Source organism: Triticum aestivum, chromosome 4D (genome assembly GCF_018294505.1).
Source record: "Triticum aestivum cultivar Chinese Spring chromosome 4D, IWGSC CS RefSeq v2.1, whole genome shotgun sequence".
NCBI lineage: Eukaryota > Viridiplantae > Streptophyta > Magnoliopsida > Poales > Poaceae > Triticum > Triticum aestivum.
This window is the reverse complement of record NC_057805.1, coordinates 270,801,209-270,945,387: the sequence shown is the minus strand read 5'-3', so window position 1 is coordinate 270,945,387 and position 144,179 is coordinate 270,801,209. Positions and strand designations below refer to the sequence as shown.

Here is a 144,179-nt window from a genome sequence, read left to right as displayed (position 1 = left end):
ACACTGTAGTTACCGAAACTTATTTAGCTTTATCATCGATTTCTCGATCAGTACTATAGTTAAGATATAATTTGTTATTTGTGCCCGCTGGACCAATGACATTATTATGTAAACCATTTGATAAACCTTTTGAATGCAGTCACAAATATAGTTGAAAAAATTGATTTAGATTTATGTAACGTCAACACTACTGTCGACCAGTAACTCAGCAAAAAAATGTTAAGGAAAATTTAAACTCTTATAGTACATCAGTACTGATAATTCTCACTCGTCAGTAAAAGGCAGAGTAACCAAACACACCCATGAACATCTCAAACAACATCGTTTCAGAAACAAGCTATGACTGGTTCTGCCAGTCCTAGTTCAGAAAGTTCATCAGTACATAAAAATAATTACCTCAAGCAAACAGAAAAAATTGAAAGTGCAAATATAATACACATGTACTAATGAAAAACTAACTTATCTGTAAAAATACTTTCAAAGATTATGTTGATATAAACAATCCTTTCAAAAAATCAAAAATCATTTTAAAAAGATTAGCATGACACACATAGTCTGACTGGTATTTGGTAAGTTGAATTACACTTCAATCACCAGTCCAAGTACCCACAGTAGAGGAGTACAAAGCGCCATCATCACCAACCCTGACACGTGCAAGTGGGATAAGCAGCTGATAAGTACAGCTTGACAAGACGGATCAGTGCGACAGCAAAATGACATCATCACCGACCCTAAGACGAGCAAGTGGGATAAGCAACTAATAAGTACAGCTTGATAAGACTACTCAGTGATTAATACCCTGGCAAAGAAATTGGCTTGGATGGTTGGTTCTTCCAGGCCACCGCCCACGCCACCCACTTGGCGGTTTCCACGACGGACTGCAACTGTGGCCCACGACCACTACACCCACGTCCCTGACGAACCGCCTCCCACACATCCCCGTACACGCACTAGAAATAACCCATTGTCTTCCATCTCCGCCTCATTCCCAGAACCACCATTGTCGCTTCCATCTCCACTACAGACAACCCAGAAACTTCTCTCTTCCAAGCCCACAGTCGCCGGAGGAGGGCAATGGCGGAGGAACCGTCTGCCAAGCGTCATCATGGCAAGACGTCCGACCAGAGTAGCAACCTCGACGATGTTCATGTCCCCAGCAAGAAGCGTGAGTACACCCGAACCCTCACAGGGGTTGAGCTCCACGGCAAGGAGACGCTAGAGATCGTCTGCACCAGCTAACCAGACAAGGCCGACGAGATGATCACCAGGCTCTGAAAGTAGGCTGGCGGCTTGTATCCTAGATTCGTCGGCGTTGATGTGGAGTAGACCAGGAAAGACGAACCTTCCCAGATGGCAGCAGTCCTGCAGTTGTGCGTGGAGGACCTCTGCCTGGTGTACCACATTGCAGCGGCCACAAAATGGTGACCCATCCTACTCATTTTCCCTATTTGGTTCATCTGTTTAATTAGTACTTTATCCTCAAATTTTCATCAAGCTTGTTTCCCAACTAGATGTACTAGTGTAGTTTGTGAAAGTGGATGCACTACTGCACTTTCTCAAGTAGATGCACTATAAATGTATTTCTGAACCTGATCCACTAGATTACTATTTGAAAATCTTGCAGAAGATTAATTTCTAAAGTTGATGTACTAGTGTAGTTTCTGATCTTGATCCAGTAGTGTAGTTTATGCACTTGATGTATTAAAAAGATGTTTCTGAACTTGTTGTAGTGAAGTAGTTTATGAACTTGGTCTGGTGTTATTTTAATAAGAAAAAACTAAGAACTTGGTGAAGCACTGGTATGTGTTGTTCTATTCAACAAAAGTAAACTAAACTAGTACTAAAGCAGCACATACATCATTTGTCGGATTCCGGGTTCTGGCAAACCCTTGAGGTTCGAACACTGGGGTGCGCACGAAGATCTCTCTCTCTCCCTAGCTCGCTCTCGCGACGATCTCAAGGCCTAGCTCGACGAACTCAAAGAACAAGAGACACGAGGTTTTATACTGGTTCGGGCCACTGTTGTGGTGTGATACCCTACTCACGTGTGGTGTGGTGGATTACCTCGTAGGCTGGGGATGAACAAGTACAAGGGATGAACAGCCTCTTGAGGAGAGGTGTCCTTGAGCTCTGTGAGCTTGTGTGGTGGCCTTGGTGGAATGGATCTAATCCAAGATGAGATGCCTCCCACGGTGGTGGCTAGTCCTATTTATAGAGGCCCTGGTCCTCTTCCCAAATATTAGGCGGGAAGTGATCCCACAACGGCCAATTTGAAGGGGGACAACTAGTACAAGTTATCCTGACAAAATGTGGTCTTCGCCTACTAAAGGCTCTGGTGGTGACACCGTCTTGGGCTCCGCGGTGACCTCGGTCCTGCCGTCCTGCCGGTCTTGGTCTCGTTGCACCGATATGGAAACCTATGCCTGACGCCTCGGGACTCCTCGCCTGCGCTTGCACCTTTAGCACCAAAGAGGCAACGAGTACTCTATGCCTACTGGTGCCCGCCTGGCCTTGGTCGTCATGGCTCATGTCATGCGCACCTCGCGAGGTGCCCTTTGCATAGATATCTCTGCTCCTCGGGAGCCAGCCTAGCGAGGCTGCCCCTAAGGAGGTATTGGCGTCGTCCGCCTCGAGAGGCTCGGCCCCTCGCGGGGGTCTTGAGCGGTTGTTGATGAAGATGGGCCATATCAAGCTGCTAGATGAGCCACGCCCTAGGCCGCAGGCTGGCAAGTCTGTGTACCCCCGTTCCCAGGACGCCGACAGTAGCCCCCGGGCCCAAGGCGCACTCGTACTTGGCTTCGAGGCGAAGCCAAAGGTCAAGTGCGGAGCTCCGCGGGCCCCAATAGCATGCGGCCTTGATTGACGCGTGGTGATTGACAGGACATGGGCATCTCCGCTTCCCCATGTTGCCTCGGCAACTACCCGACATGACGAGTCCCTGATGCATGCAGGAAAACCGTCATTATCTGCGATTGTGGAGGCCGGCGGTTGGCCTCCCTCTGGCTATAAATGAGGAGACGGGAAGAGCCCCCGTCGCTCATATCTTCCTCCATTTCGCCCGCTTCTTCTTCTTCCCCCTTGCCGCGACACTCATGGCACCGATACGGAGGTTCTCTGCTGCTGAAAAGGGGAAAGCTCCCCGCAAAGAGCCGGGGCCACTCCCGCCGAAGAAGAGGTCGGCCCGCTCCCGCGACGTCGTCGTGAGGCCAGAGGTGACGAGGCCTTGGCATGAATGGCCTCCCCCCGGCTATCCGCTGCCTTTGTATGCCCAGGCAGAGGGCTCCGAAGGGGGAGGCAGCAACCAGTGCCGATCGCGCGGTGGCCGCGGTGGCCGTGCTGTGGCAGTGCACGCCGCCGCCCCGGGAACCCACGCCGAAGGCTCCTCGCGTGAACTTGTGGTGTGGGCGGCGATGCCACCGTGCTCTTGGATCCGCTTCTCGCAGTTCTTCTCTGCAGAGATGCCGCCGAGGGGGCCACTAGAGCTATGGTTGCAGCACGCCGAGTGCGACGCCCCGGCGACGGGGGCGGAGGTTGAGGTCGTCAGCCCGGCCAAAATCTTCATGTCCCGCAGATGGGGTGAGGTCGCCCGAGCTTGCCGCGCATAGGACGCCCTCACCATCTACTTCGAATACGACGGTGCCTCTACGATGTTCTTCAAGGTCTTCGACGAGGAAGGCCGACGCCTGGAGTGCTGACCTGGAGGGGGCCGTCGGGACGGCACAGCAGCAGGAGCCGGGCCCGCCACTGGCCTCGCCGGCAGTTCCTCCGACAGCAGCAACGACGCTTGGGAGCCCAGCGACTCTCCCGAGCCCTACGAGACTCCGGAGAAGAGCGACGACAGCTCCGTGCCCCCGAGCTCTCGCCGTGTCCGGAGCATGGCAGCGGCGTCAGCCCGTCGCCATCGTTGATCTGGATGGGGTTGGCGTCGGCCTCCCGTGGCCCACTGTTGATGATGGCGTCGGCGGCGACGCTTGTAGATAGGGCTCCTAGAAACCTTCTTCTTTTGTTCCCTGCGAGGAATTGAGATGAACCCCATGGGGGCGTGTAAAGGATCTGTAGTGCCTTTTTTAATATTGTCTTTATTATGAAGATTTATGACTGGGTGTCTTGCTTCGGCTCAGTCCCCCCTTTCCAACTTCGCGGTAGCTTGGTGCTCTATGCCAACAGGTCTTGGTCCCCAGGCAGGGTGCAGCCATCGCTGGTATGCCAGGTTGCGATGTCGTGGTCAAGGTCAGGAGGTGAGCGGCCCGAGGTCCAGTAAGAGCTCGTGAGGCGCGATGCTCAAGAGGTACCCTTTAGCGTGCAAGCAACTACCTGAAGGTAGGAATGGAAGGTGGCGTCGCCGTAGCAAGGCTGCAAGAGATGGGAATCCTGTTTCGCGGCGCTTGGCTGATTCGAGTGCGAGACTTATCTTAGCGGTCCTGAGTCGATCCCTTGTGCAGTGCCAGATTCGTGCGTCAATGGCCATAGCGTAGCCGGGTTAGGCCCGTGCGACCTTTCCCCTCTTTTTCATGCTCTTTTGTGTGCTCTACGTCCTCAGGTCCCGGCCCTCGAGCGAGCTCAGCTGCCGCTGGTATGCCAGGTCACGATGCCATGGTCAAGGCCAGGGGGTGAGGGCTGGAGAGCTAGTAAGAGCTCATGAGTCGCGATGCTCAGGAGCCCCCCTTTAACGCACAAGCGAATTGCGTGAAAAAGGAGGGAGCCTGCGGTGCCGCCCGTTGCCAGCCTCCAGAGGTTCCTACAGGTTAGTGCGAGGGAGAAATGCAGGTCTCAACCACGCTTGCCGGTCTGCCACTGGTCATTCCGCGAGAAGATGAAGGCACTGAGGGCTTGGTGAGGTGACGTGCATGGGGCGTGCCGCGAGCCAGATCTCAACCACTCAGATTTGTCGGTGTTGCAGGGACGGACCTGAGCACAAGCGCCGTGCCAGCGTGAGTAGCCCCCGTTGCAGGATGAGTAGGGGGCCACCCGGCAACGCGGGTTGCCGCGATGGGTAACATGCAAGCAGGTGATATCCATGAAATGACTCAAGCAAAGAGGCAGGTTAGCTCAGATAGATGCAAGAACGATACATGCCACTGGGACGGACCCGAGCGGCCTGGGGAAGATGCAGCCCGGGGGCGCTCCCAGCAGAGTAAGCTAAAGATGCAAAAGGATACATGTCGTAGGGACAGACCCATGCGACTTGGGGATAATGCTGCCCGAGGGGCGCCCCCAACTGAATGAACTGGAAAGAGTCACCTGATACCATAGCCGAAGCGGTGTCGGAGTAGCCAACGATGCATGCCGAAGAGTTGTTCCTCACAAGCCGCCAGGGTCCTGAGCCTTGGGAGGCTCCGCGGGCCCCGGTGGCTCATGGAGAACCATCGCGATCTCCTCCAGGACGGTGTGATGTCTAGCCTCCTGAGCCGCCAGGATGCTCCGCAGATGGCGCTGGAAGGTGACAGCCGTGTTCGGGAAGCCGAATGACATGCCAACGTAGCTGTGAGGTGGGCCCTCGCACCGTCCAACGCGCGAAGGCCAGAAACGCCCCTGAGATGCGGCCCTGTTGAGCCCTGGAATGTCGAGGCAGACGCGCAGCCTGCCGTCCTCGCCAGGATGGGGAGCTACGCCGGGTGGTGGGCGGCGGTCGCCGCGTATGGTCCTCGCTTCTTTGAAGCTCCTGGATCGCCTTGGTGATGAACTCCCGAGCACTAGGCGCTCCATGCCTCGTGCCCTCTTGAGGGAAACGTGTAGCGATGCACGCCTCCACGTGGTCCCCGAGCTCCTCCCTCGTGACGTTGGCTAGGTCTGAGGCCCTCCAGAAGAGAGCCCCCGAGCCCAGCCTAAGGAGGTTGCTGAGCACGCCTTCCTATGCAAGGGAGGGAGGCGCCCCGACTGCGGGTGCAGATCCTGAGGTGGTGCCGCTGGAAACGCCACTCTCATGAGGTCCTGGGTGGAACAGCTGCTTCTTCTTCTTAGGGATGGCCTCAGGAGGGTACAGGGTGCCTTCATTGTCGAGGTCTTCGACTGCTGCAGCCTTGTAACGCCCACGATGCGGCTATATCTCCCACGTGTCGAGGCACGACTTAGAGGCATAACCGCATTGTAGGTATTGTCGCAAGAAGGGTCATCTTCACACAATCCCATGTAATGAACAAGAATGGGATAACGAGAGTTGGCTTACAAATGCCACTTCACAAAATACATAAATTAATTCATACATCATCCAAAAATCCACACATAGACCGACTACGGTCAAAACCAAATGAAAATAAGATAACCCCAAATGCTAGATCCCCAATCATCCCAACTGGGCTCCACTATTGATCATCAGGAAATGAAACATAGTAATGACCACATTCCTCGTCGAACTCCCACTTGAGCTCGGTTGCGTCATCTGCACTGGTATCGTCGGCACTTGCAATTGTTTTGGTAGAATCTGTGAGTCACGAGGACTCAGCAATCTCACACCCGCGAGATCAAGACTATTTAAGCTTGTAGGAAAGGATGGTGTAATGAGGTGGAGCTGCAGCAAGCACTAAGCATATATGGTGGCTAACATACGCAAATGAGAGCGAGAAGAGAAGCAACGCAACGGTCGTGAAGCTAGAAATGATCAAGAAGTGATCCTGAAACTACTTACGTTCATGTATAACTCAAACCGTGTTCACTTCCCGTACTCCGCCGAAAAGAGACCATCACGGCTACACACACGGTTGATGTATTTTAATTAAGTCAAGTGTCAAGTTCTCTACAACCGGACATTAACAAATTCCCATCTGCCTCATAACCGCGGGCACGGCTTTCGAAAGATAATACCCTGCAGGGGTGTCCCAACTTAGCCCATTATAAGCTCTCACGGTCAACGAAGGATAAACCTTCTCCCGGGAAGACCCGATCAGTCTCGGAATCCCGGTTTACAAGACATTTCGACAATGGTAAAACAAGACCAGCAAAGCCGCCCGAATGTGCCGACAAATCCCGATAGGAGCTGCACATATCTCATTCTCAGGGAACACCGGATGGGCAAGATGTCGGGTTGGCATAGACCTCGGTTGCCCAGGGGGCGCCGGACATCGCCCAGTTTGGGCCAGCACTCGAAGGAGCACTGGTCCGGGGGGTTAAATAAAGATGACCCTCGGGCTCGCGAAAACCCAAGGGAAAAAGGCTTAGGTAGGCAAATGTAAAACCAAGGTTGGGCCTTGCTGGAGGAGTTTTATTCAAGGCGAACTGTCAAGGGGGTCCCATAAATCACCCAACCGCGTAAGAAACGCAAACTCAAGGAAGATAACACTGGTATGACGGAAACTAGGGCGGCAAGAGTGGAACAAAACACCAGGCATAAGGCCGAGCCTTCCACCCTTTACCAAATATATAGATGCATTAATTAAATAAGAGATATTGTGATATGCCAAAATAACCATGTTCCAACATGGAACCAACTTCACCTTCACCTGCAACTAGCAACGCTATAAGAAGGGCTGAGCAAAAGCGGTAACTTAGCCAAACAACGGTTTGCTAGGAAAGGATGGTTAAAGGCTTGACATGGCAAATATGGGAGGCATGATATAGCAAGTGGTAGGTAGCGCAACATGGCAATAGAACGAACAACTAGCAAAGCAAATATAGAAGTGATTTCGAGGGTATGGTCATCTTGCCTGCAAGGTTCTCAGAGTTGTCGAAAGCTTGATCCTCGTAAGCATACTCAACAGGTTCCTCGTTCACGAACTTGTCTCCCGGCTCTACCCACATCAAGAACAGAAGCAATGGAACCACAATCAATCACGGGAAATGCACAAGCAACATGATGCAATACATGCATGATATGCGAGATATGATATGCGATGCGTATGCGTGCTCCGGAAGAAAAAGGATGAACAAGGCATCAACTTGGAAACCAAGTATGCCACTGTGAAGATGAGATGATTTCGGTCAAAATCGGTATAAAGATCACCGGAAACGGATGCACGGTTTGCAAATGGCGAGCAAAACAAGAATGACATGATTCTGCGATTAACAGCATGATAGCACTTAGAATACATCAAGTAACTATGCTACAGCACCCCAACATAGCAACAAAGCATAAGGCAGTGATCTACAGGAGATTCTTGACAAAAGATGAACACTGAGCTACGGCTAGATCACACAATAACAGGTTCAAACAAGCATGGCAAACGTGCAAAAAGATATCAGCTTCACAGACTTGGTGAAAATACTGGACATGGCATAAACAGCATCAGGTAGCAATGTTCAGAGCAAGCAATCAACATGCTACAGGAACTTAACATAGCAAAGCAAGGCATGGCATGAATCTACTAAAAGCATAGAACAAAAGTCCCTTACTGGCCATGAGCCAAAAAGGATCAGAAGATATGATGGCACCCATGTAAACATAGCAAGTTTCGTTAACAGGTTTCAGACTTGGCAGAAAACCGAACATGGCATTAAAAGAATTATGAAGGCATCTTTGTGAGCTCGATTCACTCATTACAAAGCAATGCATGACAAAACAAGCATACCTACAGCACGATGGCATGTTTATGAAGCTAACCATGGCAAGAGCAACTTCAAATCATGTATGGATCAACTACAACCACCTTGGCAAAATTGAATATCATGTCAACAATCTGCCAGAAATATTTTGTAGCAAAAGTAGAGCAAGATTGAGACATGCTAGGGCACTCCATAATTGCAAACAGGCGCATGGATGGATATAGCACAACTATATCTACAAGACATCCTTACTGAACATACTCAAAATAAGCATGGATCTCACTGTAGCCCCATGGATACATGGCAACAAAATAACAGCAGGTAAAAGACATCACGAAGCCTAGTTTGCATGCTTGTGCTAGTCACCACATAGATCACAAAAATACATGGCATACACCTCTGTAAATATGGCATGGCATAGATCAAAACACCTGTATAGCTCAAGCCCATAAGATGCACACATCAAATGCAACAAAAATAACAAAACATCAAGTTCTGATAAGTAACTGCAGTAAACATTATATAGCACTCCTGCACCAGAGATTTGGACATCAAGATGAACTCAAACATGCATGGCACAATGGAAAAAAATCAAGAGCATCTCATGATGAACATTTCGATATATCACACGCATGAAACGGAGCAGTATGCAATGAGATATGATGCGATGAACAGGGCAACATAAAGTGACAGAAGAAAAGACTTGAGAGGAAATTCGGGGTCAACCTCTCCCAGATCTAGGGTTCTTCTCGCGAAACGAGGATGACCGGAGGAGAGGGCGATGGCGGCCGGAGCTCGGGGAAGGACAGCCGGAGCTCGTTGCCGGCGAGGTCGGGGGAGGCGGCACCAGCGGCGAGATCGGCGGGGACGGGAGAGGACGGCGGGGACGGGCGAGGACAGCGGCACCGGCGACGATGCGGGCGGCGGCGGCCACGCGCGCGGCCGGCGACGAGACGGCGAGGAGCGGGAACGGCGGCGGCGGCGGGGAGCCGCGCGGGGCGGAGGCGCGCGTGGGAGGAGGCGCGGGCGCGGGCGCGGAGACGTACGGGCCGCGGCGTGATTGGCTCTGGGCGGCGGCGACTTCGTCAGGCCGGACCGGACATGTCCGGCGGCGGAGAGGGGAAGGGGTTAGGGTTTGATCTGCGCGAAAATTCTGGGGGAGGCACATATTTATAGGTAGAGGGAGCTAGGAGACTCCAAGTGGAGTGCAGTTTTCGCCCACACGATCGTGATCGAACGACCGAGAGCATGGAGGGGGCTTAGATGGGTTATTGGGCTGTTTTGGAGGGTTGTTGGGCGTGCAACACTCAAAAGTACTTTGCGGTTACCCGGTTAACCGTTGGAGCATCAAACGACCTCCAAATGGAACGAAACTTGACAGGTGGTTACCGGTGGTGTACCAAGGCCACTTGGCAAGACTCGGTCCATTCCAAGAACGTTTAACACCCGCTCACGAAAAGAGAGAAGAGGGGTGCGCCGGTGCATGTGGGAGTGTCAGATTGCAAAACGGACAACGGGGAAAATGCTCGGACGCATGAGACGAACATGTATGCAAATGAGATGCACATGATGACATGATATGAGATGCGAGACATGAACAAAATGCAAAACGGAAAAGAAACCCAACCACGGAGGGTATATCATAACACATAGCCGAAAATGGCAAGAGTTGGAGTTACAAATATGGAAAGTTACATCCGGGGTGTTACAAGCCTGGTAGGCGTGCTCGAGGGAGCACACCGCATCTCTTTCTTCACATGGAACCGTGATGATGCCGCCGGTCCCTGGCATCTTGAGGACGTTGTAGCTGTGGTGGGTCACTTCCATAAACTTGGCCAAGGCTGGATACCCAAGGATGGTGTTGTATGGCAGGCGGATGTGGGCGACGTCGAAGTCGATGAGCTCGGTGCGGTAGTTGTCATGTTGGCCGAAGGTGACAGGGAGGCGGATCTGCCCTATCAGGGTGGTGGAGCCGTCGGTCACTCCTGAGAAAGGCTTGGTAGGCTGCAGCTGATCGTATGGCACTTGGAGGCTGTCGAATGTCTCGACGGACAGGACATTGAGCCCTACGCCACCGTCGATGAGGGTCTTGGTGACTTGGACGTTGCTGATGACAGTTGAGCAGAGCATCAAGTGGGCGCCGGCGGTTGCCGCGCACTTGAGCTGGTCTGATTAGCTGAAGGTGATGGCGCACTTGGAACACTTGAGCGGGCACGTGGCTTCGAGCCTGGGAAGGGCCGCATTCACATCTCGAGCGAACTGCTTGAAGATACGCTGAGAGGCTGGGGCTTGAGTGCCACCCAAGATGCATGGGATGGCTCGAGGCTCTTGGAAGCCTCCAGCCCCCTCGTCCTGATGATGGTCGTCATTCCTCCTTGGAGGTGGCGGCAGCGGAGGGAGCCTGGCGTTGCCCTGAGGGCGGTCCTCACGAGGCTGGTCTCTCCAGGCGCCCTCGCGAGGTAGGTCCTGCCGGCAGTCCTCACGAGGCTGGTTGCGCCACTCCTGGCGGGGGCCGCGGTCGTCCCAGCGTCCCCCACTTCGTCCTCCTCCTCGGCCGTAGCCCCGGTCGTTGCGCTCGGGGCGTCGACCGAAATGCCCATCACGGATGGCCCTGAGCTCCGGACAGTCGCTGGTGTTGTGGCTGTGAACGTTGTGGAAGGTGCAGAATGGGCGGTTGGCCTTGGACGACTCGGGGTGGTCGCGGTCGCGCTTCATCTCTGGCTCTGCCGCGAGCACGGCAGCCCCCTTGCACTTCACATCCTTGATCTTGGCCTTCTTGTCCTCCTGGTCGGCAGCTGGGAGCTCGAGGAGGGAAAGGCGCCCTTCCTCAGCTCTTGCGCACTTGGTCGCTATGTTAAACATCTCCAGGGCCGTGCATAGCTCCTCGTGGATGGCGAGCTCTTCCTTCATCTTGACGTCGCGGACGCCATCGGAGAACGCGGAGATGATTGCTTCGTCCGTCACCTTGGGATCTTGAGGCGAATGCTGTTGAAGCGCTCGATGTACTTCTGCAGAGTTTCCCCTGGCTTCTGTTTGATGCGCCGCAGGTCACCCGCAGCCGGCGGGCAGTCACGAGTGCCCTAGAAGTTGGCGATGAAACGCTCGCGCATCTCACCCCAGGAGGAGATCGATCCCGCGGGCAGGTTGAGGAGCCACGAGCGCGCGCCATCCTTGAGGCCATGGGGAACCAATTCGCCATGACCTGCTCGTCACCGTTGGCTGCCTCGATGCTTAGCTCATAGAGCTGCAGGAACTCCGCGGGGTCGGGAGTGCCGTCGTAGCGGGGAGGCAGGTCCGGCTTGAACTTGCCGGGCCAGACGACGCTGCACAGCTCGGGAGTGAAGGCACATCAGCCTGCTGTGGTCACCGGAGCCCGTCGCGGGGGCGGAGCCTGATCTTGACATCCACGCGCTGCCGCAGCAGGCGGCGCGCGGTCTTGACGCAATGGTGCTGGGAGCACAGGAGCGTTTTCTTGCGGCCGAGGGACTTCTTGGCAGCTTCCTTCTTCGTGCACGGGCGCCCGGCGTGGCGGGTCATGCTGCGGGACCGCGCGTCTTGGTGCGAGTGCAGCGTCTTGATGCAGAGGTGGTGGAGGCGCTCCGTGAGCGACGTCGCCCGCTGCTTGAGGTGGTCGAGGTAGCGAAAGGGACGATGCAGGAGAGCCCCCAGCGGCGCTGACGAGCTCGGCTATGCGGTCGAGCTAGTCGTCGACTGGACAGTAACGCAGGAGCTCGCGTGCCATGAGCAGCGCAGCCTGCGCGTCCGTGGGCGCGCGACGAGCGTGGGACGACAAGCCGGCCGGAGTCAGCGATGGGGTGGCGGTGCGTCCGTCCCGCCGCATGGAAGGGTGCAGCGATGATGCTTGCTGCTCGTTCCATGTCGGGCCGGTGGCGGCGTTGGCAACGGGCGATGGAGAACAGCGGGGAGGTCCGCCGACGGGCGCCGTCTGAGCGATGCTAACAGCGAGGGTGGCACGGCGCTCAGCATGGGCTCGGCGAGCGTCAGCCATGGATCTGGTGGAGCAGCGGAGCACGGATCGACAAAACAAAGGCTTCACCGCACCCCTACCTGGCGCGCCAAATATCGGATTCCGGGTTCCGGCAAACCCTTGACGTTAGAACACTGTTGTGCGCACAAAGATCTCTCTCTCCCTAGCTCGCTCTCGCAACGATCTCAAGGCCTAGCTCGACGAACCCAAAGAACAAGAGACACGAGGGTTTATACTGGTTCGGGCCACCGTTGTGGTGTAATTCCCTACTCCCGTGTGGTGTGGTGGATTGCCTCGTAGGCTAGGGATGAACAAGTACAAGGGATGAACAGCCTCCTGAGGAGAGGTGTCCTTGAGCTCGTTGAGCTTGTGTGGTGTCCTTGGTGGAATGGATCTAATCCAAGATGAGATGCCTCCCACGGTGGTGGCTAGTCCTATCTATAGAGGCCCTGGTCCTCTTCCCAAATATTAGGCGGGAAGGGATCCCACAATGGCCAATTTGAAGGGGGGCAACTAGTACAAGTTATCCTGACAAAAGTTGGTCTTCGCCTGCCAAAGGCTCTGGTGGTGACGCCGTCGTGGGCTTCGCGATGACCTCCGTCCTGCCGTCCTGCTGGTCTTGGTCTCGTTGCACCGATATGGAAACCTTTTCCTGATGCCTCAGGACTCCTCGCCTGCGCTTGCCCCTTTAGCACAAAAGAGTCAACGAGTATTCTGCACCCGCTGGCGCCCACCTGGCCTTGGTCGTCATGGCTCACGTCATGCGCACCTCGCGAGGTGCCCCTTGCATAGATATCTCCACTCCTCGGGAGCCAGCCTAGCGAGGCTTCCCCTAAGGAGGTCTTGGCGTCGTCCGGCTCACGAGGCTCGGCCCCTCGCGAGAGTCTTGAGCGGTTGTTGATGAAGATGGGCCGCACCGGGCCGCTGGATGAGCCACGCCCTGGGCCGCAGGCAGGCAAGTCTGGGTACCCCCGTTCCCAGGACGCCGACATCATTGACTGAAACTGTCTATAATCCAAAAAGAAAAATAACATGGTGTACTTGAACTTAATTTTAGAACTTTGTTTACTAGTTTCTGAAGTACATTCATCCATTAATTATACTATATAAGCATCTACTTCATGGATTCATGGATTCATCGCTTGTAAAAAAACAAAAATGAAGAATTCAAACATCAAAATAATACTAATCTTCAAAAATGTCTCTCCCCTTGTAGGCCCAAGCGCCTCAACGAGATGCTGAAGCATGAGAAGTTGTTCACATATGTCGGTTTCAGCATTGAAGGTGACAAAGAGAAGCTGAAGATGTCTTGTTTGGAGATCAACCCCAACAAGTACATCGACATTCAGCGCAACTAGAGAGTTCCATACACCAGAAAAGAGTACGACTCCTTGGTTGATGTTGTAGCCAGCGTCATCCATCCATTCTACAAGGACATGAAGAAGAAGATCGACAGGAAGGAAGACCATAAACTGTGGGGGATCAGCCCGCGGCCAAATTACCTCATCGAGTATGCAGCGATAGATGTGTACGCCACCTACAAGTCATGGAAGATAATTGACAACATCACAACAGGTTCTGAAATTTCAAAAGAGCAGGAGGCTGACCCCTACTACCACTGCCACTATGCGGGATGAAGATACATCAAAGTCTACCTTCATGTTGCTTGCGCTTATGCTTGCCTTTTATCTTGTTGTTTCAAATTCATAGTTTGCTCTTGTTAGGTTAAAACACTTTGCTTATGTCTTGTGTGTCAGGGTTGAACCAGTCTGCTTATGTCGTGCTTGTCACAGTTGAACAAGTTTGCTTATGTCATCAAGTACATTGTTTGCTTGTCTCGTTATATAAGTTTGGTAGCTTCGTATTTTGTTAATGCATCATTTCAAATTCAAAGTAGCTTGTGAATGGAACTTTGTGGCTGCTCTTCAGTACTAGTTATGAAGCAACTAATCACACAAGGATGTTCCATGTGTAGTTTCGATTCAGTATTGTATGGAAAATATAATGTTGAAAACAATTAGTACAATTTGAGTTGCTTAACAACGCTTCAAAAGTTGAAGCAAAAAAATCTTAGTACTTCATGTACTATTCTCGTTCATATGTAGCTGCTAGAAAATTAACAAGTACTACAACAGAAAAAGCTAAGAAGCATCAGCACACACTTATATTGGTCACTTGCAGACTAAGAATGACAGTACTAGTACACTTGAACAGACAGTACATACTACAATAAAAGGTACAAAGAACCATCAGCTCGCAATCCCTCAAAAAAATAAATGTCAGACTAAGCACATAAGTGCTACTATGAATGAACTCTCAGTACAACTTAGTTTACACGCAAGTACTATAGTGCTAAAAATGATACCAGAAGACCCTTGAGAATAATGACAAAAACAAACACAAAAAGAAGGCAAAAACTCAATGAAAAGATAACACTTCCACAAAACTCACAAGAACTACAACAAAAAGTATCAGTCCACATTACTGGTGGAGTCAAGTACTAGATTCGAACCAAAAATAAATAAAAATTGACCGCCCGAAGACAAGCAGGCCCTGACGCAGCTAGATACTTGAACTCGAGCCCACGGCAAAACCGTTGGCGAATCCCTAGTAATCCGCACAACACAGGGCCAGCCGACCAGGGCCCACAGGTCATGAGAGAGAGCGAGCGTCGTGTATAAGCGCTCAGGTAAGTACTCAGAGGAGTTCAACCAGTAGGACTCGGCCACGCTTATAAACAGGTAGAGAGCCCCCTCCCTTAGCGAGGTGGGACTAAACCCAGAGAACACGCAGATCCAGCAGTCTTCAAATCGCCCGCGCGGGCCATTTGGGTCGGAAAAGGGCCCAATAGCATCCATTGTCTCCAAACACCCCACCAATAAGGCCAGTTAAATAAAGTAGAGCGTGGGGCAAATAAATATATACTACAAAAAAATGTTCGAAAACTGAAAATAGAAAAGTTCAAATACTAGTTCGCATGCAATAATTCTAAATACAAAAATAAAAATAATTTTAGCCCTGCACCAAGGATGATAAAAAATATGATGCAAAAACAACGAAATTTTAAAAAGCGGAGAACTTAATAGGCTATCTGTTAAATGTACATAATTTAAACCAGCGAATTAAATATTACTTTCAAGTTCAACTACTAAAATTCAAGAAGTTCAAATAGATATTGTTTGTCAATTCTGCAAAATTTCTTATTTATATAAAATCTGACTAGTTCAACTACTAAAATGCAAGAAGTTCAAATAGATATTGTTTGTCAATTCTGCTGAACTTCTTATTTATATAAAATCTGACTATAGCTCAACCAACGATTTCGTCGTAAATAATCTCAATCCCAAAAAAAACTCAGTTCAAACATACATATGACATCAGTACTACAAAACCAGGAAGGGTCAGGCCACTCACACCACTGTGACACCAATTTTCAAAACCTTACGCTGTATGAAATTACAATTCAGTACACACCGCACTAAACCATAAGTACACAAAAAAGAGAGTACAAAAACTATAAAGGCCTAACTTAGGTTGGGACAGATGAAAATAAAATAAGTCCTAGTTTTGAGCTACAATTCGCAGGGCACTAAAAAAAGTTTTGAGATCAACTAGTGTATAAGACTTCAGTGCAAAAAGAAGACTTAACCTCCACACTGAAAACATCACAAAGTATACGTCACTTAAACAGTACAAAATGCCATCATCACCGACCCTGAGACGTGCAAGTGGGATAAGCAGCTGATAAGTACAGCTTGACAAGACTACTCAGTGCGACCAGTAAAAAACCCTTGGCTTGGACGGTTGGTTCTTCCAGACCACCACCCGCGCCACCCACTGGGCGGTTGCCATGACGGACTGCAAAGGCGACCCCATGCCACTACCCCCACGACCAGGAAGAACCGCCTCCCCAAATCGACTCCATCCCTGCCACATCTCCAAAAACCACCATTGCCGATTGCATCTCCACTACAAACAACCCACAGACATCTCTCTTCCGAGCCCATAGACGCCGGAGGAGGGCAATGGCCGAGGAACCATCTGCCAAGCGTCATCGTGGCGAGACGTCCGACAAGAGAAGCAACCTCGACGACGTTCATGTCCCCGGCGAGAAGCGCGAGTACACCAAAACCCACACTGGGGTTGAGCTCCACGGCAAGGAGACGCTGGAGATCGTCTACACCAGCGAACCAGACAAGGCCGACGAGATGATGAGCAGGCTCAGGATGAAGGGCAGAGGCTTGTATCCTAGCTTCATGGGAGTTGATGTGGAGTTTACCAGAAAAGATGAAACTCCCCAGATGGCAGTAGTCCTGCAATTATGCATGGAGGAACTCTGCTTGGTGAACCACATCGCAGCGGCCACAAAATGGTGATCCATACTACTCTTCATTCATCTGTTCTACTAGTACTACTCCCTGAAAATTTCTTTAAACTTGTTTCCCAACTAGATGAAACTACTCTAGTTTGTGAAAGTGGATGCACGAGTACATGTTTCTCAAGAAGATGCACTATAATATATTTTGAAACTGATGCACTGGATTAGCATCTGAAATTGTTTCACCAGATTAATTTCTGAACTTGATGTACTAGCATAGCTTCTGATCTTGATGCACTAGTGTAGTTTATAGAGTTGATGTATTAAAAGATGTTTCTAAACTTGATGTACAGAAGTAGTTTCCGAACCTTGTCTGATGTTATTTTCAGCAGCAAAAAATAAAGTAGGAACTTGGTGAAGCACTGGTATAGGTCTTTTATTCAACAAAAAGAAAACTAAACTTGAAGTAAGCAGCACATAGATCATTGACTCTGGTAAATACGTTCTTGAACTTGGTGAAACATTTGGTGAAGCACTAAAGATACCAAAAAAGAAAAATAACATGGTGTAGTTGAATTTAATTTCAGAACTTTGTGTACTAGTTTCTGAACTACATTCATCCATGACTTATACTATATAAGCATCTACCTCATGGATTATCACTTGTAAACCAAAAATAGAAGAATTAAATCTTCAAAAAAGAACACTAATCTTCAATATGTGTCTCCCCCTTGCAGGCCCAAGCGCCTCAAAGAGTTCCTGTAGGAGGAGAAATTGTACACATTTGACGGTTTCAGCATTGAAGGTGACAAGCGGATGCTGAATAAGTCTGGTTTGGAGATCAACCCCAAGAACTACACCGACATTCAGCGACTCTGGAGAGTTCCAAGCACTGGAAAAGAGTACGACTCCTTGGCAGATGTTGCTGCGAGCATCATCCACCCATTCTACAAAAGCATGAAGAAGAAGATCGACAGGGGGAAGACCACAAACTATGGGGGATCAGCTCGCTACCATACAAGCTCATCGTACGCAGGATTAGATGCATACACCACGTACAAGTCATGGAAGATAATTGAAAAAATCGTAACAGGTTGGGAAATTTCAAAACAACAGGAGGCTGGCCCCTACTACCACTGACACTACGCAGGATGAAGATACATGATAGCCTGCCTTCGTGTTGCTTGCGCTTGTGCTTGTCCTTTATCTTGTTGTTTCAAATTTGTAGTTTGCATTTGTTAGGTTGAACCAGCTTGCTTATGTCATGTGTGTCAGGGTTTGAACAAGTTTGCTTATGTATATCAAGTACATTGTTTGCTTATGTCGTTTAAGAAATTTGCTAGCTTCCTATTTTGTTTATCCATCATTTGAAGTTGAAGTAGGTTATGAATGAAACTTGATGGCTGCTATGCAGCACTAGTCATGGAGCAACAAATCACACATGGATATTTTCACAAAAACAGTGGCAGACTAAGGCCAACAACAAATAGTAGCCTTGCACACTCAGTTCAGCTTAGTCCTGTACGGTAGTACTATCAGACTAAAAATCAGTTTTTAGTTTCAGAAGAACACTAAAAAGACTAAGTTGCAGCCGAGGACAACATTCAGTACTAACAGCATCCTGCTAATAGTAGTTAGGAAATTACTAAGTACTGCAACAAGAAAAGCCGAGAACTATCAGTACGTATTTCATAGTCACTAGTATACTAGGAGTGAAAAAGTACTGGTACACTTGAACACACAGTACATCCATTCTACAAAAAATAAAAAGGAACGAGAAGCTTCAGTTCGCATTCCCTAAAACAGTGACACACTAAGAATAACAGTGCTATACAATTGAAATCTCAGTACTACTTAGTTTATACGGCAAGTATTGTGATGGTACCAAATAATGCCTTGAGAATAACCACAACCTAGAAAAAAGAAGGCCAAAACTAAATCAAAAAGATATCAGTTTGACCAAGGAGAAAAATCAAAAGAGAGACAACAGAAGCATCAGTCCACATTGACCGGTGAGGTACTAGCTTCAAACAACACAAAACTGAAATGACCACAGTGCTAGTACAATTGAAATCTCAAGTACGATGATGATACCAATGAATCCCTTGAAAAAGAAGGCCAAGACTCAACCAAATAGATTACAGTTCAACCAAGGACAAAAATTCACAAGAACAAAAACAAAAGCATCAGTCCACATTGACCAGTGAGGTACTAGTTTCAAACAACAACAACAACAACAACAAATGATGACCGCCCAAGGACAGGCTAGCCACGCACAGGAGGATACACTTGGACTTGGGCCCACGGCGGAACCATCGGCGAATCCATAGTAATCGAGACTGTGCGGGCCAACCCTCAAGGGCCCACAGGTCATGGAACAGAGAGCGAGCGTCGTGTATAAGCGCCCAGGTCAGTATACAGAGGAGTTCGACAGGCAAGGCACGACAACGCTTATAAATCGATGGAGAGCCCCCTCGGCTAGCGAGGTGGGACTAAACTCAGAGCGCACGCACAGCCAGCAGTCCACAGTCGTGCGCACTGGCCATTTGGGCCAGAAAAGGGCCCAATAGGAGTGCTACTCCCTCCTCTCCAAACTCTCCTCACCTCACACCATAAGGCCCGCTGAATAAACCAAAGCGAGTGGCAAAGAAAATATAAACTAGTACAAAAAAGTTTGAAAACTGAATATAGAAACGTTCAAATACATGTATGTTTGCAGGCAAAATAACTCTAAATATATAAAAATAAAATAAATTTACCTCTTCAGCACAGATAAAAGGATTAAAAATATGCTACAAAAATTATGATACTTTGAAGTTCAACTATATATGCTACAAAAATAATTATGAACTTAATAGGGCTATCTATTAAATGTAGCTAATTTAAACAAGTGCTTTAACTTTTACTATGGAGTTCAACTACTAAAATGCAAGAAGTTCAAAAAAATATTTGGCTCTCAATTTTGCTAAATTTCTTATATTTAAATAAAATCTGGCTAGAGATCACGTATCAATTTCGTCATAAATAATTTTAATCCCAAAAAAACTTCAGTTCTAATATATTAAATGATATCAGTTCTGCATAACAAGGAAGCGTCACTCCACTCACGCTAGATCCACAAATACTATTGTGACACCAAATTTTAAAAGCCTTACGCTGAATGAAATTACAATTCAGTACTCACAGAACTATACCATAAGTACAAGAAAAGAGGGTATAGAAACTATAAAGGTCAAACTTAGGTTGGGACAGATGAAAATAAAACAAATCTCACTTTTTCAGCAACAACTCGTAATGCACTTGAAAAAAAGTGTTTCAGTTCAACTAGTGTATAAGACTTCAGTGCAAAAATAAAACTTAACCAAAACGAATTCCCGATGAAACATACACAAGTGAAACAGCTGTTCAACCACATTCTCATCATGAAAAAAAGTTTGTTAAACGTTGTGCCACACTTAAAAACATCACAAAGTATACTGGTTATTACATAGTTAAAAAGACATCCAAACACTACAAACAAAGCCTACAATGCTTTCAAGACATAAATCACACAAGTATCCCATTCACTACGCAAATGATAACCAATTCTTCTATGCACTAGGAGCCAAAGACTGAACCTCCACGGGAAGCTCCACCACCATAACCTGGTTATTCCGGTTGAACACAACTGAATACAGATCCTCAGCATTCCAATCAACAATACACGGCTGCAAAACAATAAAACAAATTATCAAAAATCATGACACATAAAAAGAATAGACAATCAGCCAAACACAGAAAGTGAAAGCTAAACTAGAACCCACGTCATTATTTTGAATGTTCTCAACGATCTTTTCACCATCATAGGTTCCCGCATACTTCAGAGTATAATGGCCACATTCATTCGACCCTTGAAGTGGAACCTTGACAAACGTTGGTTTCTTTGCAAAAACCTCCCATTTGGGTTGCTTGCTCGCATTATACTGACCATCACCATACACAGCCTTCATTACTTGGACCAATCTAGAGATCTGTAAAAAAAGAAAATAAACCACACATTTTCAGGTCTCAGAAAAGCAGAAACAAAGAGGCGGAAAAATTAATCTAGTACAGATAATAAATGTCACTCACAATCTTCTCGCAGTCTTTGTGATAGGTGTTCTTTGAAGGACGATGGTTCTTCCCATATGGTAAAGGGTCAAGGATGTCAACGGTACTTCGGTATCGATTCATGACATATAAGGAAAAGTGGTTCACTTTCAAATCCTTTGATAAAACCATAGGTTTGAATAGAGGCATCATGATCTAAAAACAAATGACCAAAAAAGAGATATTAAATATTCAAAATAAAAACCAGCGTCACAGCAAACAAATAACACCAAAAATCAGCTAGTAGATCTCACAAGGTTGGCACTGAGCAAGTCTTCCCCATGTCTAACATAGCTCTTAAAATCTCTCGCGTCACTCTCCACATTAAACTCTTTATCTTCATCACCGTAAAACATATAGTCAAGCACAACCTGCAAAAAGACAAACAGAAGTAGAGAGGGGAAAAGGATTTACAAGCAAAGTATTTTTAAAACTCGTAAAACAATAGGCAGTCTTGCTACACAGAAACAAACGATCTGATTCATTATCGTGATGAAATATGGACCCGGCAAGATCCTTTTTCCAGATGCAAAATCAGCATTTCTCTCGGGATCTCGCTTCCAATCATCAATGAGGAAGTCCATTACATCACCCTCCATCATTTGTCCAGGTGCAAAAACTTCCCAGATGTGTTTCCCAATGAAGGTAGTTACGTTATCATCGGGTTGAGGTATCATTGAGAACGCAGTCCTGCAGCACACACAAGAACAAAAGGCAGGGGAAGCAAGATAATGCATTCATAGCAGTTCAAGTTGTATAAAAAAGAGCAGTTTGAGTCACATTTATCTAGCAGTTAGAAACAACAGAAGAAAAGAAGAGGAAACATAATGAGAGTTCTCACTCGGCATACTTCTCACATCCTTCATCACTAAGAAACAGATTATACAACTTGCGAGCCTTGTCCAGGTGAAGGAATTTATGAGGGTGAAGCTGCTGCATAGGGGAGCAAAACTTTATAGGAGCTCTGGGTGCACACTTCGTGCTTGTAACATTGCCAGACTTCAAAGCAGGATCCTTCCTAGCAACACCAGCTCTACGGCCCACTATTCCAGCAAGGGGAGATACACCCTTGGCAGCAGAGCTCCTGGTGACTCTTCACATGCCAGCGATCTTGTCAAAGGCATCATCATCGCTGTCTATCAATTGCACAATGGGATTCTTGGGTGTAGAGGGGCTCTCTGCATAAGCAGCCGTAGAACCTTTCAGATCTCCCAACCGCCCCTTCATAACACCAGATCTTTTTTTGGGAGAACGCCCCTGGCTCAAATCAATAGCTACATGCTCGAGCTCCGAGAACTGGCTGCCAAAGATCCTGTAGTCATGCTCACCAAGATCCAGCCACTCACCTGCAAATAAAAAAGAAGGAGCGCAACAAGTGTAAGTTCAAATACAGAATTCATGACAGTACTAGTCAAGAAGTACAAGCTGGAAAAATTTACAAAAAGTCGCATACGTACAGGGTTCGATGCCAAACAAACCCCGGAAGTCAACATCAAACACATGCTAGTCGTGTAGGTATACAACAAAGTGTTTCTAATGTCAAGAATGTCTTTGTGGCTGTAATCCAACATTTCAATCACACCATCCTCCCGGCAATGATAGGTCTTGCAGTTTTGTAGCATAAAGAAGCCACAATCACGCATGTTAACAAAAGAAAAAACAAAAGGGTACCTCACAAATTCGAAATACAGGAATACAACCAAAAATTAGAAAACCACGCATTCCAGCAACAAAAACAACTAATAAAAATAATTAAAAACGGATACTCATGTGTTTGGCTGCTGCGGCACATGCACAAACTCGCAAGAGAAACCATCAATATGGGCCGGCGAGAACGGTTTGGCCCTGTCTACGCTGGACTCCCTCCAAATCTTCTTTATATTATCCGTCATAGTCCTTCAGAAACTAACTGCATCACTCCAGGTTTCATCGCGGAGTGAATCAAGACACTCGAAACGACGGAACCTCAAATTCAGAACAATCAAGCACCAATGCCCAGATTCTTCAGTAGGCTTCATGGCAGCCGCAAATGACGGCGGATCAAAAGTAGGGAAAAGAAGCTGACAAAAAATCGCAGAGGAAAATGAATTTAACAAATCATAATGAAACAAAATATTCAGCCTCCAAAACAATAAATAAAAGAGGGAAATCGAAATTTAGAAGTGCAAACAAATCAGATAATCATAAGTTCTAATTGAGTAAGCAACTCACTACAAAAAATAAATGCTACTCAAGTTTATATCCACCGCCCAAACTTGCAACAAACATATCAGTTCAATTTCCTTGCGACCATAAGTGCAGCTTCAAAAAGAAGCACACATCATTCAAAAGTGTAGGGGAAAAAAGCAGGCTACTCAAGTTCATTCCCACCTCCCAAACTTGCAAGAAAACATGACAGCTCTAGTTCATTAGTACAATAAGTTCAAGTTCACCTACTTGGTCAAAACCATCAGCCCCTGATCTCGTGAACCACTGTAGCACATTGGTATCAATATTTCCATCACGGATCTTGGTCTGTTGTACAAAAAGAACAACAGTTAGAAAATTGCCAAAATAACTTATCATCCTATGTAGAAAGCAAAATACTGACCGTCACCCATCTGGTAACTATCAACTTGTCAGTGTCTCGGTACTTCTGACGTAGAGAATATAAAACAATGTCACCACTGTCTGAGTTGAGCATGCCAGTGGGGACAAATGCCTTTGCAACAGAACCAACACTGGCATCGCATTCGCCATTTTGAAACATCGGCTTTTCACTAGGAAAACACAAAGATGACATGAATTAAAACTACTGCAATGACAACAATAGTCATATGAGAGAAAGAACAAGAGACGAAAATGATACGGGCAAAATCCCAAACTAACTGTTTCCCACGGTTCGTGCGCAACCTCGTAACAGCGAAGAAAAACGAATCAACCTTAGCAACATTAGCACCTTCTGCTTGCAGAAAAAGAAGAAAAAATAATAAGTTCAAGCACTACAAGTGAACAAGTCCAAAATACCATAAATGAGAAGTACGCCCCATTTACAAGTCCTTACCTGCACTTTCAGCGTTTGACGACGGGAGTTCATGTGATGACAGCAATATGCCTGCATTTTCAGGGTTTGACGACAGAAGATCTTGTGAGGACAACAATATGGCTGCGCTTTCAGGGTCTGAAGAAAGAAAATCCTTGGACGACAGGAGCGCCTCCTGCGTCAAGGGGCCTGAAGAAATCGACAGAAGTAAATCATCATCCTCAGATGGCACCTCCTCCATGCTAGACATGTCGGTGTCTTGCAATGTATCATCCCTCCAGGCGGGAAATTTTCCGGCGGAAAATCTTCACAATCAGAAAGATTTTCATTCTCAGCAATACCAACACCAGGCGATTTGGCATCAAGTATGTTGGCAGCACCAACATCCTCATCAGCAACTTTGCTATCAATACCGCGCCCACTGCTTAATGGAACACCACAAGCATCATCTCCAACACTAATGGCAGCCTCGCGCTCAACATCACTCATCTGAAAAAATAAAAATTCAGAAAGTGAATAATATGAGCAAAACTAACAATCAAAAAAGCTAGCAAGCACATAAACAAACCTTAGCAGCATCCACAGCAACATCACCGATCTTGCTGCTACTAACATTCAAAGAAACGTCACCGATGGTCGAAAAAGGCTCATCACCAACAACAGGACCCTGATTCATAGTAATGAAGCAAAAACAATGCTATTATTAGCAACAATACACACAAGGAATTAAACTACACTAACAAAAGGTCAGTATCACCTACAAACTCTTAACGGTGTGGGATAGAAAAATGAACATGTAAGGCACAGTGGTGCGCATGAAAATTCAAGAATATATATACACACAATAAAAAAATAAAAAAACCTTGCTCTTATCAGTAGATGGATCATTAACTCCACAGTCAACAGCAGCCTCAACATCATGACTGGTCTCCTGCATGAAAGAAAAATTAATAAACAGATGAACATGAGAAAGCTCAACTACAATACTGATAGCAGAACAACGTAGTAAAAATGCAAACATCAAGGACTGACTCACATCAACAATAGGGGACTCCAAGCCAACATCATTCGTATGGTGGTCAGAAACATTAGCCTCAGTACCATCACCAGCCCTGCTATCAGTGGCAGCAACCTCATCCTACTCAATCTGTCTGATAACAACATTGGCACACTTTCTTCATATGGCTTGCAGCGAGAGTCTTGCATAGTTTTGAAACGCTTCATGTTGTTCAACAGACGTACCGAGCTTTGAATTAGTTGAGCAGCACCATCATGCATATCACTAATTAAAATTCTCTCCATCTCAATATAGTCCGCTGCTTCCTCAGCATTAAATTGATGACCGCTGGGGAGGATACCATTGATACAGCTCACACGCTCAACTGTAGTTGGGACCTTTTCCAGCTCAGAACACTCATTACTAAAAATATGCTCAGCATGCTTCAACACAGAAACAGCTACATCAATACCAAAACCCTGCCTCTGTGAAGTACTAGCCTTACTAGGGCCAGGGGGAACATAACCAGCACCCTCAACACCACGACCATCTCTCAACTCATCGTGTAGAGATGAAATCTTGCGAACCTGAGACGACATCTCCAGGACTGACCGTTTATACACTCGGAAATAGACAACTTCCTCATGAGTTTTCCACTACGAACAAGGGGGAAAAGAGTTAATTAATCAATGCAACACACAGGGAAAAATAAACATTATATTAACATATTTAAATCCACAGTACTAATGATCTTTCACTATCAGTGCCGATGTGTTAGTATTTACAAACAGGTCAGTTGAACAAGAGATTCAGTTCAACCACACATGACACAACACTACTAAAAATCATACCTAAACCTCACAAAGCTTAAGAAATGACAAAATCTAAACAGGTAACTCTGCAGTACACATGTTCACTCCAGCAAAAATAGCTATACCTAAAAAAAGGTCTGCAAGACACGAGAGAAATAAGACTCACTGGAAGCTTCCCACGCCCAAGTCTTTGGATAGGCGTTGCCTTTTCTTATCAAATCTGCATCAGCCAGATCGGAAAGCTTGTCCTGGTCCATGAAACATATGCGGGGGACTCGCATGTCAACCTCTGGAATCTTGCCACGGATAAGGAAGTCAAGGTACATTAGTACAGGCCCTATAGCACAGCCTGTGATTACCTTCCCAAGGGTAACACCATCTTGGTACCTGACAATAGCCCTTCTAAGCTCATCAACCATCAGCTGGCAATAATCCATATTAGCCATGTCTTCAATGACGAGATCCTCAAACATTGCTGCCTCTCTGGAAACACGAGGGGCGGCACCAGGTAACACAACCTTCATAAACACAATAATGAAGAACACTTTGAGAGCAAGGTCATCTTTTCTAGGATCCTTGACAAGCACCTTGAGCTTATCCCTCAAATCCTTCGTCTTGAATCTCTGTTCCTGCTAATGTCAAGCTCCGATCTTAACTTCATCAGAGCGTCATCATATCCGTCCTATGACGGCCTTGGTGCAGAATGACCGCCACGAGGGAACCCAAATAGTTGCTATATACCATCGCTAGTGATGCGAAGCTTTTTATTAGCCTCACCCATGTCAAGAGTCATCGTATCAGGACCTATCTTCAGGTACAAAACTCCCATCAGAGAGCAGGAAATGTTAGACTTCACCTTCCACTTGAAGATAGAACCAAAACCAGCTGCACGAACCCTAGCCACATGGCGACTCTCAAGCAATCGAGCATAAGCATCAATCTCTCTCAACGAACATCGCACGGTTAAATTCAATCGCTGTAGGTCACCTTCATCCAAAGCAACTTTTCCGTCATTGCCTCTCGCCGGCTTGACCGGACCCATAATGCTAACAGGCTGTAAATGAAAATAAAGAAGGCATAGCTTAATTAAATGAATATATAAAACAAAACAAACATATGAAGGCAAGAAGAAAAAAAGATTACACAAGTTCAACTCTTAAAACAACATCAATACCACCCTCAATTGATGCAAACAATGACCAGCCCTCACTTGGCCAGCATACCAACACAGACACAATTAAATCATTGCAAACACGTACCACTGCATATTCATCTTCAGAATCGACTTCGATATCATCTTCTTTAGATGCAGGATCTTCAGCTTCGACACGAGCACGCTTCTTCACACCTTTGTTCACCTTCGCAGGAGCAACTTTACGCTTCTTATTTTCCTTCCACAAAGAGCGCTCTGGAAGAGGAGACGAAGAAGGCTTCTTATTTGACAAAACTCATGGACTCCGACGAACAGGGGAGCCACCAAGTGTGTTTGGACCAATCTTCACAGCAACACTATCGCCATCAGCTTTGCTATTACCAGGTTGGGAACCAGCTTTCACACGTGGGCTACGCCTCTGTGTGCCATCAGGATTTCGATCTGACATCTTCCTCTTCAAAATAGCTTTCTTTTCCTTAACTGCATCACGAGTAAACACTTACATCAAGCGAGTCTACAACAGGTTTGTCTTGACAAGCATGTCAGTTCCATGAGATCCAGCATCAACAGTTGAAAAGGCCACATCACCACCTTCATCACCTACACCTTTAGCACCTTGAGCAACATCCTCATCGCTTCGTTGCACGCAAGCAGCCTTTTGACGCCGTTCCAACTCCTTTCTCCTCTGGAAATCACACTTCTTCTTTCTTATCCTTTCGTCCTCGAGCTGTAACTACATAGGAACATCCTCAGCTTGAGTAACAGGCTCAGTGCCATCAACACTCTGTGACTGAGTAACAGACAACTGCAAGCTTCCATCACCACCACCAAAATTAAGAGAATAAATTCCATCATTAATATATTTCACAACATCAGCAATGTCCTCAGCAGCAACATGACTATCATTAACTGCATAAACCAATAACATACGCACACACATATAAAATTAAAACACAATTAACATTGCAGAGACAAGTAAAATAAGGCACATAGCATCAGACACAAACAAAAGGAACAACTGATGTAACTAAACACATTTATGTATGCAAGGTTGTTAAAAAAAGAGCAAATATAAGGGAAACACCAGCAACACTCGCATTTTCTTCTAGAGGATTTGGTATCTCAAAATTAACATTCACGAGATCTTGAAAGCGTTCTGGTTTGTCAGAATCAGGAGGCACTGGCACTCCAACATCTGCAACAACATCATAATCAGCAAAAAGGTAAGAAAAAAGTACATGAACAAGCAATCAGTTCAACTATATGAACACTACAAGTGCAACCAATAAAACAATATCACCCCACCACTCGCACACCAAACTTCAAAATTTCAGCTCTTTCAACATCATAGTAGTTCTTCTCAGACTGCTACAAACTATTCAAATGCCAGTACGACAGTTCAAACTACACATGGTGATCAGTACTCCAACCTGTGTGCAGGTTACAGCAACCTAAAAACTAGACATACCACACATTCCAGGGCAAAAATTAACAACTATCAAAATCCATACAACTTGTAATGTCCATACGACAACACCTATACAACTAAAAACCTAGTAAGCACCAGATCTGATAAAACATCATCAGCAGAAAACACAAAAAAAAGGTTTCAGCACAATGAATTACCTGCATTCAACTTGTCTGGACTAGATGATGTACCCATTGAGATCTACAGACCTAAAATCTGCCGAACCAGAACTACAAGACACATGAACAAAAATTAGGGTTCTTACCTATTTCTAAAACGAAGGATGCCAAACAAATCAAAACTCTTACCAGCAAACACAAACTCCACCACCAAATCCAGTATCACTCACACGAACCACTCGTTCAAGAGCAAAGGAACCCTAGTGAATACAGCCTGAGACAGCACGAGAGCAATAACTTAGAAATACAGGAAAAAATATGTACATAAGGAGACGCAAGGGGAGTCGAGGGCAGAGCAAAGGAGAAAACAGAGCACACAGACCTCCACCCTAGAGTTCAACCCGCCGGCCGACGCTCCCGCGGCGAAACAGGAGAAGCAGCTTCAATGCGAGAAGAGGAGAGGAGGCGAACGAAGAAGGAAGCGATTTGTGGAGGGGAGGGGACGGAACGGGGGAGAGCGAAGGTTAAAAGGTGAGTGGGAGAAAACCGACGGCTAAAGCCCATGATCGTGGAATAAAAAGAAAAAGGGCAAAGCCCACTATCACGGGGTAGTTACTAAAAATAATAGCAAAAATTAAATACAAAAGAAATAATATAAAGGGAGAAACCGAACGGCTAAAGTACAAATAATACCTCATAACAGTACAATAAAAATAATCAAAAAGTACAATTGAAAAACCTTACATAGACTATACAAAATTAAGTACAATGTTTCTCAAAAAAATGACGAAAAGTACCCAAAAAATGGTGGTATGCTTTGAATCACAAATTCATGTTAAGGACTTGCATCCTTACACTCGTGTACACATATGACACCGCAGCACATTATACAATACAGACACCTAACAAATATACCAAAATGACGCAAGTTATGTTACAGATCCACCTCAATGTATGACAAAAACCGCTTCTTACCGACGATGTGTGTTCATCAATCAATACAAAAAAAAAGATGTGTCAGTACAACTATGCCCCGTGGTGCGGTACTGGTTTTTCCCCTAAAAAAGATAACATAAAGAGGGCAAGTCCATACAAGGAAGATGTGTCAGTACAACTATCCCCTCGGTGCGGTGCTACTTTTTTCCCTAAAAAGAAAGATAATGGGGGCAAGTCATGTTACGGACTTGCCTCTGCATGCGACGCCGCGGCACGCCACGTCGTCGCTTGCTACGTCTCGTTCCTGGCTCAGCCTCGCCAGGATGGAGGGGGGTCCCGACCCCCCTCCACCCCTCGGCTCAGCCTCGCGCTAACGCGGCAGTGCGCTCGTTTGACAAGTGCAGTGCGGTTATTCTGTCCCCCCCCCCACGCATCCACACACCCTAAGATAGATAATGGGGGCAAGTCCATACAAATAAGATGTGTCAGTACAACTATGCCCCTCGGTGCGGTGCTGGTTTCACCCTAAAAGGATTAGATAATGGGGGCAAGTCCATACAAGGAAGATGTGTCAGTACAACTATGCCCCTCGGTGCGGTGCTGTTTTTTTTCCTAAAAAGATGGATAATGGGGGCAAGTCATGTTACGGACACGCCTCCGCATGCGACGCCGCTGCACTCCGCATCGTCGCCTGCTATGGCTCGTTCCTGGCTCAGCCTCACCGAGATGGGGGAGGGGGGTCCCGACCCCCCCCCCCCGGGCTTGGCCTCGCGCTAACGCGGCAGTGCGCTCGTTTGACAGGCGCAGTGCGGTTATTCTGTCCCCCCCCCACGCACCCACACACCCTAAAAATATAGATAATGGGGGCAAGTTATGTTACGGACTCGCTTCCGCATGTGACGCCGCGGCACGCCGCATCGTCGCCTGCTATGGCTCGGCCTCGCCGGGATGGGGGAGGGGGGTCCCGACCCCCCTCCCCCCCCCCGGCTCGGCCTCGCGCTAACGCGGCATTGCGCTCGTTTGACAAGCGTAGTGCGGTTATTCTATTCCCCCCCCCCACGCATCCACACACCCTAAGATAGATAAGGGGCAAGTCCATACAAGGAAGATGTGTCAGTACAACTAGCCCCTCGGTGCGGTGCTGGTTTTTCCCCTAAAAAGATAAGATAATGGGGGCAAGTCCATACAAGGAAGATGTCTCAGTACAACTATGCCCCTCGGTGTGGTGCTGCTTTTTCCGCTAAAAAGATAGATAATGGGGGCAAGTGATGTTACGGACTCGCCTATGGCTCGTCCCTGGCTCGGCCTCGCCAGGATGGGGGAGGGGGTCCTGACCCCCCCCCCCCCCCCCCCCGGCTCGGCCTCGCGCTAACGCGGCAGTGCGCTCGTTTGACAGGCACAGTGCGGTTATTCTGTCCCCCTCCCCCCCACACACACACACACATAGATGCTAAAAACATAGATAATGGGGGCAAGTCATGTTACGGACTCGCCTCTGCATGCGACGCCGCATCGTCGCCTGCTACAGCTTGTTCCTGGGTCGGCCTCGCCGCGATGGGGGAGGGGGCGTCCCTCCCCCCTCCCCCTGGCTCGGCCTCGCGCTTACGCGGCAGTGCGCTCATTTACAGGCGTAGTGCGATTATTCTGTTCTGCCCCCATGCACCCACACGCCCTAAGATTGATAATGGGGGCAAGTCCATACAAGGAAGATGTGTCAATACAACTATGCCCCTCGGTGCGGTGCTGGTTTTTCCCTAAAAAGGATAAGATAATGGGGGCAAGTCAATACAAGGAAGATGTGTCAGTACAACTATGCCCCTCGGTGTGGTGCTGGTTTTTCCCCTAAAAAGATAGATAATGGGGGCAAGCCATGTTACGGACTCGCCTACGGCTCGTTCCTGGCTCGGCCTCGCCAGGATGGGGTAGGGGGGTCCCGACCCCCCCTCCCCTGGCTCGTCCTCACACTAAAGCGGCAGTGCGCTTGTTTGACAGGCGCAGTGCGGTTATTCTGTTTCCCTCCCCCCCCCACGCACCCATACACCTTAAAATGATAGATAATAGGGGCAAGCCATCTTACGAACTCGCCTCCACATGCGGCGCCGCGGCACGCCGCGTCATCGCCGGCTACGGCTCGTTCCTGGCTCGGCCTCGCCGGGTTGGGCGAGGGGGGTGTCGGTGTCAAAACCGGCGGATCTCGGGTAGGGGGTCCCGAACTGTGCGTCTAAGGCGGATGGTAACAGGAGGCGGGGGACACGATGTTTACCCAGGTTCGGACCCTCTCGATGGAGGTAATACCCTACTTCCTGCTTGATTGATCTTGATGATATGAGTATTACAAGAGTTTATCTACCACGAGATCGTAGAGGCTAAACCCTAGAAGCTAGCCTATGGTATGGTTGTTGTTGTCCTACGGACTAAACCCTCCGGTTTATATAGACATCTGAGGGGGCTAGGGTTACACAGAGTCTGTTACAAGGGAGGAAATCTACATATCCGTATTGCCAAGCTTGCCTTCCACGCCAAGGTGAGTCCCATCCGGACACGGGACGAAGTCTTCAATCATTTATCTTCATAGTCCAACAGTCCAGCTAAAGTACATAGTCCGGCTGTCCGAGGACCCCCTAATCCAGGACTCCCTCAGTAGCCCCTGAACCAGGCTTCAATGACGATGAGTCCGGCGTGCAGATTGTCTTCGGCATTGCAAGGCGGGTTCCTCCTCCGAATACTCCGTGAAAGATTTTGAACACAAGGATACTGTCCGGCTCTGCAAAACAAACTCCACATACCACCGTAGAGAGAATAATATTTCCACAAATCTAATCTGCTGACAACTTTTCATAACGTGACATCACATCACGGCCTGGTCATTATTCGAACCGTTTCTCCCAGCCTGCCACTGCACGTTTCACGAGGCGGTTTTTATTGGCACGTCTTGTCGAAGTAGAGATCGTGTTCCCCTTATCACGGGATTCTCATCAATACGGGTATGGGTAACCCAATCGTGCATGTTGGTATGACTCCTCGATTTTAGGCAAGTTCCAAACGGCCACGCGGAGGACGCTTGATATTCACCCTCTTTATAAAGAGGCCAAGGCCTGTCCTTTTCTTCTCGCGCTTAATCGAATCCTTCCCCCGCCCCGAGTTCCAACACCCAAGGCTGAGGCTAGGCGTTTCGGACCTTCAATCATGTCCGGATCCAACCTTCAAGGTCGGTGGATGCCCTCTTCTGTCACAGAAGAGGACATCAAGAAGCTAAGAGAAGCCAGGTATCTGACCGCCAAAATCTCGCACAGGCTGCCTGCTCAAGGGCAGGTCATCCCCACTCCCGAACCAGGCGAGAGTGTCGTATTCGTCTCCCACTTCCTCCGAGGGCTAGGCCTTAGTCTAGATCCCTTTGTTAGAGGGCTCATGTTCTATTACGGGCTTGATTTCCATGATCTGGCCCCGGATTCCATCCTTCACATCTCGTTGTTCATCGTCGTGTGTGAGGCCTTCCTCCACGTCACCCCACACTTCGGCTTATGGCTCAAGACCTTTAATGTGAAGCCGAAGATGATTAGTGGGTGACACGCAGAATGCGGAGGTGCCGTAATAAGCAAAGGCGCCGATGTTCCATGGCCAAAGGGTTCCTTCCCGGAGGTGTCCAGCCTATGGCAATGGGAGTGGTTTTACATCACAGCTCCCCGAGGTACTAAGTGGGTAGCCGCCCCTGCCTTTCGCTCGGGCCCCCTGCCACAACTGGCGTCATGGACCAACAAGGGGCTCGACTGGGGGCCAATAAATGATGTGCCGATATTGCAGAGTCGCATCCGAGATCTCCTCGAGAGAGATGTCAGCCTGGTCACGGTAATGCAAGTCATGCTAGTTCGTCGAATCCTGCCTTGCAAACGTCGACCTCTCCGTATGTGGGAGTTCAACCTGGAAGGACCGCGAGCTATTCAGCACTTCTTCGGCGTGATGCTCGAAGAGATGTATAGATTGTTCTTCGGATCACAAATAAAGTGTCTGGACACCACCGAGGATGTGAGTCTGAGCTGCAATCGTCCAGATACCCAAGTAAGTAGTTATTCGGCCGAACATGTTGTCTATGTATCACAACATCGTTCTGAAAAGTCGCTCTTTGACCAGGACTGGGTAAAAAAGGCGAAGATGATCAGGTGTTCGGCCCCCCTTCCCGAAGGCTCAGCAGATCCAGTGCTGGCCAGAATGCTTGAGCTTGCGCCTTATCAAGCGCCCTCAGGGGAAGAGAAAGGGGGGAATAAATAAGCCGAAAGCGGGCCTCACTCATTATTCATCCAGACCGGGGGAATTAGAGCCTCCGCGAAGGAGGATAACCGGGGAGAAGAATCTAAAATTCCCTCTCCCCAGGGAAGGAAGAGGACCCCCTCTGAAGACTTGGAAACAATGATTTCCAAACGAGGGAAGAAATCTTCGCCAGAGGGTCCTACCCTGGAGGGTATCCTTACCGCACAGTGCCCGCAAGGGGATCAGCCCCCCACCGAGCTGTAAGTAGACAAGAGTACTTTATAGTAAACATATCCTATGCTATTTCCGAGGACAATAACCGAGACGTATGTCCTGCAGTTCGGATCGTAGCCCTTCTCGACAGAGTTCGTCTTCGGGGGATCTTCTTCCGAAGATGATGGAGAGCGAAACACCTCCCCATGCTTCCCCGCCTAATGAGGCGGGCGACCTTGAGGTGTCGTCACGAAGGGTTTCTCCTGATCCGCCAAGGCCGGAAGGTAACCCTTCGGCCACCCGGAGTCTGGAGTATTCGGCTCCTAAGGGGAGCAACAAAAAGAGTCCGGAGCTGTCCGGCGCGCGACCAGACTCACTGCGGAATCTTCTGGAGCAAGCGGCTATCTCAGAAGCACACAGTACGTTAAGGGATATGGTGGTTGAGATGATTTCATCCGCCGAAAGTGGGTTGCATGAAGCTTTTATGAGCCTGCTGAGAGGCTTTGAGGTACGCAAAGTAATATGTATATTTTTGACGGTACCGCACACGCCAGGTGTGCCCTATGTAGATAGTAGCCCCTGAGACTCTGGTTGCTGTCGAAAAAGGCAGCAAACAGAGGATCATAGTCCCAGGTAATAATGATGCCGCCTTCATGTGCAGGTGGCTGAAGGTCCGGTGGCTAGCCGGACTGGTGAGTTTGCTGAACTGAAGTGGCAACTTGATGCGGCAGATGCCGACATCGTGCTTGTAAACAGGCGGCTTGACGAGGCACAGGGTATGTATTCTCCGATGGTCAATATATATTAGGAGGAGCATAATGCTAGTATCTATAATATGCTGTGTCTGCAAATGGAGCTGCCGCCGTGGAGACCCTTCGGGCGGAACTTGCCCGAGCCAAGGAACAAGCCAGGAGGAGTGATGCGGCCGCCCTAAAGGTGGTCAAAGAGTTAAAAGCCGAACAGGCAACGCATTGCGAGAGCAAAGAGAAAATAGCCAAGATGGCTGTTGAGCTAAAAGACGCCGCCGACCGCTATGAGTTTCTCGAAAGGGAAAGTCAAACAAAGACGGCGGACCTGGAGATAGCCATGGTAGCAGCTAAGGAAACCCGCTCTAAAATCAGAGCGGCGAAGGAGGAGCTACGTCAAGCCAGAAATATCACGGCTGGGAAGCCCTTTTTGTTGCGGACGAAGTTCGGAGATCCTAAGTATGCCCTTCTGGATCAATTATGGAGTTCCGCGGACGCGTACCTGGATTTGGCAGCGAGTGCTGCTGATGTGACCAAGTTTTTCGAAGATCAAAAAGATCACGAAGTGGAAAAGTTGTTCTGGTCGCAGTTCCATGCTCCGGCGCGTCCGCTACTGTTAAATGAGCAAATGGCCGAGTGGGCCGAGCTCCATAGGTTGTCCGGGCTTGCCATGAGGTCTGTCATGGATCGTCTCTGGCCGAAAGGACCAAGGCCGAATAGTTATTTTGGTCTTGTGCAACAATTCCTTGGTGATGTGCCGCATATTGACGCGGTAAAGAGGTCAGCATGCATAGAGGGTGCGCGGATGGATCTTGCCCGTGTCAAGACATACTGGGCGGAGATGCAAGCCACCGCGATTGCAACCCAGAATCCGGCCATAGGCCAGGTTTCTGCCGAGCACTATTTTGAAGAAGTCCTGGAAGGTGCTCGTTTAATAGAGGCTCAGTGCTCGAAGAGTGTCATGTTCAAGTGACATGTATTTAGATTGTAATAACAATGCTATTTGAATTATAAAGGCTGTGTTTATACTTTTGCCTGAAAGTATTATGGTGCCTCCTTTGCGGCCGTTTATGTATATATGTATATAACCTGAAAGTTTGCAATCGTCGGCTTCAGCCCCCACGCACATAATGCGGGGGTGTTCGCAAAAGCGCGTGTTCACACTTGATCCAACGTCTTGGTCCATTAAGGAGGTGATAGCGCGGCGAACGAGGCAATTGGACTATATTGCTTTAACACTTTCACTTAACCATAGGAGTTTGACAGTGGGGCTACTATATAGCCCCTGGTACTTCCGCGCTCATCCGAATACGGGGCGCGTACGTACATGACCGGGAAAACCGGCCCTTCGTTAATGCGGAGGAATCCCAAAGATTCCGCTGAGTCATCGAGTGGTTGACCAGTCTTGCGCTTTATCATGACAGTCAGTTTTCGGCTTTCTCTACTGAGGTGCTCATCTGGATGAACCAGGGCACAATCGCAGTAGTTCTCCCGGTGCCACCTTAGCCGATAGAGCGGAATGTAAGGTAGCAAAACACAGGAGCCGGGCAAACCCAACATTTGCCCAAAGACATGATTCGGAGCTGATGCATATAAGGCCAAACTCGCGACGCCGAACACTCCCTAAGTATTCGGTCTTTACAACATATACCGGGCTGGGTAACGCCCTTGATAATGAACCCCTAGTGTCCAGGTACGTGCATTATTCTAACGTGGCGAAATGCCAATAACGTCAGCATCCCTCTCGGTTGTACTGAGTATCCGGAGGATGTGAAGCAACAAGAGACAGTAAAAAAGGTTTACACAGGGTCTTAATCTAAAAAGAAACCTTTGAGCGGGGCCCTCCTGCACGTCTGCGCCTGTGTCTCCGTTGTGCCGTATCCTGGAAGGGTGTAGCACGATTATCATCTGTAAAAGAGAAGACATTAGTTGAAAGTTGTCGTGCAGAAAATTGGTTATTCTCAATAAACCATTAAAATTCAAGATGAGTGAGGTCGAGCCGAACTATAGTCCTATTCCCATGCGGGAAGCCCCTGGTACCGCCTATGGGGGTATATCCGTCAAACCAATCTCAGGTTTATCTAAGCTGTTACAGCTAGTGATGCGCCGGACTCGTCTAGCCGTGTCCGCGGTCTTGACGACCGATCATTTATTCTGGTTGGAGAGGCCATTTTAGTGTTCGGCTGCTAAAGCCACCACACCTTCTTCCGCGCGTAAGGAACGCTCAACATTTCCGCTAACTGTGATGATGCCACGTGGACCGGGCATCATAAGCTTAAGAGAGGCATAATGCGGGACTGCATTAAAACGAGCGAAAGCTGCTCTTCTGAGTAGTGCTTGATAGCCGCTTCGGAATGGAGCAATTTCGAAGGTTAACTTTTCACTTCGGAAGTTGTCGGTAGAACCGAATACAACCTCTAGTACTAGAGAGCCCGTACAGCGGGCCTCTGGGCCTGGCATTACTCCTTTAAAGGTAGTATTGCTTTGGCTGATTCTCGTTGGGTCTATCCCCATTTTGCGGACTGTGTCCTGATATATCAGATTAAGACTACTGCCGCTGTCCATGAGGACTTGGGTGAGATGGTATCCGTCGATAATTGGGTCTAGCACCAAGGCAACCAATCCTCCGTGTCGGATACTTGTCAGGTCATCCCTGCGATCAAAAGTGATCAAGCAGGCCGACCAAGGGTTGAACTTAGGGGTGACGGGCTCTACGGCACATATGTCTTGGAGTGCATGTTTGCTCCTTCTTTTTGTTACGTGAATCATGTTCACTGTTTTGACCTCTGGTGGGAATTTTTTCTGTCCCCCAGTGCTTTGCTGGCGAGGCTCATCCTCGTCTTCACTTGGTGTTTCCCTTCCCTTGTGTTCGGCGTTTAACTTACCGGCCTGCTTGAAGACCCAGCATTCTCTGTGGGTGTGATTTGCAGGTTTATCGGAGGTGCCATGAATCTGACATAATTTGTCTAGAATCTTGTTTAGGCTGGACGGTCCATCTCTGCTACCTTTGAAAGGCTTTTTCCGCTGACCGGGTCGAGAGCCCCTAAATCCGGCGTTTACCGCCGTGTTGTCTCGGCTGTCTTCGTTATTTCGACGCTTGCTTCTGCGTCGTGGTTTTCCATTGCCATCCCTGACTTCAGATGTGCCTGGGTCGCTGGTGCTACTACGGGCCAGCCGGCTATCTTCGCCCACGCAAAAGCGGGTCATGAGGCTTGTTAGGGCTGCCATTGTCCTTGGCTTTTCTTGGCCGAGGTGTCTGGCGAGCCATTCGTCTCGGACGCTGTGTTTGAAAGCTGCTAAGGCTTCAGCGTCCGGGCAATCAACGATTTGATTCTTCTTAGTGAGAAATCTATTCCAAAGCTTTCGGGCTGACTCTCCGGGCTGTTGAATTATATGACTTAAATCGTCTGCGTCCGGAGGTCGGACATAGGTCCCTTGAAAGTTAGCCCTAAAAGCATCCTCAAGCTCCTCCCAACTTCCAATGGAATTTTCGGGGAGGCTCTTCAGCCAGTGCCGAGCTGGTCCTTTCAACTTGAGGGGCCAGTATTTGATGGCGTGGAGATCGTCTCCGCGAGCCATATGGATATGGAGGATGAAGTCCTCAATCCAGACCCCAGGGTCTGTCATTCCGTCGTATGCCTCTATGTTCACGGGTTTGAATCCCTCTCGGAATTCATGATCCAATACCTCATCGGTGAAGCATAGGGGGTGTGCGGCACCCCTGTATTTGGATGTATCGTGGCGTTCTGACGGTTGTAGTGTTCAGTTTTGATTCTGTGCTGGAGCGCGCTTCCTAGATCCGTAGATGAATCTGGTAATGTTGTCTTTTGATGCAAGTCCTCACGTAAATCATGTGCTGACTTATGTGCGGCCTCGTTAGCCGCCCTATCGCGGCCACGAGGTGGTCGATCCGACCAATCAGCCGTTTTATTTTTCGGCTATGTAGGTTCTAAGGCCTCGTCATCGAATTCAGGCAGCAGCTTGCGCTTTGGGTAACTCTTTGTGTGGCGACTGCCACCGTACTTTTCCGCAGTGTCCAGCACTTTGTTCCATCTACTGATGAGTGTATTTTGCACGGCCTTAAGCCTTTGTTTCTGCTTCTTGAGACTCCTCGCGGTGGCAATAAGCCTTCTGTGGAGGTTCTCTTGTTCCAAGTTCCTTTCCGGGATGATATGTACATCGTCATCCGTACTATTCTCCTCTCCGGAGACAGGTTGATGATTTCTACCCTCGGCGTCGCCGTGATCGGACAGTGGCTCCGTACTATGTTCGCTGTCCGCTGGCTCGTCCTACCCTATTGCATTGGAGTCGACCGGGGTCTCATTCTTTCTTGCGCTGTTATCGCTGTTTTTGCCGAGGCGGGATTTGGAGCGGCGTCTGTGTCGTCGCTTTGGTTGCTTCTCGAGGGGGTTATCCTTCGTTGCATCCTCCTGTTCCTCATCATTGTCTTCTTTGGGTGTATCCACCATGTATATATCATGTGATGAAGTGGCTGTCCAGCGCCCTGTGGGCGATGGTTCCTGTTCATCTCCTGCATCGTCGTCCATACCGTTGATGTCTTCGGAGCCGAAATCGAGCATGTCGGTTAAATCGTCGACAGTGGCTACTAAGTGGGTGGTGGGTGGGAAGCGAATTTCTTCGTCGTCCGCATCCCATTCTAGCCGGACATAGTTCAGCCAAGGGTCTCCTGACAGAGAGAGAGACCTCAACGAGTTTAGCACGTTGCCAAAGGGCGAGTGCTGAAAGATATCCGCGGAGGTAAACTCCGTGATCGGTGCCCAATCGGATTCGATAGGCACGGACGCAGGCGGCTCGGAGCCCGTGGCCGGGGACGAATCCAACGGTTCGGCAACACGGGTCTCGTAGGAGGTGAAGTCAGTATTCGGCTCTGTCGCCACTGAGAGTGCGGTCTCCGTGGCGGGGTCCATCCACCCGTCCTCAGATGGCACGATTTGTTCCGGATTGAGGGCCGGAGTAGTTGCAGGTGCGATCTCCCGAACACTGTCTGATGGCAGAGCTAAGTCATGCTCGTCGTGACTGTGCGGCGCACTTGACATGGGCTCGAATCCGTCGAAGATCAAGTCTCTGCGGATGTCGGCGGTATAGTTCAAGTTCCCAAACCTGACCTGATGGCCAGGGGCGTAGCTCTCGATCTGCTCCAGATGGCCAAGCGAGTTGGCCCGCAGTACGAAGCCGCCAAATACGAAGATCTGTCTGGGAAGGAAAACCTCACCCTGGATCGCATCGTTGCCGATGATCGAAGGAGCCATCAAGCCTTACGGTGACGGCACAGTGGAACTCTCAATGAAAGCACCAATGTCGGTGTCAAAACCGGCGGATCTCGGGTAGGGGGTCCCGAACTGTGCGTCTCAGGCGGGTGGTAACAGGAGGCGGGGGACACGATGTTTACCCAGGTTCGGGCCCTCTCGATGGAGGTAATACCCTACTTCCTGCTTGATTGATCTTGATGATATGAGTATTACAAGAGTTGATCTACCACGAGATCGTAGAGGCTAAACCCTAGAAGCTAGCCTATAGTATGGTTGTTGTTGTCCTACGGACTAAACCCTCCGGTTTATATAGACACCGGAGGGGGCTAGGGTTACACAGAGTCGGTTACAAGGGAGGAAATCTACATATCCGTATTGCCAAGTTTGCCTTCCACGCCAAGGTGAGTCCCATTCGGACACGGGACGAAGTCTTCAATCTTGTATCTTCATAGTCCAACAGTCCGGCTAAAGTATATAGTCCGGCTGTCCGAGGACCCCCTAATCCAGGACTCCCTCAGGGGGGTCCGAACTCCCCTTTCCCCCCCCCCCCCGAGGCTCGGCCTCGCGCTAACGCGGTAGTGCGCTCGTTTGACAGGCGCGGTGCGGTTATTCTGTCCCCCCCACGCAGCCACACACCCTAAGATAGATAATAGGGGCAACTCCATACAAGGAAGATGTGTCAGTACAACTATGCGCCCTCGGTGTGGTGCTGGTTTTTCCCCTAAAAAGATAAGATCATGGGGGTAAGTCCATACAAGGAAGATGTGTCAGTACAACTATGCCTCTCGGTGCGGTGCTGGTTTTTCCCCTAAAAAGATAGATAATGGGGGCAAGTCATGTTACGGACTCGCCTCCGCATGCGACGCCGCGTTGTCGCCTGCTATGGCTCGTTCCTGGCTCGGCCTCGCCGGGAAGGGGGAGGGGGTCCCGACTCGGCCTTGCGCTAACGCGGCAGTGAGCTCGTTTGACAGGCGCAGTGTGGTTATTCTGTTCCCCCCCCCACGCACCCACACACCCGAAAATGATAGATGTTCTTCAGTCCATACAAAAAATGTGTCAGTACAACTATGCCACTCGGTGTGGTCCCTATATATCTTACCCAGATGTTGATTAAAAATCCAAAAAATGCTGAAAAGGAATGAGAACAAAGAGAAAGCGAGGGAAACACACTATAAAAAAAGATGTCAGTTCAAGCAGAGGAGAACATTCAGTACTAAAATAAAAAATAAAATGCTTATATTAGGCAAAAAAATCATAAAAACTAGAAGGAAAAAATGCTAAGAATCAAACATATTGACCGCCCAAGGGACAGGCCGACCCAACGCGGGTGGGTACTAAGACTCAAGCCAACTACGAAACCACCGGCGAATCCATTGTAAACCAGACTGCGGGGGCCAACCCATAGGGCCCATAGGTCATGACAGAGAGCGAGCACCGTGTATAAGCGCTCAGGTAACTATTCAGAGGAGTTTGACCAGTAAGCCTTGGCAGTGCTTATAAACAGGTCGAGAGCCCCCTCAGCTAGCGAGGTGGGACTAAACATATAGCGCACGCGCACGCCGCACTGCACAGCCGCGCGGATGAGCTATTTGGGCCAAAAATGGCTCCGGGGGATGGCCCAGTACAATAGTTCGCCCCATTACAAAATTCCAACCAATCACACACGACCAAATAAAATAAATAAATGCAGATAATTTAAAAAAACTCATAAGAAATCAGTTCAAAACAAAGAATGTATAAAGTTCAAACACATGTTGATTGTAAGAACTAAAAAAATACTTTTTTTTGGAAAACTAAATGTAATAAATTGTAATAAAAATTTCAGAAACAAATTTTTGAAAGGTTCGACTACTAAAATTCATAAGGTTCAAGTAATATTAGTACTGTGCAGCAAAGATTAAATTATTTTTATTTAAAAAATACTAGAACTATCACTATTCAACTAAAAAATAAAATTGTGCTCTAAAATTCCTCTGAAATAGTAAGAAAAAATGCTCTACAACAAACGAATGCGGTTGGCCATTGACATCCAAAATAGTTCAGTACTATCATTAACAGCATGTAAGTTCAACAAACTCAAACCTAAAAGGGGTCCTACAACCATCATCAGCGTATATTTTTCGTGTGTGAGCTATGTACATGAAATATCCCAGTAAAAACAAAGGATGCCCATCAGTTCAACTATGGTTATTCCAATTCAAATATATAAAAAATATTAAAAAAAGTTGTGCTTGAGCAAAAAATAGGAAGCATTACATAAATAAAAAATAGCGCATACAATAACATACGAACAAATTGTTCCAAACCATGTGGTAATAACATGGAATTCAACCATCTCACATGCATTGTTTTAAAGAAAAATACTGCAACATAACCAAACGCACACAGATCTCACAACCAACGTCATTTGCCACATTTAAACCTACAGCACATAAATTCTGAACGTTAGAGAGTCATCTTCCCTGAAGAACATAACCATAACCACATCTTCATCCTCAATTCCGTACTCTGCCACAAACTACTTCCACCAATAGTTAGGTTGATGCAACCATCAAAGTCGATGTGGTCGGCAACTTCCATCAACTGATACCTGTTTTTGTCTGAAGTCTCCATCATCGGTATCCCGGAACTAGGAGCAACAATCCTGATTCTGGGTGACATTTTCTGCAAATGGGCATGGGAGTAGAAAATAAAGTGAACACCTGTCATAACTGAATATTTACACAGATCTAGGAACTGTTGCATAACAAAGTGAAAAGAAATATCTGAACGAAAACAAAAACACCAAACTAACTAGTCATATGACCTGACTAAACTGAGGAAATATACATATCAATACCCCTACAGTAAAACATCTAACAAAAACAAACAAGGATTATACAAAAATGGATAAATACTGTTAATTAATGAAAAAATACACACACACACATCCCTACTGCTAATTTCTGACAAAACCAAATAAAAATTATAGACAAACTATTGATAAAACTAAACTACAGATTCGGTCCATGGGATTCAAAATGAGACCTACAAAAAGAAGAAAACAAAAAGAATAGAAACACATACCCATGACTCCTCCAAGTCCCCAACCGTCAGGCGACAAACATAGGGTGCACGAAACCCATGGTTTCTATACAGCAGACATGAAAGTTGCCCATGGCGCTGACTCTCGGTGAGCTCCAAACCAGATTTGTACACACAACTGTCAGCTATGCGCGCCATCTTTGCGAGACATCCGCATGAACAATCCTCCATGGGATACACAGGAAAAGGGAAGAAAACAACAGAGAGAAGAGGGAGGAACCTAGATCTGATTCTGGAAGAAGGAAGAAAAAGGAGGGGGACTGAGCCACACACCACACATAGATGGATAGAATTTATAGCCAGGAAGACTCGCAGATTATAAAAATAATAAATAGACAGGTGGGCAGCCAGCTGGTAGAAAATAGTTATTATACAAGTCATACAACATTTGACCGCAAATCAGTTCAACTTCGGATAAATCAGCAGTTCAAAAGTGCACATAACAAACATATGTAGATAAAACAACTCATTCAGAGGTAGATAGTTAAATTCATTTAGTCATTCAACCATCTGCTCCCTCACAACACAATCTTAAAAACATAAAAATTCAGTACTTCAGTCATAACAATCAAAGAAACGACACCATTTGGCCCTGGTGGATGGATGTGGAGCCGTGGATGCTCTCGCCCTAGCCCAACTGATGATCTGAATATGGTTCCTTCCCCTGCCCTCTGGGAAAAGTAGCTCCAATTCATTGTAGTTGCTAGTATCCATCACCTGCACGCAAGCCGCCTGTTAAACTCTGCCTCCACTTCCTCCTTGGCAGCACATCGTGCCCTCTGCCTGCGCCTGCGCCTCCTCCTCCTCTGCTCCGCTACTGCAGCCCTCAGATCGACGGCATCCCCCTCCTCCTCTGTGACCTCTCCCAGCTCAGGATCCATCTGGCTTTTCTTTGCTGGCAGCTGGTGGAATGAAAGTGACAGCGGGCTCGGGCTTTATACTCAAAGTGCAAATGTTTGGGTAGGCAGCCAGTAGAAAATACTTACTCCGATGTCAACGCACAGTAATACAACTTTGACATGGAGCAGTCCAACTACACATACGGCAGCCATTCAAACAACACTAAAAACATGCAACTTAGTTACACAGTTTGACCAGATTCCAAGAAATCGTAGGCTACAGTCAGCCACCATACACCACCTCCGCCAACGACCAAATCACATGGGAATCCGGGGTAGAAACAACTCAAGAAGCAAAATTGACAACACAAATCTATTCATACAATCCTCATCTCTCTCCTTGCAAAGCCAATTCGAAAATAAAACATCAAAAAAATAAGAACACATGTGTATGGCGGACATCGCCAACGACCAAGAACACCAAAACTTCTAATCAGAAATTACAATGAAAGTATCTCCAAAAACTCTAACACACCGATAATTCTCACATCCAAATAACACATAAAACAACAAACCTGACGTAAAATCGACGGCTACAAACACCACAGTAAACACCAACGCCCGCAACACCTCCGCCACCAAATGCCCACGCCGTCACCTCCGGTGACTTGAGATCGGAAAACACGACCAGGTAAGCGCGCGCACGTGCGAAACCCCATACATGTCTCCTCTGGCAACGAATGGTCCGCAGCACCGCGCCGGAGAACCCCCGGAAGTTCCCCATTTAATCCCTTGTTTCCGTCCGTCAAAGACGCGGGAAGATCAGTTCAGGTAGCAAACCGTGTCAGTCCAACCTGTAAACTACGTCAATTCAAGTTGGGTAACAGAACAATCTTCTGTTACACGAAAAAGAATAGCTCGGATGTGTGTGTGTCTATATATATATATATATATATATATATATATATATATATATATATATATATATATATATATATATATGGGGTGGGACTATTCCGCAACCCCCCTCTAGAGTTCCTAAATAAGCTTATTCAGAAACTACCTCCCCCAACTACCTTGTTTCTTTTCCCGAAGGGGACGAGCGAGCGGCGCTCCGGCGCCGCGAGGGAGCTCTGGTCTGCCGCTGGTTGCTGCGCCGCCGTGCAGGTCCCGAACAAAACCTGGACCGCACCCACCTCTCCCGCTTTGTCTCTCTCTCAACCCCACAAATTTGTTCCCTCCCATGCCTGATCCAGATCGGGCGATGCGCCGCTCCTGTCCCAGCCTCCTCCCCCGCTGGCGGCCATGCGCGTATCTCCCCAGCCTCCTTCCCCACCCATGGTCGTGCGTCCCTCCCTGAATCCTCCTTCCCCGCTAGCGCTGCACGCCGCCCCAGTATCCTTCCCCATCGGCGGCCTCGACCTCCCCCAGCGACGGCCTCGCGCCCGTCCCCATCCTCCTTCCTTACGTATGGCACCACCCACCTCCCATCGACCGACTCCTCTGTATTCCATGGCGAGCAGTTCAGGTCCCCCCCCCCCGCTGCATCAGCCGGCCGCTTGGCGCCTCCCCATGGCCGCATGTCCACCGGGACCAGAGGATTTGCCGCTGTGCAAAAATAGTAGTTAACTCGGGTCGTTGTGTGTAGCTACATGCGAGGAGCAGCCCCTAGCAACCCGTCGTGCCGAGCACGAGCACTGTGGACCTCCCCTGCACCTTCACCCGGGGTGGCAAGCATGAAGGTAGCCGGTGCTTCTTTGATGATACGGTGTAGCTACAGCCTAACTGCACTGCTAATTCTTTTAACTGCTCCTAACTTCTAATTTGTTGTTAACTGCTTAAATGATGTTAACTTCAAATTTGTTGTTAACCGGTGATGTTGCTTGTTGTTAACTGCTCTGCTTTTTTGTTAACTGATGCTCAGGTCAAAGGTGTGCACATGAGCTTGTGTTTGATGTTTCAGCCGTTGTCTCTTCTCAAAACTGGTGGTGCGTGCGCTACTCATAGTGGTGATTACGAGATTGGGGCAAGGAGCAAAGACATACAGAGACAGCAGTTAACTTCATTTAATATGCGCCGGGGATCGACGAGGTGCAGGACCCCTGATGGGGATTTACTGGTCGAGCGACCTCTCTACAGCTAGCTCAATTTCATGGATAAGTTAGCTTAGTTTCAAGGAGCAGTTTGCTTTACTGATAGTTATGTAAAAAATAAACAGAGACCACTGCTTAATTAGCTCTTGCCCCCATGCTGCCAGCGGCACGATCCACTGTGTGTAGTTTGCCAATGCTCAGTTTCATGGAGCAGATAGTTCAGGGACTGGCTGCAGTTATCTTGTGTCCAAAAAAATTAAGTGATGTACACAACTATGATTTTGCCAAGCCCCTACTTGCGTGAGGTACAAAAAATAGCAATCTAAGGAGAGGGTTCAGTTTGTTTGCCAAGCCCCTGCTTGCGTGAGGTACAAAAAATATTTTTAATCCCGGCAGTTAACTCGGTGTTAACTGCCGCAATCCCTAGTAGCTAGCTATTTTACTCCTGGTCAACCGGGCAAAAACCAAAAAAAATATTTTCAATCCTAACAGTTAACTATCGCAGTCTCGACAGTTAGCTATTCTAGTCCCGGCGGTTAACTTGACCAGGGAAAAAAGGAAAAAAATAATTAAAAACAAAAGAAGCAAAAAAGTATTATCAGCCATTGCGGTTAGCTTGCTCATCGCGTGCAGTTAGGTATTTCATACCCGCGGTTAGTGTGACCCAATCAAAAACGAAAAAAAAACATTTTCAGTCCCACAGTTAACTTGGTGCTAACTGTTGCGATTCCTGGCAGTTAGCTATTTCACTCCCGGAAGTTAACTTGACCTGACGATAAAAGTATAGAAGAAAAAACTATTTTCTTCAGTCTCAGCAGTTAGCATGTCAGTTAGCTATTCCGCGCGAGTAGTTAGCGTGTACTGTAGCAATTCGGGCAAAAAATGTCAAAAATGATATTGGTTTTTTTGAAAACTGCTCTTAAACCGTAGCAAATCCAAAAACGTGTTATATATGCCAAAGTTTGGGCTAATCGGTACCTTTCTAACGGTATATCGTACGCATCATTCCGACAAAAGTTTTTAAAATTCCTTTCACAAAAACATTGAAAACTCGTTTGATGGATTTTCAGGTTTTTGAATTTTGTTTAAAAACTGGATCGATTTTGGGAAAACGACCAAAATGAGTTTTTGGCTCCTTCTCAATAGCTATCCAACGGTATATCAGTTGCATCAATCCGATTAGCGGTTAAATAATTATGACCCAAAAACACTGCAAAGAAACAATGCCAGAAAAAGTCTGCCCGGCAGTTAACTAGTATAGTTCGCACAGTTAGCTGTCTGTTCTTGTGCAGTTAGGAACGGTTCCTGAATAGCTTATTCAGGAATGGGTTGCAGAATAGGTGGGATGTATATATGTGTGTGTGTGTGTGTGTGTGTGTGTGTGTGTCCTCTACAGCATTCACTTATAGTTGTGTCTTCAAATTTGCTATTTTTTGAACTAAGTGAATGTGATCGGACCCTACCCCTTATGTGCTTATCCTTCAAATTCTCTTTGTCTCTTCATATGCATTCTGTTGACACGTGTCGAATGTCTTCACTGTGTCCTTGTCAGCTGAAGATACAGAGACGCACATTTAAAATTGTTTTTAATGCCTTATCTCTTTTGCCTAAAAACCGGAGAAGCTGGAATGGCCACCCGACAAACCAGGCGCGTGTGGGAACATGGCTCAACTCTCAGTAAGTTGCATGCATGCCATGTGTCCACCAGATGTGAACCGCCAGGGGCACCTGCGTAATTGCGATGCGCCGCCCATCACCTTATAAATACTCCACCCGCGCGGTCATTATCTCCTCTCCCACCTCGTCGTCTCGCTCAAACCCTAGCGCCACCGCTAGCCTCTGTCGACGCAGGGACGAAGCGCTTAGCTGCCGCGACCTCTTCGACGCCGTCTTCATGCCGGCAGTGGACCTCATCTTCTCCGCCGCCGCCGTAGGTGTCTTCCGCCGCCAAGTTAGGGCGCGGGAGATTGGACTACTTGGCCTCCTCTTCGCCTCGTCTAGCAGTTCATCGAGCGGTAAATAAAACTCACTTTTTACCGCCTGTTTGATCCGTTGAATCTATCAACATCCACCAAAAGTGGTTTCTACACTTCCAGATCTACTTCTTTCTGTTTCTGCATCTCATATCTTGCAAGTATATTCACTTATGCATCCCCAAATAGTTAGATTCCTCACTTGTACTTATTCATGGATTCGTACAAATCTGGAACCAACTCACTTCAAATAAGTGAATGTCTTCGCACTATGAGGTCAATCTCTTCAAACTGATTTATCTTCAAAATCCTCTGAGAATGCATATGACCTCTTCCCCTTCCCACGCATCTCTAATGCTGTCACATGTACATGTCCGTGGGAGAATACCTTGGTTCTCATAGTCTGCATTCATTTGCAGAATTCTTACAGCATCATATTGAATCTCTTGGAGCTAGTTCTTGCCTGACCAGTCATATGAAGCCTTTCGCTGTTGTGAAGCCTTTCAGTATGAATACAATGGCAACTGACAAATCTGCAAGGAAAGGTGGTAGGCAACGTCGTGGCAATACCGCCTTGGATCTGCCCCCAGATCAGTATGAATTATACAAGTCTAATCCGAAGAAACTTATAATCAGCGCAAGTCCGGAATCCAATGGATAAGAAGATATTGGGCAGAGAAATGGTTCAAGTATAACTTCGTAACTCCTGAGTATGCTGAGAAAAATGCTGTCAAGCGCCCGTGGGGCGACATTCTCTACAAGGAACTGCAACCTCTGTCGAAGCCTTAAGACATTGCTAAAGGTTTCTATCCTTGCATGGTCCGGGGACCTCAGCCTGACGATGCCGACCCATCATCTCTTCGATGGTGTCGTGACAATGATATGTACAAGCAAAACTATGTGTTTGCAAAGGAGTCTGCCGCTAAGAACAAGAAAGTATTCGTACTCAACTTCAACCCAGGTCCGTCTGCTCCAAGGCTTGATGGCACTCGTGAAGCCAATCCAAATGTCATTGGCCCCTTCAATGGCTTCGATGGACTTCTCTCCCCTATTGCAGCACAAAGGGCCACAGTTGATCAATCTTCTGATGATGCAGACTCTGAGGATGCTCCTGAGCCCCTGAAGTAGAAGAAGAAGAAGAAGAAGAAGACAAAAACTTCCAAGCCCTCTGTTGCTCCAAATGCTTCTACTATGAAGCCATTGAAAACTGCACCTCCTGAATCAAGTGCAGTCTGAAGATCTATCTCGCGTCTCCAAGAAGCCCAAGAAGATTTCTGGGCATGACCTCACCCCAGCAAGCATTCTGCGCAATGAGGAAAATACTATTGATCTTTCAAGCGATGAAGATCTTGCAGATGATGCTCTAGAGATGCTCATTAAGAGCAAGTGGGAGGCTGAAATATTCAAAGATTTGCCTCTGTTTGATGCAGATATTCACAATCACTTCATTGTTGAATGGTTTGAAGATCCCACCATCAACATCGATGATCTGCAGTTGCCTATTGACATAAGCATCACATTTCAGGGCTGCATTGCCAAGGAACTTTCCATGGCTCAGAAGATTGTTGAGCTGAAAAACAAGATTGACTATGAGAAGGCATAGTTCAAGAAGCATATGGCCAAGCTCAGCGTGGTTGATGTCCAAAACTTCAAACAGATGATGACTGACCTCAAAGCTCAGTTCAACAAAAAGCATGAGGAAGCCAAAGGTTCCCGTGATCGCATGAAGTACTACGTAGAGAAGTGTGTGCAAGCTCACAATGAGGCTGAGAAGAGAAAGGCACTTGGGCGTCCAGGCATTGACCCTAAGCTTGCCGCCAAGAAAAAGAAGAAGTCTGCTGAAGCTAAAATCGAAGCTCCAAGGCAGGAACGACCAAGCATAGTCTTCCCTGCCAGTATGACTGGCTCGAAGCCAAAGGTCCCATCAGCAGCTTCAGAATAAAAGAAGACAAGGCAAGCTGAGGCTGAAGCCAGGAAGAGGAAGCACCATGACACCTCTGATGCTGCTCCCTCCTAGATGAAGTTGAAGACAAAGGCTCCGAAGTCTTCAAGAAAAGAGCATGTTGTTGCCCAAGAACCACAGAATGTTGAACCAATTTTTTTTGCTCTACCTGCCTCTACAAATCGCGAGCATCATCTCGTTGTCCATGAGCCTGCTTCCACAGAGGCTCCAGAGTTTGAAGAGATTCCAGTTGCTGACTCCACCGCAGCTGAAGACATGGGTCATGAAGACCATGTTGAAAATGATGAAGTCCTTCCTCAGCTCGATCCCAAACCGGTATCATCGCCTGCTCCTACGAGCAGTGAACTCATAAGCATTGGCAGTCCCACGACGCCAATTGCTCAAGATGAATTTTGATAAGAGCAACACCCAAACACCCCCCTGCATGAAGTGATTCCCCGCACTCCACCAACTCATGTCAGCACTCCGGTGCTTGAGACCCTAGAAGCAACAACTGATGACATGGAACAGACCACTACTTCACCAAAGGCGTCGCCCTTTTTTCGAGGGCTTCGTAAAGGCCCTAGGCCCCAGGTCTCCATGTCGAGCATTCCTGAAGAGGATGTGCAACACACCAGCTCAGTAGCATGTCAAGTAATCCCTGAAGCCATCCCTTCCGAGTCTGCTCATGAATCTGAAGCCAAAGCGGCTGAAGACATTCCGGCTTCATCAGCCGATGAAGAAAAAGAATAAGATCGAGAAGTCATTCCCCCTGCTAGTGAAATTGTTGTGCAAGAAGAAGAAGATGTGATTGTGCCTGGCCCTCCTGTTTTTGAAGCCACTGATGTTGAAGAAAATGAGGCTGCCACCACCATCACTACTGAAGCCAATTACGACGTCATGTATGAAGACAATGTGGAGCCCGAAGTCAATGCTGCCCCTGAAGATAATGTGCAGCCAACCACTTCTGACGTAGTCGTTCCTCCACCAGTGCCTCACACTATGGAACGCGCTTACAACCGTGGTGGTGAGCTTGTCACTGTGAGACGGCCCATTCTGGTTCCACCCACTTCTCCAGGTCCACAATATGATTGTCATGTGGAGAAGAGGCCTCAAACCCAGAAGCCAAAGCCCAGACTGCCAAGGCTTCCCAATGCTGCAACTACCCATGGCTCCTTCAATGTGTTAAGCTTCAGAGGTCACAATACTTTCTTTGACAGCGACAAGAACCCCTACAAGAAGCCAAAGATCACCTCAGATAGGTTCTGGAGTCATCAACAATGAAGCTATTATTCTTGCATTATGTACAATCAAGACAGGATTTTTCCTCATAAGCGTCTTGATTGCGATGCCATTGCTGGATGGCCATGCCTTGAAGAGGCTCTTGACTGCTTCAGAGATGTTGGGCTACTCCCTTTTGTGACTGACAAGGAGCATTGGAAATAAGAGCTTCTGCTGCAGTTCTATGCCACACTTCACATTCGAGGCTACAATAGGGATCCGAAGACTTGGATCCTTGAGTGGATGAGAGGCGACGTCCATCATGAAGCCAAAGCTCAGGACATCATCGAGCTTACTTCTCCGCCCACTCCTGGTGAGTTATTTGAACCAAGTTGTCAGCTGCATCAGAATGAACTGCAGAGCATCTTTCAGAAGCCAGAGCCCAATATGAGCCAAATGCTGAGTATGATGAAGCCTTTGCCCCATGACGCGGAGTATCCAAAGGAATTCCTTGTCAAGGACCTCAAGTACTTGCCCCGCACAGTATATCATATTCTGAGGCATACTCTGTGGCCAATCAAAGGCAACTCTCCTGATGCCAAACTCGAAGGCGCCATGAAGACATTGGTCTTCTATATCATCAGTGGCATCAGATTCAACACTCAAGATTTCTTCATTCGTCAGCTTGCAGCTTCGGGAATTGATCTGTTTGGCCTCAAATTCTATGCACCATGGGTCATGCGTCTGATCAAGCTTCACTCAACTGTCAACTATCAACCTTCGGTGCGCAATCATGTTGTATTCTTGCCTGATGTTGATATGTCCTATGAAGCCATCTACCCTGAGCCTGCCAAGAAGCCACTCCACTTGCACAATGCTGAACATCAAAGCTTCACTCAGCCCATTGAAGGTATTCATGTGCCAAATCCTTCTGCTTCTGATTATCCTCTTGCTGGTCATTTGCGTCTGCCGCATCGTGCCAACACCGATGCCATAGCCAGTACTATTGCCCAAAGGCCTCAGAAGCGTCCTCGTGTCCTCAACGACCGAGAGCTTCTTGTATCACTTCATCAGAAGCAGGATAGGCATCACGACTGGCTGAAGCGCCCAATGTAGAGTCTTCTAGTTGATGACAATCGCATACGCAATCTAGCCACCAAGAATTCATTCGTTGCACATGAAGCCTGTCGGCGGTCCTGGAAGAGCCTCACGTTACTCTGCTCTAAAGACGATCTTTGTGAAGATGGATTCACCGAATAGTTCAAGTTTGACTCCAGGCCTCCACAATCTGCTAGATGGCGTCCAAGTCCTTCCATTGAAGATTCTGAGTATTCATCTTCGGCTGCAACTGTTGTTGCGAGAGTCATAGATGAAGAGGACGACGTCATTTCTCCAGCGATGGCTTCACTGCACCACGACTTTGCACCAGGCCTGTCTGCACTGCCCAACACCAACGTCGACCCAGCTGCTCCAACATCTTCATCACCTGAGCGCGATTAGACACTCTATGTCTTCAAACCTTTTTGGTACTTACTGACAAAAGGGGGAGAAGCATATGAGTTGATAGTCTTCAAGCGGGTCCATATGGGGTGGTTGCCCTTTTTTCTAAGTTCTTACAACTCTCGTTTTGAAACTATTTGGCTCTTGAGTTGTAACACTTAAACTTGATGGTCGTCTGCTAATTTTGCTGCTACTTTGTGATGCGATGATAAATTCCACATAAAGTCATTCTGCAGACGCCCATTTCTCACTATGCATTTCATTATCTTCATTATACTTATGTATGCATGATGAATTGTCTTCATATGTTAAAAGGGATCTCCACAAAGTAAAACCTGCCATGTGCATTTGCATTCAAAAGCAAACTACTTATATGCACATCTTCAGGGGGGCCTTTTACAACCTATGAAGACAATGCCAATGATCTTTAACTTTCACATACTTCTATCCCCGTTGAAAACTTCAACCAGTTTGTCTTCAATCACCAAAAAGGGGGAGATTGTAAGTGCATCTAGTGCCACCCCTAGTTGGTTTTGGAGTATTGACGACAAACTTGGTTGAGGGACTAATGTGTTTGTGAGAATTGCAGGATAACACAGGTAGTAGTCCCTCATTGATTCGGTTTACCTACCAGAGATGACCCCTAAAAATGTATGAAGACATTGAAGACAATGGTGGTTCGTCAAGACGTTCACGATGAAGATAATGACCTATGAAGACATTCACTTGAAGACTATGGAGTGCAAAGACATAGTTGTTTCGTAGTTTCCTTTTCTTCTTTATTGAGTCATAAGAACCACCATACTGTTAAGTGGGGTCCAAGTGAACAAAGTCAGATGACTGATGTGATGCTCAACCAGAATCCTATGTCTTCGAGCGAAGACAATGAGAGCCAATCTTATCCAGAGTTGGATGAGTCAGCTTTGCTTGTAGCCCAAGCCAAGCTGTTGTGTGTGTTTGAAATCCGACCGTTGGACACGTATCGGTTCCTTAGTGACCCAGGGTCATTTTGGACATATCATATCAGGTTGCCTCCGGGATATAAATAGCCCACCCCCTACAACATATTATTTGTGGCTGCTCAGAGTTAGTGCACGGCTTTTGTCGTTTGAGAGCAACCCACCTCCGAAGCCTTTGAGAGAGATCCTTGTGAGGACAAAGCCCAAAACACCCAGAGCCAAAGAGTGTTAGGCATCACTGAAGTCTTTCTATCCTCGTGACCTGAAGACTTATAACACTTGAGGACTGTGCATCCTCCAGCCGGTTAGGCGTCGCGTTCTGAGCATCCAAGAGTCATTGTGGATCGCTAGTGAACGAAGTATGTGAAGGTCTGGAAGTCTACCTTGAAGACTTGCCAGAGTGATTGGGCGAGACTGGGTGTCCTTAGCTCAAGGGGGATAAGGTGAAGACACGGTGTTCTGAGTTTAATATCAGCCTCCCTAACTAGATGTATAGTTGTCACAGCAACTGGAACTGGTCTACAAATTCTTGTCTTCTCCAAGCAACTGGTTCTATGCCCTTCTTCCTTTACATTTTAGTTTGTCTTCGTGAAGTCATTTCTTGCTTGTCTGGTCTGACTGACTTCACTGTGTGAAGACTATTACCTGTTTGGCTTCATACTTTCTTCCATTCTGATCCATCTACCTAGATGTTGTTAGTCTTCGTACTTTCACTGTACTGCTTACTTGACTATGGCTAGTCTAGTGTAGTTCATCTTCCGCTGCATATCATATAGGTTCATTTCAACCGTTTTTCTTCAAAGACCTCATGTTTTGAAGACTTTCATAAAAATCACTTATTCACCCCCCCCCCCCTCTAGTTGATAACTAGCACTTTCAATTGGTATCAGAGCAAGGTGCTCCCTTGTTCTGTGTGATTCGGTTTAACTACCTGGAGTTTTAGCTATGTCCACTAATTCGCACCCACAACCATCCATCCATTTTGTGGCTCTGGCCAATAATGCGCAAAAAATGGGAGACTGGGGTTCGAACCAGAGACCTCTCGGTCCTTCGCGTAGAAGCAAACAACCACGCCACACAACAGTTGGTGCTAACAATCCAAACCGAGCCTTATTGAACGTTATCTTTCATTGTTAGGCCTGGCCTACCGAGGCCTCCTTCTCTCCACCCCTTTTTCTGAACAATTTTTTTCGCAACGCCGAGTGGGCCGATAGCCCATAGGCCATATGAACATGCACATCGACGGGAACTAGGAGCCTCGCTCAAGTTTGAGTCCACAACAACTTTAGCGAGTTCAATTTTTGACCATGTATTAAAAAGTGTTAAACGAATATAGAAAAAATGTTGATCATGTATTGAAAAATGATAATTAAATATTTGAAAAATGTTAAATATGTTAAGAAAAATGTTAAATGTGTACAAAAAAGGTTAACCATGTATTAACAATGATAATTAAATATTTGAAAAATGTTAAAAGCGTTAAAAAATGTTGACCATGTATCAAAAAATTATGAGAATAGATAAAATGTTTGTCATGTATAAAAGTATATATAATGTGTATGAAAAAAGTTGATCATGTATTTAAAAATATTAATCCAACCATTTAAAAATATGTTAATTTTGTTATTGAATCTTGACCATGTTTTCAAAAAATGTTAAATATGTTTAGAAAAATATAGTGGTTCCATTTTGCAACAAATAATTGCTAGGTTCTTCACACACACACAAAAACACATTTTTGGCACCCGTGGATCAAAAGCTTCTAACACCCAACCATTTGCTCAATTGTACTTTAAATATGGCCAAATATTTTAGAAAATTGATTTGATCCATTTTTGCAATAAATATATGGTAGGTCCTTCACAAAAAAACTCATTTTGGACACTCAAAAAATGGAAAATGGATTTTTCGTGCGAAGAAAATGAAAACTTCGTTAGGCAACATTGTTTATCATTCCAAGATGCAAACATATGCAAAATATGATGTCATTTGACCAAACTATGCCATGAATGTTGCCATAACATTGCCCATTTGCCTTAGAAAGCCATGGATCTTCATACATAATAGCTCATTTTTTTAGAACACTTTTTAGGACATTAGTCATAGTCCAAATTTGTTACTTTTCCTAGAAACTAGGTCACATATAATGACACAATGCGAAGGTTGTCAATTTTTTTGATTTTTTTAAATTTCTTATGCCCGTTTCAAAATGCGATCAAACGGCGGGCATGACCGTTCGTAGCTAGGGGTTGAATCTTGCAAAACTTTCAGAGTATCTCTAATTAAATAGATACTTATGTACCAAGAAATATTCTTGGAAAAAAATAAAGAGCAAACTATAGGGCAGCTGCAGTTCAAATTTGACCCACTTCCAACTAAATCGGCGGAAATTTATCTTTTTCATGAGAGGTGGATCAAAGCTGTTGACACCCAACCATTTGGTCAATTATACATTAAATATGGCCTAATATTTTACAAAATTGATTTGGTCCAATTTTGCAACAAATATATGGTAGGTCCTTAAAAAAACTCATTTTGCGCACTCCAAAATGGAAAATGAATTTTTCGTGCGAAGAAAATGAAAACTTCCTTAGGCAACATTATTTTTCATTCAGCATGCACTCTTGTGCACAATATTAGATCTTGAACAAACTATGCCATGAATGTGGCCATAAGATTGATCATTTCACTTGAAAGCCATGAATCTTCACACATGATAGCTTATTTCTGAGAATACTTTTTAAAATAATTGTCGTAGTCCAAGTTTATTATTTTTCCTGGTAACTCGGTCACATATAATGACACAATGCACAGTTTTTCCTTTTTTTATTTTTATTTTTGAATTTTGCATGCCCATTTCAAAATGCGGTCAAAACGGCGGGCATGACCATTCCTAGTTAGTGGTTAAATCTTGGAAAACTTTTGGTGTTTCTCTAATTAAATAGATGCTTATGTACCTAGAATTTTTTTGGAAAAAATAAAGAGCAAACTATAAGGCAGCTGCAGTTCAAATTTGACCTGCTTCCTGCTGAATTGGCAGAAATTTGTCTTTTTCAAGAGAGGTCGACCAAAACTTTTGACACAAAACCATTTGGTCAATTGTACATTAAATATGTCCTAATATTTTCTAAAAATGGTGTGGTCCAATTTTGCAACAAATATATGGTATGTCCTTCACAAAAAAACTCATTTGGTCCACTCGGAAAATGGAAGATGAAATTTTCGTCCAAAGAAAATGAAAACTTCCTTAAGCAACATTGTTTGCCATTCCAAGATGCACCCTTGTGCGCAATATGAGATCATTTGAACAAACTATGCCATGAATGTGGCCATAAGATTGAGCATTTGGCTTGAAAGCCATGAATCTTCACACATAGTTCATTTCTGAGAGTACTTTTTTAAAATAATTGTCGTACTACCAAGTTTATTATTTTTCCTGGTAACTTGGTCACATATAGTGACACGATGCGAGGGTTTCCAATATTTTGAATTTTTCATGCGCATTTCAAAATGTGGTCAAAACAACGGGTATGACCGTTCCTAGCTAGTGGTTGAATATTGGAAAAAAATTGGTGTTTCTATGATTAAATAGATACTTATGTACCTCAAAACGATTTTCGAAAAAAAAAATCATGAGCAAACTATGAGGCAGCTACAGTTCAAACTTGACCCGCTTCCTACTGAATCGGCCGGAATTTGTCTTTTTCATGAGAGGTGGCTCAAAACTTTTGACACCCAACCATTTTGTCAATTGTACATTAAATATGGCCTAATATTTTAGAAATTTGATTTGGTCCAATTTGGCAACAAATATATGGCAGATCCTTCACAAAAAAACTCTTGGGCACCCGAAAAATGGAAAATGAATTTTTTGTCCAAAGAAAATGAAAACTTCCTTAGGCAACATTGTTTGCCATTCCAAGATGCACCCACGTAAAAAACTCTTGGGCACCCGAAAAATGGAAAATGAAATTTTTGTCCAAAGAAAATGAAAACTTCCTTAGGCAACATTGTTTGCCATTCCAAGATGCACCCTCGTACACAATATGAGATCATTTGACCAAACTATGCCATGAATGCAGCCATAACATTGGACATTTGCCTTGAAAGCCATGAAACATCACACATGATAGCTCGTTTCTGAGAACACTTTTTTAAGACAATTGTCGTAGTTCAAGTTTGGTATTTTTCTCAAAACTAGGTCACATATAATGACACAATGCGAAGGTTTTCCATTTTTTTTATTTTTTTATGAATTTCTTATGCCGATTTCAAAGCATGATCAAATTTGCCAGCATGCCCGTTCTTAATTAGGTGCTTAATAATGCAAAACTCTTGGTTTGTCTATGATGAAATAGCTACTTTAGTACCTAAAAATGGTTTTTGAAAAAAATAGCAAACTATAAGACACCTGTAGTTCAAATTTGACCCACTTCTTGTCGAATTGGTTGTTTCACAAAATTGCTAGAAAGAACGTAAATGCAATCAAATTGGTGATCATCCATGAAATGTGGTCTAACTTAAGTGAAAATTTTAGTGATGCCATTTTGCAAAATATTTTTGGGAGCTACTTCACAAACACCCCCTGTTTTTAGCACTAAGAAATAGAGTAATTTTAATAGCTCATGTTTCCAACCAATCAGGACGCATCCCATGGATCACCCCACTGTATTTGATCTGAGCCGTCCACCTCCTACGGATCCAGCGTCTCTTACTAACCTCTCCTGCCTCCACCCTCGATCCCCTTCCTTCCCGAGAAACCCTAGGTCAAGCGCTGCCGCCTCCCTCTCCCCGATCCGGATCCCTCCTCCGCCGCCCCTCCTCCCCCATCCCCGGCCATACCCCTTCCACCACCCCTCCTGTCCCAATCGCCGCTCTCTCTCTCTCAGTTCAGTGAGATGAGATCCACTCCCGTAGCCGCCGCCCCACCCTCACCCTCACTGTCGATGACCCCCGCCGCCGTCGCACACCACATCGCCCTCCCCTCACCCTGGCCCTGGTCGGGCAGTGCGAAGCGGCGCTCCCGAACCTGCGACGGCCGTCTGGGTCATCGCATTCGAGGACGACGAGGACGCCGACCCAACCATCGTCATCGCCTCCGAGACGGCACGCTTACTAGCGGCATGCGGGGCCCACATCGTCATGGTCGTGCGCAACCTCGCCACGGCAGAGGCCGTGCACCAGGTCGTCCTTGCCGAGACCCCCACCACCAGCCTCGACCTGATAGAGCTGGACCTCTCCTCCCTGACCTCCATCCGCAACTTAGCCGCCGACTTCGCCGACAGGGGCCTCCCGCTCAACATCCTCATGTGCGTCCTTGTTTTGATTTCCTTCCTGTCAAGTTCATCCTTTAGTGCTAGTACTAGTGGTACATCAGTTTGACTGAGGAAAAACACCAGCATCTGCTTAACATTAAATCTAGTCAAGCAATGGACCACAACATATTTGTTTTTGTACAACAACAATCTGTTAAATGATCTGGCCTATATACACATGTTGAGTACCTCTCCTCCCTGGCCTCCATCCGCAACTTCGTCGCCGACTTCGCTGACAGGGGCCTCCCGCTCAACATCCTCATGTGTGTCCTTGTTTTGATTTCCTTCCTGTGAAGTTCATCCTTTAGTGCTAGTACTAGTGGTACATCAGTTTGATTGAGGAAAAACACCAGCATCTGCTTAACATTAAATCTAGTCAAGCAATGGATCCACAAGATATTTGTTTTTGTACAACAACAATCTATTAAACGATCTGGCCTATATACACATGTTGAGGACCTCTCCTCCCTGGCCTCCATCCGCAACTTCGCTGCCGACTTCGCCGACACGGGCCTCCCGCTCAGCATCCTCATGTGCGTCCTTGTTTTGGTTTCCTTCCTGTCAAGTTCATCCTTTAGTGCTAGTACTAGTGGTACATCAGTTTGATTGAGGAAAAACACCAGCATCTGCTTAACATTAAATCTAGTCAAGCAATAGATCCACAACATGTTTGTTTTTGTACAACAACAATCTATTAAACGATCTGGCCTATATACACATGTTGAGGACCTCTCCTCCCTTGCCTCCATCCGCAACTTCGCCGCCGAATTCGCCGACAGGGGCCTCCCGCTCAACATCCTCATGTGCGTCCTTGTTTTGATTTCCTTCCTGTCAAGTTCATCTTTAGTGCTAGTACTAGTGGTACATCAGTTTGATTAAGGAAAAATACCGGCATCTTCTTAACATTAAATCTACTCAAGCAATGGATCCACAACATATTTGTTTTTGTACAAAAACAATCTGTTAAACGATCTGGCCTATATACACATGTTGAGGACCTCTCCTCCCTGGCCTCCATCCGCAACTTCGTCGCCGACTTCGGCGACAGGAGCCTCTCGCTCAACATCCTCATGTGCGTCCTTGTTTGTATTTCCTTCCTGTCAAGTTCATCCTTTAGTGCTAGTACTAGTGGTACATCGATTTGATTGAGGAAAAACACCAGCATCTGCTTAACATTAAATCTAGTCCAGCAATGGATCCACAACATATTTGTTTTTGTACAACAACGATCTATTAAACGATCTGGCCTATATACACATGTTGAGGACCTCTCCTCCCTGGCCTCCATCCGCAACTTCGCCGCCGACTTCGTCGACACGGGCCTCCCGCTCAGCATCCTCATGTGCGTCCTTGTTTTGATTTCCTTCCTGTCAAGTTCATCCTTTAGTGCTAGTACTAGTGGTACATCAGTTTGATTGAGGAAAAACACCAGCATTTGCTTAACATTAAATCTCGTCAAGCAATGGATCCACAACATATTTGTTTTTGTACAACAACAATCTGTTAAACGATCTGGCCTATATACACATGTTGAGGACCTCTCCTCGCTTGCCTCCATTCGCAACTTCGCCGTCGACTTCGCCGACAGGGGCCTCCCGCTCAAAATCCTCATGTGTGTCCTTGTTTTGATTTCCTTCCTGTCAAGTTCATCCTTTAGTGCTAGTACTAGTGGTACATCATTTTGATTAAGGAAAAACACCAGCATCTGCTTAACATTAAATCTATTCAAGCAATGGATCCACAACATATTTGTTTTTGTACAACAACAATCTGTTAAATGATCTGGCCTATATACACATGTTGAGGACCTCTCCTCCCTGGCCTCCATCCACAACTTCGCCACCGACTTCGCCGACAGGGGCCTCCCGCTCAACATCCTCATGTGCGTCCTTGTTTTGATTTCCTTCCTATCAAGTTCATCCTTTAGTGCTAGTACGAGTGGTACATCAATTTGATTGAGGAAAAACACTAGCATCTGCTTAACATTAAATCTAGTCAAGCAATGGATCCACAACAAAAAAATTTGTACAACAACAATGTGTTAAACAATTTGGCCTATATACACATGTTGAGGACCTCTCCTCCTTGGCCTCATCCGCAACTTCACCGCCGACTTCGCCAACAGGGGCCTCCTGCTCAACATCCTCATGTGCGTCCTTGTTTTGATTTCCTTGCTATCAAGTTCATCCTTTAGTGTAGTACTACTGGTACATCAGTTTGATTGAGGAAAAACACCACATCTGCTTAACATTAAATCTAGTCAAGCAATGGATCCACAACATATTTGTTTTTGTACAACAACAATATGTTAAATGATTTGGCCTATATACACATGTTGAGGACCTCTCCTCCCTGGCCTCCATCCGCAACTTCGCCGCCGACTTCGCCGACAGGGGCCCCCCGCTCAACATCCTCATGTGCGTCCTTGTTTTGATTTTCTTGCTATCAAGTTCATCCTTTAGTGCTAGTACTAGTGGTACATCAGTTTGATTGAGGAAAAACACCAGCATCTGCTTAACATTAAATCTAGTTAAGCAATGGATCCACAACATATTTGTTTTTGTACAACAACAATCTGTTAAACGATCTAGCCTATATACACATGTTGAGGAAGAGAGAGAGTGTGTGTGTGTCCACCCTGGTTTATCCCTATTCTATAGATTTGTAATCTCTGTTTGATAACATCAAGTCTATATTTGTTGCTTTGATTCATCCTGTTATGTAGCCTAGTAGTATTAAACTATTGGAATGTTTCTACTTCTGTAATTGTGTGTCTCCTGTTATGCCCAATATTGATGTGCTTGCTTGTTGTGCTTGCAATGAACCATGTGGTATATGCTCCACTCCACACAAGGCCCAAGGGATCATGCGATGCAAGTGACCCCTTTATGTACACACATGTTTGGTTTACAACAGCGCCGGGGTTATGCTACTACCGCGATGGTTTATGTGCCAGCTTTTAACTTTGCTGATTGAAATGAGCTGCTTTGTTCCAGAGGAGCGCCGCTAATCTGGTACTACGGGATCTGCAAAACAACCCTGACATGTGGCTGCATTTGGTGCACATCCTGCAGAACTCCCAGAACCTGAACACCAAGTTCTTTGCCCTCCAAGTAAGTCTCTGCTCCTGAATGCCTTGTTGCAAAAGTTTAGAAGGTAGTTTGCAACTGAATGAAGGTTGATTGATGTCGTGGCTGCAGGTGGTCTTGGATTAGATCATGCATGTTTTACATTCAGTACTGCCAGCACTGGCCATTAATTATACTTGATGTTGTGGTTCACCTGTTATATTAGGAAATGCAGCTGGTCTTGAGATGCGTGCTTCCCTTGTCAAGATGCCGAGAGCATTAGGTCTAGGCCGCATGCTTGTCGTCTTGTACCTCGATTCGGTCCTCGTGCCGTTGTCGATGTGTGCTGCTTCTTTATACATATTTAATCAAATCTATCAAGCAGCTGTTGTCATGTCATGCTTGTTGTATTAATAGCCAATTTAGTTGCGTATTACCAGTTCAAGTTGTTTAGTATATATCATGTTTTGTTTTGCTACTGAACACCTTCAACTTAAATGTTGAATTGCCTTGTGTATAAATATGTCAAAATCTTGTGTCGTTAAATCGAGCTTATTGTCAATTCTTGCTTATATCTATGTTTGATGCTGCCTACAGGTTCTTATTCTTCTTTTTTTTTGCACAGGTGAAGTATGAAGCCAAGTGCAAAGTCGTGAAGCCTATCAGCAAGAGAAGCATATTATGTATTGTAATATTAGGCAGAGTGAAATATTAGATAGAGTAGCATATTATGTATTGTAATATTTAGTGTAGTTTTGGATGAACTTCATTTGCTCTCTAGTCTATTTGAAATATTGATTGTGTATATAGTTTCAATACCTGTGAAACGGAAACCTGGCCGGGGGTGGGGGCACTTATGAACATTATTTGACAAATTTTGAAATTTCTGGCGTGTTGGTCCAATTATGATATCAGCATGACAAGTGGGACCAATCTGACCAGTGGCACCAGCACAAAAACAATATGGCCGAAAATGGAGAATCAATAGTCATGGCCCAGAAAATGAAAAGGTTGAATTGTTGGGCCAGGCCCATGTAGCTAACCAAAGTTAGCATGAAAAATATATATTATATGGGCTGAATTAATGGGCTTGGCCCATATAGACACCGAACTAGACCGGGTTGATTCTTATCAACGACCAATTCAATTGGTCGCAAATTTGCCACGCCAGCTTGCCACGTTGGTGAAGGAAATATGCCCTAGAGGCAATAATAAAGTTGTTATTTATATTTCCTTATATCATGATAAATGTTTATTATTCATGCTAGAATTGTATTAGCCGGAAACTTAGTACATGTGTGAATACATAGACAAACAGAATGTCACTAGTATGCCTCTACTTGACTAGCTCGTTAATCAAAGATGGTTAAGTTTCCTAGCCATAGACATGAGTTGTCATTTGATCAACGGGATCACATCATTAGAGAATGATGTGATTGACTTGACCCATCCGTTAGCTTAGCACTATGATCGTTTAGTTTATTGCTATTGCTTTCTTCATAACTTATACATGTTCCTATGAGTATGAGATTATGCAACTCCCGAATACCGGAGGAACACTTAGTGTGCTATCAAACGTCACAACGTAACTGGGTGATTATAAATATGCTCTACAGGTGTCTCCCATGGTGTTTGTTTAGTTGGCATAGATCGAGATTAGGATTTGTCACTCCGATTGTCGGAGAGGTATCTCTGGGCCCTCTCAGTAATGCACATCACTATAAGCCTTGCAAGCAATGTGACTAATGAGCTAGTTACGGGATGATGCATTATGGAACGAGTAAAGAGACTTGCCGGTAACGAGATTGAACTAGGTATGATGATACCGACGTTCGAATCTCGGGCAAGTAACATACCGATGACAAAGGGAACCACGTATGTTGTTATGTGCTTTGACCAATAAAGATCTTCGTAGAATATGTAGGAGCCAATATGAGCATCCAGGTTCCGCTATTGGCTATTGACCGGAGACGTGTCTCGGTTATGTCTACATAGTTCTCGAACCCGTAGGGTCCGCACGCTTAACGTTCGATGACGATTTGTATTATGAGTTATGTGATTTGATGTACCAAAGGTTGTTCGGAGTCCCGGATGAGATCACGGACATGACGAGGAGTCTCAAAATGGTTGAGATGTAAAGATCGATATATTGGAAGGCTATATTCGGACATCGGAAAGGTTCCGAGTGATTCGAGTATTTTTCGAAGTACCGGAGAGTTACGGGAATTCGTCGGGGGAAGTAGTGGGCCTTAATGGGCCATACGGGAAAGGAGAGAAGGGCCTCAAGGGGTGGCCGCGCCCCCCCCCCAATGGCAAGTCCAAATTGGACTAGGGAGGGGGCGGCGCCCCCTCTCTTTCCTTCTCCCTCTCCTACTCCTTCCCTCTCTCCCCTCCTTTCGTCGGTAACTATTGAATTGCCTATCTAACAGTGGAGCGAAGCGGAAAGTTGAACGGGAAACTCGTGAAACCGCTTTCTTTTGAATCCAATTTCAAATTAGATTAGAAAGATAGAAAGGCCATGAGGATGGGAAAATCAAAATAAAATCTGTCGAAAACCAAAGTGGAACGGAGAGAACGAAGAGTCAGTTACAATGAAAAAATTGTTGAGGAATCATGTTGAAAGAACAACATGGCAGGGTTCATCATGACAGGGGCTTTTGCTCATGGAGCTATTTTTTTCATTAGGGATTACAATCCGGAACAGAATGAGGATAATGTATTGGCAAGAATGTTAGACCATAAAGAAGCTATCATATCTCATTTAAGTTGGGCTAGCCTCTTTCTAGGATTCCATACCTTGGGCCTTTATGTTCATAACGACGTCATGCTTGCTTTTGGTACTCCAGAAAAGCAAATCTTGATCGAACTTATATTTGCCCAATGGATACAATCTGCTCATGGCAAGACGACATATGGGTTCGATATACTCTTATCTTCAACGAATGGCCCCGCTTTCAATGCGGGTCGAAGCCTATGGTTGCCCGGATGGTTGAATGCTGTTAATGAGAATAGTAATTCGCTTTTCTTAACAATAGGACCTGGGGATTTCTTGGTTCATCATGCTATTGCTCTAGGTTTGCATACAACTACATTGATTTTAGTAAAGGGCGCTTTAGATGCACGCGGTTCCAAATTAATGCCGGATAAAAAGGATTTTGGATATAGTTTTCCTTGTGACGGCCCAGGGCGCGGCGGTACTTGTGATATTTCTGCTTGGGACGCATTTTATTTGGCAGTTTTCTGGATGTTAAATACCATTGGGTGGGTTACTTTTTATTGGCATTGGAAACATATCACATTATGGCAGGGCAACGTTTCACAATTTAATGAATCCTCCACTTATTTGATGGGATGGTTAAGAGATTACCTATGGTTAAACTCTTCACAACTTATCAATGGATATAATCCTTTTGGGATGAATAGTTTATCGGTATGGGCGTGGATGTTCTTATTTGGACATCTTGTTTGGGCTACTGGATTTATGTTCTTAATTTCCTGGCGGGGGTATTGGCAGGAATTAATTGAGACTTTAGCATGGGCTCATGAACGCACACCTTTAGCTAATTTAATTCGCTGGAGAGATAAGCCCGTGGCTCTTTCCATTGTGCAAGCAAGATTGGTTGGATTAGCTCACTTTTCCGTGGGTTATATATTCACTTATGCAGCTTTCTTGATTGCCTCAACATCAGGCAAGTTTGGTTAATTTAGTTTGTTTTTTTGTACTGTATCAGCACCTAGTTCATTACTCTTGATAGAGAGGGAGGATCTGCCTTTTTAGATTTCTTTTTCTATTTATTTTTCCATCTAGGATTAGAACCGTATACTTGGTAATAATAGCAACGACACATTATGGCAAAAAAAAGTTTGATTCAGAGGGAGAAGAAGCGGCAGAAATTAGAACAGAAATATCATTTGATTCGTCAATCTTTAAAAAAAAAGATAAGAAGCAAAGTTTCTCCCTTGAGTTTGAGTGAAAAAACTAAAATGCGAGAAAAATTGCAATCCCTACCGCGTAATAGTGCACCTACACGCCTTCATCGACGTTGTTTTTTGACCGGAAGACCTAGAGCTAACTATCGACATTTTGGGCTATCCGGACACGTACTTCGAGAAATGGTTTATGAATGTTTGTTACCGGGTGCAACAAGATCCAGTTGGTAAGGATAAAATACCCTTTCGTATTTGTATGGATTTCTGGAATTGATAATCATAGAGGAGCCCTCTTTACCATTCTGTATAAATGGACTATTCTATTTGTATAGATATTGGTAGAGGGGCGTATCCAACCCTCTTTTATCCACTAGTTACCCCTCTTTAGTTTAAGAGTATAGAGCAGTTTGGTAGCTCATAAGGCTCATAACCTTGGGGTTGCGGGTTCGATTCCCACTACCGGCTCCATACTCCTTCTTTATGATATATGCATGATATAATATATACATCATGCATTTGTATCTGGATTTTTTGATTTCCTAAAAGAGTTTTGGTCTAACAGTTTTTTCTCGGAAGAAGAAAAAAAATAAAAGAAAGAATAAAATATGAAAGAAAAGCGTCCATTGTCTAATGGATAGGACAGAGGTCTTCTAAACCTTTGGTATAGGTTCAAATCCTATTGGACGCAATCTTATTTCTATCTATTCTTTAAATAACTATACTAAACTAAAAACAAAGAAAACTTTTTTGCATGATTCAAATGAAAAATCTTTCTCAACGATTCCTATTCTACTAACAAGAGTAGACATGCAAAATTTATTTGTTACTGAAGAGAAAACCGTTCCAGCTGTTCCTGAATAGCTTCCTTCAAAAGGATTTCCGCTTGCTCGGTGAATGTCTTGCTAGAAGATATAATTTCTTGGAATTGAGGTTTAGTATCTTTTAGATGTTTACGTAACTCATCCAGAAATTTATTTACCTGTTCAATTTCTAACGAATCAAGATATCCTCTTGTTCCGGTATAAATAGTAGCTATCTGCTCTTCCACTGGGAGAGGATTTGCCTGGGATTGTTTAAGCAATTCCCTTAATCGTCGACCCCTTGCCAATTGATTCTGACTTGTTTTATCGAGAGCAGAGGCGAATTGTGCAAAGGCTTGTAACTCTGCGAATTGAGCTAGTTCCAATTTTGATTTGCCAGCTACTTGTTTCATGGCTTTAATTTGAGCCGCGGATCCTACTCTGGAAACAGAAATACCCACATTAATAGCGGGTCGAATTCCGGCATTGAATAGATCCGCAGATAAGAATATTTGTCCATCTGTAATGGAGATCACATTAGTAGGAATATAGGCGGAAACGTCTCCAGATTGAGTCTCAACTATTGGTAAAGCGGTCATACTTCCTTCGCCTAAAAGAGAATTTAATTTAGCGGCTCTTTCTAAAAGGCGTGAATGCAAATAAAAAACATCCCCTGGATAAGCCTCACGGCTGGGAGGTCTTCTTAATAGAAGGGACATTTGGCGATAAGCTTGTGCCTGTTTGGAGAGATCATCATAAATTATTAAAGTATGCCGTTCGCAACTCCTGAACAAGGTCGATGAGTCGTGAAATCATGATTGATTGAACGACGAGGAAGACAGATCACGCAAAAACGGATGTACGCAGTTCGTTCACGGCTAGGAACTCAAATGATGTCCCTTGCTAGGCTATCGGTTGACCTTGAATGCAATTTATAGATTCGACAGCAATAGTCCCTCGGACTCGAAAAGTAATAACGAAAATGGCTAATCCAATAGCAGATTCCGCAGCTGCCTAAACCTCGATCCATCCCAGAGTAGCCGCCGGCTGGACGGCGGCGAACGGGGGGCAAACTCCTCAAAACGAAGTTCTACTTTGTCTTTGGAAGAATTGGAAGAATCCCTATCAAACCTCTCTGCAACTACTTCTCTCTGTTCTCAGCAGCCCGAAGGATTTTTCTAGTCTCAAAGTCCTATTAGAACTCCCGCGCTTGCTCCTTTGGAGCCAAATGGATCCGAATTCCGGAATTTGACCTGCTATTCATGTGGGTATTTCACTTTCCAGAGTAGGATCAGCGGCTCAAATTAAAGCAATGAAACAAGTAGCTGGCAAATCCAAATAGGAACTAGCTCAATTCGCAGAGTGACAATAGAAACACGTGACATATTTGCAGAAATAGAGATTTTAGGCGCAATAGAAAGGAATGTTGTCACCGGGGTGGGTGAACCCTCATAGATATCAGGTGCCCACATATATAGAGTCGAAAGAGAGATTGAGTCTGAGGGAGAGGGGGGTTTTCTTGGGGCTCGAGAGGGTGGCAACAAGAAGGGCTTAGCCAGAATCTTGAAACAGGTATGATACTGGCACATATCAGCCTGATGTGATGTACCTGAATTCATTCATGTTCTGTGGAGTCTTTCTTTTAATATTCTTATTTTTTCTCAGTTCAATTAGGAAGCAAATGCGGTTTCAAGATGAACTCAACCTCGAAAAGGAATTCAATTAGCTGTGCAGTTAGCCCTTTTATCTTTAATAATTGGTTGAAATGGATATTGTCTCCTCTAACATAAACCCGTCAATTGATACATACAAGCCGCATATATCATCTATACTATCTATCCTTCTCTCTCTTCTAGAGTCAATCTAGTATTCTTCTTCTTAGGAGGTATTAAAAAAACCTTCTTTTTGGTCTTTTCTTTCTTGCCGCCACTTTAACAGGTGCTGCTGCAATGAGAGCGTAAGTTGCGGAGTTTTTTCTGGATTTTTTTTTGGACTCGCCCCCCCCCCCCCCCCCCCGGCGCGAAAGCAGTTGGTTCCGTAGGGGCAGCAGATCTTATTTTATATGGGAAAAGGCGCGCATACGCTAGCTGGTGGGACCCACTGAGTTCAAGTCCGAAAAAGGATTGGACTCTGCGACATCGCTCCCTTCCTTCACTGAACTGATTCACCCGGAGAACCTACAAGTCCTGTTATCGTTCTTAATTCGATAGCCACGGGACAAGCCGTTTTCTCGTGGGTAGGGGTTGTAGGGGAAGAACCAACCTTTTGGAGGTAGAAAAACATCTCACTCACTAACTAAATTAGCCTCCACCCCTTCCAAAAGCCGATTCACAAGCTGCGGATCCAACGCAGGTTGGGCGGTCGGTTCGCTCAGGTGGTCTTCCCTTATTTTCCCTAACATTCAGAGTTGTTCTGGTTTGAGAAAGGAGCACCGCCCTTGGAAAAGGAAGGGGACTCCAACTAGGATTGGGAATCCTAGTTGGACTCCCCCTATAGGCGCGCCCCTTCTAGGCCGGCCTCCTCTTCCTCCCTCCTTTATATACGTGACCAGGGGGCACCCCAATAGCACAACAGACAATCTCTTAGCCGTGTGCGGTGCCCCCTTCACAGTTACACACCTCGGTCATATCATCGTAGTGCTTAGGCGAAGCCCTGCGCCGGTAACTTCATCATCACCGTCACCATGCCGTCGTGCTGACGGAACTCTCCCTCGGCCTCAACTGGATCAAGAGTTCGAGGGACGTCACCGAGCTGAACGTGTGCTGAACGCGGAGGTGCCGTACGTTCGGTGCATGGATCGGTTGGATCGCAGAGACGTTCGACTACATCAACCGCGTTACTAAACGCTTCCGCTTTCGGTCTACGAGGGTACGTGGACACACTCTCCCCGCTTGTTGCTAAGCTTCTCCTAGATGGATCTTGCGTGTGCGTAGGAAATTATTTGAATTTACTGCGTTCCCCAACAGTGGCATCCGAGCCAGGTCTATGCGTAGATGTTATATGCACGAGTAGAACACAAAGAGTTGTGGGCGATAATAGTCATACTGCTTACCAGCATGTCATACTTTGATTCGGCGGTATTGTTGGATGAAGCGGCTCATACCGACATTACGCGTACGCTTACGCGAGACTGGTTCTACCGACGTGCTTCGCACACAGGTGGCTAGTGGGTGTCTGTTTCTCCAACTTTAGTTGAATCGAGTGTGACTACGCCCGGTCCTTGTTGAAGGTTAAAACAGCAAACTTGACGAAAAATCGTTGTGGTTTTGATGCGTAGGTAAGAAGGGTTCTTGCTAAGCCCGTAGCAGCCACGTAAAACTGGCAACAACAAAGTAGAGGACGTCTAACTTGTTTTTGCAGGGCATGTTGTGATGTGATATGGTTAAGACGTGATTATATAAATTGTTGTATGAGATGATCATGTTTTGTAATAGTTATCGGCAACTGGCAGGAGCCATATGGTTGTCGCTTTATTGTATGAAATGCAATCGCCATGTAATTGCTTTACTTTATCACTAAGCGGCAGCGATAGTCGTAGAAGCAATAGTTGGCAAGACGACAACGATGCTTCGATGGAGATCAAGGTGTCAAGCCGGTGACGATGGTGATCATGACGGTGCTTTCGAGATGGAGATCAAAGTCACAAGATGATGATGGCCATATCATATCACTTATATTGATTGCATGTGATGTTTATCCTTTATGCATCTTATTTTGCTTAGTACGGCGGTAGCATTATAAGATGATCTCTCACTAAATTTCAAGGTACAAGTGTTCTCCCTGAGTATGCGCCGTTGAGACAGTTCGTTGTGCCGAGACACCACGTGATGATCGGGTGTGATAAGCTCTACGTTCACATACAACGGGTGCAAGCCAGTTTTGCACACGCAGAATACTCGGGTTAAACTTGACGAGCCTAGCATATGCAGATATGGCCTCGGAACACTAAGACCGAAAGGTCGAGCGTGAATCATATAGTAGATATGATCAACATAGTGATGTTCACCATTGAAAACTACTCCATCTCACGTGATGATCGGACATGGTTTAGTTGATATGGATCACGTGATCACTTAGATGATTAGAGGGATATCTATCTAAGTGGGAGTTCTTAAGTAATATGATTAATTGAACTTTAATTTATCATGAACTTAGTCTTGGTAGTATTTGCATAACTGTGTTGTAGATCAATAGCTCGCGATGTAGCTCCCCGTTTATTTTTGATATGTTCCTAGAGAAAAACTATGTTGAAAGATGATAGTAGCAATGATGCGGACCAGGTCCGTGATCTGAGGATTGTCCTCATTGCTGCACAGAAGAATTATGTCCTTGATGCACCGCTAGGTGACGGACCTATTGCAGGAGCAGATGTAGACGTTATGAACATTTGGCAAGCTCGGTATGATGACTACTTGATAGTTTAGTGCACCATGCTTTACGGCTTAGAACCGGGACTTCACAAATGTTTTGAACGCCACTGAGCATATAAGATGTTCCAAGAGCTGAAATTGGTATTTTAGACTCATGCCCGAGTCGAGAGGTATGAGACCTCTGACAAGTACTTTGCCTACAAGATGGAGGAGAATAGCTCAACCAGTGAGCATGTGCTCAGATTGTCTGAGTACTACAATCACTTGAATCAAGTGGGAGTTAATCTTCCAGATAAAATAGCGATTGACAGAGTTCTCTAGTCACTATCACCAAGTTACTGGAACTTCGTGATGAACTATAATATGCAAGGGATGACGAAAACGATTCCCGAGCTCTTCGTGATGCTGAAATCGACGAATGTAGAAATCAAGAAAAGCATCAAATGTTGATGGTTGACAAAACTACTAGTTTCAAGTAAAAGGGCAAGGGAAAGAAAGGGAACTTCAAGAAGAATGGCAAGCAAGTTGTCACTCCCATGAAGAAGCCCAAAGATAGACCCAAGCCTGAAACTGAGTGCTTCTACTGCAAAGGAAATGGTCACTGGAAGTGGAACTGCCCTAGATACTTGGCGGATAAGAAGGATGGCAAAGTGAACAAAGGTATATTTGATATACATGTTATTGATGTGTACTTTACTAGTGTTTATAGCAACCCCTCAGTATTTGATACTGGTTCAGTTGCTAAGAGTAGTAACTCGAAACGGGAGTTGCAAAATAAACAGAGACTAGTTAAGGGTGAGGTGATGATGTGAGTTGGAAGTGATTCCAAGGTTGATAAGATCACCATCGCACACTCCCTTTACCTTCGGGATTAGTTTTGAACCTAAAATAAATGTTATTTGGTGTTTGCGTTGAGCATAAATATGATTGGATCATGTTTATTGCAATACGGTTATTCATTTAAGTCAAAGAATAATTGTTGTTCTATTTACATGAATAAAACCTTCTATGGTCATACACTCAATATAAATGGTTTATTGAATCTCGATCGTAGTGATACACATATTCATAATATTGAAACCAAAAGATGCAAAGTTAATAATGATAGTGCAACTTATTTGTGGCACTGCCGTTTAGGTCATATTGGTGTAAAGCGCATGAAGAAACTCCATGCTGATGGACTTTTGGAATCACTTGATTATGAATCACTTGATGCTTGCGAACCATGCCTCATGGGCAAGATGACTAAAACTCTGTTCTCCGGAACAATGGAGCGAGCAACTGACTTATTGGAAATAATACATACTGATGTATGCGATCCGATAAGTGTTGAGGCTCGCGGCGGGTATCGTTATTTTCTGACCTCACAGATGATTTGAGCAGATATGGGTATATCTACTTGATGAAACATAAGTATGAAACATTTGAAAAGTTCAAAGAATTTCAGAGTGAAGTGGAAAATCATCGTAACAATAAAATAAAGTTTCTACCATCTGATCGCGGAGACGAATATTTGAGTTACGAGTTTGGTCTTCATTTAAAATGATGTGGAATAGTTTCGCAACTCACGCCACCTGGAACACCACAGAGTAATGGTGTGTCCGAATGTCATAACCGTACTTTATTAGATATGGTGCAATCTATGATGTCTCTTACCGATTCATCACTATCATTTTGGGGTTATGCATTAGAGACAGCTGCATTCACGTTAAATAGGGCACCATCTAAATCCGTTGAGACGACACCATATGAACTGTGGTTTGGCAAGAAACCTAAGCTGTCGTTTCTTAAAGTTTAGGGCTGCGATGCTTATGTGAAAAAGTTTCAACCCGATAAGCTCAAACCCATATCAGAGAAATGTGTCTTCATACGATACCCAAAGGAGACTGTTGGGTACACCTTCTATCACAGATCTGAAGGCAAGATCTTTGTTGCTAAGAATGGATCCTTTCTAGAGAAGGAGTTTCTCTCGAAAGAAGTGAGTGGGAGGAAAGTAGAACTTGATGAGGTAATTGTACCTTCTCTCGAATTGGAAAGTAGCTCATCACTGTAATCAGTTCCAGTGATGCCTACACCAATTAGTGAGGAAGTTAATGATGATGATCATGAAACTTCAGATCAAGTTACTACCGAACCTCGTAGGTCAACCAGAGTACGATCCGCACCAGAGTGGTATGGTAATCCTGTTTTGAAAGTCATGTTACTAGGCCATGATGAACCTACGAACTATGAGGAAGCGATGATGAGCCCAGATTCCGCGAAATGGCTTGAGGCCATGAAATCTGAGATGGGATCCATGTATGAAAACAAAGTGTGGACTTTGATGGATTTGCCCGATGATCGGCAAAACATTGAGAATAAATGGATCTTCAAGAGGAAGACGGACGCTGATAGTAGTGTTACTATCTACAAAGCTCGAATTGTCGGAAAAAAGTTTTCGACAAGTTCAAGGTGTTGACTACCATGAGATTTTCTCACTCGTAGCGATGCTTAAATCTATCCGAATCATGGTAGCAATTGCCACATTTTATGAAATCTGACAAATGGATGTCAAACTGCATTCCTTAATGGATTTCTTAAAGAAGAGTTGTATATGATACAACAAGAAGGTTTTGTCAATCCTAAAGGTGCTAACAAAGTGTGCAAGCTCCAGTGATCCATCTATGGACTGGTGCAAGCATCTCGGAGTTGGAATATACGCTTTGATGAGTTGATCAAAGCATATATAGTTTTATCAGACTTGCGGTGAAGCCTGTATTTACAAGAAAGTGAGTAGGAGCACTACAGCATTTCTGATAAGTATATGTGAATGACATATTGTTGATCGGAAATAATGTAGAATTTTCTGGAAAGCATAAAGGAGTGTTTGAAATGAGTTTTTCAAAGAAAGACCTCGGTGAAGCTGCTTACATATTGAGCATCAAGATCTATAGAGATAGATTAAGACGCTTGATAAGTTTTTTCAGTGAGTACATACCTTGACAAGTTTTTGAAGTAGTTCAAAATGGAACATTCAAAGAAAGAGTTCTTGCATGTGTTGCAAGGTGTGAAGTTGAGTAAGACTCAAAGCCCGACCACGGCAGAAGATAGAGAGAGAATGAAAGTCATTCCCTATGCCTCAACCATAGGTTCTATAAAGTATGCCATGCTGTGTACCAGACCTATTGTATACCCTGCCTGAGTTTGGCAAGGGAGTACAATTCTGATCTAGGAGTAGATCACTAGACAGCGGTCAAAATTATCCTTAGAGGACTAAGGAAATATTTCTCGGTTATGGAGGTGATAAAGAGTTCATCGTAAAGAGTTACGTCGATGCAAGCTTTGACACCGATCTGGATGACTCTAAGTCACAATCCGGATACATATTGAAAGTGGGAGCAATTAGCTAAAGTAGCTTCCTGCAGAGCATTGTAGACATAGAAATTTGCAAAATACATACGGACCTGAATTTGGCAAACCCGTTGACTAAACTTCTCTCACAAGCAAAACATGATCACACCTTAGTACTCTTTCGGTGTTAATCACATAGTGATGTGAACTAGATTATTAACTCTAGTAAAACCCTTTGGGTATTAGTCACATGGCGATGTGAACTAATCACATGGTGATGTGAACTATTGGTGTTAAATCACATGGCGATGTGAACTAGATTATTGACTCTAGTGCAAGTGGGAGACTGAAGAAAATATGCCCTATAGGCAATAATAAAGTTGTTATTTATATTTCCTTATATCATGATAAATGTTTATTATTCTTGCTAGAATTGTATTAACTGGAAACTTAGTACATGTGTGAATACATAGACAAATAGAATGTCACTAGTATGCCTCTACTTGACTAGCTCGTTAATCAAAGATGGTTAAGTTTCCTAGCCATAGACATGAGTTGTCATTTGATCAACGGGATCACATCATTAGAGAATGATGTGATTGACTTGACCCATCTGTTATCTTAGCACTATGATCGTTTAGTTTATTGCTATTGCTTTTTTCATAACTTATACATGTTCCTATGACTATGAGATTACGCAACTCCCGAATACCGGAGGAACACTTAGTGTGCTATCAAACGTCACAACGTAACTGGGTGATTATAAAGATGCTCTACAGGTGTCTCCCATGGTGTTTGTTTAGTTGGCATAGATCGAGATTAGGATTTGTCACTCCGATTGTCAGAGAGGTATCTCTGGGCCCTCTCGGTAATGCACATCACTATAAGCCTTGCAAGCAATGTGACTAATAAGCTAGTTATAGGATGATGCATAACGGAACGAGTAAAGAGACTTGCCGGTAACGAGATTGAACTAGGTAGTATGATACCGACGATCGAATCTCGGGCAAGTAACATACCGATGACAAAGGGAACAACGTATGTTGTTATGCGGTTTGACCGATAAAGATCTTCGTAGAATATGTAGGAGCCAACATGAGCATCCAGGTTCCGGTATTGGTTATTGACCGGAGATGTGTCTCGGTCATGTCTACATAGTTCTCGAACCCGTAGGGTCCGCACGCTTAACGTTCGATGACGATTTGTATTATGAATTATGTGATTTGATGTACCGAAGGTTGTTCGGAGTCCCGGATGAAATCACGGACATGACGAGGATTCTTAAAATGCTTGAGACGTAAAGATCGATATATTGAAAGGCTATATTCGGACATCGGAAAGGTTCCGAGTGAGTCGGGTATTTTCGGAGTACCGGAGAGTTACGGGAATTCGCCGGGGGAAGTAGTGGGCTTTAATGGGCCATACGGGAAAGGAGAAGGGCCTCAGGGGGTGGCCGCCCCCCCCCCCCATGGCAAATCCGAATTGGACTAGGGAGGGGGCGGCGCCCCCATCTCTTTCCTTCTCCCTCTCCTACTCCTTCCCTCTCTCCCCTATTGGAAAAAGAAGGGGACTCCAACTAGGATTGGGAATCCTAGTTGGACTCCCCTATAGGCGCGCCCCTCCTAGGCCGGCCTCCTCTTCCTCCCTCCTTTATATACGTGGCCAGGGGGCACCCCAATAGCACAACAGACAATCTCTTAGCCGTGTGCGGTGCCCCCTCCACAGTTACACACCTGGGTCATATCGTCGTAGTGCTTAGGCGAAGCCCTGCGCCGGTAACTTCATCATCACCGTCACCACGCCGTCGTGCTGACGGAACTCTCCCTCGGCCTCAACTGGATCAAGAGTTCGAGGGACGTCACCGAGCTGAACGTGTGCTGAACGCGGAGGTGCCGTACGTTCGGTGCTTGGATCGGTTGGATCGCGAAGACGTTCGACTACATCAACCGTGTTACTAAACGCTTTCGCTTTCAGTCTATGAGGGTATGTGGACACACTCTCCCCGCTCGTTGCTAAGCTTCTCCTAGATGAATCTTGCGTGTGCGTAGGAATTTTTTTGAAATTACTGCGTTCCCCAACAGTTGGATACAACGTGGCCTGGGCAGACAACCAGCGAGCAAAACAATTGGTCGTAGGACCAACGACCTTTTATTTTTGTCATAGCCTTCTACGACCATATCACAAAGAAGGTCGTTAAGTTTCATTAAAGGCGGACAGCTTTTGACCAACTGTTTTTGGTCACAAAAAGGTCGCAAATGAAAAACAATGACCATTCAGTGACCAATATTGATGGTCGCAAGTTGCCATATTTCTTGTAGTGGGAATCAACGCAAAATAATGCCTGAGGGCGCCACATGGGCAGGTGGTATGGCCACCCCCCGGCCGTGCCATGGGCTCGTGTGGAAGCCCTTAAGTTGGTTGGAACTCTTCTTTCGCCGCAAGAAAGCTAATTTTCGGAGAAAAATTCCCTCAAAATTTCAGCCTGATCGGAGTTACGGATCTCCAGCTATAAAAGAAATGGTGTTCGATAAGAAAACAGAAGATGAAACAGAGAGAAGAGAACCAATCTAGGAGGGGCTCCCGCACCCCTCTGGGCGCCATGGAGGCCAAGGACCAGAGGGGAGAACCTCTCGCCATCTAAGGGGAGGCCATGGAGGAGCAGGTCTGGGGGGCTCTCTCCCGGTGGCGCCGGAGTGCCGTTGAGGGAACCATCGTCATGACGATCTTCTTCATCAACGTCGTCGTCTTCACCAACATCTTCATCACCTTCCTCGCCTCTTTTCAGCGGTCCACTCTCCCACAACCCGTTGTAATCCCTTACTTGAACATGGTGTTGGATGCTATTGATTATTATTTTGATGATTTTTTGCATCTTGTTTGTGTCCGATTAATGTTGTCATATGGGTTAATTGGTGAATTGTCATGATTGTTGGGTTGCTTGTGGTTATGTTACTGTCCTTTGGTGTCCATCATATGCGCACATGGATCACATCTTAGGGCTAGTAGTATGTTGATAGGACTATGCATAGGCTGGCCGGAGTGTCAGATATTACCCAGGCTAAATGTAGAAATTGATGCATATGGGATTAAAGGGGGGCCAATATATCGTAATGTTATGATTGGGTTTACCTTAATGAACTTGTTAGTGGTTGCAGATGCTTGCTAACAGTTCCAATCATAAGTGCATAGAATTCCAAGTAAGGGATGACATGCTAGAAGAGGCCTCTCCCACATATAAACTTGAAGTGAAGATCGGTTTAGCAACTTAGCTGATTGCGTAGTGACAATTCCGCACACCATGCCACCACTATCCCACACTCGCTATTTGTATTATATTGTAATATATTATATATTTACATTGGCAGCACCTATCTTTTGTGTTCATATTCTTCGTTATCTTGCAAAGCTACCTCCTTATACCCGTAAGGTAGTTTTATTTCTTGTTTCTAGATAAAGCAAACGCTCCGTGTACATAGGGTTGTATCATTGGCGGATAGGAACTAAGAGAATATTGATTTTACCTTTAGCGCCTTGTGGGTTCGACACTCCACTTACCACTTCCATTATTGGAAAGTGCTACGACAATTCCTTGCACTTGGGGATTATCAAGGGGTTATGCAAGAAAGTAACGACAGTAATGTGAAAGTACCTGAAGACAGGATCTCTAGATAATAGAGGTATGCATTGGCAATCCTAAGAGAAATTGCTTATTTCAAAGATCACACATTGTATGGGGTTTTGGGATCTTGGGCTTTCCAATGGTTCGATGTTAGCGAAACACGCATGGCGCCTCATGGACAAACCAGAGAACCATTGTGCTCGGTGTTGAAGGGTAGGTACTATCCAGATGGTGACCTTTTGAATGCGGACTGCCCTAAGAGCTCCTCTCGAACCTTGAGAGCGATGATACACGGGAAGAAGATGCTAAAGGAAAGTCTCGTAAGAAGAATTGGTGACAGTCACTCAACAACAATTTGGCATGATAAGTGGATTTTTCACGTACATGTAGCTTGTTTGTCGATTGAGTAAGGACCTAGTTCAGTTGGTGCAGGACCTGTTGGATGAAGGAACAGGCAACTGGGATAGTGACCTTGTTCGTAAGATCTTTATTCCACCGGGTGCGGATGCTATGCTGAGTATGTCGAGACAGCAATAAGAGATGGAAGCTTTTTGGGCGTGGGAGTGGGAGAGATAAGGGGTTTTCTCGGTTTTCCTAGCACTATTACTAGGGATGATGTGAACAGAGAAGCAAATTCCGCCACCCATAACAGTGCTAGGGAGGCGGTTACTATGTATGCTTGATTGCTTGATTTTGTAACCCCTGCATTTTCTCGACGTTGTACAATTGGTTGTGAATCCGCATATATTATTGAATAGTGCCTTGAGGGTGGTTCTTAAAAAAAGCCACAAATTTGTTTTTGTTTTTTAGCTCACATTTTAGCGTGTTTACAAACATGTACATTATGTCTCTATGTATATGTGTATTTTTTTTAGAAAAGTTTAAAGTTTTTAAATTCAGCCTCCATTTGGCATTTTTGCTTCGCTTCATTAACCATATATTTGGAGCTACTAAATTATGTTGCTGTGTTGTTCTTATTTCTTTAGTGACATATATGAGGTTCTAGTACTATTCCAAAAGTGTCAAGTTAGTCCTAATTCCACATAACTACTCATCAGGGTTCTAAAATTAAGTACGTGATTCACAGGGCGGCTTATTTGGGTCTTCTTCTATTCCACTCTGCTACCATATTCTCCTCTGCCTGGTGCCCTTGCTGTTGACGTAAGACCACTTGTACTGCTCCGTAAGTGGTTCTGTTAGTGAAAGATTGTACTCCCTCTGTAAACTAATATAAGATTGTTTAGATCACTAAAATAGTAATCTAAACGATTTTATATTAATTTACGGAGGAAGTAATTTATTATTAAACATTGTCGTTACTGACACATAACCAAAAGAGTGTCATGTTAAAGAATGGAAAACTAAATTCTATAGTTGTTGCATGCTGTTTCACCTAAGTATCTCCAAAAGTTCACCAAAGTTACATCGATGGCATTGTATATTCAAAGTGGAATCAATTACATAAGTATAACCCAAAGGCACATCAACACGTTAGTTTGTAACCATTTTGTTATAAATTGCATGTACACAAAATAAATAAATATTCACAACCAGTACTCCACCGAGGAAGGGGGAATCTGAAATTTGTGCAAACGAATCCAGTACAAGGGTACAAATTCTTATACAAGGTTCCTTCAAAAAAAAATCTTATACAAGGAAAATCGCTGTAGTGTTTTGTCAGTATTTACATGATACATGGACCATGCTATTTTTTGTAACTTTGAGAAGAATGTTTTTTTCTTGAACGGTCAACGGGGGGGAGAGCTTCCCCACCTGAATATATTACCATTCAAAGGGTTCAGGGGAATACAGGCAAGTTATTGTTACAAGTTCAGCTAGAGGGAATTGCAAAGGAGAGAAAATTTAGCCACTGTCTAGCTGAAGCCCTGTCCTCATTTTTTTTGAACCGGAAAACCCAGAGAGAGAAGTCTGCTACAATATTTCTTAGCGTTAATCTGTGAGAGTGGTCCTCGTTCCTGAACACGGGAGCATTTCTTGAGTCCCAGAGCTTCCAAGTTATGGTGAGGGCCACCGATGGCCAGATGTTGGGGTTGAGGCCCTGAATCGGTGGGTGTTGGTGAAGAGCAGTGAGAGATGTCGGAGCAAACATGCCCATGCTGGACCAAACTTGTGTAGCATAGGAGCAGGTGGAGATGAGGTGAAGAGCATCCTCATATGGGTCTTGACATCGAGGGCACACTGCGGATTGAGCCACATTATTGTGAAACATGTTGGCCTTCGTATTTAGCCGATCGCGGAGAAGCCAAGCGAAAATCTTGACTTTGATCGGAACCTTAGAGGCCCAAACAAAATCATGGTGGGGATCGAAGGAGTCATCAGCAACAATGGAAGAGTAAGCGTGCTTGGCAGAGAAAGCAAGCCCATGCGTGAGGGACCGCTCGTCTGGACGGTCGACCTGCTGGAAATCCTGCAACAACAACAACAGACAGTCCAACTCTCGAGCAGCAGCATTAGTAAGACGGTTCCGCAGGTTCGATAATAAGCTGGTTTGCCAAACTGTAGCCACTAGAACCTTGTCATCTATGGAGTGGGAGTATAGGTGGGGGAAAGCTTTTTGTAGAGGTGAGTCAAGAAGCCATTTATCTAGCCAAAAGAAAGTGGAGAGGCCGTTGTAGGTAATCACGAAGGAGTGCTCAATTAGGAGAGGCAGGTTTTTGTTTATAATCTTCCAAAGGAAAAAAGGCCTAGGGGTTTTTGTTGCAATCCCAAGTGGGTATTGTTGATGATACCACTGGGTCCAGGGGATGTTTGGGTGTTGCAAAATTTTGAAGGAAAATTTCATAAGTAGGCAGCGGTTCTGAATTTCAAGATTTTTAATGCCTAGACCACCCAGTTCTTTAGGCCTGCAAACATTTTTCCACGCGACCAGACACTTTGCACCCGTGCAAGTTTCTTCGTTAGACCAGAAAAAAGCTCTCCGGATGGCGTCTAGCTTAACTAGGATAGACTTCGGTAGGCGAAAAACGGACATGAAGTAAATAGTTAAGGAATCGAGGACAGCAGTGAGCAAGGTTAGTCTTGCTCCACGAGAGAGCAGACGCGCAACCCATCCGAAAAGGAGTTTTCGAAAGCTATCTAGTATAGGGTCGAAAGCTGAGAGTGGTAGTTTGAGAGGGGAGAGAGGGAGGCCTAGGTAGATTAACGGGAAGGAGGAGAGATTGCATCCAATAGTTGCAGCGATGTTGTTTTGGGTGGGGTCATCTGTGGCAATGGTGAGAAGCGAGGTTTTTTGGAGGTTGATGACTAGGCCAGTTGCTAGGGCGAAATCATGCAGAGTGTTTTTGAGAATAGTGGTTGCTGCGACGCTGGCAGCAGCAATAATAAGTGTGTCATCGGCGTACTGTAGGGTTACGGGTGGTTCATTCGAACGGAGGGGGTGGCATAGTTCGTTTTGCCTGAAAGCCTGTGTGATCAGTCTTTGAAGGACATCTGCGACGATGATGAATAAATACGGCGAAAAGGGATCACCTTGTCGAAGGCCAGCTCTACATTGGATCCAGGATCCCGGAGTGCCGTTGGGGAGAATAGCCGTTTTGCCAGTGTGGAGAATGTTTTGGACCCATGCACAGAAGATAGGAGGGAAACCTCTCGCTTGTAGGATCGATGTTAGAGAGGACCAAGAAATGGAGTCAAAAGCTTTTCTGAAGTCCAGCTTGATGACCATGGTGGGGGCCTTTCTTGTGTGGCAAGCGCTGAGAATATCAGCAGCGTAAATAAAATTTTCTGCAATGTTGCGGCCATGAAGAAATCATGTTTGGTCGTAGTGAATGAGTAGAGGGATGAGTGGTTTGACCCTGTTTGTAAGAACTTTGGCCACCGCTTTTGGGGTACAGTTTTGCAGAGAGATTGGTCTAAATGCATCGGGGGAGGTTGGGGCTATTGTTTTTGGAATGAGGACCATGTATGCTCGGTTAAATCGATCGAGGGAAGCTGTTTGATCATGGAAAGCAGCAAAGAACGTGAGGATGGAGTGTTTGATTTCGTGCCAATATTTTCTAAAGAAAATAGGGCCAAATCCATCTGGTCCAGGGCTAGCGTTTGTGTTCATGGAGAGAAAGGCTTGATGAATTTCCTCCTGGGAGAACGGATTAGCAAGATCACGTAGCTGGGGAAGAGTTGCCGGATAGAGCTGTAGTAAGTTGAAGTTCCAGGTTGCATTTTTTGTGGTACCGATGAGTTTTTGGAAGTAATTTTTTAGGATTGCTGCTTTGTGTTCGTTCAGGAAGATTTCAGAGTCATTGTGGATGAGCAACAGGATTTTATTTGAGCGAGATCGTTGTGTGGCAGAGCGTGGAAGAACTTGGTGTTTTCATCGCCGTCGACGGCCCCTCTGATCTTACCCCTCTGTTTCCAGAAGGAAATTTTCTGTTTAATAGCAGCTTGTAACAGATTTGAAATTGTGAGCCTAAGCTTTAGTTCCAGAAGGGAGAGGGGGGCAAGTTCCTCGTTAAGGTCAAGGGCCAGAATTGCAAGTTTGCAATTTGCTCCCGTTGGTAGATGGGCCTAAGAGTTTTGGCCCAAGATTTAAGGGCTGGCCGTGTTTTTTTCAGATTTTGAGCCAGAGAAGTCGCGGGGTCCAGTACCGGCCCATTGTGGTTTTGATCAATGGGCAGCCAAGTGGTTTGCACTATGGTTTTGCAGGCCTGGAGGGAGGTCCAGTAACATTGAAAGCGAAAAAGGCGGGAGGAGGGAATAGATGTGGACATAGTAACCAGTAGCGGAACGTGATCGGAGGCGAAACGAGTGAGAGAGGTCAGGTGGGTGTTGGGAAAGAGCGCATCCCAGGGGAGGTTAATAAGAACCCTATCTAGCCTTACAAGCGTAGGGGATGGCCTCTTGTTTGACCACGTGAATTGGCGATCAAGAAGAGGGAGCTCAATGAGAGCAAGTTGATCAATGGTATCATTGAAGGCATCTGCTTCAGATCGGCGAAAGTTATTATTGTTCTTTTCATTGGGGAAGCGAATCAGATTGAAGTGACCGATGAGGAGCCAGGGGGATTGTGGTGGTGGTTCAGTTTGTTTAAGCTCATCCAGGAAATCTCTTTTGAGATCCCTTTGCGAAGGAGCGTAGACGTTGGTGATATAGACGGCGTGTTGCGAGGCAAGGCAAGAGAGGGTGAGGGTGGAGCTAAAACGCCTATGGTCACAGCTGAGAAGTGTGAAACAGCGTGAGTTAGTGGCAGAGAGAATGCCACCCGCAGAACTGATAGCGTCTAGATGGTTGTTTGAGTCTAGGAAGCGTGGTAGGATCGAGCGTATTTTAATGGTGTCTGGTTTGAGAAGTTTAGTTTCTTGAAAAAGAGCGATCGATGGGCGTAGTTGATTAATCTCAGAGAACACATTAGCACATTTATCATTGTCACCAAGACCTCGAACGTTCCAAGACACGATAGAGTAGGATTCATTTTTCATAATGGAAACTTCAGCAAGCACCATACATAGGATAAGCAACCCAGCAAGCGAGCATCCAGGTACAGGAGGTAGCGGGACAAGTTGACAGAACCACGCGTGAGCACTAACATAGCTAACTCTAACCTAACATAGCAACTACGGTAGGGTGCGACGCACCGGATACATGCCCAACAAGAGCGGCCAGCAGAGTGGCAGTGGCATACGGGAGATGTAATCATGGCGAGCCCAAAACACCAGAGCCCGAAGCGATATCAGCCGCCACCTCCGGCGGAGCACCGCAGGCAGTAGCAATGGCCGCGAGATCCTCTGGCGAGGCAGGACCGCGGGCCGACTCGTCGATGAGTCCATCCATATCGCAGAGACGAGCGTGGACAAGGGCGTCCGAGAGATCCTTGGAAGCAGTTGAGAGGTCGTTTGGAGCGCATGGCCTTGGCAGTCATGGAGGAGTAGTTTGGGGGCTCGATTTCGGCCAATCGAGTGCTGCGTCTGGCCTTAACACCAGAGTTAGCGGCCATCTTGGCGCGCCTGCTGATGCGCCTGGCCAGACACTCATGCGTGGGTTCAGGAGGCAGATCGGGAGCCGGATCGGCTACGACAACAGGCAGAGGTGGCTCATGGAGCACCGGAGGAGAGTGGGGAGGGGACAGTGGTGGTGGTAAGGGAGCTGGAGAGGGTGGAGCTGGTAATGCGAGCATAGGACGGGGAGCAGTCGATCGGACAAGCTTGCGAGCGGGAGTGGGAGTGCATGCGGGAGGAGACCATGGGGCATGCACCAGCATGGCCACAGGCATGCCATCGGCCATGACAGCAAGGATAGGGATGCTGTCCAGAGGGAGCGTAGTTGCAGGTGTTGGTGGAGGGCCCGAGGGAGATTCGGGTGTGCATGCGAAAGGAGACATGGCTGCAGCGATGGATCGGATCTGGTGCGTGGTGGCTCGGGACAGGCGTGGGTTGGATATCTGGGAGGAAAGGGAAGAGTTGTCCTCGTCATCGGAGGAGAAAGGGGAGGCGCCCGAGCCATGGCGGAAGAGAGCACGGCTCTCAAGCTTGACGACAAATACATCGTTGTCAGGAAGGCGCACCATGAGACAAGGGGGAAGGACGAAGTCGCGGGCCACCATGACAAGAGCACGGACACTGGAGTGGTCACCCTGGAAGCAGTGCTAATCTACTGACACGAAGTCTCCCAGGTGTGAGAAGAAGTAATTTTCCCCCTCAGGGTGCCAGAGCTCATCGGGATAGTCAAAGGCTTCGATCTCAGCCATGTGAATGAAGATGGCCAGGGATCTATTGTCTGCGTGCTCTGGACGCTCGAAGAAGAGGGCGTTGCCCTCGTGGTGGATAGGGCCATGGCCCGTGACGGCGAAACGCTCTTCAGCGTTTGCAAAGGAGAGACGCGCAGCGCCACGGCCAGAGGAGGTGAGCCCGAACGTAGGGTTGTTGCGGTGGAGAGCGATAGCCTGGCAGATGAAGCGGAAGGGGTTGAGCATGGGGGTGGCGAGGTGCACGTAGGATAGGTTATCGACCTGCGGACGAGGCAGCTTGGCGGGACAAGTAGTGGGATGTGGGGCGCCGGAGGAGAACGGCTAGCAGCAGATGGAGCTGTGGTAGGTGGGGAGGGGGAGGTGGCGGGGCGAAGGACGGCGCCGGAGGAGAGGCGTTGGAGGCTCGAGGACCGAAGATGAGAGGGAGGTGGAAAGGAGGGAGGTCGTTGGTGAGGACGCAGTGGGAGCCGAACCAGATGGGAGCGCCGTCCGAGAGCCTGGATCCGGTCGACGAGCCGGAGGCGGTGTGGGTGCCCGTCGTGTGCGCCATTGAGCTGCATGGCGGACGCACAAACGCAGGGTTAATACGCGGAGAGGGGGCATAGGGGGAAGAAAGCAAGGAAGCGGACGGCTTTGCACCTGAAACTCCGATGACCGGAGCACCAGCAGCGAGAGCAGCGGACGGGATCACGGCAGTCGGAGATGGTGTGGTCACTGGCGAGACATCGGAAGCATCTTGGTTTTTGCTTTCGGCTATATCTGTGGTGGATGTGTTTGGGGCTGGCCGCCCGGGGAGGGGCTGATTTATAGGCCGGAGAGGCCAGAGGATGGGGGGGTCGATTGCAGCGGCCGGAGCTGGGGAGCTGAGCAAAACCTCCCGGTAGGAGCGCGGGGTCTGCAGCGGCGTGGAGACCGAAGAGCACGCAGGGGTGGTAGGAGTGGCAGGAGCGTGGCACTGGTCCATGGCGGTCTCGGGACGAAGCTGAGGGGACGGGGCGGTGTGTAGGCTGGCGGAGGTAGGGGAGGCAGGAGGTGGAGTAGACGTGATGATGGGCGCATGCGTGTGCATGCAAGCATTGGTTGGTGCAAGCGGTGAGGGAGGATGGGTCCCGCAAATCAGCGACAGTGGGGTATGCTTTTGGGTCAGCGCAGGCGGTGGCAAGATCGAGCAGCCCCGGGAGCCGACCGGGGGGCGGCTGTGGCGACGGCAGCGGGTCCAGGCAGTCAGTGGTGGATAGAGGGCGTGGGGGCGGATGGTCTAGCGTTTTAGGGTTTAAAGAACTGGGTAGGCTGGGAGGGGAGGGGGAGGGGACGGCGCAGTCCGCACCTAGTTTTTGTTTTCTTTCATTGGAAAGGTTTCGGGGAGACGTGACGGGAGAGGCCAAGCTGGCCGAGAGGTCCACGTGTCCCAGGCCATCGAGTGGATTTTGGTCAACCGGGGACGATGCAGTAGAATCCTCGCCTAGAACAGTGAGATGAATCCCCGGGTTCAGAGGGGATAGATTTTGTGTGTTTATTCTAGTTAACGAGTGCGGTCCAAGCAAGGACGTGCAGTGGGTAGGTCGGACGTTGTGGGACGGGTCAAATGAGTCCGGTTCGAACACAGTTGGCAATGGTACTGATCGCACTGTTTGTGATGCATGGTCAAAAGAGTCAAAGAGCAGGATTTTGAAATTTGAAAACTCTAGTGGCGCGCAACGGAGAACCTCTCTTCTGACCAAGACCGAGAACACATGCACTAAGAACAGGTTCGGAGCAAGCGTGGTTGCGTGGAAGACACATTTAAAGGAGAACTGGTGGTCTAAGGCATTATTAATCAGTGTTTCATTAGCGCAAACCGAGCCAGAGTGGAAGACAACCCATATAGGGGTGGTTGGTTTATGTGTGAGGCGTGTAGTGGGCATGGTGACAAGGCAGTGGTACTTAGAAAAAATCAGCTTATTAAACGAGATCCCAGGACGGAACGGTCGTACCTTTGCATGTGAACGCGAGAGGCTAAGTGTTGGGGAGGTCACAGGAGCCCCAAGAGGCGGACGACCGTTGGCGGTTGCGGGCCCCACATGCATGGAGGCCATGCACGGAGGAGAGGCTGGTGACGGAGCGGCAGCAGGTTGAGGTGGCACACCCGCAAGCAGGAGCGGCGAGGCCACCGGAGATGGGGGCGGGGCCGGCATCGCAAGCGGCGCGACCGTGACCGTGGCGAACATGCGAGGAGCAACGATCGGCGAGCAGGCGGCCATGAGTGACGCAACGTGGTAAGACGATACCGACGCTGTGAACGCCGCGTGGGATAGGCGCATGATGGAAATGCTTCGCGGAGATCCACCAAAACGGAATGAGAGTAACACGGCGACGAGCGGTTCGTCAACCATGAAGTTAGCTTTGTGGACGAAGAAAATTATCCTAGTGGGCGAGGAGGAGTCTTGTGGCGAAGAAAAGACCTTGGTGGAGAACAGATCGAAGATGTTGCGAGAGAAATCGATGACGGGCGAGGGGACGAACCCGAGTTGAGAGCGCAGGAAGGCATCCGCATGGCCAAAGCGGTCGCCGATGTCCAAGGTTGTTTGGATGTTGGTGGGTGGGTCATGAGTTTGTTGAGGCGGAGGAAAAGGCAGAAACTGGATCGAGTGGGTCGTGGCGACGAGCACGGGCTCGGCGAGGAGAGCGCGAACGATGCGCACGTCGGAGACAGAGATTCGGAAGAGGTCGTCTTGGAGGCGAGTCACCTGGAAGGTAGGAGCATTGCCACCCAGACAGGCTTGCATGAGGACGGCAACGAGCTCCTCATCGATGTCGAGTGAGGAGTGGCGAACTTGCACGGAGAGGAAGCATGGTGGCTCGTGGTGGCGCGGGTTGATGTGCTTGGAGAGGCAGCGCCAGACCTGCGCTTGGAAGTCGTCACCCATGGCGTCCCCAACTCCAAGAGCCATGCGCAAGGCTCGGGAGGTGGGGGAGACATGCCATGGAATGGGATCGTGGAAGGAGGCCGGGACAACTGGTGCGGACGATGGTGCTGGAGAGTGGACGGCGGCCGCGGTGGCCGGAGGTGTGGGCTGGGTGGAGCTGGGAGCGGCCGAGGGGCCGCAGGGGAGGAGAGGAGGAGGAGACATCCCATAATGGGTCTGACTTACTTTGAGAAGAATGTGACGGCACTAGCATATGATGCAACAACTACAGTAAAATGATTTGTATTTATTCAGGGTTTTTTTTTTTGCTTTATGTACGCTGTAATAGTGCAGTTTCAGCAAGTCATCTGAAAGTAGCTGTTGTCAGGAGGAGGACAGAAGGGATTTATGAATGGACATACAAATAATGAAGACTCGACGAATGATACTGAACGCTGTTAGACTAACAATACAATCTATGGTTAAAATTGATAGATGACAGCCGCTGGCGTGGTCAGCCCACCTCCCGGTTGTGCCTACCATACAACATGTGTAAAAGGTGGCAGGTATTGGAGCAACGGAACAGATTCAAAGATAGTCAAGTGTTATCTTGGCCTCCAGCTACCATGTGCTGCAATGAACAACATATTTAGTACTATCATCAACTTCATCATAAGCTGACGAAATGTGTGGGAACTGCTCATTTCATACTTCCACATTTTGAGCAAACCCCGTCTTACACGGTTAAACCAAGCAATTTATATAGTGCAACACAAACATTAATAGGAGGAATTACTGATAATTCACTAGAAGATTAAAAATTGATTTTTCTTCCATAGTAGCATAATAATAGCAGCTTCAAACAACACAAAAGCCATCTATGAAATTACAGAGTAGGTTTTTTTTAAGTAGCACGCACTACTAAGGAACTGGAATTGGATTTTCTAGACAACTTGACTTGTAATAGTAGAGACGATCGGGCAAATAGATGCAACTCACAACAGAAAACAGAACAGTGCAGGATGAGTAGTAACATACCTCCTGCGACATGAGGAACTTGAGGATCCATAGACCACCCACCTGGCGGAGGATCTGATGGACGTCCATATTGCATTGGCGCTGCAAATGCTTCAAAATGGTCTGGAGCAGGTGGTCCTGGATAACAATCAGGAACAGATGAAATCAGCTCGATACTATACTGGGTGATAAAATAGCAGTGAACTGGTGTTCTCAAGGGAACTGCATAGCATGAAATATTAAAAAAATGCAAACTAAGAAAAGGCTCACAATTTGATCGTTTAAGTATTTATTTATTGAAGTGAGGGATTCAAGACTGACTTCCACCACTCTGAAATTAAGATAGAAGACTAAGTCCGGGTTGGTCAGTTGGCATCTTTGTGCGCCCCCCACCATTGCACAGGAGAATTCTCCATGTTGAAATGAGATAACCATGCTAAATAAGAAAAGTACCTGGCGGAAAAGGAGGAAATCTTCCCCTGTCAGGGTCATGGAGCATCGGCCCCCTAATAGCTCTCTCGTCAAAGTGATGTCCTCTTTCATCATGGCGATACCCTCTATCATTCAAGTGGTGTCTCCTATCATACCCGTGATGCATGTTATCATGTCTGTGATGATCTCGATCATGCCCATTATAACGATGGCTCTCAGGATAAGACAAGGAGTTATTACTCCATTGTTGTGGTCTTTTATTAGGTTCTGATGGCATATGAGGGAATTGACTTGGAGGCGGAGGGGGCGGTCGCTGCATATGATATCCCTCATTAGGCATCGATGCAGTGAGACGTTGATGGTAGTTATTTCCATGGTATGGTGCTGGTGGTGTGGCGAAATTGCCATGAGGTCCAGTTGGATTGAGTGGCGCAATCTGATTTCGATGCACACCATATCCCGAATTGCAGAATGATGGAGGCTGCAACGGAGCTACCGAGGGATTCATGCTGCGTGGGTGCTCCATGGTAGAATGTGGCTGCTGACTTTGAACATTCTGCAAAAAGGGGTCAGGGATTAATTTCACAATACAACAAAGCTAAATGCCTGCATGGGGAGAAAATGTGCATACATAAGTAGCAAGTGCTGGATACGGCCCAACTGGATCAGATGCCATTTGTGAAGTTGCCTGCAACTGCGTTCTCTGAGCAACGGGAACAGGTGGAGGAGATGATGGCAATGGTGGGGGTGATGGAGGCCAATTGTTCAGGAGGGGAGGACCGTTATCTGAAGGATGGTGATAAGATGGTGTGCAGTTGGTATCACTTCGCTCTGGTTGGGATCTGGTACTAGCTTCAGCTTCAGATGATGGAGCTACATCCTCCATCTCAAGCTCGCCATCAACATCTTCAAGGATGAGCCCATGCTTCTCTACAGGTATTTGAGATTCTCCCTTCTCATCAACACCTGGAGCCTCATGTTCAGGTGTGACGGCTTCAAAACTAATGTCCTCAGAGGAGCTTCCTTCATCGTCTTCAAGTACTTTTGTGCAAATTAAGTTTGGTATGTGAAAACCAGCATTGCTGAGGAAAATAATGAAGAGTACGTAAACGAGGGGAACCAGAGGGAGCCATGAACAAAAGATGCTGCTGCATAGTTCAATACAAGTCAGTGTGATTTGGTAGACTAATGTAGCGAGGATTAAAACAAAGGCCCTGTTGGCACAAATCATGAAATCAACAACTATGATGACAGTGCCACACGGCAATTCTGCACTGCATGCAGTATGCATGATCATATGAATCATGTGCATGGCACATCTTGTGTATCAACAGATTTGTCTCGTGTATATTATAAAGAGTGTGTGTTACAAATAGTTCAGTATCAAGCGACTGTACCGAGTCCTCTCCTATAATCCTGGGATGTCCACTGATCGGGCGCTAAGATTCTATAACTATAACCTCCTAGGAGGCATGTATACTCTCTCGTCTTTTCAATGCAATGAAACGCAAAGATCCTTTTGCGTTTTCTCGAAAAAACAATTCTTTACATTTTCTTGCTAATGTGCTAGCATAGAAAAAAGGGCAGGTGGTTCATTTCAATCTTGGTGGGTTTTATCAAATACTCCCTCTGTAAACTAATATAAGAGCGTTTAGATCACTACTTTAGTGATCTAAACGCTCTTATATTAGTTTACAGAGGGAGTACTTGCTAGTTGGGTGCTGGTGTCATTAATACATCATAGCTCGCTGCTTTAACGATCAACCAAGACCCAATGCATAACACTCGTACTCAAAATTCTAGAAGTGCAGATGAGTTCCTGCCGCAATATTGCCTGCTTCCAATGTTTGAGGCATGGGGTCTCGAAACACCAAATGGCTCTCTTCATGCATGGCAATAATGATATAGCCGTATAGGCATAAAGCATACTCTAACCTGGCCTACCAAGAGCTTTCAGAATGATCCAATTTTAGGTATGGCCTATGTCATCTAGTCATCATCGTCTCAAATTGTGTGAGCACATAGAAAAACAGAAGCATTCACACTAGTACATATCACTTAAAAGTTAACACCATTATTCAATGCTTGAACAGAAGGGCCACGATTGACGGGTTTTTAAGTTGGCTAGCATACCTCCCATACTCATCAACAAGCATTCCTTCATTGTCACGCAATGGGTCATTTAAAGCTCTCTCTGTCCTTGAAGGACGGCGAGAGCTGCCAAAAGATGCGTCATTGATAACCTCGAGTTCTCTAATATGGTGACGAATGATGTATTCTGGAAGTGTTTTCCTCTCAAGCCAAAGTTTCAGAACCTAACAATAAATAAAAACATGTAAGGGGTGGGGAAAGGAACATTGTATATGCCATCTATTCTACCAGATTATAGAAGGCACTTGCCTTGAGACATTGCCTTCGATTCTCCCATGCCGAATTTCCAGGAGGTGCGGCAGCATAAAGTAAACGAGGCAGAACCGCCTGAATAACGGAGGGAAATACATCACCAGTTCCTCCTGCAGAATTTCCTACGGTGCTGAAAATTAATACGCATGCATAGACAACAACAACAACAACAACAACAAAAATTGCGAACCGACAACAAGAAAATGTTGAGAAGGAGCATATAGTTACCTTTCTGATTGCAAGAGCATTGAGTTATTGAATCAACAAGAAAGAAAAGGCCCACCCTCTTATATAAATTTGTTTCCTTTTCCATGCATTCAACAATAATATCAATCGCCTAGACTGTGGAGGAAAAACTGCGTTAGAAAAACTTGATAGCAATTGGTTGCATGGGCAGCCATGTTTATCTTTGTATTGGCAAGCCGGCTCTTTTCTTTTAGTTTTTTTGGGCTTGTTGAGCTGTGCCCTCAGCAGAACCTTCGTACTTGTGTGTGAGACTTGGGTGCGTGTGTTTGAACTAGTCCATGTATGTGTGCTCTGTGGCGGTTTGCTTTATTTATAAAGCAGGGCGAAAGCCTTTTTCGGTAAACAGCATGCTGTTTGTTAAAATAAGATTTCGTCAACTAACTTAGAATTTGGAAGTGGTAAATAATGCAATGACTCAAAGCATTATCACTCGTTAGTTCCAAGTCCACAAGTTCTAATATAGATTGCCATAACATGTCAAAGACATAAAAAGAAACAAGAAACTATATATTAGAGATATGCCGCTTTCACCATTTCTACTGGCGAAATTTTGTTCTGCATAGCTCACAATCACATCACATAATATAATAAAGACGCTCTGACGTGTTCTTAAAAGGGAGGTGGAATCAAACAAGGGTTCCTTAGTAGCACCACCATATGCCACCATTGAGCTACCCAGTGATTCCCCACAGCAAATAATATAGAAGAACTGGTGGTTGGCATGAAGAACATGGCATCAAACCAGGCTAAGTAAACGAAGAACCCAAATAATTGCCAATTCACCAACAAGTACAAAAATTGACCGTGTTGAATAAATCTACAAACAAGAAACTCATGACAACCCTAAAAAAGCATAACGGCAAAGATCTAACAGTAAAAACAAAGTACAGATATGCATGGTCTAACCTCCCAAGCAATGCCATGTTTAGCGCAATCAATAGCAAGACGTGTTGCATGTGCTATGTTTTCTTTTGTTCTTGTCAGTGTACCAAGAAAAGCTCCAAAAGCCTTCCGTGCTGCATTAGCCTCGTTGCTCCTTGCTACTTTTTTCACATCCTTCTCTTGTGGGTTATCAGAAGGACTCCTAGAATGAACACTGTCATTTGTAGAGGTGGACCTGACTATCCGATTCGAAGGTGAAAGCTGTCCCTGTCCTTCCTTAAGAGGTGTGCTGACTAAAAGTTTGGAAATATACTTGCCGTTCAAGAAGTTATCTGAAAAGAAAGTTGACCGAGAGAACCTTCTAACTTGGGCAACAGCAATGAGTTCTTTCATAGGCATTGCATCTGGAGATGTGCACCTATCCTTCAGGTTTCTGTGGTTTAGTTCTTTCAATGCCAAAGCTGAGAAGGTGTGCCTAAAGATAAAATAAGTATCATCATGCTTTTTAAGGCTGCATTATTAATATAAGAACCAACTGGAAGGTAAAAAATATCAGACAGGGCAAAGACAACTGTGAAGTTGGGAAACATATCCAACATATATTCAACTCGGTAAACTGGATGCTGCACTCAGAATGTACAAAGTGTTATACTGATTATGAGGCATGGTTTGGTTGAAGTGAAAGAGTTCAATCACTATTCAAGTGGCTAATTACCAGGAGACAACTGAGTTTTCAGTGGGGATCAGGAAAGCAGAATATAACACAAAAACAATTCACTATTCCAAAGAGCGGTGTGTAGATGAATAGAAGGGGCACAAATTCATCATTAGGGGCATATGGGGCTAGATAGACAGTACACCTTCGGTTCAAATGTATAGGGCGCATTCCCACTGTCAAGTTCCAAGCATCGACCAATAATTAAGTCAAAAATACCAGGGTTATGTGACACACAATTGTTGCCACTGGATTCATAATCAAAAGCACTTTATGTTTGGTAATTTTACAACTGCTCATAAAATATTGTGCAGGCAACTTACAGCAAAATATAGAGCTTGGACAGTCAAAATACGCCTCATATTTCTGAACCAGAGGGAGTACCACAATTCTCATTATTAAGAAAGGATTGTGCAGGATTAATGAAATATCCCTCAAAAAGTCAACAGAGCATCCAGCCATCCACATATATGCAACATGGACGGATTTATCATATATGACCAAATAAACTATAATTAGATAATTCCGAATATCCAACTCATAAAGCACCAAATTTGCATAGAAAATTTGGAGCATCCAGCTCAAAAATATAAATGTCGGGGTATTCTCGCGACAGATGCCAGGGGGTGGCTTATCATGGATGGGGACAGGAGGACGTCGTCGGGCCCCGGAAGCGGGAGTGGGCGAGATCTCGAACGCACACGAGTCTTACCCTGGTTCGGGGCTCTTCGAGGAGATAACACCCCTAGTTCTGCTCTGCGGGGTCTCCGCCACGCCGCTCCGCCACCGAAGTGCTGCTGCAGCCCGCCGGTGCCTAGCCTCGCCGCCACCCAACCTCGTCGCGCCGCCACCAGGCAAGCTCAAGACATGGCGGGGGGCGAGTGGGATGGCTCGAACGTCCACGACGGGCACGTCGAGTTCCTCCGCGCGACGCGGCGGATACCCAACGAGGCCTGCCTGAAGACGCGCCTTCCGGCCGAGCGGGAGATCTCGCCGGCGCCGCAGGCCGGAGAGTATGTCGTCTTCCGCAGCCATTTCCTTCGGGGCTTCGGCTTGCCGGCGAGCAGCTTCTTCAAGAAGTTCCTCGACTTCTATCGGCTGCAGCCTCACCACCTCACGCCGAATACGGTGGTTCTCCTCTCCGCCTTCGTCACGCTCTGCGAAGGTTACCTCGGTGTCCTGCCCACACTCGAGCTGTGGGGCAGGTTCTTCTACCTCAAGCTCGGCACCGCGGCTAAGGGCGAGTCGGCCCAGTGCGGCGCTTGCGTCGCCGTGCGGCGCACCCCTTCCGGGACTCGGTTTCCGCCCATCGCTCTACACGAGTCGGCAAAGTTGTGGCAGAAGTCGTACTTCTATGTCCGCAACGTCCACCCAACTAACGACTACGTCAACCTGCCGGCCTTCGTGCCCGGGCCGCCTGCTGAGCTGCGGAACAACTGGGGCTAGCAACCCGGCAAGCCGCCGCCGACTGCCATCGTTAACGCCCTCGACCAACTCCAGGAGATGACGGAGTCGGAGGGGCTCCAGCCGGCGGACCTGCTGGCCGCCTTCGTGTACTGCCGGGTGTCGTCCCTCCAGCTCCAGCCGCATCCCATCTGCGATATGAGCGGCCGCCGGGACCCCTGCCGGATGTCGACGAAGGAGCTGCCGACTGTTGAGGTTGTTCGGCACGTGAACTACTTCTCCAACAGCCAGCTCAGCGAGGAGGACTGGAGCTTCGACAAGCTGCCGTACCACCGCGCACACCCTCCGCCTGCGGTGAGTGTCTGGCCTCCTTTCTTCGCTCACGCCGCTCTCTTCATCCGCCCTGAGCATCCGAATGCGGCGCAGCCCTTTGTTGGCCAGGCGAACGCCGCCAGACCGGCTCCTGGCCACCAGTGGATGGCAGACCGGGAGGTGAGCGACGTAGGCGACCCCAAGCTGGGGGCGGCTGCGTTGGAGGAGGACGACGCCGCCGGGGGAGGCGGCGGTGGTGCAGGCGGAGCTGCGGGAGGCGGCGTGGGAGGAGGTGACGACATCCGGGACTGGCCCGACGACGACGAGGACGGCGACGAACAACGCCGCCCAGAAGGCGCCGACAGGGCGGGTGCCGGCTCCTCAGCGGTGCGGCCAACAGGCGGGGCGCCGACCGGAGCACCCGGCACGTCTAAGCGCCGCGCCGACGTGGGGATGTTCGGCAGCCGGCCGACCAAGAAGGCCAAGTCCACCCAAAGGAGCCGCGAAGAGGCCGCGAAGGCGGCTGCCGTCCGGAGGACCCCGAAGCAGCGCCCGATGGTGTCCGCGCAAGTGTTTCGACTGCTCTTGTTTTGATTGTTTTGTCTTGGCTTTTTCCCTCTCTTGCGAGTTTCCTATTTGCGCTTGCTTCTTTCTCGCAGCTTCTTAGCTTCGCTTGCCTTGCCGCGCAGGGCTCCCCTTTCTGTGTCACGGGCCCCTTCTGCCTTGGTGATCGGGGCGTCAGGCGGCCCTGAGGATGCCCGCGGCGTGGACCCGGCTGCCGCCCTTCGGGAGGCGACGGAGAGGAACGCGCGGGAGGCGCGGGAGGAGAGGGACGCCGCGGCGCGACAGAAGGCCGAGGCGGCAAGCGTGGCACAGGCGGAGGCCGACGCAAAGGCCGCGGAGGACTTGGCCCGCATCGTGGTTCCAGAGGGCACTAATCCGCAGCAGCCGGAGCCGCCGATGGTGGAGGACCGGACGCCGACTGGAGGAGGCGAAGCCGGCCAGACGGCGCCGGGGCAGGGGGCGACCGACCCCATCGTCCCGTAGAACGCTCAGCGCGCGCCGGGTGCTGATGAGCGGGGTGATGGCCGGCCCGAAGGGCCGGAGGTGCCACCGGCCAGCACCGAGCTGGTGCCAAGCCAGGCCGTGACAACGCGCGCCTCCGCGAGCTCGCGCCGGGTGCCGGCGTTCTCCGCGCCGAGGACGGTGGGAATCGCGGCCATGAGTCCGCCGACGGGTGATACCGAGGCCACCAGCGCCGCTCCGCCTGGTTGGTCGCCAGGACCCGGCCCGGCCGCCCTGAACCTTGCGGTCCAAGACGTCCTGGACAAGTTCAACGCCCATGGCGCCACCCTTCTGCAGGCCAGGAGCAAGATGCTGGCGATGCAGACGTCCGTCCGGGTACGCTCTCTATCTTGCTTCTTATTTTTGTGATCTTCAGTGGGGGCGCGCCAGCGCACCCACTAGGTGTAGCCCCCGAGTTCCAAGCCGGCTGCTGAGCAGGCGGTTGGAACTTTAAGGCGTATTTCCGAATGCTGACGTGTCGTGCTTGCTGCAGGACTACCACAACATGCGTGCGGCTGCCTTCAACGCCCAGAGCAAGACACTCGCCACCCGGACCACCGAGCAGCAGAGCCATGGTACGTAGGCCGGCTTTCAGTGGGGGCGCGCAAGCGCACCCGCTGGGTGTAGCCCCCGAGATTCGGGCCGACTGCTGAGCAGTGAGGCCGGATCTTCCGGCGACTTCTTTTTGTCGATGTTGACGCTTCTTTCTTGCTTCGTGCAGAGGTTGCCGCCCATATGAGGACGCGCATGGGCGAGCTCGAGAGCAAGCTCCAGGCCAAGGAGCTAGAGCGCAGCTAGGCGGTCGCAAAGCGCGACCGTCTTGCGAAGGAGTTGGCGGACCAGGCGGCCCAGCACAAGGCGTTGGTCCGGCAGCTGAAGGACGGGGAGGCGCTCCTCAAGGCCGAGTTCGAGACCGAGCGCTCGGACTGGGCCGAGAGGGAGAAGCTGCTGTATGACGGCTACGGGGTGATCGAGGATATGGTCGAAGGTAAATCCTTTCTTCCTTTGTTGCTTGGTCGCCGGCTGCTACAGGAGGCCAACTTTTAAATCTTGGTCTTCTTTTGCACAGAGTATTTCCCCAGTCGCTCCGTTGCCGTCTGTCAGGCAATCGAAGCGCAGCGTGATCAGCGGAGGAGGACGGGCGCGGACATTCCGCAGAACCAGCCCCGGACTCTAGGCGAGCAGCTCATGGCCTACAAGATGCGCCTTGAGCCAGCGCACCGCCTGCTCCGCCGACTTCAGCGCGCCGGGTCGCAGGTCCTAGCGGGGCTTTGGCCGGATGAGCAGATTCCTCGGACTCCTAGTCGGACTGCCGACTGGCTGGAGGTGGCGGCCGAGCGGCTTGAGGCCTGGAAGGGTGCCGCAGCTCGGGCGGGCGCCAGGGCGACGCTGGAGTTCGTCAAGGCGTGGCACCCGGACGTAAGATTGGCTCAGCTGGCCGCCTTCCGCCAGGAGGCGGGACCAAAGCTGGAGGCGGCACGTGATGAGATCATCAAGCGCGCGGCGACCCTTGCCGACTACGCCGACGTCGGCGTCTTCACCCCGGAGCGGGCGGAAGACGACACTGAGGTGCCGCCATCCTGGTTCGGGCTGGACCCGAACGAGGGGGAGGACTCGGCGGAGGAGATCGCCTCCAGTGACGAGGACGAGGAAGGCGAGGACGTCGCACCAGACGGCGGAGCGACCAGCCGGACTCAGCCCGATCGGGCCTCAGCCAGCGAGCCGCGGGAGACCACGTCAGCCGCCGTCGACGCCGACCAAGCCGAGACCCAACAGCCGGACGCCCTACCAGCCGGCGCCTCAGCCACCGCCAACCTGTCCACGCCGCCAGCAGCGCCCTTGGCCTAGGCGGCCCTTTATCTCTTTTAAAATTTCTCTGTCTTGTACTCAAAAAACAAGTTAATCGTCCGCAGTTCCACCCACTGGGGGTGTATTTCGAAACTCTGTCTCAATGCTGGCCTTGGGCCTTTCGCTATGTAAATAATTTACTTCCACATGCTTGTGTCTTTGCCGGGTTCTGGCTTGGTTTTGCCTTTGCTTTTGTCGGCCTTTTCTTTTGCCGTCTTCCTTTGGCTGCCGCCTTGCCAGCTGGACAGCCGCGCTGCGGACTGTGGCCGGGTCAAGGACTTGGCCGTTTAGAATATGCAAGTTACTTCGGCCGTCTAGAGCGTAGCTAGTCAAGCGTCGTGCAGAAACGGGCCAAGGCCTTTGGCGAAGTTCGTGTCGTTGTCGGTGATGATGCTGTGCGGGATGCCGTACCGAACGGTGATATCCGCAATGAATGTGACGGCAGTCGGACCATTCAGCTTTTTGATTGGCCTCGCCTCAATCCACTTCGTGAACTTGTCCACGGCAACCAGCAAATGGGTCATGCCGCCACGTACTGTCTTGAATGGGCCCGCCATGTCCAACCCCCACACGGCAAACGGCCAAGTGAGGGGGATGGTCTTCAGTGCAGAAGCCGGCAGGTGCTGCTTGGAGCTGAAGCGCTGGCATCCCTTGCACTTGCGGACCAACTCCTTGGCGTCGTCCAAAGCAGTCAGCCAAAAGAAGCCATGGCGGAAAGCTTTGGCGACAAGGGCTTTGGAGGCAGCATGGTGGCCACATTCGCCTTGATGGATATCTCTTAGGATTGTTATGCCCTTCTCCGGCTCTACGCAGCGCTGGAAAACGCCAGTCACACTGCACCTGACAAGCTCTCTGTTGACTATATTGTATGCTGCCGCCCGGCGTTGCACCTGCCGGGCCAAGATCTCGTCGGCTGATAGCTCTCAGCTCATCAGAAAGCTGAGGATGGGCTGCGCCCAATATGGAGCTTCTACCACCGGCACCAGGGCGGTCGGGTGGGAAGGCGGCGGGTCGGAGCCGGCCGCTGCTTGCTGCATCGTTGAAGTCTCCGGGCCGACTGCTGTAGTCCCCGGGCCGGGTTCTGAAGTCCCCGGGCCGGGTTCGGGTGCTGCAGCCCTCGGGCCGCTTGTCGAAGTCCCCGGGCCGACTGCTGAAGTCCCCGAGCCGGTCCGACTGCTTCGGGGTCAACCGGCACGAAGATGGACTCTGATTCCGGCAAAGGCTTGATAGACGACTTGCGCAGGCACTCGAGGGAGACGCCGGCTGGTATGGCTTGCCGGGTGGAGCCAATCCGTGCCAGGTCGTCGGCTTGCTCTTTGTCGGCCCGTGGCACGTGAAGGAACTCGCACCCGTCGAAGTGCCCGCTGATCTGCTGGACGAGGAAGCGGTAGCCCACCATGTTGGCGTCCTTGGCGTCCCAGTCGCCGGAAGACTGTTGGACCACCAAGTCCGAGTCGCCATAGCACAGAATCCGGCAGATGTCGATCTCCTTGGCTAGCCGGAGCCCGTGGATGAGCGCCTCGTACTCGGCCACGTTGTTGGAGGCGGCAAAGTGGATCTGCAGCGTGTATTTGAGCTTGTCGCCTTTGGGAGAGTTGAGGACAATGCCGGCTCCCAAACCGGTGCGCATATTCGAGCCATCAAAGTGCATCCGCCAATGGGTAGAATCCGGCGCTGGCGGCAGGTACTGGGTCTCAGCCCAGTCGACTAGGAAGTCGGCCAGCGCTTGGGACTTGATGGCGGTGCAGGGCTGGTAGAGGATGGTGTGTGGGGCCAATTCAATGGCCCACTTGGCCACTCGACCCAAGGCATCTCTGTTGCCTATGATCTCGGCAAGGGGGGCGGTGCAGACGACCGTGATGGTGTGCTCCTGGAAGTATTGCTTCAGCTTCTTGGCGGCAAAGTACACGCCATAGCACATCTTCTGGTAGTGGGGGTAGTTCTGCTTGGAGGCGGCCTCTGGAATGGTTGGGCCCTGCCGTCTTCTGGGCGCTCGACCACGATCACGGTGCTGACCACCCGGCTGGTAGCGGCGATGTAGAGGAACATGGGCTCTTTAGCAGTCGGCGCGGCCAGAACAGGCGGCGTGGACAGCATCCGCCTGAGCTGGAGCCTGGTCGGTCCACTCGAAGCTTGTGGTCTTCTTCATCAACTGGTACAGTGGGAGGGCCTTCTCGCCCAGCCGACTGATGAACCGGCTGAGAGATGCCAAGCACCCGATGAACTTCTGGACGTCCCGCAGTCGGGTCGGCCTCTACATCCGCTCGATGGCCTTGATCTTCACAGGGTTGCACTCGATCCCGCACTTAGAGACAAGGAAACCAAGGAGCTGGCCGGCTGGTACTCCGAAGACACACTTCTCCGGGTTGAGCTTGATCTGAAAATGGCGCAGGTTGTCGAAGGTCTCCTTAAGGTCCTCCAAAAGGGTGTCGCGTTTCTCCGTCTTCACCACAATATCGTCCACATAGACGTGGGCGTTCCTGCCGAGTTGCTTGAGGAGGCACTTTTGCATGCAATGCTGAAAGGTGGCGCCGGCATTTCTTAAGCCGAACGTCATGGTCAGGTAGCAGAAGGCTCCGAATGGTGTGATGAAGGCGGTCTTCAGCTGATCGGCCGGGTCCAGCTTGATCTAGTGGTAGCCGGAGTAGGCGTCCAAGAAGGACATCAGCTCGGAGCCGGCCGTGGAGTCGATCACTTGATCTATTCGGGGCAAGGCAAAAGGGTCCTTGGGGCAGGCTTTGTTGAGGCTAGTGTAGTCGATACACATGCGCCACTTGTTCTTCAAAACGAGGACTGGGTTGGCAAGCCAGTCCGGGTAAAACACTTCCATGATGAAGTCAGCTGCCAGAAGCCGGGAGATTTCTTCACCAACGATCCTTCTCTTCTCTTCTGACAGGCGGCGAAGGGGTTGCTTGACCGGTTTTCCACCCGATCTCACATGTAGCTTGTGCTCGGCGAAATCCTTCGGAACACCCGGCATGTCTTTGGGAGACCATGCGAAGATGTCCCGATTCTCACGGAGGAAGACGACGAGCTCGCTTTCCTATTTGTTGTCGAGGTGAGACCCCACGACAGCAAATCTCTCCGGGTGCGCCGGGTCCAAGGCGATCTTCTTGGTTTCCTTGGCCGACTGGAAGGAGCCCTGGGCCTCCGCGTCCTTGGGGTCGGATGGTATGGCCGGCTGCTCGTTGGCCATGGCCACTGCCCGATCAAGGAGGCGCTTCTCTTCGGCGATGACGAGGGACTCGGCCAGCCGACTGCTGGCAGCAGCGCACGTGACCGACTTCTGGTAGTGGCCGGCAATGGTGATGATGCCATTGGGACCCGGCATCTTCATCTTCAGGTAAGCATAATGCGGCACCGCCATGAATTTGGCCAGTGCGGGCTGGCCCAAGAGCGCGTGGTAGGGGTTGTCCAAGTTAACCACCTCAAGCAAGATTGGCTCGCGGCGGAAGTGGGTCTTGTCGCCGAACAGGACGTCAATCTTGATCTTGCCGATTGGGGAGCAGGAAAGTCCGGGGACGATGCCATGGAAGACGGTCCGACTGGGCAAGAGCTGCTTCTCCTTGATGCCCAGCTTCTCCATGGTGTCGCGGTAGAGGATGTTGATGCTGCTACCGCCGTCTATCACGATCCGGAAGAAGCGGCAATCCCGCCTCTCTATTGAGAAGGTGGAGTCCAGCACCATTGCGTAGGCACCTGGCGAGGGCATCACGGCCGGGTGGTCATCACGGCTCCAGCTGATGGGCCTCTCGGACCAGTGCATGAATTGGGGGACCTCTGAGGCGACAGCATTCACCTCGCGATGGTGCTGGCGCCGGCTGTGCTTGTCGTGGGCTCCACTGGTGAAGACGACGTAGGTGGCGTTGGCGTCGGGGGACTCGTCTTGGAGCATGCCGACTGGGCGGGGCGCAGGCTGCTGAGGAGGCGGAGCCGCCGCGCCGGCTGGAGGAGGCGGCAGGGCCTCGCCCTTGGCGATCCGGGCGAGCCAGTTGCACTTCCGAGTGGTGTGGTTGGACGGCTTCGCGTCGCTGTGGAACTTGCATGGAGCATCGAGGGCTTGCTCGAAGGAGAAGGCGGGCAGCCAAGCACCCTTGCCGCCCTTCTAACGCTTGGGGCCGGGTTGCCCTTTTGGCTGCTGGTCTTCGACGGTTGCCACTTGCCGGCTGTTGGAAGCCGGCTGCTGGACCTTGCCGGTTGGAGTCACCAGCCGGAGCTTGAGAGGCCGGCTGGATCACCTTTCCGGACGCGTCAACCCGGATCTCCGACTTCATGGAGGAGTCGGCCGTGGCGTATTTGTCCGCCACGACCAGGAGCTCGTCCAATGTAGCCGGCTCATCGCACAGGAGCTTGTGCTTGAGCAGAGTGCCCTCTACACCCGGCAGTGAAGTACTCGATGGCCTGCACCTCGTGCACCCCTTCGCAGGAGTTGCGCAGCTCGGCCCAGCCCGTCAGGTAGTCACGGGTGGACTCGGTCGACCCCTAAACGCACATGGAGAGCTGGCGAGGCTTGGGAGGCCGCTTGTAGATGCAGGTGAAGTTGTGGATGAAGACATCAGCGAAGTCCAGCCATTGACGCTGTAGGGCTTGAAGCTGTTCAGTCATGTTCGGGCCGTGCCCTGGAGCATGAGCAGAACGTACTTCACGGCAACGCGCTTGTTGCCGTTTGCTATGCTGACCGCCATCGAGTAGTCGGTCAGCCAGTCCTCCGGCTTCACGGAGCCGTTGTATTTGGGAGTGTCTCGAGGAAGCGAGAACCCTTTGGGGAAGGGCTCGTCGCGGATGCGGGGGCCGAAGCAGGCCGGGCCGATCGTGTCTTCCTCTTCTACGGCCAGGGACCGAGCGAGCCAGCTTCGGGTTCCGCGGATCGCAGTCGCCGCCTGTTGGGGACCGGGAGGTCGCTCCATGCTCACAGCGGGGGGATGGGTTTCGGCTTGCTTGCCGGCTGCCATCGTGCGGCGGCACACATCTTGCTGCATGGTCGCAGCGTTGAGCTCTTGGAGGCGCGCCATCTGGCTACACCGCTCGTCGCCCTCTAGGTGATCCAATTCTTCTGCCGCCACCTGGGCGGCACGCAGGTTCTCCACTGGGGTAGCGTAGACGGGGCGTCCGGCTCCCAGCATGGTGGCAATGGCCGCGCCGCATCTCCGAATCGCGCCGGCTCGGCTGGGCTCGCCAGCAGCCGGCATGCCACCCTCGATGCGGTCGATCTCGCGCTGGCAGGCCTCGGCGCGGCGCCTCATGGCCGCCATCTTGTTGGCGCTGTCAAGGAGCGTCACACGGAACGCCTCCAGTGTCGCTCCATCGGCGTTGGCAGCAACGGGGGTGGCCAGGCCCTGCATGGCCGCTCGCAGCGGGTCCTAGGCGACCCCAACAGAGTCCCCGCTACGGCCAGTGACCAGCACCTCCGCGATGATGCCGGCTTCGGCGTTGCTGGCGATAGGAGGGAGCGGGTCGTCAATGACCACCACGTCGACGGGGAACCCGTTGGTGGAGGCCGCATCGGAGTCGATGAGCATCTCAACGGGCTCGATGAAGGGGTCAACGGAGCCAACGGACTCCGCGTCGGAGGCGGGCTCGTCGGAGATGCCGAGCATGTCGAAGAGGTCGACGAAGCAGCTCGCGGGGCAGGCCGCTCCCGCACCGGGTGCGGGCTCGTCAGGGAGGCTGACCTTGCCGAGGAGGTCAGCGAGGCAGCTAGCGGGGCAGGTGCTCCCGCGTCAGGTGATGCGTTGGTGCATGCGCCAACGAGCGCATCGGGCTGGCTGATCAGGCCGGCCGCGACGTGCTCGCCGAAGAGGAAGAGGGTTCCCGTCCAGAACATGTCTCCGGCCGACGCTGCGCCTAGCCCCATGGTGGGCGCCAACTGTCGGGGTATTCTCGCGACAGATGCTAGGGGGTGGCTTATCATGGATGGGGACAGGAGGACGTCATCGGGCCCTGAAAGCGGGAGTGGGCGAGATCTCGAACGCACACGAGTCTTACCCAGGTTCGGGGCTCTTCGAGGAGATAACACCCCTAGTCCTGCTCTGCGGGGTCTCCGCATGATGATTATGATCAGATGGACTACAAGCTTGCTCCTTGAGTTGTATGCTAGAGGAAGAAGGGCAGGGCTAGCTCTCTTGCTTCTCCTAGCCATGTGTGTGTATGGTGTGGGTGCTGAACCCTTTGCATGGGTGGGCCTGGGGGTTTTGTCGGCGTTCTCGGAACGGGGGTCCCCAGACTTGCCTGGCTGCGGCCCACGGCGTGGCTCCAGCTGCGGCCTGGTACGGCCCATCTTCACCAGCAAACACTCAAGACCCTCGCGAGGGGCCAAGCCTCGCGAGGCGGACGAAACAAGACCTCAGGGACGGCCTCACTGGCTGGCTCGAGAGGAGTGGAGAGATCAAGGCGAGGGGCACCTCGTGAGGTTTCCGTGACGTGAGCCGTGACGACCAAGGCCAGGCGGGCGCCAGCGGGCGCAGAGTATCCATTGCCTCTTTGGTTCTAAAGGGGCAAGCGCAGACGAGGAGTCCCGAGGCATCAGGCAAAGGTTTCCATATCGGTGCAACGAGACCAAGACCAGCACGACAGGACGGAGGTCATTGCGGAGCCCATGACGACGTCACCACCAGAGCCTTTGGCAGGCGAAGACCACCTTTTGTCAGGATAGCTTGTACTAGCTATCCCCCTTCAAATTGGTCGTTGTGGGATCCCTTCCCGCCTAATATTTGGGGAGAGGACCCGGGCCTCTATAAATAGGACTAGCCACCACCTCAGCAAGGGACGGATCATTCAGATCATCCTCTACCACACAAGCTCACCGAGCTCAAGAACACCTCTCCTCAGGAGGTTGTTCTTCCCTTGTACTTGTTCATCCTCAGCCTACAAGGCAATCCACCACACCACACTGGAGTAGGGTATTACACCACATCGGTGGCCCGAACCAGTATAAACTCTTGTGTCCCCTGTTCTTCGAGTTTGACGTGCTGAGCTTTGAGATCGCGGTGAGTGAGCAAGCTAGGGGGAGGGAGAGAACTTCGTGCGCACCCCAGTGTTCGAACCTTAGGGGTTTTGCCGGAACCGAAATCCGACATTTGGCGCGCCAGGTAGGGTTGTGCCGAAGCCTCCCTTCCATCGGCAGACCCGTCAACATCCCGCGGTGCCGATGTCCGGCGACCTGAGAGCCAACGCCGACCACTGGGCAGCTTGGCCAGGCCGGCGGCATCGTCCACCCAAGAAGACCTCAACTCCGCGCTCCAAGCGGCATGCGCGCCGCGGGGCGCGGGCGGCGCGGTCTGACGCCTTCCACCCTTACCACGCGGCGCGCGCGGGCCGCCGCAAGGGCCTCGAGCTACACCGCGGCGACGGCACCGCACACCCAACGGGAGCAAGCAAACATGAGGGCCGCACTCATAGTGGCGCGGGAGCTGCTGCGGTGCCGACTAGCAGAGAGCGGTCGCAATGCGTTGCTGGAGCGCGTCGCTGATCTGTTGGACGCCGCGACCAGGGGTACGCCGCCTTTCTGCTCCCTTCCTATGCCTCAAGTTGTGGCCAGATCTCATGGTGGGTCTCGCCGCGCCCGCGTGCTCCCAGGCGCACCAGGAGGGTTCATCGGCAGCGATGCGGCCGTTGGAGCCGGGCACCCAGCCACACCTGTGCCTCCCCCGATGGGCGCAGTCGCAATCGTCGCCCCCTACGGCCCCAGCGGGATGCCTCACCGACCCCGCCGGCGACAACAGCTGCAGGGTACCGCTAATCTCTCAGGAGCAGGCTTACGCTAACCATGGATCACAAGTGGATCAGGTCACAGCGGTGGACGACGGCCCCAGCACGGCAGCCTCCTTTCCACCAGGGGAAGCGCACTGGGGGTTGCGTGCGAGGAGCCAGGAGCAAGGCCCCTCCCCGCGTCGCACGGAGCAAGGCGTCGCCCGGAGGTAGGTCCTCTGTCGGGGAGGCACTGGCGAGCCTTCCCCCCGGCAGAGGGCCCGTGGTCGCCGAGGGCGCCGCTAGCGTCCCCTTTGCCCCTTGGCATCGTCCTGGTTTCCGAACGCCCCAACGATGGTCGAGGGCGGCGCAAGGCGGGGCCCTCGTCTGGCGATATGAAGCAAGGCTCACGCCTGTGAAGGTCTCCGCTCGTGACACTCACGTAATAATGAGTGGGGCTGTACACGCCCCGGAGTCTCCGGAGTGCCGCCCTCGGGCCTCGGGGGCTCCCGCCCACGTCCTAGTGGAAGCACCATGCTCCGCGCTGGCCGTCGACACTGTCCCCCAATGACTATGCTCACAGCCAGTGAAAGCACTTAGCTCCGCACTGGTGGGAAGACAAGAAGACTAGCTAGGTGCCGGACGCGGCCATTTGCTTTTGACCTCTTCTGTAGCTCAAATTTGCAGCCTTTGATTTTGAATATGAAGTTGTATTTCCATTGGCAATCATGGGGGCATCCTTTCTTGTTCGTGTTGATTTCGTGAGTTTCTGGATTCGTGCTTTGTTTCGAGATTTGCGCTATCTCCCCCCTTCCGAAAACCTCGCAAGCGGGGGCTGGCAGCGGCATACACGCGCTATGCGCGCACCTCGCCATCACTGGCGTTCGCTTCTCGCGAGGCCCTCTCGGGTGGACTAGCGAACCCCTCAGGAAACCAAAACCTCGCGAGCTCGCAAGGGGCTCCCCTCAGAAGAAATGCACATCCGCAGCTGCCAAATCAGTTCGAATCCCGACTGGACCAAAGTAAGTTACGACAGCAAGCCCGCAAGGGGCTCGCAAGCACACAAGAGCGCGTTCTAAGCCTAGCCTAAGGAGTAAAATTGTAGTCTGTTTACATGAGGGGCTCCCCCTCCTCAAAATGCTCTTACATTGTGAGGGGTCGTGCCCAAGCTTTTGCGTGCAGGTTCAAAATAAAGGTGCGCGGGCTCAGTCGGACATATCGCTCGCCGCGTCTCCCGAGTCGCTCCCGGACAGGCTGCTGGCGCTATCTTCACCGTCATCAACCACGCGGCCCTCATCCGCCACGACCACCACCGCGTCGTCATCAGAAGCAAAGGCCCTAACCAGAGCATCCACATTGTCGTCCACCCAGCACGCTAGGTTGTCCTGGATGACCTCAGGCACTGGGGCAATGGCAGCGTCAAAGTCAAAGTCGGGATTGGTGTTCAGGAGATGGCTGAAGACGCGGGAGAATGCGCGCCCAAGGAGGCCACAAGCTCGCGAGCCCTCTCGGCCCGGTTCTCCAAGCGCGTCACGATGTCGGTGAAGAAGCGAAGATGGCTGGCATAGTCCTCGGCGTGGGGATGAGGGGCGTGCTCATCACAGATGGTACCTAGCGCCTGGTTGGCCCTCGTCCTGAGGTCCCGAAGCATGGGAACATGCTCGCGCAGTAGCGTCTGCCGGCAAAGCGCCTCTTCCCTGCTCTGCTGCGCGAAGGACTCGGCGCTGGTAACCCGCTGCTGAAGCGGGAGCAGCTCAGCACGGGCGGAGGCCAGCTCGGCTTGCACGGAGATCAGGGCTGCTGCTGCGGCCTTCTCGCGCTGCTCCGCCTCAGCCAACCCTGACCTGAGGGCGGCAGTCCTACCCTCAGATTCGGCCTCCACGAGCTTCAGCTTCAGATTGTACCTGTTAGCAAGATCAGCACGAGCCTCAGCCACTCTGCGGTCAACTTCCTCCTGGGTCCTGGCTTTTCGCGCGCTGGCAGCATCTTCCGCTTCGGCGACCTGACGCTCCCTCGTCTCCAACCGCTCAAGCTCGAGGCTGCGCTCCGTAGCCTCCAGCATCAGCGCTTCCTCGCGCCTCAAGATCTCCTCCTCATCAGATGCGCCCCCTTCATCGACGCCAAGGCAGCCCTGCACGTCTCCACTTGTTGCTCCAGGGAGGCATTCATGGCCAGGAGCTCCTGGCTGCGCTTCTCGGCGGCCTCGCGACGAAGGTCAGCCTACCTGGCCTCCTCCAAGGCCCGGGCACTGGCCTTGTGCGAGGTTGCAAGGGAGGCCTCGGCCTTCGCGTGGACGTTCTCGCGCTGGAGGCGCTCGAGGTTGATGGCCACCTTCAGTTGATGCCATTCGTCCATCAGCCAGAGACCCTCAGCTTCAAGGCGGGCGTCGACATCCACGAGTTCTTCCCCAAGCCGGCTCAGCGCACCCATCCCCTCCCGGAAGAGCTCGTGGCGGACAGCACCCCGCTTGCGCGCGAGCTCAAACGCATGACCAGGCCCGTCCCTCGTGCCGGAAGTCGTTGAAGATGTCCGAGGGGGCTCGCCTCCTCCCAGCAGGGGGCTGGGGGCTGGTGCCCTGCCGGGCGCCCCTCGGGCCCTGGCGAGAGCCCCGAGGAGGAGCGGCTCGTCACCTGAAGGAGAGGCCAGGGCGGAGGCCACCCAGCCACGGTCGACAACCAAAGGAGGAGCCCTTGGCACGCCTGCCGCACCTCAAGCAAGGCCACGAAGGAGAGATGGCAAGAACGTGGGCTCGAGGCACCAGGCTGGCGCGCTTGCCTCTCCGGCCGACCTCGCGCCATGCGCGGCAGGCTGGCTTGAGGCGCTCAAGGCCAACAGGGGACTTGAGGCAGGAGGAGGTTGCTTCTCGCGAGATTTCGCCGCCTCAACAGGAAGGGAAGCGGCACTCGAGAAACTACAAAGATAAGGTACTCACTCGTCTACGGCGTTGTATTTTCTTTGTTTCAATGGCCGGAAGGCATCACCGCTACAGCTTGGAGACCCTTTCCTCTTTCGGAGCGCGTCGAAGTTCAGCCGAAGACGGCCGAAGCCCAGGGTACGGTCACCAGCCCCGGGCCCAGCTGGGGAAGCTCCTGAGGAGGTGACCTTAGGGGTGCCATACCGCGTGGAGACCTCGGCCTCCGTCTCGCGGCTACCCGCCGAGGCCTCGGGGGCTGTGGCCACGGGAGCATCAGGCTGCCACGCCCGTTCGGCCGCTTCATCAGGACGACTCTCCACGGAGACATGGGTTGGCCCACCGAGAGCCCCGAGCGGCGTCGATCCTTCGGCAGCCGCGTCGCCATGGGCCGGCGATGGTTGCCCCCTTGTGCCCACTTCCGGGGATGTCGCCGCGTCGGTGTCGGGTAAGGGAGCCACGGAGACCGGGTTCTCGCGAGGCCCTTCAAGACCGGACGGGCGTAGTCCCCATTCATCGAAAGGAGGCATCTGCCTCGCGAAATCCACCTTGTTCAAGCAGAAGTACAAGAGGCAACCTTCCTCCGGCATGTCGGCTGGCGACGGGTCGCCCGCCAGTATCTCGAGCACAGTTTGTTGCGCCTCAAGAGGAAGCCCGGACTCGTGAAGCCTCATGCGGTCCTTGCTGCCGGACAAAGTTCACATTGGTCGAGAATGGCGCTGGAGCGGGGCAACACGGCGCCGAATGAACTCCTTCATCACCATGGGCGCAGTCACGCCAAGATCCTTCAGCCTCTTCAACCGGAGCCAGACGTAGGCAAGACGCGAGTCGGCGAGCCTCTCGTGGCCCCAGCCAGAACTAGGAACGGCGGGTGCCGACGGGAGCGAGAGCAGAGGGCTGAGCACGCCGACATCCACGAATACCCACAGCTGCCGGAACTTGCTCGTAGACGACGGGAGCTCGGAATCAATCCCTGAGCTGGCCGTCGCGGCCACGGCCTGGAAGCTCAGACACCCCGAGCACTACCGAGGATCGGCCAGGTGCAGCGAGAAGAAATGGCGAAGCAAGGCTACGGAGGGAGCAATGCCCACCATGGCCTCGCAGACAAAGGCGAAGACAGCAAGGAGGACGATGGATTGGGGATCTAAGTGCAGCATATGGATCCGATAATGGGAAAGCACGGCGTTGAAGGAGGAGAAAGGGGGAATCAAGCCGGCCCATAGGGCGACAAGGAGAATGTGGACCTCAGTGGCTGCCCTGTCAATAGAGGCGCGAGATGCAGGCCAGGCCACCGTCTTCCCCCATTCGTTGAAGTCGGCGGCGAGAGCTGGGCGGACCTTGCCCATGGCTTCCTGGTTGAGCACCACCGACCGCCCGACAGCCGGCTCGAAGGCCGGGGTGGTTCAGCTGAGGACTGGAGCTTCTTCTTCCCCTTCTTCGGTCGGCTCGGCGCCATGGCGACGGAGAGGACAGAGCTCAGGTCAGATTGGAAGAAGGGGTTGTTGTTTCGAGGAGGCGGAAGAGTTGGGGGAGCGCGTCATCAGCGACAAAGGAATAACTATGTTGGTCGCGGTGGCCGCCTAGTCAGGCGGATATCAAGGTTGCGTGGGGAAGCGGAGAAGCCCACATCCCGTCAGTCGCTACGCGTCAATCAAGGCCGCAGGCGGTTGGGGCCCGAGGTGCTCCGCACTTGCCCTTTGGCTTCGCCTCGAAGCCAAGTCCGAGCGCGCCTTGGGCCCGGGGGCTACTGTCGGCGTTCTGGGAACGGGGGTCCCCAGACTTGCCTGCTTGCGGCCTACGGCCCACAGCGTGGCTCCAGCAGCAGCCTGGTACGGCCCATCTTCACCAGCAAACACTCAAGACCCTCGCGAGGCGAACGAAACAAGACCTCCTCAAGGGCGGCCTCACTAGGCTGGCTCGCGAAGAGCGGAGAGATCAAGGCGAGGGGCACCTCGTGAGGTTCCCGTGACGTGAGCCGTGACAACCAAGGCCAAGCGGGCGCCAGACGGGCGCCAGCGGGCGTAGAGTACCCATTGCCTCTTTGGTGCTAAAGGGGCAAGCTCAGGCGAGGAGTCCCGAGGCATCAGGCAAAGGTTTCCATATCGGTGCAACGAGACCAAGACCAGCAGGACGACAGGATGGAGGTCATCGCGGAGCCCACGACGGCGTCACCACCAGATCCTTTGGCAGGCGAAGACCACCTTTTGTCAGGATAGCTTGTACTAGTTGTCCCCCTTCAAATTGGCCATTGTGGGATCCCTTCCCGCCTAATATTTGGGGAGAGGAGCCGGGCCTCTATAAATAGGACTAGCCACCACCTTAGCAAGGGACGGATCATTCAGATCATCCTCTACCACACAAGCTCACCGAGCTCAAGAACACCTCTCCTAAGGAGGCTGTTCTTCCCTTGTACTTGTTCATCCTCAACCTACAAGGCAATCCACCACACCACACTGGAGTAGGGTATTACACCACATCGGTGGTCCGAACCAGTATAAACTCTTGTGTCCCCTGTTCTTCGAGTTCGGCATGCTGAGCTTTGAGATCGCGGTGAGTGAGCGAGCTAGGGGAAGGGAGAGATCTTCGTGCGCACCCCAGTGTTCAAACCTTAGGGGTTTTGCCAGAACCCGAAATCCGACAGGTTTATATAGGCCTACCCCCAGGGGTACAATGGTAACACGACTGGGTGTAAGACCCGATCGTCAGTATCCAAGGGCGCCGGGTTCTCCGCCGGCTGCTGGGGCCCGCCGCCTGGTGGGTCCCGCCGGCTGCCGAGAATCCGGCCGACAGGTTGGGCCCGCCGCCTACGGGCCGCCTTGATTGCCTTTTGCTGTAGCCTCGCCCTTGATGACGGAGGCCTTGTCGGGAGACGCATGGCTACAGTCCCACCGCCTGACGTGCGCTCACTGTAGCCATGCCCCGTCTCGTCGGAGTAATGGCGCGTGGACTCCGAGAGGAGGGGAGGACCGGATGGTAGAGGCCAGCCCGCCCCTGAGGCCACCTTCTCGGGGGGCGCCGTTTCTGGTTACTCACGGACAGGTAGGGCCCGCCGCCTGCAGGCCGTACCGACCGTCCATCGTGGGAGCATGGCCCTAGCTGACGAGGGCTACGTCACGAGCCGCATGGCTACAGTGCCGCGTCGGGCAGGCGAGTATCCGCTTGGTCCGCCCGCACTGTAGGCACGCTCCTCCGAGATTAGGGGGGAGCAGGTGGCCCTGTAGCCACGCCCCGTCTTATCGTAATGAATGGGTGCAGACTCCGAGGGGAGGAGGGGCCGTCTGCTAGGAGTCGGCCTCCCCCTGCGCCGCCTTCTGAGAGTGCGTCGTCTTCTAGGAGCCGGCCGCTTGGGCCTAGCCGGCCCAAGGAGCCGGCCATGCGCCTGGGAGGTACGAGGGGCTTTGCTAGCCCCGATGTCTTGAAATGCTATGGAGTGCTGATGAGGCTACCCGTGGTCAATCCCTCCGACAATAAATAAGAAATACAGAAGTAATGAGTATATCATTGATAAGTGCAACCAAAATGCCAGTCATATCACTTACCCAAGCAATCTGGTATCCAGAGGCCGAACATCTACATGGATGGAAACATATTACACTATGGATTAATGAATTAGGAAGAAAAATTAATTTGGAATACAATACGGAAGCCAACATTAAGTGAGAATTAACGCTCATCTCCACCAATTTTTCTAAGTTTCAAGCAGGGCAAGGATCTCAGATTATACCAGCATAAACTCATGTACATCGGTAGAAGGCAATTTCTGTAACTAATAGGCCTTCTCTTTTCAGGTATACTGTATGTTTTCCTCCACAATAAATCAGGATTCAAACTATGGCGCCAGAGAGCCCCATCACTAAATTTTCTTCCTGCATCTGAATCTAATCAAACGAGCAAAAATATACTGCCGAGACTCAATGGTAAATCGTATGCCTATACCTTCGCTGCATATTCGATATTTCTATGGAGTACTAAAACTAAACATCTTGATAAGTACCACTTCTCTTTCGATCTCTGTCACAAACAAAAACAACTTCGTCATATGATTCGCAAAAAAAAAAAATCCTTCCACCATCAGTAATAATTACCTAAAGCAATCTCACATTTGGGTGCAATCATGGATGATTTTTAAACCCCTCACAGATTGCTAAAATATGTACAAGGGATACCCCACCCCCCGGGCCACACCACCACCCACTAGAGCAGAGATCTGTACCATAGTTCCATATTCAAACTCCGTTTGCATAACACACAACTAATATGAGTTGATGATGTTAAGTAATCACAGTGTGCACTGACGCACAGTGCATCAGGTTATGCGCAGCCTCGTTACTCATCATAAAATGGCGCATGTACCTAGGTCAAGTGTGTCGATCTTATTCTGAACACATAAATTTTCTGGATCATTTTATTTCTGTATATCTCATTTTGAACAGGCTAAATAATTTTTCAAATGTGTTTGGTTACTTGGTTACTCATGGTTCTGAGTGGAACATGATATATCTAGTGGCATAACCAACTAGCTCATGTTTGCGATTGGCTTTTATATATTGCTATCCAAGGTTGTTCAGACCAGCCAATAGCAATAGCAAATAGCTGGTATCTGTCATCATTGCATGAGAAAAATGTCTAGCATGTCTGTTGTACAATTAATGTACCGTGTATCATGTCAGCTATCACGGCTTTAGTTAGTTAGCAATAACTACAGAAGGGTGTACTTTGCCATTCCTTCCTGTAAAACCACCAGAGATTGCCCTCATAGCACATATGCGAATCTCAGGATTGAACAGATGGTGGATGAAGATAGCCCACCATGGATAGCACATATTATCCTTGACGCCAACAGTTTGTGTATTATTATAGATATGCCTAATATGGATGAATTGCATATTTCAAGCCATACCACCCTTCTTTTAAATAGTTCATGTAATCAATGTCTATCTTAACATACAGCTTCAATAGTATACTTCAGGTGAAACAACTATGCATTGCATGGTAACATCATTCTACACAAGTAAAAAACAATTGTAACACAAGATTCCACCAAAACATGACCATAAAAGAAATAGCAGGTGCCGTAAATTTGTTGGAGAAATATGGCTGACATGAAGTCATGAAGATATGGAACATATCAGTGTACACAAATAATTGTACATACAAAAGCAAAGATTTACTTTGACATGAAAGATAGAGCTTACACTTCAAATGTTCGGGTATCTGCATCAGACTGTATACTAGAAGACTTGGTAGCCAATGAAGAGGTGCTTGTGGTATCACAAATATTGATTGCTGATGCTAAAACAGTATCACCACGTGATACTGAATCACTGTTCACATTATTATCAGAGAGAAGAAACTTTGGTTGGTCAACTGGCTCGCCGTATCTGTCATCACTCCTGTTAACATCAAAAGCAGGGCAGCCGATTGGTTTTGTATCACTGTTGTAGCTGATTAGTTTGGAGACATCATTACAGCTAGGTTTCCGAGAAGATGATAACCGATCATGTACAGCTATGGTCTGTGTCACATCAAGGGCAGGCTCCTTCAGTTTCATGGAAACAACTACATTTTTATTCTGTAAAATTGATCCTGAGGTGCGTGTTTGGCCTGTTGAGCTATGCATTAATTGCATGCCTGATGATCCAAGGCTTTCAATTATTCCAGATCTGTTAGGGCTTGTGACTACTGTGTCTGCCGATTTACTAGAATGGCTGTTTTCTGCAGACACACAACCATTTAGAATCAACTGCTTTGATCCTCTCTCTTCAGGAAGACTACTAATAGTTTCCGCAACATTAGCAGACATAGCTTCTAAAGCACGATGGAGGCGTTTTGATGGTGGCAAAGCAGCTTCCACATCCAATGTTAAACCCCTTGGTTGGTATTCTTTATTCTTCCAGACAGAGTGACCATCCCCTAGCAGGACAGGCATGTCTAATATGAATGACTGATCAGCTGAAGAAGCATTGCTAATATGCATAACAGAGTGGTCAGCGGGTGCAGCAAGCCCTGATCTATTATTAGGAACATCAATCTGGCCAACTGTCTTTGGTGAAGCCACTGACTGAGGCCTTCCCATTCGAACCCTTGCTCTTTTGACCAACGGCAAGTGTTCATCTCCGTCTGACTTATTAAATTCATTCTTTGAATTTGGAGAATCTGTGAGTCTTCCACTCAACTCAACCTCGAATTCCGCGTCCTTATTGGGTGTCATACAATCTGTAGCATGAGGAACCCAATTTCCATTTGGCTTCCTTTTTCTCTTGAAAATTATTGTTGACTTCATGGGAAAACTTGATGCACCATTTGATTTTAATTCTAGCGCTGAAGCTCCATTTTGAGATGCTTCGCTGTCACAGGTATTATCTACCTTAGCAGTAGAAGACAAATTTTTATTGCAGTCACTAGCCCCAGGAGTTCCAGGTTGATTGAAGGTGCCTACACTTGAATGCACACAAACCTCATCCAGCATAGAAAGGGCGCCTGAGTTCGCTTTGTCATGATCTGGGTATTTAAGAACAGTCAAATCTTCCTTATTGTCATCAGAAACCAAATCAACAGAAGCCAAACTGGTTTCACCCAAAAGCTTACAAGAACCCTGAACTTTTCTGTTTACAACACTCAATGAACTTCTCGAGATCCGCAAAGCTGGAGCCCTGCTCCGTGCGTAGCAGTTCTGAGGGTATGCATCCCTTAGCTTTTTTTTCGAAAATGAACTAGCAGACAAAGGGATATTCCTCATCTCGTCAAGCATGGATATGTTTTCAGTAGGCCCATCAGGAGCAGAATTTACAACGCATCGGTCACTCCCGACTAAAGTGACAGAAGGCGCATCAGCAGTGACCAAGTCGCGATCTCTTGCAGTGACTGAATGGTCTTCTAATTTTTTATCACTAGACATGTTAGAGCTCTTAGCTAGATCTTTAGTATCCAATCTGCTATTACTATCACCAAGATTTTCTTCACCTGGTTTCACTTCATCGGCAGTAAGATCAAGCTTGTTACTATCTTCCTTCAAAGAATCGTAAACATCAATTATCTCATCAACTGCTCTTACAAAATCAGCCCCTTTGCCATGTCGCTTAGCAAGTAAAGACCTCCTTTTCTCCTAAGTGAACGCCTCCAGTTCTGCATAGTTGCAGAAAGCACTACAGTAGAAAGAACGAGAGGTCAGACATGAAAAGAGAAAACAGGTGTCATGTCTTAGTTATGGTAATTCAGTTCCCTAACACATGTTCTCTGCACACCTTGCCCTGCTGGGTCAAAACTCAATACAAAAGGACCCCCTCATAACTGTTACATGTGACAAACAGTATTGTCCTATATAGTGAGCTTTAAGTAAAAGACTTGGTATGTTACTGAAGCTGCCTTCTACTGCATTTCCCATTTTTGTAATTATGCTGCAATTAAACCCATTAAGGGGGAAAGACTGGGCAAGCGGTGGGTTATGCCACATGGCACTCGCTGGTTAGCTGAGGTGAGGAAAAAAATTAGGATGGAGATGAGGGTTTTTTTATAATGATTTTTTTTAGATGGAGGTGAGGAAAGGTTTGCTTTTTTCCAACGTTCTTCCCCATGTCCGGTCTGCCACTGCATTTGAGGTCTTTGCTCATGGGTCGGGGCGAAATCACCGCGTGGCGACAGCCTGCGCTGTCAACGGCGACACCCGAGGGTGCCATCACCTCCTTGGAGGCGCTGGCATGACCCTGACCGGATGTGACACCCCAAGACCGACACTCCAGTTCCCTTCCATTTTATTTTGTCACTGTGTGTTTCATTTGTTTGTTGCATTCATCATCGCATCGCATTGTATCGGCACTCGTGCCGTCATTCTTTTCAAACTTGCATACGCCCGTGGTTGTCGGGTTCTCCCCGTCCTCTTCGTTATCCGTTCTTAGTCTAACCACAATCGCACGCGCCCGCGTCATCTCCAAAATATTATTTTATAAGTGGGATAAAAATGTTCTCGGAATGGGATGAAAGTTGACGTGCGGTCTTGTTATATTGTAGGTAGACCGCCTGCCAAATTTCGTCGCATTCGGAGTCCATTTGATACCCCAACGGAAAACTATAGCCGGTTTATTCGTCGGACGTTTTCAGCATCCGAAAGCCGTGCCGGGCAGCCATCCTCCCTCCCTTCTCAGCCCACACCCCCCCTACACAGCCCATTAGCCCAGCCTACCCCATCTTGCGACCGGAGTCGTTCGATCGCGATCCGATGCCCGAAAACACCCCCAAAACTCCCTCAAACCCTAACCCCAGCTATAAAAGGAAACCCCAGCCTCCATTTTAGGAAACCCTACCCCTAGCCTCCTTCCTCGGATCTGGCGCCGCCAGCCCACCGTCGCCACTTGTCGCTCAGCTGTTGGCCAAGCCGCCACCCAGCCGCCGCCCTCCACCACTCCCGTCGCGCCACATCACCCTACCTCGCTCCCCACTTCGCCGCAGCCCGCAAAGCCCATCGATGGCCTGCCCCGGGCCGAACCGGGCCTAAATCCGCCGCGGTCTCCGATCTGGATCGGGAGAGCACCGTGCTCCTCCTGTCCGACCACGCCTCCCGAAGCCCTCGCCGGACCCCGCCGGAGCCGCACGCCGGCGACCCCTGGACCGCCGCCCTCTTCTCCCCGTCTCTCCCTTCCTCCCCGTGCTTCTCTCTCGCACACACGGTGCCCTCTCCTCTGTACCAGGATGCCATGGATGGCCGCCCCAAGCTCCGTCGGCAACAGCGTCGCCCCAAGCTCCGTCCGTCCCCGCCCTTGCCTGTATCCGGCCGCCCGCCCGGATCTGCCCATTCCCGGTCTCCCCGACGCCTGCCGGAGTCCCATGCCTCCCCACCGTCGCCATTGACTTCCGTCGCTGCCGTTCTGTACGAGGGATGGAGGTCCCCCCGACCTGGACCGCTCCGTCCCATCCCGTCCCGGATCAGCCTCGCCCGCGAACCAAACAGATCCGCTGGATCCGCCTGTCCCGCGAGGTCTATTTTCACTAAGTCCCAGTTTTTAACATCATATATGCATTTTGAACTTGCTGCAACTTTATGCATGTTTGTCCGATGGAGATGGTTTATATATGAAAGTTGATCTACTCTCTGTACTCTACATGATGGTGGCATTTGCATGCATACCAGAGTGCATCTACATGTCATAATCTTCGTTGCAAAAGTGCATCCTGGTGTTAATTGCTGCTAACTACAGAAAACTGTTAAAACTTTCAAACTTGCCATGATGTTTGCCACTCATCCATTGCTCATATGCATATGATTCCTTTGTGTGATTTGCTCTGTTATGTGTACTTTGATGCCATGCCCTTGGTTGACATGTTAAGTTGTTGTAGCATGTCTCTTTCTTGCTCTCACCTTGCCATCATGATAAAACTGTCAATCTGTTAACTGCATGTTCCATTTTGCAAAGATCATAGTAATTAATCTATGCATCATATGAATTTGTGCCAATGGAGTAAGTTGGAGATTGCCATGTCTTCTGTATGCTCATGTCAATTTCATAAATAGTATAATTGCTATGCTTGTTGTTATGTGCATCCCAAGTAGGCATCATGCTGTTTTGGGCAGATTGTTATTTAAACTTGCCTTGTGTGTATGTGTGAACCGTTGCTCCGTTTTGATCATGTCCTATATGAAACTTTCTTAGATTTGCATGTAGTTTCATAATGTCATGTTGCATCCATGTTTTGCAGTGTTTTGATTGTGTTTTGCTTGCATTTGCATCAATGTCATGTTGAACTTGTTTAGCTCATATCTTCTAGACCGTAGCTCCGAATTAAATGATCTACATATGTAACTTAACTAGAACAACGTGTAAATCATCATGGTGCACTTTAACTTGTTGTTTAACAACTTTAACATTGTGTTTAATTCAGATCTGTTCCAAATTCGAAATTTGCATATGGCGAACTTCCGGAATTGTTATGTGTTGTTTCCGGCCTCATTTAAACTTGCTTTGATGTGGGGTTCTTTCATGCATCATCACTTGCCATGAGTAACAACATTAAACCGGACATGCATCATACTTGGTTGTGCATCATGCCATGTTTATGCTTGGTCGTTTACCGTGTTGTCTGCTTCTTCCCGGTTGTGCTTCTTCTCGATAGTTCCCGGTTACGTTGCGATTGTGAGGATGCGTTCGACTACGTTGGTTCGTCTTCTTCATGGACTCGATCTTCTTCCAATCGGGATTTCAGGCAAGATGACCATTACCTTGGATAAAACTACTATCTTTGCTTGCTAGTTGTCTCAATGCTATCGCTATGTCGCGCTACCTACCACTTGTTAGTCAAGCCTCCCAAATTGCCATAAAACAGCCTCTAACCTTCCATCATTCCAGCAAACCGTTGTTTGGCTATGTTACCACTTTGCTCGGCCCCTCTTATAGCGTTGCTAGTTGCAGGTTGTTCCATGTTGGGACATGGATATCATGGGATATCACAATATCTCTTATTTAATTAATGCATCTACATACTTGGTAAAGGGTGGAAGGCTCGGCCTTTTGCCTGGTGTTTTGTTCCACTCTTGCCGCCCTAGTTTCCGTCATACCAGTGTTATGTTCCTTGATTTGCGTTCCTAACACGGTCGGGGTTTATAGGCCCCCCTTGACAGTTCGCTTTGAATAAAACTCTTCCAGCAAGGCCCAACATTGGTTTTAATTTTTGCCCAACATAATAAACATGATAATAAATTTGACGCATAGGGAGTTAGCGCTACCCGAGGTTCGTTATTCAACATAATACAGGTAGGCCAGTGCCGATGGTGTTGGTCCAAAATAGTCGTGTGCGGCTTCCCCCGAGGAAACTCGAGTCTCAGTTGTTGTACACTTAGCTCATCCGCCGTGTCCTGAGAACGAGATACGCGGCTCCTATCGAGATTTGTCGACACGTCGGGAGATCCTGCTGGACTTGTTTTACCATGGTCGAAATGTCTTGTGCACCGGTATTCCGAGCTTGATCGGGTTGTCCCAAGATGGAGGTTTTTCCTCCGCGGATCATGGGTTTATGATGGACTAAGTTGGGACACCCCTGCAACCTCACCACTTATCCATTCCATACCCATTAAGCTTTGCTAGTCTTGATACCCATGATAATGGGATTGCTGAGTCCTCATGGCTCACAGATTACTACAACAACAGTTGCAGGTACAGGTAATGCGATGATTTGACGTGAGAGTGATGCTTGCTTGCTTTTGGAGTTCCCCTTCTGCTTCTTCTTCGTCGATCTTGGGATAGATTCCGGGTCGGCGGCCTGGGCTAGCAGGGTGGATGTCGTTTGTGTTTTTTGTTTGTTTTCATCCGTAGTCGGATATTGCTCTTCTGTATGATGTTTGATGTATTCATGTTGCAATTGTATGCCTTGGTATGTATCCCCATCTATTATGTACATGGTACGATGTAATGATATCCACCTTGCAAAGCGTCTTCAATATGCGCTTCTATCCTTGGTGGGACCTTCGAGTTCCTCTAGGATAGGATCGCATATTGGGCATGACACCAGACCTCCTCCTCGAGCACCGGGAGAAATCCTAGGTCCGGCCACCTCTGGACCGGGCAGCGGCGGCGTCTCAACGTTGTTCCCCTCTTGGAGGCGCTGCTTTGGCTGCAAGTGGAGTACTTGATGCGGCAGATGATGGCCGGTGATGCATCGCTCTGGCGTAGACTGCTACACAGGGAGCAGGTCGCAACATATGCCACTGCCAGCGCTCCCCCAACGAATGCTACGCCAGTCCCTGTCGGACTCTGCCTTTCACCCGCCGACCCTCTAGGCACATGGGTGTGAGGTACGTTGGCCTGGGCAGTCCTGGAGCTGCAATCAATGCGGTGATGCTGCCCCGTTGCTCCGAGTCTCGGCGCCTCGCCATTTTTGGCTGGAGGCAGGGCTGGTCGAGGCCTAATGTTGTTGCGTGTCTGTAGTTGAGGGCACCTCTCCCTCCTTTCTGGAGGTTGTACCCCCGATATCTTCCTGTTCAATATAATGAAACGCAAATTCTTTTGCGTTTTCTCGAAAAAAATTGAACATGTTGGTAGTGTGACTTTCTCAGACACGAGACCAACAGAGAGGGTAGTGCTAGAAACTAATGGTACTTTTCTCAATGCTCAATATAACTCCAATTTTTCCAAGAGATTGGCCTAAATGTGTGGTTTGATTTCTCTTACCCATGGCATATAATTTTTCCATGGTGTCAAATAGGGAAGATATATATTTTTTAGAATATATTTTTTAGGCCAACAGGGAAGCACATTTTAAGAAAGGGACAAATAAGGAATTATTCTACTCCTAAAGGTCGAGGAGCAAGTTCTTCCCTTGGCTTGTACACCATTGTATTATTGGTTGTCAAAAACTCCATATGATAACTTCAACAGAACATGTTGGTAGTGCCTTTCTCAGACACCAGAACAAAGAGAGGACTGTGCCGGAAACTAATTGTGCTTTTCTCAATGCTCAGTATAACTCCAATTTTTTTAAGAGATTGGCCTGAATGTGTAGTTTGATTTCTCTTACCCATGGCATGTAATTTTTCCAGTTAAGTGGATTGTCCAGAGTTAACAGCCTTAAGTTTATCCTATTTCTTAGTTCAACAAATATACATAGGTAGGTAAGAACATTGCATAGCTCACGTGCAAATTACAGAAAGAAATCAAATAACAGGTTTTGACAACTAGATGTTAATCCATGCTAAAGTATCTATCTAATCTGCAACTTATAGTTGGATAAACAACATTATTTACTCAGGAAAGTAAAGTGGTGTGCAAATAGTAAGTAGGCACTGACATAATAACCCAAGAAAACATACTTACAAAGGTATGCATTATTTTTTATCATAACAAGTACTCCATATATAACCAATTGTCCAATTATAAAGACAAAGCAGATGAGCCATAGAAAAACTTCAACGCACACTAAGCAGATGAGCCATAGAGATACAAGCAGCTTCTGAATTCCATACAAAAATGAAAGGTTCCATTCAAAATAGAACTTACATCTGTTTAGTTCCATAGAAGTAGACCAGACGCTTATTTTTAACAGAAGGTAGACCCCATTGCTCTGGTTCACTTATCTGCAAAGCATGCAAATAGCAAATTCAAATAAAACAAACTGAAACACAAGGAAAATAATTTATATGAAATTTTCTCCCGCCCAGAAATAGTCTAACATCAGCAAAGGAACAAATTAGCACATTCTGCAGTTAACTTAATACCTCCTTGGTAAATACAGCCACACAGCGATTAAGTATGCAGGACAGTGAAAAAAGGCGTGAGGGGACAACAAAATGCCTAGCACTTAATCGTGTTAGGCGTTCGCTTAGGCGAGATAAGCACTATGCAGTGGCAAGACACACAATTAGCACCTAGAGCTTTCTTTATCACTGATGCAGGATGTCTATGTAACAGTTTCGAATTCAACTGACCATGTAGAATAGTTACTAAGAGCATCTACAGCCGGAGCCCTCATATCGTCCCCAAACATCCGGGCAGCCTGCCCGGTCACTGCCCAGACAGCAAATTGCCACCCAACTGGACCTCGCATAGTCAGCCCAAATGTGTGGGCTTACCGGCACTCCCCAAACATAGCCCATATCTGGGGCGTACCGGACACACCCGGACGCGTCCGCCACGTCGGATCCGGCCTAAGATAGCCCACCCCGCCCCTGCCAATACCCCACCCGGACCAAACTCTAGTCAAAGTCCTCACTCTTGACCGCTCCGTCTCCACTGCCCCGTCTCCTCCCCTCCTCGTGCTCTCTCCTTCACCATGGCATCAGATCCGGCAACGAATCTGACACAATCGACTGGGAGGCGCTCGTCAAGAAGGATTCCAGCTCGTCCTCTCCAGACGACGAGGAGCTCGCGTTCCGCATTGCCCTCCGCCGGTCACTGGTGGATAGGAGCAAGAGCTCGAGCTCCACAGCCTCCTCGATGGCCCGGAGGGGCAGCTGCGGCTCCGCGTCGGCCTGCGACCGCACATTGCAGTTTTCGCCAGGCAGCTGGCAACCGATGGCGCCCAGCACCTCCAGCCATTGCTCCTCTCAGGCGGTGTTGAGTGCTTGTCCCAAGCATCGCCGAACCCATGGCCGCGGCTGCCTGAGTCAAAGGCACGGGCCTATCGCCATGCAAGGCAGAGGGCGGCGCCGACCGCCTCCAGCCGGTCCGGCTACGGATCTTGCAGTTCCATGCTAGAGCCGCTTTCGCCCGCCGCCAACGATGACGAGATCCTCCGCGACGTCATCCGCCGGTCCTTCCACCTCAGCGGAGACGGACGCCCGCCGCTGCCGCCGCAAAAAATGCGACGGCACTCCGCATCAGAATCGAGGGCACGCTGCAAGGCAGAAGGCGGCTACCGCGAAGAAAGCCGCCTGTATCGCGAGGGCACACCCGCGCCGCCCGGCGTCTGGTTGGGATCCGCTCGTCCTCCTCCGGCAACAGAACTACCGACGACGATACCGCCCCTTCAGCGTCGGCGCCTACACAGAGGACTACCCATCACTCCGAAGACCCTAAGGGGAAGCGGTCGGCAGGGAAGTGGTGAAGTTTGGCGGCCTCTTCCAGTATCTATCTATCGTTTATCGTAACTAGGTGATGAACATTTTGTGTCTGGTTGTATCTATGTGATGATGAAACTTGCTATCCCCCAATATATGTTTGCTATTGCTATGTTCAAATTGCATCTATGTAAATGTGGAACACGTTGCATGGGTTGTATGGCTTTGGGGGCGGACATTTGAGGAGGACGGCTATGGATGCGGAGATATGGGGGGTGACCGGTCACTCTCCACGGACACACTCGGGCGCGTCCGCGGACATATAGGGTGCCAAATTTGGCAATCGTTGTTGTAGATGCTCTAAGCATCTCAGCAAACAAATAGCTTAACCAAGTATGCAGCATGTAGCGAGTGTGGTACTAACATTAGAAGTTTTGAATTTCGAAAATAATTGTGCAGCAAGTGTAACTATTGAAAACAACGTTGAGAAGGAAATTTGTTGAGTCATGCAAACATTAGCCAATGATGAGAATCAAATGCAGAAGGTTTATGAAGTAAACTGCCAACCATGGAACACCAATATACAGTTTGATTTTTTTAGCTCTAAGCCAAACCACTTAACAAAAATAACATGCATCACGCACTTATTACAGCTCAATGAATTCATTAACTGAACAAGAACTTTGGACAAGGTTATGTCCCAAAAGAAGAAAATATTGAAGATAATCAATATTCCTGGACAAAAGTAAATAAATAGGATTAATCCAGTGAGAAAAAAAGTTCAAGGGCCAACATAAGGTCGGGTCATAGCTTAGGTACTTATTATCCCTGTCTCTAAAGATCCATTAATGCTAATCAAGCAATTAAAAGATTGCATTTAACATGCCAAAGTGAAACCGTAAGTTGTGATTACCGTAAGTTGTTCACAAATCACAGAGAACCTTGCACCAGTGTAAACAAGGTGGTCCAAGGGCCAACATAAGGTCGGGTCATAGTTTAGTTATTTATCCCTATCTTGAAGATTCATTAATGCCAAGCAAGCAATTAAAAGTTCGCATTTAGCATGCCAAAGTGAAATCACAATTTGTTCGCAAGTCACAAAGAACCTTGCACCAGTGTAAACAGGTACTAATGGGTCCTAAGAGCAAAACACTAAGAATGAAATTGGAACCTATGCATCTAATAAACTTGAACAAATCACAATGAATAAAGAGCACATTATGTAACTAACAAACTTCGAACAGCAGGCGCAGGGATGTATATCTTTATCTTTATCTTTACCTAATATTAAAAGACGGAGGCTTTCATAGTTCTCCATACGTCACTTCTTTATATCCATTGATTTTGTGTTAATAACGAAGATTGACGGCTGAGATCTCTCCTTTTTTTTAATGTTAACCATCCTCCTGTCCTTCTTACGTAATCCTGTCCCGCACGATAAAAAAAAAGGGAGCAAAAGAACTAGCAAAACGGAAAGAAACAGAACACACAATTTACATGGAGCCATGCGGAGTCCTAACAGAACACCTTAAGTCCCCCCCATTCCTTTCTAATGGAGAGGAAAAGGTCGCTCCTTCTCCTCTTTCGATCAGCCGGGAAGATCTTCCAGCAGTAAAATAGACCTTGACATACTGGCACAGCGACGCCCACCAGCCACGGCACGGCACAACCAACCAGTGCTCTCAGCAAGCACATCCACAACGGAGGCACAATCACACACGACGGCAGCGGATCCACACCAGATGAGGGGGGCCGTGAGCTCTTAGGGAGGAACAAGCCCGCCACGAAGCAGGCACGAAGGAACGAGGAGATGAGGGAGGCCGTCAGAGCGATGCGGCTGAGCTCGACGATGACAGGGAAGGAGAGCGAAAGGCGGACGGTGATGTCGGTGATGAGCGACGAGCTGAGAAAGTCCACGGGGAGGGTGAGCTGGAGCATGTGGAACACTGGCAGCGTGATGGCGAGCGCAACGACAAGGCCGGCGAGGACAACAGCAAGTACACGAGTGCTGGCAGAGCAGGCTCATGTCCATCTTGACGCCCACGGAAAATAAAAAGGAGAATGAACGTGAGGTGCCTCATGAACCAGAACAATGAGGCCTCTGAGTCAGGGCCAGCGCCAGCAGCCCAGCACTCTAAAAATCGATCCCCCCAGAGCCACACAGCAGCAGAAGCAGCGCCAGACGGAGTCAAGGGGGCCAGAGCACCAACCAGTGGAGATGACTGAGGAGAACGAGCGGAAGGGAAAGAAGGGTGGAGAAGAGGAACCACGCATCGCACAATGCATCCAGTGTTAGGTGATAGTTCTTTCTGGTGCCGTGCACTGTAGGCATACATACTATACAAATTGATAGTCCTAATTAACCAGATGTAGCTCCTCCAGAAACAAATAACCCTTCTTTGCACATGATGTATCTACACATACATCACAAACATCATCAGAAACAAATCCTAAAGTGCTGGTCTGCTCTGGTCAGTTTCTTTGTTTATGTACTGCAGAAGTTTCAAGGACCAAACTATTCTGCCAATTAAATTATGCAGCCCGTCACTGAGGTTAATTGAAGAGGATAGATTTCTTGAGTCATTCGTCTGGTTCCAATATCCAGTGGCAAACTCTGTTTACTTTGAGATAATCTGAACTTTTCTTTTACCTTCTCTTGATATGTTAAGAACACCACTACACGAGGTAGTACAAATTTACAAGTTAAGAAGCCTACTTTCTACTAGACATCTAATGATATATCCCAAGATCTAATGCTATATGTGTTGTTGTTCTTTATTCCAACGAGACCTAGCATTAGCATGGGTTCTAAACTTCTGACCCACTCTGCTGCAGTTTTTTCTATTTTTCGTTAGGACTAACTACTAGACTCCGGGCTGGCTTTATTCTTCAGGTTAATACGTTCAAGTTGCAATGGTATAAATGTACTTTAACGTTTCAGTAAAGTTCGCGTATGCCGTTGCTGCTTTCTTTTTTCTGTGGCAGCACGAGAGTTCAATTTGTAGTCGTAATTGTCTCGAAGGAGGCTAATAGAGCCAAATTTATTCTAGAGGAAGAAAGATTTCAATACATTGATCTAGGACTCCACAAAAGCCATGGAGCTTGACGATGCGGCCATCTCCTACCTCACAAACTGCGTGGCCATTTACATCGAGATGGGCCAAGTGAGCTCTCTTGTCATCCATAGTTTCTATTGTTGTTTTATTGACAGTCCTAATTTTGAACTTAGTTTAATAAATTGCTTACGTTATTCCAGCAGTAAGAATTTAATAAATTCATAAATAGTTGGAGGCATAGAATACACCAATCATTCTAGATGTGAACTTTTATTAATAAGTGTAGGGAGTAGCTCATGGAGGATGACCCTCATGTCCAGCTCGATGAGATTAGTTTTTATGTTTTAAATATTCACGTGACTCGATGGTAGGTGTGTCTTGCTGTGGCCGAGCTCACCGCCTTGGGATTGGCCTCGTTCAGACGCGTTTAGGTAAGCAGAACACAATGGGCATCGTCGATGAGGGAAGGAGGATAAGTGGCGACAAGGATGGGATGCCCCATGAAATAAAGGACGTGGACGTGTGTGTTGGGATCGGGTGATTATTGTTTTTCCGTTGCAAAGCACGGGCATTTTTACTAGTATATCCAAAGTCCAAACGGAGTTAAGACATGTCACTCAAATCCTACCTGATTCCCAGTTCCTTTAAACTCTAAATTACCAGCAACGCGAAATATTATCAATAATAAACCAGCAGCTACAAGAAAGAAGAAGGAAAACAGGAAATGAAACTAGTTAAGCTGCGATAAAACATAGGAATATCACCTAATCTCCAAAGCTCGGGAAAATGAAACAAGAAACAGCTTCTCGACTCAAAGATCCCTTTTTCCATATCCTAAACCGTGTGCATACCAAATCTCACTGGTAAGCAGCAAGAAAAGCACAAAACTAGAACAGGTTAACAGCTAAAACAATCAAATCGGAGCAAGAGGCCATCGAAAAACCTAAGATTTAGCCAAAATGGCAGCATGGCAGGCCCCACAAGGCGCGCCTTCCACCGAAACCCTAAGAAAGCTAACCCGAGTTCCCAAGCCACGGGCTACAGATGAGAAAGAAGCCCAAACTCACCATGGCTGGCCACGCGGGGAAGCCCTTCATCTTGGCGAGCACCAGGTCGCCGACCTTCCACTGCGCCGCGGCCGACGCCGCTGCGGCAGCCGCAGATGCGCCGCGCTTCCTCCTCGCCGGCGCCATCAGTCTCCCGGCAACCAGCCGGCCGCAGCGCCGCCACCGCCTCCGGGGCGGCGGTTAGCGCACAGTGCACGAGGCTGTGTAGCGGCAGCAGGCCGCAGCTCGTGCCGGAGGCAGCAGGGCGCCCGGTGGTCGTCCTCCCCCTCCTCTTCCCTTCAGCTTTAACAACGGCGGCGGCAGGCAGCGGCGAGGGGAAGAGGAATTTTACTTATTTTTATTATTCTCTTCTGCTCTCATTTAAAACAATAATGAGGCTGGCCAACTCCCATGGAGAAGGCTCCCTCCTCGATCGCTTCCTTCGCTCGCCGTTAGATCATGGTTGAGCGAGTTTTTTTTTGTCTGCCGTTCGTTGGATCTCGCTGAGAATTGACTCATGTCGTTTTGACCGCGTGGTGAAATCTGGACAGTGTATGGCGTGTGGGCTCGGGCTAGATCCGATTGGCTGGGTCAAACTTTTCTTGGTGTGCGCGTGCCTCTCCACACGCGCCGCGCCCTCCGCGTCGTGCGGAGTGGGCGAGCTCGTCTGCAATTGGCTAGAGAAAGATAGAGGATGGACTGCCGCGCACGAACCCGCCCCGCAAACTATGACGGATGGGCCTTGTTGGCTGATGGTCTCACACAACGGTTGCTGGGCTTGTTTTCTTCCGCGTGCGTATTGACCGGGTCATCTAGCGGGAGATAAAAATCGTCCCACGCTGCGCGGCGCGACGTGCGTCCCATGCCCTTCCCACGCCGCGTCAGTCAAACACCGGCCCTCTTTCTCCCAATCCCCGCAGCCGCCGCGCCCGGCACACCTCCCTCCTCCACTTCCCCCCGCACCCCACCCTTCCCCGTCGAGCTTGTTCCTCTAGCCACCCACTCGTCTCCTCTCTCTCTCTCTTCTAGCTTCCTCCTCCTTCCTGATCTCTGCGTCGGCCGGACCGCGAGAGGAGCGGCGGTGGCGGAGACGCTCCGGTAGCGGCATCGAGTTGCGAACCCCAGGACCAGGTCTGGGGGTTCGGTTCCAAGGCGCGGACGGCTTCTCCGTCTATGACGCCGGGGCAAGTGCACACCCCAGTCCCCTCCTCCTGCGCGAACCCTACGAGAGAGAGAGAGAGAGAGGAAGATGAGAGGGAGGGAGAGAGCATGACCGGCGTCGGCCTGCGTCGGCGAGGACGGGCGCGACCTGGAGGTTGGCCGCTGCTCGATCCGCTCTTGGATCGGGAGCTGCGACGAAGTTGGGGTTCGGGCGCGTTGCACCGGAGGCTGCACTCCACCTCTTCCTCGTGGTGCGGCGGACGGCGGCTCTTGCGGTCGTGCGGCCGACGGCGGCCTCAGTGGGTGGTCGATGACACTTGCAGCTGGTGCTCTACCCATGGATTCCGGCACAACTCGAAATACTCAGGTGGTCAATTAGAAGCCCCTTTATTTATATATTTTGGGATTGCTAATGGATAAATCTCAATTTGAAATGTTAGTTGCGAGTTCGTTCTTTTGCTCATGATGCGATTTCTTTTGCTAGCACAAATTAGGCCTCGGCCAATGGTGGAGAAGACAGACTACAGGGACGAGCCGCTGGAGCACGTGTTCATGGGATGTTCGCGCGCAAGATGCAGAAGTTCGCCGGAAGGAAGAAGAGCTGGCCGGTGAGGATGAGGAGAAGGCGGGATGCGAGGTGCTTGCACGCGCAGCAGCAGGAGGTCGTCCGTGAGGTGCTCCTCTGGATGCTCCCTTCCGGCGTTGGGCCTAGGTGTTCAACGCCGCCCTCACCATCCCCTTCTTCCATTGGCTCATCGGCCCGTCGGAGGTCAGAGATCTAATACTCCACACTGCCTCCCATCAATTTTCAGATATATACAAGGTTTATCATCGCCCCATGGATCATGTGTTGTTGATTAACCAGGTTATTGAGGTGGAGGTCAACGGTGTGAGGCGGAGAAGTGGAGTGCTTATAAAGAAACACAGGTATGTATGAATATGATGGATGCTTCCATTGCCAACTGATGAAATGCATGTCTCGTGTTTGCGCAGCTGCTGCCTGGATTCGCCGCTGCCGCCTCCAGTCGCTTCCTCCTGGGCATCCCGTCTCTAGCAAGGTAGTTCTGTTCCAGTCCCAGCTGTTCTCCTAGCCTTCGTGCTTGATTGCTACGAGTTCTTGTTGTGTGTGTGCTTGCTGGCTTAGTGATGTGTGTGTCCAGGCACCCATTGTATTTTTTTGCTGGCTTGCTGTTGCGTGCATGATTGTTGTGGCTAGCTTGGTGGTAGCATCATACATATTGTTCTGGTTGGTTAGCTTCATGCTCTAAAGCTAGGATTTTAATTCTCTGAGTGTAAGTAATGTATTGTTATATCAGATGAAATATATGCAGGCATTGCTAACATGATTTTGCTTATAGGCGGAAGTATATTTTTTAAATCCATCTGTTCAATTCTTGGACCATTCTTTACTAGAAGTCCAGAACTATGTGATTTGGTAATTGTGTCAAAGCTCGCCTGGTTGTGCTGTATTGCATTGTGAATGCTATGTTGTTGGGGAATCAGCGAGCTTGGTTATATTTCTGTGGTCGTCATGTTAACTGGTGGCTGTAGCGCTCGCTTGCTAGCTACGAGTTCTTCTTGTGTGTTTGCATAGTGGCTTAGTTATGTGTGTGTGTCCGGGCACCTGTTGTGTTTTTTGCTGGCTTGTTGGTGCGTGCATGATTGTTGTGACTGGGCGCTGGCTGTTCGGTGTTGGGCTGCTGATGGCATGCTACCTGCTTCAAAAAAAGGAATGAAAGGAAGCATTTGTTCATAGAACAAATATATTGTAAATTTTTCATGGAAAGCCTGCATATTTAGCAAGGAAAAGGAGTCTAGAGAGCCTTAGGTTCTTGTTATGTGTTGATTTTGCAAAATTTCTGCAGTTATATATTTGCTCAATCCAAAACACAAATTGTACTCAACCTTCAGTATAATGTATTTCTAATTGTTCATAACTACTTAATTTTTTTTGTGATTTTGCAAGATATTGAAATTATTGTATTTTGAAATTGTTATACTGATTCCTCGATGCTCTGTTCATGGCTTTTTTCTTATTTTATCCTTCTTTGCTTTTTTCCTTTCCTACAAGAAGATGTCGAGTCATGTAATATGTTCAAAGAAGAGAGAATCTGCATTTTATGAATCCTTTCTTCTTTCTTCATTGTTACTTCAAGTTAGTGAATTCATTTAAGTTGTATTGAGCAGCTTCATGTGATGGTTTCTTCATCTACACATCTTATTCAGTCACGAGGCCAGTAAGATCTTTTGCCTTTTAGAAAAAGGGAGATGCCATTTAGACCTTACTCTTCCAACTTGATCTTTAACTTGCTACTAGTGTTTCTAATCATTTTCCCAAGCATTTTTTATTTGCTTCAGAGAATGAGCTCACCTTATTCAGTGGATGTGCCAAGTAAAAAATTTAGAAACTGAGCAATTAGTTCCACTCTTAAAATTTGTACAGCAGTCCAAATTATCCAATAAATCATTTGTTAGCAGGGTCAAATTATAGAAGTTGAATCAGTTGTTCCAAATTACCCAGTGAGACTTATTCCATTTGTTTATCCTTTTGTCCTTTTAATCAAGAACAATGTTTTGTAAATTAAAGGTATTTTAATGTTTCCTGTTCTCCATATGCAGTTAGTGTATAATAGCTGCTAATTTTTGCTTTATGTACTTCTTTAGAAAATGCTGCTGAAGGTAAGAGTAAGACAATGCTAGATATAACTGATGCTAATATGCTGCTAAAGGTAGGAATACGATGGCATGCCCATAATTTCAGGATGATTAAAAGGTTGGTTAAGGCCGGAAATAAATTGATTGGGTAACTAAATTAAGAAGTACTATCAACCTATCCTCCTTTAGGCTATCCTCTTTCTTCTGTTGGAAATTATCGTCTCCTTTAGGCTATCCTCTTTCTTCTGTTGAAAATTATTGTCTCCTATTCATTCTGTGAACTTCCGCACAAATGACACTCTATTTTCAAGTTGTTCTTTCCATTTTCTTTAAGGAGCTCCTTCAGTTAGTATGCTTGAATATTACAAATCTTTAAATTTGCACTTTGTTCGTATATGTCCGACATGCCTTAAAGTTCTTGCTAGAAGGTTAGAAATAGAGGAGCTGGACATGGATGGCGAGAAGGCAGCCAGACCCGAGTTCGCCTACCCCTACTGCTATGAGGACCATGAGGTCGCCTCCTTGTGCGCGCATGTAGAAGAGGAGCACCCATTGGAGTGGAGATATAGTTTGCACAATGTTCTGGTCCAGCAAAGTATTTTAGATGTGCAAAAGAGTAGTAGGGTTTTTGGCATGCCTTGGGGTAGAAAATTAATATTGATCTTGAAACCTCGAGATAGAAAAAAGAGCTTTTCACATTTGTTGCTGTTGAATTCCGACTAGCAATTATATAACCCTCAGGCCTCAGTAGCAATTATGTGACCTTCTTATTTGTTCTCAGGTTACTTGCCTTCTTCTTTCAACCCATCTCTCTAAGAATTATAGGGCAGGTTTTGTAGGGCAGGTTAAAGAACCCAATACAATGCTCTTTGAGTCAAGTTTTTTTATATTCTCTGGCATGATTGTTGTGTGCACTTCTTACTGAAGATTATCCCGGTGTATTTGCTTTCAGAAAAGAAAGAGATGGTTCAATGTGCGCTTCATATCATCACATCGAATGGAATAATCGAATAGGCTTATATATCATCATATCTGCACACATAATCTATTCTATGATTGTTTACCTCTTTAGTCTACTGTTGTTAGATGATGAATTTATGCTTTTTTATGCCAAGTAGTTGAATTTGTGCGCATCTTCTCATGGATCATACTTAGATTTTGCAATTGTGGCCCATAGGGCCATGCTAATTAGTGCTGGCCATGATTAGGAGTAAATTTATACAGATTTTTATTTGCATGTTATTTTGTCCAGCATGGAAGGCACCAATGGTGCTAATGTTATGCTTATTTTATTTGATAAAAAATTATACGTACAAAATCTGCTTGAAGTTTTAACTGTAACTGTATGTCTGCATTGGATAATTTCTTGGACTCATGTACAGTAGCTTGCATGATCTTTTCTTGGCATGCCAGGAAAAAATCTTTTCAAAACAAGCCCATAGGAAGTATAATCAGGCATATTTAGCTGCAAAAGTTTCTTTCAGCAGGCTTTTCCATGTTGATATATCTGGATGGTCCGAGTTTCAAAAGATTTTCTTAGAGACGTTAGGTAAATCTGGCTATAATGGCCCTCCAGATCGTAGGAATGATCCTGCAAAATTCCTATGTATGCTTGCCTATGTCTCAGTTTCACATGAATTTATACATACCTTCTAGCTCAATTTTCGTGCCTTTTTTGGAATGCCTATGCATTTATGACATATATGGCTTTTCTCTTATAATCTGAAGAGTCTTTAAAATTATTGATATATTATAAATGACTAATTGATAATAGAAGAGTTCTAGGGTTTATTACGTTCTACAATTAGCATTCATTAGGAACCAAGACGGCAATCCTCCAAACATTTTAGCAACTTCCTATGTTCTTTTTGCATGTAGGCACAATAAAAAGTTTATAGAAACACTACTTTAAAAAAAATTAAAGGTCTCTTAACTGGTCTACACATGCTGTTGGGTATATGTATATTTTTAGGACCAGAATCTGTGTTTTTTAAACACTTTTGTGAACACACACCAAAGTATATGTTTTTTCACGCATAAGGATCTAAATTCTTAGCGTCGGTATTAGCTCAAACACAAGATTACTAAAAAAACACACTTATTTTCAAGGTGACATAATTTTGAATGGGGCTCTGGGCTACGAAATTAAAAGGCGTAGATACAACTCAGGTAGACGACAAGCCACCATTTTTTCTTCTATTAAAGGAAATTAAATTTGCTCAATATATGCCTGCCCACAACTAATAAGCCAACTAAATCATGGATTTTGTTTCGGATGCAACTCTGTGCTACCAAAATGTCTCATTGTAGATAGAAGCCACCTTTTTTTTTTCTTGAAGGAGATTAAAATTGTTGCCATATGTGCTTGCCCATAACTAAACCAACAAACTACGGATTTTCTTTTCAATGTCCACATGGATTCAACGGGTCTCTGCACCATCTGAGACTTTATACAACCAAATAAGAATGTGTATATATCATCTCATTGTACACAGGAACACACCATTTATGGGGCTAAAGAATATTTCATTTATTATCACACGTGCTTGCCCAGACATATTTTTTAAATGAGACTCTATACTATCAAGTTAAAGGGGATTAAACCATGCAATTGTTTTTCATCGCGGACATGGATTTAGCGTGCCTCTGCTAATTTAGTGACCACTCTATGATTTTTGTGAAGTTTGCAACTAAAAGAGATTAAATTTGTTGTCATATGTGCTTGCCCGTAACAAAATCAACTGAACCATGGATTTCTTTTCATCGCTAACATGAAATCAGCAGGTCTCTGCGCCATTTGGCGTAACAAAATCAACTAAACCATGTTTTTTTCCTTAGGTTTCTTATCCTTTTCCCTCTTTTTTTCCAGGAAAAATATGCATGGCCAGGTTTCTCATCATGATAACCATGTTTTCAAACTTGCTAAAAAAATACAACCATGCCAACTTTACTCCCTCATCATAGTGCCCATATTTTCAAACTAAACATATTCATATTATGCAAAGTTCCCCTTTTCTCATACTATTATTTAACAACGTAATAAACATGTTTAAAAAATAGCATGATTTAGTTGAAGGTTCTTGCAGCATGAAACTATTTTCATCGACAACATGTCTTCAGCAGGTCTCTGCGCCATTTGGCGCAACGGGTTAACTAGTTCTAACCTATAAGGACCCTAGCCAACTTGGCTTCAGGGAGCTCCCCCGATTTGGTTCACTTCTGACCGTCAGATCAGTCATCTATAGCGCATTTGGGCCGTCAGATCTTCACCTTGTGCTTAAACCTAATTTCACCTCGCAGTCGTTTACACTAGCCAGTGACGGGTGGGCTCGTCTCGTGCTCTCGTTGGTTGGGTGAGCCTTTCCCATGTCCGCCAGGGATTCACCAATCCCCTCCGCCTGCGCCCCACGCTCGACCTGCAAATGTTACAACCAAGGTTGGGCCTTGCCGGAGGAGTTTTATTCAAAGCGAACTGTCAAGGGGGTCCCATAAATCACCCAACCGCGTTAGGAACGCAAAATCAAGGAACATAACACCGGTATGACGGAAACTAGGGCGGCAAGAGTGGAACAAAACACCAGGCATAAGGCCGAGCCTTCCACCCTTTACCAAGTATATAGATGCATTAATTAAATAAGAGATATTGTGATATCCCAAAAATATCCATGTTCCAACAAGGAGCAAACTTCATCTTCACCTGCAACTAACAACGCTATAAGAAGGGCTAAGCAAAAGCAGTAACATAGCCAAACAACGGTTTGCTGGGAAAGGTGGGTTAGAGGCTTGACATGGCAATATAGGAGGCATGATATAACAAGTGGTAGGTAGCGCAACAAAGCAATAGAGCGAACAACTAGCAAGCAAAGATAGAAGTGATTTCGAGGGTATGGTCATCTTGCCTGAAATCCCGCTAGGAAGAAGAACGAGTCCATGAAGAAGACAAACGGACGTAGTCGAACGAATCCTCACAACCCCGGAACGAAACCGAAGCTAACAAGAGAAGCAACCCGGAAAGAAACAAACAACATAGTAAACAACCACCACATACACATGGCCTGATGCACAAACAAGTATGATGCATGTCCGATTTAAAGAGGCATGGCATGGCAAAGTGCAACAAACAACACTAACAACACTACAAATTAAGTGGAGCTCAATATGCAACGAGTTGCATATTGACGAAACGCCACATAAGATTATTTAGTTCTCTCTCGGTTATGTACCCAACAATATTAAATGTTGATTAACATGGCAAGAGGCGAGGCATAAGAAAACTACCTATCTAGGCAAGTTTAAATGAGGCCGGAACAACAAACAACAATTCCAGAAAATCCTCATGTGCATATTTTAGATTTGGTACTGTACTGCCATAAACACAATTTTAATGTTTTTAAACAGCAAAATAAAGTGCACCAAGTTAATATATGCATTTTTCTACCCCATTTACATATAAAGTTTATTTAAATCCGAGCTACGGTTATTTAGTTATGAAATAAATCATTTTAACATGGCATTTATACAAATTTAAACAAACAGCAAGTTTAAACATTTTTAACATGGATGAAAGTAGCATATTATGAAACTAGACAAAATTCTAAGCATTTTACATATTTAAATCATTTTAAACCGATGCATGGTTAATTAGTTATTAGATGTATGAACATATAGGGGTTTTTCTGTAAAAACTGCAGCTCTTGGATAATAGCTAAATCGCAGAGACTGAAAAAAAACCAGGAACTGGGCCGCAACAGGGGCGGCTGGGCGCTCACCAAGGGCTCGGCCCAGTTGGAAGCAGAGCAGGCCGGCTTTGGGCGGCGGGGCTGGGCCTTGGCGTTGGGCCTCGCAGGCAGATCAAAGCGAGAGGTAGGGCGTGGTCAACGCAGGGGGGCGGTGTTCTGTCGCTCGAAGCAGAGGCGAGGCAAAAGGCAGGGGCGAGGTCGACACGGCGACGCTGGGGCTCCGGCAAGCGACGGGGAGGCCTGCGGGAGGTGGGATGAGCCAGACGACGTGGACTCCGTCGAAGGGTGCGGTCGGTGGAGCCCTTGGGAAATGGACGAGCTCCTGTGGGGGAAAAACATGGCCGGCGGTTAGGACGTGGAGAGGAGGAGGCAGAGGCAAGGTCGTGGTGGAACGGCTGCTCACTTAGGCGACGACGACGGCAAGGCCGCCGGAGGCCTGGGTCGGAGCGGAGGAGAGGCCGGGGAAGCTCCATGGCGACGGCGGCGAGCTTCCGAGGGACGCGGCTGGGACGAGCGGGCGCTCGCTGGATGCGTCGTCCTCCTCGCACAGTAGAAGAAGGGGAGGCCAGCAGGGTTCTAGACGGCAACGCGGTGACTGGACGGCGAGGTAGGAGACGACAGCTTGGCGCGGGACTTGGCTGGGGCGGTGAAGGCGCAGGGAGGGAACCGAGACTTGGCGCGGCATGGCTTGAAGAAGGCCTCGCGGAGACAAACTCCGGGAAGCAGGGAACGGGGCGACGACGAGCTCCTCGGGAGGCGCGGGCATGGCGCCGGTTGAGGAGGCTGGTTCCCGTCCAGATAGAGCGACGGCAGGATCCTTGGGGTCGTCCATGGCCGACTCTGCTGCGAGGGAAAAAGAGAGGCATGCGTGAGAGAGAGAGAGACCAGAGAAGAAAGGGAGATGGGAAGAAAAACAGGAAGGGTAGGGGATGGCCTGGTCGGTGACTTTGGTCGCCGGCGGGAGAAGTGGCTCGGGGACGAGGACGAGCTTCTGGCTCGAGGCAGGGAAGGATGGGCTATAGGTGGAGCTCGAGGGGAGCTGCTGGTTGGATCGAAGAAGGGATTGGGTGGATCTGAAAACGAGGAAGGGAGGTGGCTGCGTGTGGTTGGCTGGATCCGATTTGGGAGGATCCCGAGAGCGAAGGGAGTTGGTCTGGTGGCGGCGGAGGGAATGGAAGGATGGGACAAGGCACCTAGGATCTAGGGTTGGATGATATATATATATATATACATCACGTGGATTAGGTTAAGGGCTATCTAGCCCCTCCGATCATAATCGGACGACCGAAAAATAAATAGGTAGGGAGTCCTAATAAGAAAACAGAGATGCTTTATAGATGTTTGGGGATGAGCCGAATCCATCGGTAGCGATAATCCGGGTCGGGTTTAGGGAAGTTTCAGACACACACACGAGGGGTCTGAGAGAGGTCGACAATGACAAAGGGGCATGTCAAAAGGTCAACGAAGACAAGCGAGGAGCGGCAACTATGAACGATTGCAGTTTTAAAAATAATGACGGCAGCGAGTACCGATGCAATGCGGATGATGCCATGATGAAATGCAACAAACAAATAAACCACACGGCGAACACGAAATATATGGAAGTATTCTGGAGCGTCGGTCTCGGGGCATTATAGCACTCCACCACTACAAGAGGATCTCGTCCCGAGATCTAAGGACGGCACCGGAAAAAACGGAAGGGGAAGAGGTAAAACAAAGTTGCTTCTTGACAAAAGAGTGAAACCATGAACCTTGAGATGTTGAAAACTTGAAAGAAGAGTACGACAGAGTTGAACACAATTGAGAAGACTCCGGTAGAAAAGAGAAACAAGGAACACCATGTGAACCTTGGAGCTTGCAAAACTATGAATGACGAGCAAAATGGACAAGAAGGAATTGAAACCACTCTGGTTGAAACGAGATAAACAAGGAACAAGGAATATCAAATTCGGACAGCACTCCGGTTGAAAAGAGATGCAAGACTTGATAAGATGAAAGAACTTGAATGAGAGCACGACACTCTGGTTAAAAGGGTAAGCATGAAAAGAATATGATCTTGGCAAAACGAGATGATGGGTGAAGAGAGCAACATCACAATGCCTCCGGAACGAAAGAATAGTAGCTAGATTGTTGGGATAAAGGGACAGAGAAGAAAATGACAACTTCCACCACAATTGAATTTCAAGAGCATCCTTGCAAGGAAGGATTGAACGGAGTTCTTGGGAAACTAGCAACGAGAAGAATAAGTTTGTAGTGGCTTATGGAAACACCTCAAAATTATGAGGTGACAAACGGCCACTAACGAAAACCATTGATTTGATTAAGTTCAACGAAGAGATGAAAACTTCTCTCGTCGAGAGGATAGGAGAAAACTTGGATCATTGATAAGCACCATAATAGCAACATTCCTTAGGGAAGGCTTTAGGTGAAATGTAACCCAATATAACTCCAACAAAAAGATTGATTGGTTGAAAAGATCTCTTGAACGAATAGAAAATGATGGATTTAAATATGTCACTCTTGAAAACTTGTGAATCATGAAACGCGAAGGGAAATTATCAAGAATGACATAACACCATCTCAAAATATAAGATAGAGAGAATTTCACTTCGGAATGCAAGATGAAGAATGCTTGAACTCCTCCAACAAGAATCTTGAAGAACACTTCGAGAATGAATTAAATCCTTGATGAACCACCATGTAGAGCCTCCATGAAGAACTCTGGTAATAAAAGGATGATAAAAGAAAGAGAAGTTGAGAACACAAGGTGAAGCCTTGCGATGATTTAGATGGAGCTTCGCGATGAGATAAAGCGGAAAACTTGGAACTCCGGAAAATAAAGATGAACAACATATAACTGAGAAATTGATATCACTACGAACTCCGAAAGAAGGAATTAATCACTTGGATGAAACAAGAACAAGAATTATGTTATGCATATCCTTCACCAATTTAGATTGATGACAAGCAACGGATTTTGCATACTACTTATTCTCGTAGAAAGGATTAAGAGAGATATAGCGCAAACTTTGGAAGGTCTTGATGGAACCACCGGTAGGATTGAAACAATGAATAAATTAATATGAGAACATTGGAAGAGGAATCTTGAACAAAGCCATAAGAATTAAAAACGGACAAAGAAAAGATAGCGAAACACCGGGAAGAGTTAGAAAATGAATGAAGATACTTGAGAGAATTTAGATACAAGTGAACGAAGAGATCCTGAGCTGGTTAGAGAATACTAGAATGGTACGCCGGTAAGATTTGGAGAACGAGAGCTCAAAGCTGGAATGAATAATTCTGAGATGATGGGCTCCGGAGAATCAAACTGAAAAGACTTTTGAAATGCTCCGGGTGGGTGAAAAGAATTCTCACAATCGAAAACAATTATGAGAGGATGGCATCAAGCTATAACCATGAATCTTGAAGAGAATGGAGCAAGATTTAAGAGAAACTCTTCTTCGGTCTTCAAATGTTGAGAATGACGATGAGAAACACCACCATGAATAGTTGAGATACTCCGGGATGAAAATTAGAAAGATTGAACCAACAATGAAAAGAGTTTGAAAGATCTTGGAGAAAGACATTTGACTGATGATAATTCATTCTTACGTCAAACTTTGCAATGAATTTGAGAATAACTCCGGAAAGAATTAGAAGAGTTAGGTAAGATCCTGGGAAAAAAACCTGTGGGTTAGGGCCCACTCAAAAGATACACCATTGAATGATTAAAAGAAAGATTGCGCCGGTTGAATTAAATGGCTCAAAAGAGATAACAACCTCGAGATAGCTTGAACGGGTTGGGAATGGAAATGCGAATCTTCTGCGATATCTTCAGCACTCCAGATAACATGAATAGCAAGAGGTGGATGATTAAGAGATGCACCGACATGAGAAAGCATTTGAAACGAGGAAAATAATATGATCAACACTGAAAGCTTGACTTGAGTCCACCGGAGAAGAAAAGAACGAAGAATAATAGACTTGAAGCTTCCTTAGCATCTTCATGGGAAATCACCGGATAAGAACATTGAAAGAAAAGAATGAAGAGACTTCGCATCAACAAAAAGGATACTTGAGTAAGAAATCTGAGTCCTTGAAGAAAAGGGTGGGAGGGCGGGAAAAACAAAGGCAACTTGGGGCATATGGAATAAACACCGTTGAGAAAAACTTATAATTGATCTTGCGGATGGGGAGAATGATGGTATCATCTCGAAGAGAAACTCACCGGCTGGAAATAGAATTAAGATGGCAATCTCGATGATCAAGAAGTATTAGTATCCACATTGGAATATGAGAACACCACTTAGAAAAGGTATGGAATCCACATTTGACTTCGAAGCAACTCGAATACCACAACTTAAAACAAAACAAAGGATTTGGCTTGCGGAATAAGCCGGAACAAACATATGATAGAGATTTCGTCCGAAGTTTTCGTGGTGGGGCCCACACGGGCTCAATCGTACAACACCATCATGTACAAGGCAGTGCACATGACATACGAAGCGTCCCCGAGTCGGCATAGCCAAGGACTCTTTAAGACACTACGAGACCACTGTAAAACCAACCATGGAAAGGCGGACCACTAGACGTCGAATCCCAATCTCATATCATGCATCTGTCGGAAAGATATCCTAGGAGCTACTTGAATTCCCACTTATAAACTCCCGAAACTTTCTGGTTATGCAATCAGGTGTTGGGGATACAGGGACGCAATATATCTCACCCAAACTAACAATCCCTAGATCCAGCTATATCCATCCGTCAACACATAACCAAGAAAACTCCGGAAATCGTGTACCTCAACCTTCGAAAAGCATCCGTTATACGAGTTATGGCAATACTCCCGAACTCCCGCCCCAGTACTGGGTGGCGTCGAGGTGATCTCACCAACAACTGCATAAAAGAGATTTTTGATGTCGGCGAAACTCAGGTATTCCAGAACTGCAACGATAAAGTTATGACGACAACACCTTGGAGCTCAACTCCCCGGGACACTGCCACAACCCCTAAATGACAGGAGGCACCAAGAACAATGTTCTCGTCACAAAACCATCGAAACGATTCCAAGATACCCGCATGATCCTAAATTTTTTTTAGTGAAATTTGAGGAGAGAAAAGTCAAAACATCTACGTCAGGAGGCCTCACCAGAGCGACGAAGGGACTGAGGAGTAAAAAGAATCCTACTCTCCGATATATATAATCCTAAGACTCAAAAAAAATTTGTTCTAGACTCAACAATGACAGCGATTCGATCAGGCAGGTGGCTCCTAAGTCGGGGATGGCTCTGATTACCAACTTGTAACGCCCACGATGCGGCTATATCTCCCACGTGTCGAGGCACGACTTAGAGGCATAACCGCATTGTGGTTTTGTCGCAAGAAGGGTCATCTTCACACAATCCCATGTAATGAACAAGAATGGGATAAAGAGTTGGCTTACAATCGCCACTTCACACAATACATAAATAAATCATACATCAATCAGAGTACACACATAGACCGACTACGGTCAAATCCAAATGAAAAGAAGATAACCCCAAATGCTAGATCCCCGATCATCCCAACTGGGCTCCACTACTGATCATCAGGAAACGAAACATAGTAACGACCAAGGTCCTCGTCGAACTCCCACTTGAGCTCGGTTGCGTCATCCGCACTAGTATCGTCGACACCTGCAACTGTTTTGGTAGAATCTGTGAGTCACGAGGACTCAGCAATCTCACACCTGCGAGATCAAGACTATTTAAGCTTATGGGTAGGAAAGGGTAGTGAGGTGGAGCTGCAGCAAGCACTAGCATGTATGGTGGCTAACATACGCAAATAAGAGCGAGAAGAGAAGCAGCGCAACGATCGTGAAGCTAGAAGTGATCAAGAAGTGATCCTGAAACTACTTACGTTCATATATAACACAAGAACCGTGTTCACTTCCCGGACTCCGCCGAAAAAAGACCATCACGGCTACACACGCGGTTGATGTATTTTAATTAAGTCAAGTGTCAAGTTCTCTACAACCGGATATTAACAAATTCCCATCTGCCTCATAACCGCGGGCACGGCTCTCGAAAGTTTATACCCTGCAGGGGTGTCCCAACTTAGCCCATTATAAGCTCTCACGGTCAACGAAGGATAAACCTTCTCCCGGGAAGACCCGATCAGCCTCGGAATCCCGGTTTCCAAGACATTTCGGCAATGGTAAAACAAGAGGTGAGGCATAAGAAAACTACCTATCTAGGCAAGTTTAAATGAGGCCGGAACAACAAACAACAATTCCGGAAAATCCTCATGTGCATATTTTTGATTTGGTACTGTACTGCCATAAACACAATTTTAATGTTGTTAAACAGCAAAATAAAGTGCACCAAGTTAATCTATGCCTTTTTCTACCCCATTTACATATAAAGTTTATTTAAATCCGAGCTACGGTTATTTAGTTATGAAATAAATCATTTTAACATGGCATTTATACAAATTTAAACAAACAGCAAGTTTAAACATTTTTAACATGGATGAAAGTAGCATATTATGAAACTAGACAAAATTCTAAGCATTTTACATATTTAAATCATTTTAAACCGATGCATGGTTAATTAGTTATTAGATGTATGAACATATAGGGGGTTTTCTGTAAAAACTGCAGCTCTTGGATAATAGCTAAATCGCAGAGACTGAAAAAAAAACAGGAACTGGGCCGCAACAGGGGCGGCTGGGCGCTCACCAAGGGCTCGGCCCAGTTGGAAGCAGAGCAGGCCGGCTTTGGGCGGCGGGGCTGGGCCTTGGCGTTGGGCCTCGCAGGCAGATCAAAGCGAGAGGTAGGGCGTGGTCAACGCAGGGGGGCGGTGTTCTGTCGCTCGAAGCAGAGGCGAGGCAAAAGGCAGGGGCGAGGTCGACACGACGACGCTGGGGCTCCGGCAAGTGACGGGGAGGCCTGCGGGAGGTGGGACGAGCCGGACGACGTGGACTCCGTCGAAGGGCGCGGTCGGTGGAGCCCTTGGGAAACGGACGAGCTCCTGTGGGGGAAAAACATGGTCGGCGGTTAGGACGTGGAGAGGAGGAGGCAGAGGCAAGGTCATGGTGGAACGGCTGCTCACCTAGGCGACGACGACGGCAAGGCCGCCGGAGGCCTGGGTCGGAGCGGAGGAGAGGCCGGGGAAGCTCCGTGGCGACGGCGGCGAGCTTCCGAGGGACGCGGCTGGGACGAGCGGGCGCTTGCTGGATGCGTCGTCCTCCTCGCAAAGTAGAAGAAGGGGAGGCCAGCAGGGTCCTGGACGGCGACGCGGTGACTGGACGGCGAGGTAGGAGACGGCAGCTTGGCGTGGGACTTGGCTGGGGCGGCGAAGGCGCAGGGAGGGAAGCGAGACTTGGCGCGGCATGGCTTGAAGAAGGCCTCGCGGAGACAAACTCCGGGAAGCAGGGAACGGGGCGACGACGAGCTCCTCGGGAGGCGCGGGCATGGCGCCAGTTGAGGAGGCCGGTTCCCGTCTAGATAGAGCGACGACAGGATCCTTGGGGTCGTCCATGGCCGACTCTGCTGCGAGGGAAAAAAGAGAGGCCTGCGTGAGAGAGAGAGACCAGAGAAGAAAGGGAGACGGGAAGAAAAACATGAAGGGTAGGGGACGGCCTGGTCGGTGACTTCGGTCGCCGGCGGGAGAAGTGGCTTGGGGACGAGGACGAGCTTCTGGCTCGAGGCAGGGAAGGATGGGCTGTAGGTGGAGCTCGAGGGGAGCTGCTGGTTGGATCGAAGGAGGGATTGGGTGGATCTGAAAAGAAGGAAGGGAGGTGGCCGCGCGTGGTTGGCTGGATTGGATCTGGGAGGATCCCGAGAGCGAAGGGAGTTTTCTTTATATATATATATATACATCACGTGGATTAGGTTAAGGGCTATCTAGCCCCTCCGATCATAATCGGACGGCCGAGAAATAAATAGGTAGGGAGTCCTAATAAGAAAACGAAGATGCTTTATAGATGTTTGGGGATGATCCGAATCCATCGGTAGCGATAGTCCGGGTCGGGTTTAGGGAAGTTTCGGACACGCACACGAGGGGTCTGAGAGAGGTTGACAACGACAAAGGGGCATGTCAAAAGGTCAACGGAGACAAGCGAGGAGCGGCAACTATGAACGATTGCAATTTTAAAAATAATGACGGCAACGAGTACCGATGCAATGCGGATGATGCCATGATGAAATGCAACAAAGAAATAAAACACACGGCGAACACGAAATATATGGAAGTCTTCTGGAGCGTCGGGCTCGGGGCGTTACATATCCGAATTGCCAAGCTTGCCTTCCATGCAAAGGAGAGTCCCATCCGGACACGGGACGAAGTCTTCAATCTTGTATCTTCATAGTCCAACAGTCCGGCCAAAGTATATAGTCCGGCAGTCCGAGGACCCCCTAATCCAGGACTCCCTCAGTAGCCCCTGAACCAGGCTTCAATGACGATGAGTCCGGCGCGCAGATTGTCTTCGGCATTGCAAGGCGGGTTCTTCTCCAAATTCTGAGTACCTGTCGAGTAGTGTCCGGCTTCCCATGAACATTGCCCCTCGGCTTCTGCGCCTAATAATGGCTATCCTCCACGTGTCGAGCGAATGCGAGAAGTCAGG

General features: G+C 48.2%; 2 protein-coding genes and 1 non-coding gene across 14 annotated transcripts; 2 read left to right on the top strand and 1 right to left on the bottom strand.

Moving 5' to 3' along the window:
- Nucleotides 1-64,515: 64,515 nt before the first annotated feature.
- Nucleotides 64,516-66,687, top strand: LOC123097442 (photosystem I P700 chlorophyll a apoprotein A2). The gene has a single exon (XM_044519182.1). The coding sequence runs from the start codon at nt 64,529-64,531 to the stop codon at nt 65,585-65,587; it is 1,059 nt and encodes a 352-aa protein (XP_044375117.1). The 5' UTR covers nt 64,516-64,528; the 3' UTR covers nt 65,588-66,687.
- Nucleotides 66,431-66,502, top strand: TRNAR-UCU (transfer RNA arginine (anticodon UCU)). The gene has a single exon. It is a non-coding gene; the product is annotated as a tRNA-Arg (tRNA).
- Nucleotides 66,688-82,217: 15,530 nt separating the features above from the next.
- LOC123097440 (protein HUA2-LIKE 2) lies at nt 82,218-127,454 on the bottom strand. 12 transcript variants are annotated; one of them, XR_006447193.1, is made up of 10 exons: nt 127,042-127,454; nt 121,420-121,496; nt 113,635-115,584; nt 92,523-92,973; nt 91,599-91,712; nt 91,368-91,492; nt 91,101-91,282; nt 89,599-90,049; nt 88,989-89,523; nt 87,760-88,673 (listed from the first exon to the last, which is right to left on the bottom strand). XR_006447193.1 is itself a non-coding variant. In XM_044519179.1 (9 exons), exons 2-9 carry the CDS (start codon nt 91,681-91,683, stop codon nt 88,117-88,119), a joined length of 1,674 nt encoding a protein of 557 aa, XP_044375114.1. In that variant the 5' UTR covers nt 91,684-91,712; nt 113,635-113,832; the 3' UTR covers nt 87,760-88,116. The 12 variants fall into 12 exon arrangements, 9 of the variants coding, with proteins under 9 accessions (XP_044375107.1, XP_044375114.1, XP_044375108.1 ...); XR_006447194.1 differs by lacking the exons at nt 92,523-92,973; nt 121,420-121,496; nt 127,042-127,454 and adding an exon at nt 88,806-88,866 and having other exon boundaries at nt 87,760-88,149; nt 88,557-88,673; nt 89,599-90,115; nt 113,635-113,832; XM_044519179.1 differs by lacking the exons at nt 92,523-92,973; nt 121,420-121,496; nt 127,042-127,454 and adding an exon at nt 88,806-88,885 and having other exon boundaries at nt 87,760-88,149; nt 88,557-88,673; nt 89,599-90,115; nt 113,635-113,832.
- Nucleotides 127,455-144,179: the final 16,725 nt, after the last annotated feature.

Coding starts and splice junctions, on each gene's coding strand:
- LOC123097442 (XM_044519182.1), top strand. CDS start 64,529: ATGACAGGGGCTTTTGCTCATGGAGCTATTTTTTTCATTAGGGATTAC.
- LOC123097440 (XM_044519172.1), bottom strand. CDS start 87,743: ATGTCTCCTCCTCCTCTCCTCCCCTGCGGCCCCTCGGCCGCTCCCAGC.